The sequence below is a fragment of the Rhinolophus ferrumequinum genome, chromosome 11, assembly GCF_004115265.2.
Source record: "Rhinolophus ferrumequinum isolate MPI-CBG mRhiFer1 chromosome 11, mRhiFer1_v1.p, whole genome shotgun sequence".
Classification (NCBI taxonomy): Eukaryota; Metazoa; Chordata; class Mammalia; order Chiroptera; family Rhinolophidae; genus Rhinolophus; species Rhinolophus ferrumequinum.
In genome coordinates, this window is record NC_046294.1 from 12,258,882 (window position 1) to 12,368,107 (window position 109,226).

General features: G+C 34.3%; 13 protein-coding genes across 13 annotated transcripts; 2 read left to right on the forward strand and 11 right to left on the reverse strand.

The window, feature by feature from the left end:
- The first annotated feature begins 1,880 nt into the window (after positions 1-1,880).
- On the forward strand, positions 1,881-2,840 carry LOC117030599 (olfactory receptor 1038). The gene has a single exon (XM_033120744.1). It carries the CDS (start codon positions 1,881-1,883, stop codon positions 2,838-2,840), a length of 960 nt encoding a protein of 319 aa, XP_032976635.1.
- Positions 2,841-5,945: 3,105 nt separating this feature from the next.
- Positions 5,946-6,879, reverse strand: LOC117031284 (olfactory receptor 5AL1-like). Its single transcript, XM_033121819.1, is given in 4 exon segments — positions 5,946-6,414; positions 6,416-6,502; positions 6,504-6,648; positions 6,651-6,879. Coding segments are annotated over 4 exon segments (930 nt in total).
- A 7,236-nt stretch (positions 6,880-14,115) lies between these two features.
- On the reverse strand, positions 14,116-15,057 carry LOC117030984 (olfactory receptor 5AL1-like). Its single transcript, XM_033121257.1, has one exon. It carries the CDS (start codon positions 15,055-15,057, stop codon positions 14,116-14,118), a length of 942 nt encoding a protein of 313 aa, XP_032977148.1.
- A 5,721-nt stretch (positions 15,058-20,778) lies between these two features.
- On the reverse strand, positions 20,779-21,738 carry LOC117030604 (olfactory receptor 8U9). The gene has a single exon (XM_033120748.1). It carries the CDS (start codon positions 21,736-21,738, stop codon positions 20,779-20,781), a length of 960 nt encoding a protein of 319 aa, XP_032976639.1.
- An 8,286-nt stretch (positions 21,739-30,024) lies between these two features.
- LOC117031117 (olfactory receptor 8U9-like) lies at positions 30,025-30,987 on the reverse strand. The gene has a single exon (XM_033121461.1). It carries the CDS (start codon positions 30,985-30,987, stop codon positions 30,025-30,027), a length of 963 nt encoding a protein of 320 aa, XP_032977352.1.
- A 12,449-nt stretch (positions 30,988-43,436) lies between these two features.
- Positions 43,437-44,384, reverse strand: LOC117030800 (olfactory receptor 8J1-like). Its single transcript, XM_033121033.1, has one exon. It carries the CDS (start codon positions 44,382-44,384, stop codon positions 43,437-43,439), a length of 948 nt encoding a protein of 315 aa, XP_032976924.1.
- A 5,861-nt stretch (positions 44,385-50,245) lies between these two features.
- LOC117030687 (olfactory receptor 8K1) lies at positions 50,246-51,305 on the reverse strand. Its single transcript, XM_033120885.1, has one exon. The coding sequence runs from the start codon at positions 51,217-51,219 to the stop codon at positions 50,269-50,271; it is 951 nt and encodes a 316-aa protein (XP_032976776.1). The 5' UTR covers positions 51,220-51,305; the 3' UTR covers positions 50,246-50,268.
- Positions 51,306-56,517: 5,212 nt separating this feature from the next.
- LOC117030812 (olfactory receptor 8K5-like) lies at positions 56,518-57,457 on the reverse strand. The gene is given in 2 exon segments (XM_033121043.1): positions 56,518-56,908; positions 56,910-57,457. Coding segments are annotated over 2 exon segments (939 nt in total).
- Positions 57,458-65,135: 7,678 nt separating this feature from the next.
- On the forward strand, positions 65,136-66,061 carry LOC117030997 (olfactory receptor 5J2). Its single transcript, XM_033121272.1, has one exon. It carries the CDS (start codon positions 65,262-65,264, stop codon positions 66,042-66,044), a length of 783 nt encoding a protein of 260 aa, XP_032977163.1. The 5' UTR covers positions 65,136-65,261; the 3' UTR covers positions 66,045-66,061.
- A 6,160-nt stretch (positions 66,062-72,221) lies between these two features.
- Positions 72,222-73,163, reverse strand: LOC117030636 (olfactory receptor 8K3-like). Its single transcript, XM_033120793.1, has one exon. It carries the CDS (start codon positions 73,161-73,163, stop codon positions 72,222-72,224), a length of 942 nt encoding a protein of 313 aa, XP_032976684.1.
- A 5,424-nt stretch (positions 73,164-78,587) lies between these two features.
- LOC117031120 (olfactory receptor 8K3-like) lies at positions 78,588-79,559 on the reverse strand. Its single transcript, XM_033121466.1, has one exon. It carries the CDS (start codon positions 79,557-79,559, stop codon positions 78,588-78,590), a length of 972 nt encoding a protein of 323 aa, XP_032977357.1.
- Positions 79,560-87,670: 8,111 nt separating this feature from the next.
- Positions 87,671-88,612, reverse strand: LOC117031122 (olfactory receptor 8K3-like). The gene has a single exon (XM_033121468.1). The coding sequence runs from the start codon at positions 88,610-88,612 to the stop codon at positions 87,671-87,673; it is 942 nt and encodes a 313-aa protein (XP_032977359.1).
- An 11,148-nt stretch (positions 88,613-99,760) lies between these two features.
- Positions 99,761-100,765, reverse strand: LOC117030888 (olfactory receptor 5T1-like). Its single transcript, XM_033121131.1, has one exon. It carries the CDS (start codon positions 100,763-100,765, stop codon positions 99,761-99,763), a length of 1,005 nt encoding a protein of 334 aa, XP_032977022.1.
- Positions 100,766-109,226: the final 8,461 nt, after the last annotated feature.

The following is a 109,226-nucleotide window of genomic DNA, read 5'->3' on the forward strand; positions in this document are numbered from 1 at the left end:
TAAATAATATAGAGAGTTGTGAAGTAGATGCAAAATCATAAATGTTATATTTTATGAGTTCTTTAACAGATTTTTATAAGTAATTTTGTTTCCAGGTGATTTTTAATTTTATTGAATTTGGAATCAAATTCTACCTTGATATGCAACTCCACTGTAAACTTTGCTTTTCTACTATTAATTTGGTGCTTAAATATGCCGCTTAATAGTAAATATCCACTATAATTAATGTTCTCACTCATACATTTATTCTCTCGTATGGCTCCCTCTGATTTGGTTTGATATGTATTTTGGAACTACTAGAAATCCTGAAGTTATATAAAATAAATAACTAAAGAAACTCTAATGCACAGATAGTAAACAGTTATTTGCAAGGAAGCACAGAACTACATAATAACTGTTTAAAAGCTCTGGCTCCTGCATTTTACCTTGGCAAAGTGCATGCAAAGCTTAGCAATCTTTAATAAACTGCAGCTTCCATATTTGTCTTCTCTATGCCTTAAACATTTAGCTTGATACTACAGAAAAATGGATGCATCTGCTAGCATTGTTGTTCTAGCCAAGCGATTAAAGCTGAAGGAGCAAGTGGCTACATTTTGGGTAACAGAGCTTGATGGTTAGGAATATGGGCTCTGTAGTTAAACAAACCCAGTGACCTCCATACTATACCATCTACTCTCTGCCACCATAACCATAAGTCTGGCTATTTTCAATTGTTAATTATGGACGGTGGGATAGAACGTCCCTCACAGTGTTAACAAGAGATTACCATAAGTTAATTCATGTTTTTCACTAAGTAGAATATCTGATAAGCACAGCACACAATTGCAACAGGTAAGTAATAGTTGTAGTAATAAATAAAATTTGAAATATGAAGGAGTTAGACGTAAAGATCTCTCAAGCCCCTTTCTTTGTTAATATTTTGTGGTTCCACTTTGAGGAAAATGAAGGCAGGAGCAAAAATGAAATTCAAATAGGCTAATATTGAGCTTAATGAGACTAATCTTTTTTGGTCCTGCAGAAATACAAGTAATTACAATTATTTTGAAGTATGCATCAGGAACTTCACCTACCTATTTATGTTTCCATAAAATTTTGCTTACAACTGTATATTTCCCTAGGATATGTTGCTAAAAGTGAAACCTATCAGAATAAGTGCTCTGGATATTTTAAGCCCTTGAAATAGATAGACAGATATTTATGGGGAAAGATGTTTATCTCCATGTAATTTAGAATAACTAGCTATCTGATAAACTACATGATTAACTCTTTGGGCAACAAACTTCAACAAAATGTGGTGAATTTTGAATTGAACAAAAATCATCTTTTTAATTCCTATGCAAACAAAATTGTATGTTTTCATATATTTCTGATTAATTTTTTTAAGCTTACATAGCTTAAAGTACTTAATGTATAGTGGGGAGGATTATAGGAAAATGGATAAGTCATAATAGATTATTTTGATATATTTTAAAGCTGTGGAAACAGGCACAGATTTGAAACATAGGGAAATATTAATACAGGTTCATTTATGAATTACATACTTTTGTGCTGCCATATTTATATATGAATAAAAAGGATAGTAGTGCAAAAATACTGAAATATTAGTGTTAGTAGTCTCAAGAGATTTTTTCAGATCATATTTAACTTTTAACCAACATATTCCCTTATATTCTAAAATTACAAAGCAAAATATTTGTTAAGAAGACTATTTTGAGAGTAAGAGACTCCTCTCCCTGGGGCAAGACTGGCATGTCATTAGAGAGCTAAGATGACATGATTCAAGGTGAGAAGACACCCACAATCACCTTTCCTCTGCCCTGGCAGGAGCCTTGAAAATTGTCATTTTATTCTTCAACTTGCAACAAAATCCACCAGAATAAATGGCTGAAGTTAATATCACTTATGTCACTGAATTTATTCTCAAGGGAATTACAGACCGTCCAGAGCTTCAAGCCCCATGTTTTGTGGTGTTTTTAGTCATCTACCTGGTCACAGTGCTAGGTAACTTTGGATTGATAACTTTAATCAGGATTGATGTTCAGCTCCACACACCTATGTATTATTTCCTGAGTCACTTGGCCTTTGTTGACCTTTGTTACTCCTCTGCTATCACGCCAAAGATGATGGTGAATTTTGTTGTGGAATACAATACTATTCCTTTCCATGCTTGCGCAATACAACTGGGCTGTTTCCTCACCTTCATGATCACCGAGTGTTTCCTTTTAGCTTCCATGGCCTATGATCGCTATGTAGCCATCTGTAGACCCCTGCACTATTCCACACTGATGTCAAAAAGAGTCTGCACTCAACTGGTGGCAGTTCCATATATATACAGCTTTCTGGTTGCCTTATTCCACACCATTATCACCTTCCGTCTAACTTACTGTGGCCCCAATGTCATTAATCATTTCTACTGTGATGACCTTCCCCTCTTGGCTCTGTCCTGCTCAGATACACACATGAAGGAAATTCTGATCTTTGCCTTTGCTGGTTTTGATATGATCTGTTCCTCTTCTATTGTCCTCACCTCTTACTTCTTTATCATTGCCGCCATCCTAAGGATCCGCTCTACCCAGGGACGACGCAAGGCCATTTCCACCTGTGGCTCTCACATGGTGGCTGTGACTGTTTTCTATGGCACACTCATCTTTATGTACCTGCAGCCCAAATCCAACCACTCCCTGGACACAGACAAAATGGCGTCTGTATTTTACACAGTGGTGATCCCCATGTTGAACCCCCTCATCTATAGTCTAAGGAACAAAGAGGTGAAAGATGCCTCCAAAAAAGCCTTGGATAAAGGTTTTGAAACCTTAAAGACATTAAAATTAAGGAAGTAATAATAATAAATGCTTTAGTAAATACAAACAGGGAAAGAAATCAAGCTTTCTCCTGCTGATATTTCTTGCAATTCTTTCCCAATCAACTGAAAATGTGACTGTTACTTTGACAGACCTTGACATTTTCTACAAGGATCTGGGCCAATCCTGGAAAATCAGTATGATTCCAAGAGTCCTGGTCAAGCCATTACATCCTTTAGAGACCACTGACATTATGTTTAAATACAAACACAAATACACACATGTGTATCCCAAGCAAAGGCAGCGTTTTTGTTAGAACTTGGGACACTGGAACCAAGACTCCCTGCGTCTGAATACTATTGCTTTCCTTTACTAGCTGTGCAACCTTGGACAATTGACCTGAACTCTGTGTGACTCTGTTTCCAATTCTGGAAAATAATAGGACCCAACTGATTGGTTCATTTTGAAGACTAAACAAGTTAATTTTTTTTTGAAATGCTTAAAACAATATCCAGTGATAATAAGTGTTAAGTAAATGTTTGTTATATATAATTAAATATTAATTCATTGAGTTCTCAAGAGCTTATTAGTCTTTAAGTAAGAAGGATAAAGCCTAATTAGGTTTCTACCTACCTGCCAGGCACTTAATCAGGTAGTCCTGCTTAATATAATGAAACAGACCTAGAGATGTGTGAGGTTTCACCTCTGGGCCTCAATTATTTATAAATTGTCTAAGGTCACCTAGCTAGGAATGTGAAAATTCCAATTGCAAGTTCAAGTCTATCTGAATTTTGTTTTCCTAATGCTATGGGTGTTAAGAATAAAGGGTATTGTAATATAGATTGCCTAGACTTAAATAATCATTATCAGATTTTAAAATATAATTTGAAGAACATCGTTTATAAGAAATTGTGTTCTTACATGAATAAATTCAATGTGTTCGCATATTTGTTCAAATAGAAATAACTTTATGTTATAATGTCATTTATCTGTGCCTGCTATTTATTCAATCACCCTTATAGTTTCATGACATGAAATTTAAAAATCAGTGATTTGATATGCTTTTATTTTGACATTTCATAAAAAGTAATTGACTTAGCAATGTAACATTATTTTATCACTTTACCATTTTAGAAGGAAATTGTGATAGTTGCAGTCATTGTAGAATACAGTTTGAGATTTGTAATACAAGGTGATTATTTTCTTGTCTGCACTTAATTTAGTGCAGACATGCTGTCATAAGTTACTTTTAGAACCTTGTGAGTTGAATGAATTCTCAGGTTTTTAAAGCAGGTTTGACACGTGGTGTTTCCATTCACCACACTTTGTCTTGTGAGTGTATATTTATATGGACAGACACACACACATATTATCACATATCACATGCAAGACACATAGAAGCTTTATAGACAGTCTCTCTTTTTCCAGGTAAAGACATTCAGGCTCTAGAATCTTGATGCTTCACCTGAGGAAAACTGCTCTCCTGTGGTTTCACAGTACCTTTCTGCTTCATAAAAATGATGTACAGTTACTCACTTCATAAAATTATTTAAACTAATTGAATTGAAGTTTCATGTCTGTACACAATTTTAATTCCTTACTATTAGTGATCACTCCTTCAGGTAAATCTAACTTTCCTCAGAGAATGAACCAGGAAACGCCAGTGTCCTCGATAGACATGTTTTTCAACTTCTTCCTGGGCAGGTGCCCACAGCTCTGTGCAGCCTCTAAAACTGTGCCCCAGCCATTGCCCAGGTGGCTGGAATATTCTCTGTAAACACCAGTCCCCCAGTCAAAATATCAAAATCAGCATTCTTCCTTTTGTCTCCAGGTATATTTAAACAAAATGTTTGTTTTTCATCCCAACTTCTGTGGTCTCCTAGATGTTTTTGTATCTGGATATAGAATCAAGAAGCTGATTTTTTTAAAAGTAAGAAATAATCCACCTTTGGTGGTGTCCAAGATTAATGGTGAACATGACTGATTTCAGAAACTTGGCCCAAATTTGAGGTTTGTCACTCCTACTTTTGTGACCTATAAAGCTCTACTTACTTGTAAAATAAGGAAAATGCTCATCTCTCACACTGGTGTCTGAGCATTTAGGTAGAAATATGTGTAAGGACCAAAGCACCATTCTTATAAGGTTTGTAAATACCCGTTTTATTACCATTATTGTCAATGACCTGGACCATCTTGAAGACATTTTCCTATAAGTAAAGTTATTTTGTTTTGTACCTACAACTGATTAGTGGTCTACTTTGAATAAAAAGCAATTGTTTTTCCATATTGATATTAAGAGCTCTCAACTTTGTATTAGATTTTCTTTAATTTAGCTGCTCTTCAACTCTTTTCAGCTTGTTGAGTGAAGACTGAATTGGAAGACACAATGCAATATATATAGATGATGTATTATAGAAATGTACACTTGAAACCTATATAATTTTACTAACCAATGTCACCCCAATAAATTTAATAAATAAAAAATGAACAACACCCTTTCTGTATAACTTGTTTTTTAAATGTTTTATTTAAATAAAAGGCCATCATCCAATTCTAAAATTTCTGCACTAATACTAACAATAATAATAAGAATAAAAATAGCTGATACATATTGAGTGTTTTCCATTGCTTGGCTTAATTCTGTGTTGAGCATTTATTTATGCTTTTAATCCTCTTATTAATAGTAAGAAATAAGTCATGTACATTCTAGTTTAATATGTGAAAACCAGGATTTATAAAGTAGATGAATTAAATTTTGCAGATTATCTATGTAGATTATCTATCCAAATGCTGATCTATTTCAGTACTACCCAAATTTCTCAACATGACACGGAATTCAGATAAAGCCCCTATTTCTCCATCCTCTGTTTCTTTAATTGTGAAGGAGAAGTCATGGTCAAACAAGATTCGGGTCTCTCTCTCCCTCCCTCTCTCTCTCTCCCCCCCTCCAATTCAACTACTCAAAATTTACAAAATGCTTTTCCTGTGGAAATCACTGAACATGAAACAGTGGGTGAGACATATTCCGAGTGACTCCGAGCACTTGAAATGAGGAATTTGGCTCTATCATTTCTCAGCATTGTGACGCAGACAAGATACAGCTCAAAGTTCTCTGATCTCTCCCTACGCAATGTTTTTTTTCAGTTATTTGACAGCCAAACACAACTTTTCTTTAATCCCTTTCAGTGCGTGTTTTACCTCCTGGTTTCTGAAGCCGTAGATGAATGGGTTTAACGCGGGAATCACTACCACATAAAACATCAAAGCCAATTTATCTCTGTTCAGAGAATGGCTTGACTTGGGCAGCAGGTACACAAAAATGAGTGTTCCATAAAGTATTGTGATGGAGGTCAGATGCGGAGCACAGGTAGAAAAAGCTTTCTGTCTTCCTGCAGCGGAATGCATCCTCAGGATGGCAACAAGGATGAAGACATAAGAAATTATGACAATCAGCAGAGAGCAAAGGGTATTGAACCCAGCGATGACTAACAACATCAGCTCTTTGATGTGAGTGTCAGAACAGGCCAGAGCCACCAACGGCACATCATCACAGTAGAAGTGGTCGACCACATTGGAGTCCCAAAAAGACCAGTGGAATGTCGCCACTATCTGTGAGACCCACAGTGAATCCATCGACGTATGTGCTAGCCATGATTTGATTACAGAGTTTCCTAGGCATGAGAATGGCATAAAGAGCTGCCGATGGCCACGTGCTGATCGTAGGCCATGATGGCAAGCAAATATTGTTCACAAACTACAAACGTGATGAAGCCGCACACCTGAATGGAACATGCGTAAAATGTTATACTTTTAACTTCACGCAGAAAATTCACCAAGGTGGTTGGGTGACAGACGAAGTAAAAGAAAAATCAACAAAAGCCAGATGGCTGAGAAAAAAATACATGGGTGTGTGGAGCTGAGGACTGATCTGGATTAGCACAATCAAACCAAGGTTACCTAGGACACTAGCGAAATAGATTACTAGGAATATACCAAAGAGAATGGCTTGAAGTTCTGGATTATCTGTGAGTCCTGAGAGGATAAATCCAGGCACTGCTGAATGATTGCTTTTGGCCATGGATTAGAATTAAAAGGTTTTTTTTTTACATTTTCGGACCCTCCAGAGTACACATTCTGAGTATTCTTGTCTCCATTGGGAATAACCAAACAGATGTTAGGAGCTGATTCTGACACAGAACGATTTTAGGTTGAATGATCATGAAGGAGAACCATCATGTATTCATAGTTCAGGTTTCAGAATGAAGTGATTTGTTACAGGCAGAAATTCCAAAAAAAGAAACTCTGTGGATATTTGTAAAGATAGAAAGATGGTATATTCCATTTAAAATTTTACATAATTGAATAATCTATCCTATAACTAGTTTTAAAACGAAAATAAAGATTGAGAGTTATGTGAACACAGATAACAACAAAAAAATTCTTTTAATTATTGGAATATTTTAACGAAATTATACTAATTCCTTTGAAAATTTTTAATTAACAGGAAGCAATAAATTCAAAAAATCAGTTCCAGAAGAGGTAATATGATAGGTCATAAACAAAATTTTGAATACTGATGATCTCCCTACCAGATATTTAGGATAATTTTTATTACATTTTGTTCTCTTATTGTGATTCCTAGATTGAGATTTCCTCTGCAGGAACCTGTGTGTAATTAATTCCATCATACTGATGACTGTAGGAGGTTAGTCTTTTTGCCATATTTTGAAGTGTTCTTCCATTGCCTCACTAACTTGTGATCTCAAATCGTTGCCTGTCTTAGCCCTTAGTCTTTCTAGTACTTATATGTCTCTGACGCATGAAAACCTGTGTAGCTCTTGCTCTGATATTACCAAGCTCTCTAACATCTCCAATCATTTTATTCTCCTTATTTACTGAAATTTGGCTCCCTCTTAAAATCCTGCTTCTCTGCAGATCACTTCGCCGCCGTCAGCTGCTCCATTTGAAACTCTCCACGTATTTATTTCAAAGCTGGCAGACAAGATAAGGCACTATTCATGTATAGAGCTTTGTCCTTATTTATAGTTACGTCTTGCCTTTGTGTAAGCTCCCCTGATGCTTTGAGGCTTGTACCCATATTAATTGTTACACATAAATCCAGGTCACCCCCTCTTATTCACTAAAGACTCTGGTACTGAGATCATTCTGTTCCTCTTCCACAAAGTTGTCACCAGTGCCCATGCAAACCATATATTTAATAATATGGCTCGTTAGAGTCTTGGTCTTGATGTCAGTGACCCCACGACCATCTCACTCCCCTGGCTCCATTTTGAAAATTATTGTATCTAGAAATTGATCAAATGTTAAATATCCAAAATGAAAACACTATCTTATGACCGCAGCTTTCTGCCCTTTCTTTTTACTTCAGTTATGACATTACAGCTTTTTGTTTATCTACTCACATCATTGTTCCTTTAATTCCATTAATTATCCCTTATCTACTGTCACCTATTTCATTCAATTCTTATCCTATTTGAATTCTTATTCTTATTTATATATCCTTATTTTTATATCTTATGTATCCTATTTGCAATTCTTATTCTTAGACTCTGTAATTTACCCTATACAGCTTAGACTCTGTGATTTATTACAACGACTCTTTCCAACATTCAAAACTTTCTTGCCCTATTTCCTTCCAGATAGACCCCAAACTGGGTATTTTGAGAAGTTCTTCTCTTCACCAGTGTTCCTGAACTATCACAAACACCATCTAGGCAAAGTGAGTTATTACAAGCTTATCACATTCAAAATCAAGCAGTCTCTTACTTGGCTTGCATTTTCCCCAATCAATATTTTCGTGTTTCTGTATGTAGCTATTTCAAATCTTTTGGATACGTACATACTCCCAGAGAGCCTGTTACTCTCAGTAGTTGCAAACAATTCTAACATCAGAGGGAGACTTAAAGTAATAAAATGAAACATTTCTCAACTTTTTGAGACCAGTTGCTCAAAACTACCTGCTTCCACACCCTCTTTCAACTTTTTTAGGGGTATGATGGGGGTGAGGGGATGGTGCTTTCCTTCTAACATCCAAAAACTCATTTGTATCCATATCTCCTTCCTTCGCTAATTTAGTCACTCTTTCCCATCAATTTAAAAACAAGATACATGCAGAAAAGCCTCACCAGTGACCTCTGACATCTATTCCTTTACCTTTACCCATTAACTTTTGTTCTTCTTTTCATCCCTTCAGTATCAAACATTCTAGAAAAGTCTTTCACTGCATTTTTTACGTTTATATCTCAACTTACTGTATTCTGTTATTTGTTCTCAGTGTAATTGCAATGCAATTACTCATTCCAAGTTCACAGAACACTCTCTTTATTCCCAAAGACAATAACTAGTTCTTTTATGAGATCTCTGTAGCACTAGACACCATTAACATCTTCTTGCATCATGAAAACCAATGTTTTGTTTGTTTCTAAGTCACCAGAATCTCTGGGTTTTTCCCTTCTTTCTGTCTACTTTTATTTACCTTAGTGGCTCTGCTTCCCTTGTTTATGCTTTAAATAAACTATTACTTCACAGTTCTTTCCTAAGCCAACTGTTGTCATTTTTTGCACATTCTTATAGGAGGTCTCATCTAATGCTTTGGGAATAATTGTCATTCATATGCTGGTGATGCAGAAGTCTAAATTTCTAGACCAGATTTCTCCTCTAAACTCTAGGTACATATATTTGAAAAATTCCCAGACAAGTTCATTTAGATATTCCCAAGATACTAAATTTAACATGTTTAAAAGAGAATTCAGCAATTGAAAAACCAAGCTATCCTACTTATATGCCTTGGAGCATATATTTTCTAACTCAGTGAATGGTGCCATCTTCCAACCAGTTATCCAGGTAGGAAACCAATAAAACATTTTTCATATGTCCTTCTAACTTCTACCAATAAACAACTAATTATTGAACACTGCTAATTATTCAACCTATTTTTTTTGTGTGTGTGAGTCTGCCTTCTTTCTAACACATTTTTTACTCTTTTATTTATTTAGACCTCTGTCACAATTTTATGGATTATTGCCCTCTAATATTTATCTAAGCCACCAGTCTCACAACTATTTCTTTGCATATAGGACTTTGAGTGTATTTTTAACATATAAACTTGGCTTGCTTCCCATTGATTTTAGAATAGAGTCCAAACTTCTTAACATGGATAACTCAACTTTTGATAAACAAACCCTTCTTTGCACACTAGTCTCACCTCTTCTGACATTCTTCATGTAATCCATGCTCCAGCCATGTTGCATATTATCAGTTTCTCAGATGTTGCCACAGATTTTGTACATAGTTGGGCTAGAATATTCCTACTTTCATCTTCACTCCTCTAGTTGGCTACTATATTTCTATTTATACTTCAGATCTCAGGTGAAATTTCACTTCCTTCTGGAGATGTTTCATTACCTCTCAAGTCTTACATTCCACAATTCACTCACCGCTTAATTTGTTTGTAACCTACTCAATTTCAAAATCTTGATGAGCAAAAATCGTTCCAATTTTTTTCCTACAAGATCTAGTAGGATTCAGTAATTAGTAGATTCTCCAAATAGACTAATAGAATAATGGAACAAATGGTTACAAAGTTTGTGTTCCTCCAAACCCTTTCTACTACCTCAATTACTGTGATTTACTCCCACCCCCTGGTTCCCCCACACTGCCTTTGAGTAATCCACAAGAAAACCAAAAAGAGTCCAATAGATCTCAAGGCAAACTCTGAGGCTGTCAATAATACTTAGCATTACTTAAGTACTGTGAGTATATTTCGTACTATTTGTTGGTTCCTCTAGAACGTTTTCCTTTTATTACATAATTTAAAACATTTTATGAACAAAAAATGTAATGACGTCTCACAAGCATGAGCAATTATGTGTTTCTCACTTGCATGTGTTTTCTTGGGGGACCCAATTTGCTTAAACAGGTAAGGAGCAATCGCTTGGAATTTCAGATCACTCTACTGAATATAATTATAATAAAGAATGAATAACTAACAGCAAAGATTATTTTAACATATGGGAAAACTCACAAAATATTTAACTATTTTTTATTTACATTTTATGCTTAGGTATGGAGATTATTAAATTTTGAATTTTAGTAAGAGGTGACAGTATGCATCAGATCAATGTGAATTAACTTGCTATTATACTTTGCAAGGCTTCAAGTAATGATGTAGATTGAACTAAAGATCCAATCCTACATCTGAAACTCAATAATCTTCTGAGTTGTAAGTAAATAATAATGAAGTCATGAAGTTCTTATCAGCCTGGAGGTGGACTTAGTTCAAAGTCAGTAAATTGTTGTTGGAAAGTTCTGTTCAAAGAGGAGAATGATTTAAAATGAACTTCATTTTGTTTCCTGAAGTCTGCTGGGAAAGCATTTAAAGGCAGTCAAATTACAGGGAAATTATGTTTCTTCTCTTTATACCATCTAACAAATTTTATTTATCCCCATTCCTCACACACATATGTATAGAATGATAAATAGATATACAGATAGAAAAATCATATACAATTCCTTATTTCTGAAAAAAAAAATAAATTAAGTCTTACTGAATGTGGATATTTTACCCCAGAAACACCATTCTTCTGATTTTTTTATAATGCTATTCTGCATAACAGAATTAAAAACAGCAACAAAAAATCTTAGACGTAAATTGTACGGAAGTCACCGTATTTATTTTGCATTTTTATTTCTAACAAATCTATAATGATTATACTAAGTCGTTTTCTTCTGAGACTTGAAAGAAATTCAAGCTTGAGAGACATCTATTATCACATACATAGCTATGGGCTTCTGAGAATACATTCATCAATTGTTTTAGAAAGATATTTTAGTTTTTTTTTCTTCTGTCAAAAATCACAAAATTTATTTTCAGGACTGCTTCTCAGAGTTCATTTTATTGTTTAAAAAATTTGCAATTCGTTCTATGATTACTATTGTTTCAACTATCCGTTGTTATGTAAAGACCACCCCAGACCTTAGTGGCCTAAAGGAACAGTGATTTATTATCTCTCATGATTTTGTGGGCTAACTAGACAATCCTTCTCCTCCTGGTGGCAGCTAGGCTGGTAAGATGGCCATATAGTTTAAGATGACCTCAACCACATGGCTGACACTTAGTGAAGCTGTCAGCTGGAGAGCTTTGTTTCTTATCCATGTGACATTTCCATGTATCTAGCTTGGGCTTCCAGGAAGTATCAACTTTCCACAACTTAAAATACCTTATTCATTAGAATAGTAAACCATATAATATTGTTTCAAAAGAAGAAATACATTTTACAGCAATGAAAGAATGACATGACCGTGGCATATAATGAATGGTCATGACATACAGCTTATCACCAACAATCAGCTGACTTGATAGGAAATTTGAATGGCATATTGACAGCTCAGCTAAGTCACCAGCTCAGAAAATGAACTTGTGGCATTAGAGCACTAGCATCCATGATATACTGAAGGTTACAAGCCAATGGCAGTATAGGTTAATGCCTCCAATAACATGAAATCGTGGATCTGGAAACAAAGAAGTTGTAGTAGGATTGGCCCTTATTATTATTGATACCCTATTAGCCAATTTATGAAATTGTGCCTCCTATCCTATAATATCAGGCTCTTCTGGATTATCAGGATCTTCAGGCTTGGGGTTCCGATGGGAAAATATTTCCACCAAAGTCTCAATTAGTGTTTTAATAAACTGGAATCTGCGAATATTTTATGCCAGTGGGCCAGTAGGCAAGGAAGGAGTCAGTATGCTGGCTCAGGTAATCAATTCTGGTTGACATAAGAAATTAGGGGTGCCAAAGCACAATGAAGCCAGGAAAAGTGTGTCTGGAACACAAGAATTCACAGGGCATCTTGACAACTTTCATGTCCAGTGATGATGTCACTGTCAATAGGCCACTGCAAAAACTAAATTATCAAGGACAGATGATTCTCAGTAACCATGTAGAATAAAATTTATATCACTCCACCCAGAAATAGTCAGTACAGCTAAAGTGCTGGCTGAATCTGCAGAAAATCTAGAAGAGGTAGTGCTTGAGTGAGCACGTTAAATTGTTCAGCCAAGACAGTTTGAAAGTTTCTTACAAAACTAAACATACTCTTACCATATGATTCAGCAATTGCGTTCCAAAGAGTTGAATACATATCCACACAAAAATCTGCACATGGATGTTTATAGAAGTTTTATTGTTAATTGTCAACAGTTGGAAGCAACTAAGATGTCTTTCAGTAGGTAAATGAATAAATAACTGTGGTATATCCAGCCGATGGAATATTATTCAGCACAAAAAGGAAATGAGGCATCAAGCCATAAAAAGACATGGAGGAAACTTAAATGCATGTTACAAAGTGAAAGAAAGGCTACATACCGTATGAATCCAACCCTATGACATTCGAGAAAAAGAGAAACCCTGAAGACAATAAAAAAAATCAGTGGTTGCCAGGAGTGGGGGACAGCAAGGGAGAGAGAAATAGATCTCAGAAGATTCTTAGGGCATTAAAAGTACTCTGTATAATATTAAAATGATGGATATAAATCATTATACATTTGTTCAATCCCATAACATGTACACCAAGAGTTTACTCGAAGGTAAATGATGTATGGCCTTTGGTGATTTTGATGTGTCAAGGTAGGTTCATTCATTGTAACAAATATACCCTGTTCTGGTAAATTATGTTGATCATGGGGAGGCTACGCAGTGGGGGTACATGGGAAACCGCTGTACCTCCCTCTCAATTTTGTTGTAAATCAAAACAGCTCTAAAAAACAGTCTTTAAAAAATGTTAAACCATATTAATAGGGACATTGCAAAGTAAAGAGTAAGGTCAATTACATGGTACTTTCAAATCAAAACCCTTCAATCAAGCACCTTGTTATTTTTTTCCCCCAGTTCAAGTATGGAAGAAAATCTTACCTAATATTTGTAATATTATTTGCATAGTTCATGTCTCTCAAGACAACCGAAAATTCTCAATATCATAGTGAAATATGATAGTGTTATGATTTTTAAGGTGATTTATCCTTCCTCTCCATTGCTGAAACATCTCATGCTCAAAGAGAATGGATGATATTTATTGTTTTTAGAATTCAACAATTAACCGCCTTGGTAAACAAACGTTTATGAAATATCTACTATGTGTAATCAAAACCAGTAAAGTATCTATTTTCAAGGAAATAGAGATCAGGAAACTGAGCCCCAGAGGACAAAGGCTCTCAGTTACTGGCGCTGTACAAGCCTTAATTTAAAATTTCCTAACTCCATTTTCAGCATTTCTTTAGTAACAACATACTTCATCATCGATTGCTAGAATATACCTTTTCAATTATTTTCTTCAAAGCATTTTTAACCTCCTGATTTCTCAAGCTGTAGATCAATGGGTTTAGCATGGGAATCACCACGGCATAGAATACTGAGGCAAATTTGTCTTTATCTAGTGAGTGACTTGACTTGGGCTGTAGGTACATAAAAGTGAGTGTCCCATAATACAGACTAATAGAAAACAGGTGAGAAGCACAGGTAGAAAAGGCTTTCTGTCTTCCTACAGCAGAATGGATCCTTAAGATGGCAAAGACAATGAACCCATAGGATATGAGAACAATGATGAGAGAACAGAAAACATTGAACCCAGCAATGACTAACAACATCAGCTCTTTGACATGGGTATCAGAACAGGCCAGAGCAATCAAGGGAACATCATCACAGTAGAACTGGTTGACCACATTCGAGTCACAGAAAGACATGTGGAATGTAGCCATGGCCTGGATGAGTCCCACACTGAATCCATAAACGTAAGAGCTAGTGACCATTTGAAGGCAGAGCCTCCGAGGCATGAGAACTACATAGAGTAAAGGGTTGCAGATGGCCACATACCGGTCATAGGCCATGACAGAGAGCATTAATAATTCCCAAACTGAAGACATGATAAAGCAACATACTTGAGTGGCACATGCATAAAATGACATGCTTTTAATTTTACGTAAAGAGTTCACAAGGGTATTTGGTGTGACGGTAGAGGTGCCATAAAAATCAACAAAAGCCAGATGACAGAGGAAAAAATACATGGGTGTGTGAAGCTGAGGACTGATTTGGATTAGCACAATCAAACCAAGATTACCCAAGGCGGTAACTAAATAAATCAGGAGGAATACACAGAAGAGAATGGTTTGAAGCTCTGGATTATCTGTGAGGCCCAAGAGGATGAACTCTGTGAATGCTGAGTGGTTGCCTTTTGCCATGAAATAAACGATTCCACAATAAACTCTTCCACGGCACTTGCTCTGAATAATCTTGAGTCTATAAAATATAATCAATTAAATGTGAGACGATAGCCTGGATTACCAGGTGGTATGTTAAATCAAGTCAAAGCAAACTCCTGATAAGCACTCTGAATTTTGTGTGGATTTTTCTTATGCTTTCAGTGTTAAAGGATTTGGTCCAGGCAGAAATTCCAAGAGAGAATATACACTAGGGAACTATAAAAGAAAAAAGAGAGCACTTCAATTAAAATGTTATAATTAATATAGTAGCAAAGTCTGTGTTGTAATTTTCTTTAAATATAAAGGGGGAAAGGAACATTAAGAATGTAAGTGATTTTGACAGCATACATAAAAATGATTTCTTAAGTTGCAAGTTTATCTCATAAAAAATTATCACGTCATCCTTTCATAAGAACATTAAAAATTGCCAAAATCAGGTGTGGAAGATGTAAAGTAAAAGTCAGAATCAAAATATTAACGCTACTTATCTTTAGACATATTATTTGGTATAATTTTAAATTTTTCTTATTTTTGCTTATCTCCCTTTTTTCCCCCCAACACACATATAATATTGATATTAAGGAAAAATAGGATTGTGAATTTTCTGGTTTTTGTCATTTGGCAAAATACACACCAGTGAATAATTTTCTAGATTGTAAAAGAGCTGTAAATGATGATGAGACATCATTTTAGTCTCTGTCATCAGGTATCTAAATGGTCCAAAGTGCATAACAGTTGGATGGTGTTTAGTAGAACTAAATTCCATAAACATTTCCATAAAGCGAATCTGGATTCTGATGCTTGCAAGCTAGTGGAATTGAAATCATCCCTCCTTTCCTAAACAGAGCAGAGTGTAACTTGATTTTTCTTTATCACTACATTGTCTTGGATAGCTTCATGTGCACCTTGTAGATGGTCAAGACAGGTTAAACATAATAATATATAAAAAAGCATCTCCCTACCTTCAATTTTGATTGACATCTCCTTGGAAACTTGATTATGGTTAATCCTTTATTTTTTCTCTTCCCTTTACCACTTTTCAAACAAACATAGAACAGGCATCTACCTCCAATTTCTTAAACCTATTTATGACTTAACCAAAAATAATCCACCTTCCTTTCCTATTAAACCAAGAAATCCCTCACCATGTTTACTGTCAACTTTCCTATTCCTCAAACCAACAAAGCCTGTTTTCCTTTGGCAGCTCTGTAGTATTGACCTCTATTGAATACAACTTTGGTTTCCAGCAACAAAGCAGTCTGAGTTGATTTGTCCATTTTGATTCTCTACCTTGGAGGCTCTGCTTTTATTATCTATGCTTTACACATGTCCTCAGGCTCTCTGCAAAGCCCCCACAGTTTTCTTTGTACCCCTTCTTGTTCAGAGATCTTATCCAATCCTTTGTCCTCAGTAGGTATCTATATGCTGATTAATACACAAATATACCTTTTTATTCTAGATTTATTTTCTCTCATCCAGCTACATCAAAATGCCTCCCAGAAATGACCACTTAGATATTCAAGGTGTTCATCAAAAGTATCACATACAGAAAAAAAAACCTTGGTCCTGCACATAGGACCTAAGACTCAAGACCCGGAGTATATATTTTCCATTTCAATGAAGAGTGTCATTATTCATTCAGTTTCCAAGTTGGGGACCAATTATGTTTTGCTATGCTTTCCTGTTCCTCATGCCAATATTCAATTTGTCCCCAATTTCTAACAATTTTTTACCTTACATGCTTTTCAAATCTGTTCACTTTTATTATTTCCTTGATCCAGTCACAATGACTTTTTGTTTTGTTTTGTTTTGTTGCAACCGACACACACCTAACTTTTATTCTTAGCTCCAGTCTTTCTACTTCTCTCTGTTCCTTGCATTTACAAACTTCTTTTTTATTTAAATGTATTGTGGCGACAATGGTTAGTAAAATTACATAGGTTTACGGATGCAAGCTTCATTCTTCTATTCTCCTGACGAATCCTTCAGTGTCTTCCCATTGTCCTTAAGATAAATTCCAATTTCTTTGACATGGCTGACCTAACTCTTGAAAATCTAGTTTCTCCATCTCAGACAGAGCAGGCTGATCTCTGGTAGTATTCTTCACATACTCTTCATGTTGGAGATATTCCAAACTTAAATAATTATTCAGCTGTGAGATAAAAATTGACACATTCTCTATTGACACATGCCCACAACTCTTCTGCCATCATTTCCTTTGCCTGACTTTCCTTCTACGTAGCTTTCTGTACTCTGTTAAATCACTTCCACTTGTAGGCTTTCATGACTTTTCAGGCCAGATTAAGTGCCCCTCCTATATTCTTTTTTGCGTCCCCCTGATTCCTTTATCATAACACTAGCCAAACTACGTAGCAAGAAACTGTTAACATAACTGTAACACATCTTAAACTTGAAACTTTATTTTTAAGCAATACATTTCTATTCTATACCTAATTTAATCACCTATCTCTAATAGTATCTAGTACAAAGAAGATGGTCAATAACTATATGTTAAATTATTAAGTGAATGAAAATTATATATATACATATATACACACATACACATATTAGACATTTCAACTCTACTGAGGATTAAAACAATCATAAATATTATTCTTAGTGTGTTAGCCAATACAATAAATAAAGGAGAAAAATATCATTGTTTAAAAAGTATATGATATTGTATCTGAACTGGTAAGTTTAGTGGAAAGATATTATTAGATTTGTTATGATTATGGTAAAGTCTTCTGTTACAAAGCTGTAATGAAAATGATACCATAATAAAAATGTAACTTCAAAGAAATGTAAAAATATAGTTTTAAAAATTTCATTTCAAGTGATGACTTATTTTAAATTAAAAAATTATAACCTAGGGTTTAATTTAATATGAAACTTAGCAAAATATTGGCCTTATGTGTTCATGCTGTTTGTGTTTAAGTCGACTAAATTCATAGTTTTACATTATTTCTTAGTGAAATAACATTTAAGAAAGAAGAATAGTCTTACAAATTAATTCAAATATGTAATGCATGATAGGTAACCTAAATAAATCTAGTAAATAAATTGGCAAGAACCGTTAGGACATTTCTTAAAATAAAATGTGATGGTCATTGATTTATCCTTACAAGTAGTAAGCCATACTATCAGCCTATAGAATGTAAAACAAAGTGGAAATCAGTGGCATAACAGTGAGTATTTTATCAACTGACTTTCAAAGCAGGGGGTGCAGATTTATATCCTCTGCTGGTTTTCTGATTTCCATGATGTAAATATTCCCACCATATCTGAGTTCAAGCTACCAACCAGAAGTTACTAAACATGATGTTGAGAAGAGATATGCAGGTATAGCTTCTGGAAGCTGGTATGAACTGCACTGGTGGTAGTTATACAAAAGCAGGTGGGTATTATCAGCAAAATAGGGTAAAATAATATTTAACAAAGGTCACACATTTATATGATTATACCATATGCTAGAGAAGCACTTAAAATCAATAAGGAGTCTCTCTACAAAATATATTTATATACTTATTAATTACAAAGAGAAAAATTTCATCTTGTTAAATATGAATGAAATGGCTAACAATAAGATGTCATTCAGAATGATCAAATTAAAAGAATGATAATACCCACTGTTGGTAAAAGTGTGAGAATATAGATACAGCCTTAAATACCTAATAGAGGTGTAATTAGTCTTCATCTTTCTGGAAAGCAGTGGAATAGTAAGCTCAAAATTGTTTAAAATAGTCCTGCCACTTGATACAATGATTTTGATGCTAGGCACTTAGCGTTATGCTCTATGATAGAACATCTGTGGCACAGTGAAATGAACCAGCCCAACAAGACAGGAGGTTGTGAATTCCCTTGATTTAATGATACACTTTCAGAATATAGAATACAGACTCAAAATCTGCTACAAGAGCTTTGTGAGAAAATAGGGAGCCACTGAAATCTTCAAGTGGTAGGTAAATGTATTTAAAGAAAAGATGAGGAAAGAAACTTTTGAGAACTGTGGATCAGACTAGCCTTGTGTCTCTATGATCCCTCAAAATATATAGTAAAACAAAGTGGACCCTGGCCTAAGAATTGTTTTAAGAAATATTTTTCTTTGAATATAATCTTCTCTCTCTGAGCATAACAGCATCTTTCTAGTCTTTTGTCATTAAGCATTCAAATAGCCCTTAAACTTAAAAGAAGTATTAAGTGATATGAATGAGTCACAAACTCAAAGGCCTTTTCTGTGTAAGCAAAAAGTATAAAATTGTCATTATATTTATTTGAAATATATGCATGCATATCTATATCTATCAATCTATCTATATCACAGTTATCAGTTGTATATGGTAATCCTCATTTATAAATTGCTCCCTCAAGTTCATTAGTAGAGTTGGGACAAGAACTCAGGTCTTTAGGCTCATAGAAGGAAAGGAGACGATATGCAAGTGCCTACTATTTACTATTATCCTTCATGTTATTTTATCTTGTAAAAGACTCCAAACTAAGTAACACTATCATTTAATTTATAAACTTGTGAGAGCCCATACAGAGTACAAAGTCATTTTTAACTACACACATATGTTCTCTTCGCTAGGCTACATTGCTTGCTGGATTCATTGTGTTATAAGCTACAATGTAATCAATAGTGACCAACTTACCCAAGGTTTGCCCAGTATAACTGCATATGGTCCTTCTGATTGGCAAAATGGTCTATATGTTTCAATTATTTTGAGTATATTTGTGCCCCCTGGGATTCTATCCCTCAATTACATTATTGTTGTTTTTTAAGGTAACTGGAAAAAATCTAATGATGTCTCACAGGCATTAAAAAAAAAAAAAAGCAATTCTCTTAAAGAGTTAGTCTTTTGAGACTGAACCAGACTTCCACGTCAGTAGAATGTCATGTTAAATCAGTGATATAATAAAGCTGGGATGTAGTACTATTCTCTTTAATAAAGACAAGTTGTTAAATATATAAATATAAAACAGTTTATATTGTCTTAATTTTTTCAAGAAATTAGTAAATCTGGAAAAAACATTGAGACTGTGCCTCTTTGCTTTTCACATAGGATATTGTTAAGGCAGTCAGATAGAATGCTTATTGTCATTAAGCATTCAAATAGCTCTTAAACTTAAAAGAAATATTAAATGGTATGAATGAGTCACAAACTCAAAAGCCTTTTTTGTGTAATCGAAAAGTATAAAATTATCATTGTATTTATTTGAAATATATGCATGCATATCTATATCAATCTATCTATATCACAGTTATCAGTTGTATATGGAATCCTCATTTATAAATTGCTCCCTCAAGTTCATTAGTAGAGTTGGGACAAGAACCTTGAACAGAGGATTTTTGGCGGGTGGAGAGTCTGAACTTTAGTCCATGTTCTGCCTGTAACTAGTAATATATCTGTATAATGGCTTTTTATGCAATTCTTCATTTGAGAAATGGGAAAATTGGTATACATTCTTATGGACCAAAGATTAATTATTTTTAATACATTTTCCATTTTAAAAAATGAAAAAAATGGGTGTAAATTCTTATGGTTACATTTATAGCTGAAATCTCATTCTAAATAAACGTCTTTAGAAAATTTTATTATACAGTGAACAAATATGTATATAATAGGATGACAGAGTCTGATCGTTTTTTAGAGGAAAAAATCAGACCATGAAGGAAAGTCCACTTTATTAGTAGGCACATCACTTTCTTAATTGCATGAACACCAAAGCCTCATTCCTGTTGATGATGACTTTCTTCAGGGCTTCTTTCACTTCCTTGTTCCTAAGGCTGTAGATTAAGGGATTTAACATGGGAATGAACACTGTATAGAATACGGAAGCCATCTTGTCTGTGTCAAGGGAATGGTTTGAGCTTGGCTGTAAGTACATAAAGATCAGGGTCCCATAGAATATGGTGACCGCCAGCATGTGGGAGCCACACGTGGAGAAAGCTTTGCGTCTTCCTTCAGCTGAGCGCATCCTCAGGATGGCAGAAATAATAAACATGTAGGAGACAAAGACGATCAGAACAGAGGAAATGAACATGATACCAGCACAAGCGAAGATCCACAACTGTTTGGAGTGAGTGTCTGAGCAAGTTAGCCTGAGGAGAGGCATGTCATCACAATAGAAATGATTAATGACATTAGAGTGGCAATAGGAGAGGCGAAAGGTGAGGATGGTATGAAACAGTGCCACAAGGAAGCTATAGCTATAGGGGACAGCCACAAGCTGAATGCAGATTGCTGGGGACATCGAGACCATGTAGAGGAGAGGGTTACAAATGGCCACGTATCGGTCGTAGGCCATGGAAGCCAGAAGTAAACATTCGGCTGTCATGAAGGCCAGGAAACAGCCCAACTGAGCAGCACATGCATTGAAGGAGATAACATTTTGCTTGAACAAGAAATTCCCTAGCATTTTGGGTGTGATGACAGAAGCATAACAGAAATCGACAAAAGCCAGGTTGCTAAGGAAGAAGTACATTGGAGTGTTGAGTCTTGCATCTGTCCTAATGACTAGGATCAAACCCAGGTTGCCCACTACTGTGAAGAGGTAAATAGATACGAAAATCACAAAGAGGGGCATCTTCAACTCCTGACGATCTGTGAGGCCCAGGAGAATAAATTCTGTCACCTGGGTGCAATTGATCTGGGCCATGCACCTTCAGTATGTCTGCATAAAGAAAGGAAAATTAAATCCAGCTTAATTTAATTAATCTTAAACCTTCATAATATTTATTTATACCTTGACATCCCAAAAAGCAATTTTATTGTTAACATGAAAGTGCTAATATTAAAATGATAAGTAGTATACTTGGAGTCTGGGATGGGAGAAAGAGAAAAAGTAGATATTTTGGAAGAAAGACTTATTTCTTTCACCCAAATCAATTGCATTGATAAAGCTAAGAGCCATATGATAGGATTCAGTCCAGATTGGTTCTCTGTCCAAATCTCTTGTGCGTTATATTATTTAACATGTAATATTATTTTTTCAAAACTTGACAGCTATTATTTTTATTTAAAAACCTTAGCATCAGTAACACAGAGAAAAATGAATCTTTGCAGTGACATCACTGACAAACCTGTCATCATGCCTGTGTGATACAATTGCTGCAGTGCTGACAGATATTGAATGTTCTCTTTGTCTATTCTACACTCATTCTTTCTCACAGAGAGGTCACCACAGGTTGCTACACAATCCTCATAACTGCGTTCATAATGAAAATGCTGAAAGTGGGTAACTTGATGAAAGACGTAGTAACATGTTTTATAGGTGTTTATTTACTTCATGTCTTATCATGTCCATTCACAGGTGAGGGAGAGACATCTCAAGAAAGTTAAGCCCCTGAAGTAAACCCACACAGCTAAAACAGCTGGTATTTAAATCAGTGTTCTGATGCAGGAGCCCACCAACTATTATAGTCTGAAGATAGCCAATGTATTCTGTCCTTGCAGGCCTACATTTCTCCAAGTATTTCTTGTTGTAGAATTTCACACTTATCTTTATATGTGAAGCATCAACCTACCTGATCAAATGCAGTGGATACCTGCAATTTTTAAAAACATTTTGCCCTCCAATGGTGACCACAGGATGGCCACGGGTTTGAAAATTAATCTGGGGAACGTAATTTGGTGGTTACCAGAAGGTAAAGGGGTTGGGGGGTGGGGGATGAGGGTGAGGGGGATCAAATGTATGGTGATGGAAGGGGAGCTGACTCTGGGTGGTGAACACACAAACACAGTGTGATTTATGGATGATGTGATACAGAATTGCACACCTGAAATCTATGTAATTTTACTAACAATTGTCACCCCAATAAATTAAAAAAAAACACCATTTTGCTTAATAAAATAAACGTGATGTCTGCTTTCTAATAGATTTATATCAATGTTATGCTCCTACCATGTCACCATTTATTTTAAAACATATAGGTTTGGATTATTTTAGGCTAATTTATATGTCTTGACTGTTATTTTAAATGAAATATCTTCATATGTTTTACTTATCCTTTTGGACTGTTGTTCATAATTGGAATATGAACATCAATATAAGGTTTAGTTTAGGACAGGGTAACATACATAGAAATAAAGATTCTGTTACTGAATTTATAATGTCATGTTTCTCTCTCTTTCCACATGAAAAATTGACAGCAATTTTGAGAAAACTAATAAATTGCTTTGCACACAGTGAATATGACTTGATGCAAATATTATACTGAGAATATATTAACTCATATTTCCTGTCTTTTCAATGACTAATGGCTTTTATATGCTACAACTCTTACTCAGGTAATCTCAAAAAGTTTTCGTGTAACATAGTGAATGGGAGAAAATACTTGCAAATCATATATATGATAAGGGATTAACATCCAAAATATATTAAGAAGTCATACAACTCAATAGGAAAAAAATCCAACTAATAAACAAGCAGAAGATCTAAATACTAAACATTTTTCTAAAGTAGATGCACAGATGGCCAATAGGCACATGAAAAGATACTCAACATCACTAATCAACAGGGAAATGTAAATCAACACCATAATGAGCTATCACCTCATACCTGTTAGAATGGCTATTATCAAAAAAATAAGAAATAGCAGGGGTTGGCGAAGATGTGGAGAAAAGGGAACCCTTGTGCGCTAGTGATGGAAAAGTAAATTGGTGCAAACACTATGGAAAACAATATGGAGGTTCCTCAGAAAAGTAAAACTAGAACTACCATCTGAGCTAGCAATTCCACTTCTGGGTATTTATTTGAAGAAAATGAAAACACTGCTATTGATCATTGCTTCCAATTACCATTACATGAGATGGTTACAACATTAAAACTTTTTAAAGTCTAATTAGTGGTCCCATAAGTATATAAAATCCATTTTGAAACAAATTAGCAACTGTTTGATGGGAAATTTGGTTTCCAAGTCCCAAAATACTAGGTAAGGCTTCACTGTGTGGCAGCTGTAAAAACTTCAGTATGCCATTTCATCTTAACGTGGTGCACACATATGCAAATACATTTGAAAGCATATTATATATTGCTTTCAAATATATTATATATTTGACCTTTCACCATCAAACCCATGATATTTTATATTCAAATTATACTCACATCTCTTCCCTTCTGCCGCAACCAGCACATAGTAATCTAATGAGAATAATTGTTTTTACGGTTCTCAGTTTCTACATGACCTTACGTGCTTCCCTACTTTTATATATGCTTTTTCCTATGCTCATCTCTACCAGTATATGTTGAATGGAGAGTTAGAGGGATTACTCCTAATTATCCTTCAAGGTCTACCCCAAATCCCACCTTTCCTGTAAAGATCTCCCTGATTTTTAATTCCATGCTCCGATACTTAACAGTTTTCATCTTTGTGTTTGAGAAACATTTTATACATAACTCATTTACAGAATATATCATATTTATGGCAGCCATCTGTTTCCATATTTCTTAATAGAGTGTAGATTCCATGGGTAAAATTCATATCTTTTTCATTCATGTCCTACTATAGCCCCTTCTAGATGCTAAGTAATGGGGAATTAAAGATTAATTTTTGTCATAATATCTCAATATTCATTCCCCTTGCTCATAATTAATGCCCTTTACTTATGTTCAGTGTATTAAGGAACATATTGATGACTTGATTTTAATGTGTTCACTTCTCATCATGGGTAAAATGGTTAGCTTTTGCAAAAATGGGAAGAGTTTTGACATAGATTACAGTTTAGTGAATTAAGTGCCTAACTTATCCAAACAGTAAAATAGATTCTATCTTGGTGATCTCAATTTTTTTTTTCACTTCCAACTAATAAGAAATCTTATATAATATCACATACATACATACAGAAATAAAATTAGAAAATACCCTTTTCCCTATTTTTGGAATATACTACCTAAACTGTTTTATATTAAAACCATTCTATTCTCTTCTACTTTATTTTTAAAATGCCTGTTGATACCAATTTTAAAATATTGGAATCTACCTGGGTAGAGGGCACTCCTATTTCTTCTCCAAGTGGGTTTGGGCAGCAACCAACTGCAGGGTTTTGTCAGTGACTATCCCAGGGGATTTTACTTTGCAGTGTGATGCAAGTAAGATCATCAGAAAAATTACAGTCCACACCCCATAGGGCTTCCATGGCAGGCTGGGGATCAATTAACATTATCTCTGGTTTCTGAGAACCACACATCTATCTGCCTTTACTGTGACATTATTGCCCTAAATTCCCTCATTCCTGAACATTATTTATTTGTTGTTTTAATTGTCCCTTTATTGTTGTCGCTTAGTGACAGGATTTAAATTTACCTCTTAAAGCAAAATAAGAATTACCTTGTGAACTTTCTTACAACGTATCTCTCAAACAAGTGAATATCTAACTCCCGCTAGAACCTATTTCTGAACATTTTAAGACATAACCCTCTCTTTGGCTTAATCTTTGAAATGTTCTTGAAGTAGTTTTCCCCTTCTAGGTAGTCCTTTTCTGGTATTACTTAGTTTCCTTGGTCACTTGGTTTAAAGAGCACTCTTCAGATGTTTTCTTAGCCATAGCAAGAAAGTGCAAGAAAAACCTGGTTTTAGTACTTACTAGAAAACAATGATTTGCTACAGACTGCATTATATCCCCCCAAATTCTTATGTTAAACTTGTAACCAGTAATATGATGGTATTTGGAGATGGGGCCTTTGGGACGTAATTAGTATTTTGAGGAGGTCATCAGGATGAAGCCCTTGTGATGGAATTATTGTCCATATAGGAAGTCACACTAAGGATCTCTCTCTCTCTCTTTCTCTGTCTAACCCTGCCCCATACACACACACTAACCAAGGAGAGGTCATTGTAGCACACAGTGAGATAGTAGTAATATACAAGCCAGGAAGAGAGTTCCCAGGAGAAACCAAACTGGCTGGAACCTTGATCTTGGATTTTCCAGCCTCAAGAACTGTGAGAAAATAAATTTCTGTTGTTTAAGCCATCCAGTTTATGGAATTTTGTTATGGCAGCTCAAGCTGAAATGGACAGTATATCTGAGGAAACAGAATAATCCTCCATACTGCAAAAAGGGGGAAAGGAAAGAAATTATGAAATTATTTTTTTTCCAATATAGTGTATTTTCTGTTGTCTTCTCAGTAATTAAGGGAGGCCAGCAATTACTCATCTAGAAGTTTCAAATACACAAAGGATGAAAAACACAACTGAGCTATACACAGTGAGCTTAAAAGTTATGTGAGAGGGCTAGTAAGGCATTTGATGCAAACCCTGGGATCCAAAGCAAATATAAAATTACATCCCAAGGGACTCTGGATTTGATGAGGTGTAAGCAAATTATTGTGAATATAGTTTATGGAAAAATAGGGATGGGCTTGTCTGTTTGGTATACTGGCTTTGAATATAAATTTGCCACATAGTTTTCTATAAAATAAATTTCTAACTATAACGGCTCTAATATGTTGGGGCGGGTACTGTTAGTATCTAACATTGTGTGTGACGCATTAACACATCTGGCACAAATCCATAGAGATCACAGCTTGACATGATTACATTGTGTCAATCAGTGCTAATCAGAAAATACGTATAAGCATGAACTGTGTTCGAAATATCAAATTATTACTTTATGAATATGCAGTACTTGATTTTTTTTTGTAAACTGGCAAACATAACACAGATGACAAAATGCCTTATTATTGTTTATGTCTTGTTATAAAATGTTATGGCTTGGTAACTGGCATTGAGCTGTTGGAAGAATAACTAAGAAAAATCTATATAAGTGCATGAATATAAATAAATCAGATTGAAAACAAATGATATTGAAGTCTAACAAACCACAGTTTGTTAGACTCGTGTTTTTATAATGTTGTTTCAACATAAGTTTTATACATGTTATCAAAGGCTGTTCCCAGTGAACATTTCGTCTTCCCATGTCTTAATCTTTACATAAAACACTTCAGCACAGTTGATCAAAGTTTGGGGGTGGGGGAGTATTTGACTAGGAGACACCCAGGAAAAATTTAGGCTGCAGGAATGGTTCTGCATCTTACTGAGGTGGTGTTTCCTTAACCTCATGCATTTGTCAGAAATTCATAGGACTGTGTATCATCAAGAGTCAGTTTTATATGTAAGCTATGAAAAAATGAACCAGATTGTCAGCAAATGCCAGGAAGTACTATGACAAATGTGTTTACCTGTATTATAAATCCCATCGTCTCACTAAAGGGGAAACTAACTTTGAAAAATAATGTATTTCCAAAAGTAATTCAGATCGTGGTTCCATCAGGAGTCAGGTCCATACCTCCTGACATCCATATTTGTTCATTTATCTTCCTTCTCCCAGAAGAAAAGGGACCCAGAATTTTGTGGCTACAGGTGAACTAGTCCTGACTATATATATTAAAGAATTTTTCAGTCTTTTATTTTTTCAAAGTATTGTTTTAAAACTTCTAAGCCATTTTGTGATAGGAAGTAGTGCTGGAAGACTCCAGTAAGACTCAGCAGGCTGAGAAAGGTTGGTGAATGTCCAAAAAATTTAATTTTTCAAAATACATTTATTACTAAAAAGGCATTATTTTCTGGAAAATTATACACATAATATGATCTATAGAAATTATAATACGATCTTGAGTTGGGTTTCCCAAAAAGGAGACACCGAGTCATGATTTGTATAAATATCATTTATTAGGAATTATCCCAAGAACAGTTCTTGGGTTGAGTGGGAAGTGGGACTTGGAAAGCAAATCGGCCAAGCAAGGATGTAGTATCAAAGTGCCATGCTAGGACTCTGGTTAGAGTCCCTGGGAAGTTTTGGAGACAGGCAGGTCAAACCTTGGAATTGCTCCAATGAGCAGACAAAGGAGTCGAGTATTCATACCCCTGTGCACACATCAGTCATTGGCTAAGAGCTATCCCCTGGGGAATATAAATTCCCAGCAACTTCCGGCTCACATGGCATGCAGAAACAGCTGCAGAAGCCCGAGGCAGTTCTCCAACACAGAGATAGGCACTGCTTCTGGAGAACAAAAACACACCAGGGGCTGTATACAAATGTGGTAAACAGTTTGATCTTATCAAAGTTTGGTGGTGGACAAGCAGAATCAAGGTAACTTGGGAACTTGTTGGAAATACAAATTCTTTGGCTCCACACTAAACCTACTGAATCAGAAACTCTGGGGGGTTGACCCAGTAATCTTTATTTTAACAAGCCTTCCAGTTGATACTAATGCATACTCGAGTTTGAGAAAAAACCATAGATGGTTCGAGGAAGTTTTTGTAGTATCTACTTCAAATATTATCTTACTTAAGAACTGATTTTAAAGCAAAATTATATTGATGTTGAAATCCTAAGTAACAACTGCCTTAAATTAGTTACGTCTTTTAAATGGAAGATCCCTTTATGTGCCAATCATCTAGATGGAGTAAGTGTACAAGTTTGGAAACAGAAGGTTGAGGGAGCTTAGCTGCCCTGCATAAATTTGAAAGTATTTTGAGCTGCCTGGTTCAATCTAGAATAGTTGTATTAAAGTTAGGGGGGAAAAATAGTCATTAGGACAAGAAATCCTGCCAGAAACAAAGAGGGACATGGAATAATGATAACGGGGCAGGGGGAGGGGAGGAATCAGTAAATTTATCACTTATAAATTTGTGCACAACTGGTCAGGCAACCCACAATCCATGAAATAAAAATGACAGATAAGAAAGTAGAAACATAATTCAACTGAGGATTTAATAGCACTTTTAATAATTGGAAGAACAAAGAAAGAGAAAACCAGCAAGTGCATAGATGACTTGAACAGCCCTGTCCATTAGCTTGACCTGAAATCTATACAATAGTTTAGGAAACAATTGTTTAGGGCAAGCTTTGTCAACCTTGGCATTGTTGCCATTTTGGACTAGATAATTTTTTGTGTGCGGGACTTTCCTGTGCATTGTAGGTTATGTAGCAGCCTCCCCGGCCTCAACCCTCTAGATAGCAATAGTATTCCTTTATACTACCTTGTCATGGTGAAAATACATATTTCCAGACATTGCCAGATGTCCCCTGGGCAAAAATCACCCCCAGTTGACACCTCCTATTTACATTGGTCTCTTGGCATTTAATTTGCAATATATTATTAAAGCATTCAGAATCCTAAACTGGGTGGTCAGGGTGCTTTCACTTTTGTCTATTCTTAGCCAGTTATGTAACTATAACTGATGAGATGAGATAATGGGTTTTTAAAATATATTTTCTTCATTAGAGAAATCATACAATGTAAATTCTTACGGTACTTTCTACACATTAATTGTAATTCTAAGTCAAACTTGCTAACAAAGAATTCAGACGATTTCATTTTACAGTGAACAAATCTTTTGTTTGTTTGTTTGTTTGCAAGAAATGTAATTTTATGTATTTTTTATGATTCAGTATAATTTTCATTTCAAGGCCCCATTCAGAGGGAAAAACTTAATCTCAGCCCACTTAAATTTCTTGCCCTACTCCCTTGAGTTGTGCATAACTTTTACTATCTTGCATAGTGACAAGGATTTCATAGGTAACACCTAGTCCTCATTCCTTCAATCCTTTTTGTAATCCACTGAAACATTGGTGATTTTACCTGATTGTCTATCACTGGCATTCCAGTGCCGCTACTTTACCCTATGTTAAAGTTCAAATAGTTCCTTTTCTTTTAGCAGCATTCCTTGCTGCATTCACTTGACTGCTTTCGCACTATATCAGATCATGAAAGTGTCTAAGTGGATGCCACTGACATCTAGTTCAACGCCACTCCTAAGTGCATATAATCATTCAACTGTATCCGTGCCATACCAGGGCAAGGGAGAACCAAATACGTTCATTTCTAGACACATCTGCAGTGAATAAAACTTCATTGACAACCAACTAAGGTCAAGACACTCTACTAATTTTATTAAAGGGGAAAAAAACAGATCATGAAAGAAAGGTCATTTTTGTTTTTTCAAATCGTTTTAAATGTCGGGAACCCAAAAGCCTGGGTTCTATTGATGATGACTTTCTTCAGGGCTTCTTTTACTTCTTTATTCCGGAGACTGTAGATTAAGGGATTTAACATGGGAATGAACACTGTATAGAATACGGAAGCCATCTTGTCTCTGTCAAGGGAATGGTTTGAGCTTGGCTGTAAGTACATAAAGATCAGGGTCCCATAGAATATGGCAACCGCCAGCATGTGGGAGCTACATGTGGAGAAAGCCTTGTGCCTCCCCTCAGCGGAGTGCATCCTCAGGATGGCAGAAATAATAAACATGTAGGAGACAAAGACGATCAGAACAGAGGAAATGAATGTGATACTAGCACAGGCAAAGATCCACAGCTGTTTGGAGTGAGTGTCTGAGCAAGTTAGCCTGAGGAGAGGCATGTCATCACAATAGAAATGATTGATGACATTAGAGTGGCAATAGGAGAGGCGAAAGGTGAGGATGGTATGAAACAGTGCCACAAGGAAGCTATAGCTATAGGGGACAGCCACAAGCTGAATGCAGATTGCTGGGGACATCGAGACCATGTAGAGGAGAGGGTCACAAATGGCCACGTATCGGTCATATGCCATGGAAGCCAGTAGCAAACACTCTGATAGCATGAAAGTGAGGAAACAACCCAACTGAGCAGCACATGCATTGAAGGAGATAACATTTTGCTTGAACAAGAAATTCCCTAGCATTTTGGGTGTGATGACAGAAGCATAACAGAAATCGACAAAAGCCAGGTTGCTAAGGAAGAAATACATTGGAGTGTTGAGTCTTGCATCTGTCCTAATGACTAGGATCAAACCCAGGTTGCCCACTACTGTGAAGAGGTAAATAGATACGAAAATCACAAAGAGGGGCATCTTCAACTCCTGACGATCTGTGAGGCCCAGGAGAATAAATTCTGTCACCTGAGTGCAGTTGATCTGAGCCATATCTTTTCAGGGCATCTGCAGTAGAAAGTAGAGATAAGAGTGAAATTCAAGTTGCCATTGTTATACATGGTGTTTTTAAATTTTAATATCTTGTAAAGAGGTTTTGTTGCTAGTAGAGGCTGTTAGCATACTGGGATTCTAGCAGTAGGATGGAGAACAGAAGGAGGTACATTTGGCCGATGCATATTCCTCCTCTCCCTAATCCATTGGATGTATGAGGATGGGAGCTGTGGAACAGTCCACATTGCCTGGTTTCTATTCAAAGGTCTTATTCATTAAGCATTTAAAACTATAACCTGCATTGTTAAAATGTTTAAACTACTGTTTTTATTGAAAAAAATGTTAACATTAGTAACATAAAAGAAAACATCTTCTTCAGTGACATCACTTTAATAGATCTGTCATTGTACCTGTGCAGACATACCTCCACATTGTACCCATACTGACAGAACTGTAGTTTAGTATTTTCTATTTCACTTCAATAAATTATAACATAAAGGCCACTACAGTTTGCAAAGTAATCTTCATAGTTATATTAATAATGTGAGTCCTGAAAATGCATAAGTATAGAGGGTTCAATGAAACATTTATATACATCATTTTATCTCACTAAAACTGTAAGTAAAAACCACATTATTATGTCCACTTTACAAATGAAGAGGAGATTGAAACAGAAAAACCCAAAACAAAATCAGACAGCTGGTGTGAGTGTAGTGAGTTGGGTTTCAAATGCATGTGTTTCTGACTCAGGAGTCCACACTTCATCATTACACTGTCAATATAGTATATCATATTTTTCGTGTTGCTTTCGTGTTGTTTCGTGTTGTTTCTAGATTTTGCTGCCTATAATATCACACAAACATCTTTATCTATGAAGCATGAACTTATATGATCAAAGAGAATAAATTCTCACTACTTTATAATATATTATAATTTACAATAAAATTGACATTTTCTTTTCAAGAGATTTGGAAATTTGTGTCTCTTAAAAGTCAATTCATAAGAGTCTTTCAAGTTTTTTACTTTTTATTAAAGAAACATAGATTTTAGTATTTTGATTGTTAATTTTGTTTTCCTACTTTAAGTTTAAAATATTTTTATTTAATTTTTGTATTGATTTTGACTGATTTTCATAATTCAATTATTGAATATCAAAATCAAATTTATTTTAAAATAAATTTGAAAGTAAAAATTACAGAACTAGTTCTTACTATAATGTCAAATGTCATATCTCTTACTCCTTTTCCTTCTCTCTCTCTTTATACCTGGAAAATGAAAACAAAGATTTCTTGGCTAAGCTCACACAAAGTGCTTAAGTCACTCTGGAAATTGCAGTAGGAATAAATATACAGATAAAATAAAAACCTGTGTTTCTTCAAATTTACTAATTGCTCTTTTGTACTTAAAATTATTATTCAAATTATCAAAAATTCATTGTAGTTATTTTTGGTTTGTTTAAATCAAGTTGTTTATTGAGAAACACTACATGATAAGTAATAACTTTCCAGTAATACTCATACACCTTAATCTTATCTAAAATAAATTGTATGTTCCCTACTGATACTTTATTAATGTCTAACTTGTTACATGGAAACTTAGGGAAATAAGGACCTAGTAATCCATCAATTCCACATATCTAATTTGCACATTAAAAATAAAAGTCAACTTTGAGCAAAAAAAAAAAAAAAAGGGGAGATAAAATAGATTTTTTTGTTTATTGGGCTACTTAGACCAAGACCCTTCTCTAGGTTACTAGCTTGCAAGCTCAAACTTTTGACCACAAACCACAGAACCAAATACTTGTTACATGACAGCGTGGAGCTAATAAATAGATCCAGAATAATACTTCCATTACTTGGCATGCTCTTATCTTGAATGTTCTTTTGCATTCTATTATAATCTGTGCTATTTAATTTAATCCGAATAATACTGGTTAAGATTCTGAAAACTGGATTCATGACCTACTAATAGTTGCAAGTACAATTTCAAAAACTATACTTTAATCCACCACACACTATCACCATTTTCATCAACACAAGTAGAAAAGCAACTTACCTATGAACAGCTCCAAGGGACACTTCCCACTTTTTTCAATAACCAAGACCACGTAGATTCTATCCTTAACATTTGTCTTGATTATGTCTAACTGTTAATGTCTTTAAGAGTCTATTTCATTCCCTCATTCCCTCATTCAATAACATATCTTGAGAACTATTAATTTCCAGATACTACTTAGAGTCTGAAGATAGAACTGAGAAAGAGCAGGGCAATAGACTAGACTGAAAAGACAAAAAACAAAACAAAAACAAAAACAAAAAAACCCGCCAAATTTCCTTTATTTTCCTTTTCTCTTTCCTTTCCATTGCTTTTCAATCTACTTCCAAAACACAAAACTCTGATGTTTGTGTATATATATACCATTTTACTTTGCATTAAAAAGAAAGTGTAAATTGTATTTGAAAGCACATGTGACTTTTCATAATCTTGTCCCTGACTATTTTTATAATTACAATACCATTCAACTCTCTCAACCACAATGGACATCTAATGGTCCAGTTAATATTATTGGTCTCCATTTGTCAATAACGACATGCCTTTCCATGCTTTTCTACTTTTGTCATTGCCATTCCTAGTGTCATTCTCTACAAGAAAAATGCATAGTTGGAGGGAAAACACTGTTAGTTCCTTTAAAGCCTGTTGAACTATTGCTTCTTCTTTGAAGAGCTACTTCCCATGTTAACATATTTCATGTTTGTGTTCTAGAATCACTTTAAATATACCACATTGACATTTCCTTTTACATTTATAACAACCATCTGTTTCCATACCCCTTCCCCTGATAAAACATTAGAAAATTTATGGATGAGAGCCATGCATTTTTTTTTTTTTAAATTTCTCAATGCAGTCTCTTCCAAATGTTAGGTAATGAGGAATGAAAGATTAACTTGAGGTAGAGGAAGCTGAACCGGGTATGGTGATGGAAGGAGAACTGACTCTGGGTGGTGAACACGCAATGTGATATATAGATGATGTATTACTGAATTGTACACTTGAAACATATGTAACTTTACTAACCATTATCACCCCTATAAATTTTAATTTAAAAAAGATTAATTTTAGATCAATTAATTTAACATTAATATTATAATTATTACATTTGAATATTTATTCCCCTTATTCTTAAATTATATTCTTTGCTTTAGAAAATATCTCTAGGGACATAATGGTAAGCTTTATCTAATGCAGTCCTAACTAAATCCTAACTAAAATCTCTAGGAATGTAAATGTAGAAAGCACAGTTTCGACATAGGTTATAATCTCGTCAATCATGTGCCTGCTTTTTCCAAACCTCCTCAGAGATTTTAAACTGGAATTTTATTTTCTTTAATCTACTGTGTGTGTGTGTGTGTGTGTGTGTGAATAATGTTGCAATTTTGTGTGCATTTAAAAATGTTGATTGACTGCCTATTATGTATTAAATATCTTTCTGGGTTTTGACGTGACAACAAATAAAGGTCAGAGTTCAGTCATCAAGAAGCTTAGAGTGTAAAAAGAGGAAGAGAGCAATCAAGCAGATTCGCAGTAGTAAAGCATAATAATTGAGAGGATACTATGTAACTTGAAGACTTTAGGGAGGGGAAGTTTATGGGAAGATTTTCCTGGGTAAGCGTTTTCAAAATTAGCATGGAAAAATTGAAGGAAAAGAAGATTTCAAGCTGAGAGCATGCAATTATGTACGTGTATAATTTCTACAAATTATTACATGAATACATGGTGCTCATTCAACCTTACCTTCCAGACCTGGTTCTGATTCAGTTAACTGCATGAGCTTGGGAAAATTACTTGAGCATCTTGAAACTCAATTTATTCATCTGTACATAAAAAAAGTGACTAGACTGGGTTATGTCTCCACTCCTTCTCGCCCTTCAGTTCTTGTCCACTTCAATCCTGGATGATCTGGATACTTTCATCAAAACTAACATAAAATCAGAGAAAACACTGCATATCTTTATCTTATAAAAATATGCTTCAAATTCTTTTATTCTCATCTACTGTATTATACTCTAATTTTTTAAATTTTTGTCTTGAGCTACTATAGCAATGATATTACACATCATTCAGTCAAACCCATCGTTTTAAAATATAGTCTCTAACCTACCTGGTTCTTATTTCTCCTCATAATGGGTCTGGATGACAGATGACTGCATAGTTTTGTCACTGTCTCTGTCCCAAAGGATCTTATCTCAAAGCATGATGCAAGTAAGATTATCAGAAAAATGACAATGCATGCTCAGTTGGTCTGCCAAGGCAGGCTGGGGATTCATGGATGTGAGTCCCAGTTTTTGAAGAGCTGCATATCTACAGCTCCATCATTTGTTTAATATTATTGCTCTGTGGTCCTCCTAACCCTTAAAATATTATGATTATTTTTAAAAATTATTTTTGTTGTTGTAGATTATTAGTGTTACTCTTCAAATTTGGCTTTTAAAGGCAGATAGGAATTACCTTTAAAAAATTCTTACAAATAGCTCTCTGTGAAATGTGTATCCAAAGGACCTCCCACTCAATACTTGTATGCCAAGACGTTTGTTAAAATTTCTGGGCCTTTGCTGGTATCCTAGTCACTCAGAACTAGGTGATGAATAAGAAATAGGTTGTCAGATTAGCGTGCAGGGAAAGAAGGGTGGATTTGTGTTTCTATATACTGACTATGACTTTAAATTTGTCCTTAATTTTCAACTAAATAAATCTTTAATTATAACACTGGGTTACAAACTAAGGAAGAGAGGGATAGAATCTTAAATTCTTTTTTATGTGTTTGAAGAGGACATTTTAATTAAAAGAGAAAATATAGCAAATGCTTAGAAATCACAACCTAGTTCCATTGTATAAATAATGATCAAGATAGGAATGATATATGTTTGAACTCTATGTTCTAGACATTAAATAACTCTTCCATGAATATATCCTCTCTCTCTCTCTCTCTCTCTCTCTCTCTCTCTCTCTCTCTCTCTCTCTCTCTTTTTCCAACTGGGAAACACATCTGGTCCAATTGGCTAAATGTCCCATCTCTGTTTGTGCCTTGTAATAAAATGCTATCATTTGTGCTTCGGTATTGAGATTCTTGATCATTATGTACAGCACAATACTTAGAACAAAAAAACAGAAACATACAAATAAAAAAAGCATTAGGAGCATTAGTCATGTCTCTGGACAAGCCATTTAACTCTACATGTAATTAAAAGGAAACTCTTACTGATGAATTAGAAATAGTTAGAGTTCAGAAATTACATGTGATTCCCCAATTCTTTTTTGCTTTTTATAAATGATGTAAAATATTACATCAGGTTAAACGATAAAATAAAGCATATCTTATACTGGACATTTTGTAGAGACCTGTGAAAAACCCAAGCTACATTTTATAAGGGAGTTCAGAAATTTGATACAGTGAACCCTATATATTCCACCTGATGGTCTTGTTTAATGTCAGTTTACAGATTTCTAGTCAGAGTTGGAAGACCACTGTAAGCATCCATACGTAACCCATGGCTTAGTTCATCCTTCAACATCCATGTCCTCACTCTCATATTTCATCACAAAAAAAATTTATAAGACATGTTGTCTACGAAAAGACATGCAATAATGACCATGACTAGAGAACAGAGCTTTGCTACTCAGAGAAACAAATGTAATATAGTAACTTAAGGATTTGCATCTTGTTACATTAGATTAGATCAATATATCAGTGTTTTAATATTAACACACTTTCATTGATTACTAAAAGATACTACCTAATTTCATCCTTACCTATTTTTTATGAGTTCTCATATCTAATTTCAAGAAAATAAAAAGATGCCAAAGGACACTGTGGCCTCCTCGCTTCCTAAAGCTTCTGCTGTAGCTGTGCATTCTAAAACTAGGGATATCCATTAATAATTTTTTAATAAATCAAAGGAAACAAGAGACAATACAAAGTATCAACTATAGGGTTTGTCACAATGTAAATTTACCTGATAAAACCTTTCTCTGGGATGCCTCATATTTCTTCTCCCTCGTTTGGGGAGTTGGAAAAAAACCCTTTGGGCAACTTCATTAGCAAGGGAATTAGTAGTAACAGTTTATCAGTCAAGAGTTTCTTTTACTAGTTCCATCTCTTCTCCCTGATATCTGCCCAATGGATGAAGACATCCCAGTGAATGAAGGAATTAAGAGACGGTTTTATTGAATCGATGCTCATCTTATATGATGGAAGAATCAACATTGTTGTCCAGTGTGTTAAGTTTCCAGCAGAACTATTTCTACATAGTGATAATATCAGTGGAACTGCCATGGGGGAACTGCCAAAGACTTTTAATGACTTGCCCCACCTCATTCAGCTGGTTTAGTGGTGGGACAAGACTCTAGAATTATGGTTCTTTGTTTCATCATTTCAAAGGTCCGTTTTCCACTGTTGACTCATCTTCAGATCTCTGTCTGAATCATTACACTTCAGCCACACTGGCATTCTGGCAGTTTTTGAAACATGGCCATTATGTTCTAGTCTCAAGGTTTGTGTACCTATCTTAGGTAATTCCTTGATATGTACACATACTCTCTACTCATCATCTGAGATGTACTTTTTTTCTATTCTGTGTTCTACTCTATTGTGTTCTATGCTGTTTCATTCAGGAATCCTGGTCAGGATTCACTAAATTGTGAATTGTGCTAACAGTGCATGAGCACATTTTAAGAAACCCCTCTTTAGACTTGTGTCATCTTCATAAACACAAACACAAATGTTACCTCCTATAACCATCTTATAGCAACTTCTCCCATCCTCCAACTCATTTCCTTCACTGTTTTTCTGATGCAAAGTATAGAAATCTCCTTACTCTTAGGACAAGTATCAAATTTTTTATTCTATGTTTCTATTAAGAGAAAACATAAAACTCTCTTTATTTCCCTTCTCCTTATAATAGCTAGATAAGATATTTTCTGTGAAAATTTTGTTAAATTGATTTATATCCACAAGGAATAGATCATGTTTTGGGTAAATCTACCAGTTAGTTTTCTATTAAATAAACTTCCAACGATCATAACACTGGGCTACAATATAATGGGAAGAGGGACAGAATATTACATTTATTTTTACATAATGCATAGCACACTAAAAACTTCATTGAAATATATAATGTACCAAATACTTAAAAATGACAACCTAATCATATTCTGAGTTGTGATCATGATAGTAATTTTATAGACAGACGCTGTATTTTTGAGATATTAAATAATTATTCTATTAATATACAATGCCTTTTTAAATTTCATTAATTAAATTTACAAATGAATGTACCACAATTGGCCAAATGTCTCATCTCTGCTTGTGCCTTGTTGTAAAGAGCCAGGACTTGTGCTCTGATATTGAAATGGTGAATTAGTAACCATAGCTCTTAACACAGGAGCATGGATAGTAGTGTCCCTTTAATTTTAAGTGATATATAAATATATATGTTAAATATATGTGATGTATTTATATATGTTAAATATATATTAAATGTTAAGTGATCTATAAATATTAAATATATTTAAGCATTATATAAATATATATTAATGTATCACATATTAAGTAAGTATAGTTGTAATCTATGAAATACATATATTCCAGAAATTCAATTTGATTGCTCAATAATTTTTGATCTAAAATAAAATATCAATGCAGTTACATAAAACATCACTCTTAGAGGCCATTCTATAGATAGTCATGAAAAGAATAGCATTACAGTTTTTTATACAGGAGTTCAGAAGCTTTATACCATGAAACCTCCATAAATTTCACCTGACAGATTTGTTTAATATTAAATTCATGGGCATATGCAGAATTGTAACAACCACATGCAACTCACAGCTTAGATTACAATGCTACACCAGTTTCTTCCCTTGTCACAAGCAAGATTTATAGTACCTAGTGCCATGAATAAACAGAAGACTTCTCAGGAGATCTTTAAGTAAATTGCAAACTTTTTATCCTTTCTGCTAAGAGAGTGCTATTGGGACTTTGCAATTTATCTTAAATTCTCTCCTGAGGAGTCATGAAGTAATTTTTGAGAAAAAAGTAATATAATATTTAGAAATTTCTTTTCATGCTCAGGAAATGATTATGACAACAATAGAAAAATGAAATCTTGGGAACCCCAAATCTGTCAGTGAATCAATTTCAATATAGATGACATGAAATTTTATGTATCACTTTCAGAATTCATTTTTTTTCCATAGAAGCATTATTAAAGATATGTTTACCATCTTTTTAGTTTTGCCTTTTACATGTCATAAAAATAATGTTTTGCCTTTTTAGTTTTGCCTTTTACATGTCATAGAAATAATGTATTCTTCTCAGACTGGTTTCTTTTGCTTAGCAATATGCATTTAAGATTCCTGAATGTCTTTGTATGGCTTGATAGCTCACTGCCTTTTATTGCTGAATAGTATTCCATTGTGTGGATGTATTACAAGTTGTTTACCCATTCACATGTTCAGTGTTTGTTAACTATAAATGCAGCTGCAATAAACCGAGTTTTATTTTAGATAAATCAAATCAGTTCGGTAAATATATAGGAGTGTGATTGCTGGGGCAGTCGTGAGGACCTACAGCTTTGCTGCTAGACCTGGGCTGATTTGATTCAAAGTGGAGCTTGAAAAATCCCATCCTCAGGGATGTTTTCAAAACATGTGATCTCAGTGGCTTTTTTTGGAAAGGTCAAAGTTACAGATACTATGACACTACAATACTGCTTAGTATAATTAACAGATTAAGAGATCAGCCATAGATTTAATAGAGAGATCAAGTACAAAAATCATCAGCCATTAAAGAAATGCAAATGAAAACCACTAAGCCTCCACTAGAAGGATATAGTCAAAATGACTGTCAATACCAAGTATTAGTGATGGTGTGAAGAAGCTGGAACTCTGTTTTTATATTGGAAATAAAAACTTTGGAAAATTTTTTTGTAGTTTTATGAAAAGTTTAATATAAACTTGCCCATCACCCCAGTAATTCTGCTCCTGGGTATCAACCAAAGAGAAATAAAAACATACCTATAAACATGAGACTGTTACACAAATGCTCATAGCAGCATTATTCGTATTAGGCGAAAAATAGAACTATCCAGATGACTATCAACTGGTAAATGGATAAGTATATCCGTACAGTCAAATACTATTCAGTAATGACAAGGAAAACACTTCTAATACATGCTACAACATGGATTAAACACGAAATCTTTTTCAAATAAAAGGAGACAGACCTAAAAGACTACATAATATATGATTCCATTTATATGAAAATTCCTAAAATGACAAGTACGCTGGGCAGATCGTAGATCCCTGGTTGCCCGTAGCTATGGATGGGAGTGAAAATTAAACAGAAATGGACATAAAGGAACTTTTCTGAGATAACACAAATATTTACAAATAGATCATGGTTACATTTGCAAAACTCAATTTATTTACAAACATGGACTGTAAACATACAACTTTAGAACTGGATCTGGGTAATGGTATGGTTGCATAACTCTATAAGTTTACTAAAATAAAAAAAATTACTAAAATCAATTTACAATCCATTTACTTATAATAGGTGAATTTTATGGTGTATACCTTATACTACAATAAAGCTGCTAAAAACATTATGAAGGAACATTGTAGGGACTTTTTTATATTATGGATATGTCCCAAATTTATCCAGCCTTTATAAAATCTGTAGCATCGTTAGTTACCACGCATATACTTAAACATTTAAATTTATTTGAATGTTGTGTAATGAAGGCATGAACTAAACATGATTTGATGATATGCAGTTTTGTGTAGTAGGGAGTGTGGGCTTTTCAATCAAATTTCTGGTTTGAATCCCAGCTCTGTCATTTATTAGCTGGAAGACTTTGGCAATTTATTTACTCTTCTGAAAGGTTCGATTGCCTTATCTGAAAATTGGCTTATAATAAAGATGGTATTTTGAATTGTGTTAAAAAAAATGTATTGCTGTGATTATCCAACCTATAAATTGCTTAGTACACTACCAGAAATAGTGTACTTCATAAAAATTAGAACAGCCACTAATTAAATCTTTTCTATTTTTATTACTTATTTTAATTAAGTATTTTTACAAACATTAATTCACAAATCAGATGTGAATTCTTTGTCTCAAAACTGTGGTCATAATAGATGATATAAAACTTTTAATTTTTAGCTTTTCTTATTATCTTCCTGATTTAGGAATTGTGATGACATTTGACCCTAGTCTAGAAATTGTTTCAACTTTGCTTTTTCAAGGATCATAATCATATTCTGGTTGTTTGCTCAAGGTCTTTGTGGTTGGTCTCTATCAATATAAAAAGGTCACAATAAATAGTGTCAGTTCCTATTGAACATCAGAAGTTACTAGGCTTTAGGGTAGTTTTTTAAGTCTGATATGTTGGTTTCTGATTTTTTTTTTATTTCTCTCTATACTTAATATGCTCAAACCACAGTTCAGAAATACCACACAGTCTTGTATTGTATTGCTTGTCGCTGTAATATGATGCTTTTGTGTTATCTTTTTAATTATATGTGGTCCTAAAGAGATATTTAGGCTATGCATACATAGAATGTAGTCTATGAAAGCTATGGATGCATGCAGCAGAGGGCACACTGTATCATAATATCTTCATTCTTTCCACCTCTTGTTTCCACTTCATTCTCTTCTGTTCTTCCGTCTCACCCCATTCATATTGGCACCTGGCCTTTTTATCCTTGATGCCACTTTTTGCCTCTCACATCATACTGTCTGGCATGAAACAATATCACTTTTGATTACCATTGAAAGGAGATACTCTCATTTCCTTTAATAAATAGCAATTTTTGCAAGCTTACCCTTTTCTATGTATAATCGTAATAGTGGTGTCTGCACATTTATGGATATAGAAAATTCACAGCCCATCATCTAATTACTTTAGGTATTTTTATTTGTTTGTTTATTTTTAATGTGACATCTTTTTAAAAGTGAGCAATAAATGGAAGTGATTGCTGAAACTCAAGTATCCTGATCTAGAGGAGAGAAGAGGTATAATACATACAAGATTGGGGAGTATTTACTCAATGGTTTTATGCTGAAAGTTTTGAAGATTAAGAATGATATTCCGAAATTTACTTCTAAATAAAGCTGTACTCACAATATTGTTAGTTTGTACAACATAAAATTTAAAAATAGGCTTGACACACTTTATTATTAAACACTGAGTTTTTTTTTAACATTCTGCCTCTACTTAAGGGTCCGAATGAAATAAAATATTTTCTGGGGTATTCTTCATGTATCAGGTACATGGCTAGTCTAGAGGTCCAAACATTTTTAGTAAATTAATTTAAAGGAAGGATTATTGTTCTTTTACGTTAAATGCCCAGCATGGTTACATGTTTAACTTATATAACATGAAGTATATAAATAGTACTCTGTTAATTTATTATCACATTAGTTAACCCAATTCTCACTTGATAAATCTGAGATATAGTCTGGTGACCTATTTATATTCAAAGTTGTACAATAGATTTTGGGTCCACTGGCTGTTCAAAAGCTATAAAACACAGAACAAAAAAATAATTAAAACAATTAAATTTTTCCTCTAATGATGTAAGAAACTTTTACAAATATAGTCCATTGAATGTGTACTAATATCACAATGCAGTACACTTAATACACACGCTAAAAACTGATACTTAGAGTAGAGAGAAAGGAACATTTTTATGAAATTTGCTAAGTTTATCAAATAGTACCCAGAATGAGAGCATATTAAATGACATGCTTATTGAATTAAAAGCATATTAAGACACTTTGTGTCTTTCATAAAAAAGGTGTATAAATTATATTAATTGGAATAAAAACAATTTCAATCACATATTGGTTAGCATTCAGAATATAAATTCATCAGTAGTATATTTTTTTAGTCATACGATAGTAAGAAGAGTGAGGGAGTTTTATTTTAAATATACTTGTCAGTTTAATCTAGCAAACCAGACTGTAGACAGGTCTTGTGCCATCTGCATTTACAATTCTTCAAAATGCAGTGATCCATTATAGCCAAATAAACTCAGGAAGCAGAAAGGAGCCAAAGAGTAAGAACGATGAACTTACTTCTCTTGTCCCTATTTTGTTGCTTGGTTTTAACTTATTTAACAGTTGTTAACGTATTTCTTTTCTTGTTCCTGGAAATATTTCTTTCAAAGTGGCTACTGGCATATTCCTTAGCAAAGTTAACCAATAACACTCTGTTTTTGCTTTAATCTCAAAACTCCAAGAGCTTCAGTTTATTGTTTTAATGCAATGCTTCCCAACCCATAGCCCCTTTTATTTCCCATGATCACTTGGGAAACAATAAGTCAGCCACCTCACCTTTGCTTTCTCTGACATAACCATCTCTTCATTTGCCAACAGAGTGCTAAACTTACATTGATTTAAGAGAATGGCATAAACTTGTCAGAACTCTCATTAACGCAGCCTTCACATCCTTATTCCGCAGACTGTAGATCATGGGATTCAGCATGGGGATCACAAGTGTATAAAACACAGAAGCCATTTTATCTGTATCCAATGAATGGTTAGTTTGAGGCTGCACATACATGAATATCATTGTCCCGTAGAAAACTGTGACTGCTGTCATATGTGAAGCGCATGTGGAAAAGGCTTTTTTCCTTCCTTCTGATGACCGTATCCTTAGAATGGACAGAACAATGTTGAAATACGATACTAGAACTATAATCATGGAACAAACCAAATTTGTAGCTGCAGATATAAAAACGAATGTTTCTGGAAAGGAAGTATCAGAGCAGGACAATGCTAACAGAGGGACAATGTCACAGAAAAAATGATTGATTACATTATAAGAGCAATAACATAGAGAGAATACAGAAGATGAAGCCACAATAGCTGTGGAAAAGCTATAGAGGTAAGTGAGGGAGACCAGTAGAAGGCAGACCCGCAGAGATATCACTGCTGTGTAGAGAAGGGGCTTACAAATGGCTACGTAGCGGTCATAGGCCATCACAGCTAACATGAAAACCTCAGCTACAATGAAAACCAAGAACACTCCCAGTTGGGTAGCACATTCATAATAAGAGGTGGTTTTCTTCTGTACTAAAAAATTGATCAGCATTTTAGGAGCAATGACGGTAGAATCGCCAAGATTAATGATAGCCAAATGTCGGAGGAAAAAATACATGGGGGTCTGAAGTCGAGAGTCAACACTGGTGAGAGTGATGATGCTCAAGTTTCCAGCCACGGTCAGCCCATAGATGACCAGGAAAACAAAGAAGAGTGGAATCTGGAGGTCTGGACGGTCTGAGACACCTGTGAGAATAAACTCAGTGACCTGGGTGAAATTTCCAGGATTCATGGAAGAGTTAGAAAATTCATCTGTTTGGAGTAGAGAGGAGAGGTGGTTAGAAACTTTAAGGAATTATTTTCTATCAGTGTCAAACAATGGCACTACAATCACACTTCAACTTATATAGTGCATTGACATGTCTCCAGATCTTTGTGGGGTCCCGCTAAGGAGAGATTGAGTGAATAATATAGTACTTTATTTGATGTTTAGTGGGTAGTTTTATTTGGCTCAAATTTATCATTGAATAATTCTATCTATTCTGATGTTGGAATGGTTTCTGAAAACACGCCTATCACCCAATATGCTGAGATGTGTATGGAATTTTATTAATAAAAATATTATATTTATAGATTGTGTGAAGTTTGTGACTGTGTACTATTGAAAATTTTAAAATTCTTTTTCATCCTAAATATAAATTCACAGTTATGTATATATACATGTATAACTTTTTATTTTTAAACAGAAAAGTCTTTAAATTAGTATGTTTCAAGGGGGAAAAGATCTAGATCCATTCCTGCTGAAATATATGGTTTATATCAATATTTAGGCATTTTGAATGTTTAATTTAGTATGCTATCTTTCCTCTCATTTGCTTATCTATATGCATTAATTCATTCCACCATTTTGGTATGATAGAGTATAGAAAGCATTGAAAACATTTACTTGAACATTTATTATATCTTATATACTGTCAACTTATTTCTTGAATTTTTTAATGGAATATTTTAATATAACACTGCGATATTCAAATATTTCAGTGATAAGTGCCGACCTCTTCGTTTCATAAAACTTGCACGAGAAGTCAATAAAACAAAGTGGAACTGCTCTGATTGAAGATAGTGAAGCTGCTTTAGCGCAATCCACTTGTATTCTTTTCCTCTCCCCCTGGGTTTCTCTGCAATGAACATATCGAAATCTGCAAGCAGATTTTCAAATGAAGGAGTAATTGAAGTTCAAAATATTTAACCAGTTAAAATACAAGATAGAATCATATAATGTGATGCTCAGGGTTATGTTGCACAGCTACCAGGTAGAAACTGCTGGGAACCCACCACAAGGTCCAAACCTACAGTTTGGAGCAACTGAGTCAGGAGCCACCCTGTGGCAGTTGGCAGAATTCTAGGAATCAGCTAATTTGGGGTGTCCATTTAGCCAGTCTGATCCAGGGAATGGGGATGGGAGGGACTGGAGGAGGCAGTAGTGGGCACTGGGGGAGCCACTTCTACCCGTCTTTCCTAGAAATTGTCTGCTGTTTCTCCATTGATACCCCTCTGCTTTCGGGTCCCTTCCTCTTTCACAAGTAAGAGCCAAGTGTTGCGAGAGCTGCTCTCCTGGGCTTTCCAGGTGAATAGATAATGCTCTGGTTAAGCAAAGGAATTCCTGATGCCAATACCAATCCTACCACAACACTGACTGTTGTAACCTTCTTGGTCTCCACGTCACGATTCTCTCAGATTAGCTGGTAGGCAGAAGACAGTCATGAAAGCTTTTTGGGTATTTAAGATAGGTAATCTGCGCTATTTTTTAGTGCAATTGAAATGTGCTTTAGCCTCATGTTCAACGCATTCCACACTCAGGTCCATATCACCTTTATAGTCACACAACCTCCCAGGCATGCATTGAACATACATTTTAATCCCTAGCCCTCTGTGTCCTTGATCATATTGATTCTTCTGAGATTATTCCATTTTATGTGAGCGAGAGGTGGCATGTTATCTGAAAGATGTCTGCCCACCATATGTAGCAGTGGTTCCACGTGATTAGAAACTGAAAATAACGTAGTATCAATTTAGGCTCACAAACTTGAATTTTGGAATATTTAAGAATGTCATTCCTGATCTTATTCTAGGCATTTTCAAACTTCTTATGAATATTAATGAGTAACTGGGAGGGTAAAAAGGTAGGTGAGATGTCTTTATTAGCATCAATGTATTATGACTGAGTAACAATAATAGTCAAAAACGTGTGTGTAGAAATAGTTTCTATGTACATAGAATCCTTTTTGTTATAAAATTATAAGACTAAATATAAAGAAAGTAAATTTATTTTTGAATATCTTATTTTAGGTCAATGGAATTAAGGACAATCTTGTAAATGAACATTTTTCCTGGGATTTATTTTCTCCTTAAGAAAGGTAGAGAGATTCTGTCCTATCAAAGCAGGAATCTAGGGGTCTGCAGTTTCTAAAAGTCTTGTTCCTGCTTGCAGATGCTCTCCTGAAGTAGAAGTCCTCTTTCTGAGCTCTTCTCAACTGAAATGTTGGCACATTTATTTTACTATCAGATAGATGGTTTATCTAAATAGGTATAATTGTGTTGATTACATCTTTTGCTTCTGTATATATATTTGCCTGTATGTTATCAGATTTAATGGAAAATTTTCTTGAGAAAATTTGTGATGTACCATTATATCCTCTAAAAGGAGCATCATTTGGAGTTAGGGTAGTTGTGTACCCAGTTTTCTTTCACAGGTTATTCTGTGAAACACACAATTTTCATTTTAGCTAATATTGCAGAAATCAAACGGATATAAATAATCTCCGGGAGCAAATATCCATTGTTGCAGTAGTGATATAACTTATTTAAGTACATAAGATGTAATAATGCCAGTTCTAATTTGGAAACTTACATAGCTGGATCATATTTAACACCCTGTATCCCCAAAACAAGTTATAAATCTTGGAAACAAACCTTACTTTGAGTATTGTATTATTTGATTAGACATAACGTCCAGTGCCTTCCAAAATCAAAGTGAAGCAGTTTGAGGAATAAGGATCTTTTAAAAGCCACTATAAAAAATAAGGTAAATATTTTTCACCCACCTCTAATGGAGAATCTGCTTCAAGTTCTTGGTGAGAATCTCTATGTGGCTGTGGCAGTGAGAGTTTATGGGGCTCTATAAACCTTTGAGACCCTAACTCCGACACACAGGTGATTCTAAGATCCCCAAATTGCCTTTTACATCCTTGGGGAAGATGCCACCCGAGATTGTCCCCTTAACCAGATCTTCCTCTAGGAGTTCAACCAGATACCCCTTGAGTCTTCTCTGTGGCAGTCTGACCTATATTATTGAAGTTACTTATGTATTATTCCCATTTTGCAATTTTACCATCACACAATGAAAATGATATGTCAGTAAATGTTAGTATTCTTTCCTGGAAAATTTTAAATGAAGAAAATAGTACTACTTAAAAAGGTCACAACACATTGCCATTTTCCTCAATGTTTTTTTTTTTTTTTTTCCCAAATGATGATGCATATATGTAAAGCATTTATCCAGCAACACATCATTAGAATGTGGGAAACATCCCACATCATTCATTTTAGAAATAAAAAGTTATATTATACCACGTTATTAGCACAAGGCTACTTAGTACAGCATTTTGTTATAGTGGCAAAAGAAAGAAAAACCTACAAACAACAAAATGTCCATCAATTAAACGATGGCCAAATGCAAAGTGATTGATCTACACTCCCCAATTGTATGCTGTCATTAGAAATTAAAAAATAAAATAATGTCTCTTCACCAAGTAAGATGCTGATGGTGAATTCAAATAAGAAAGTTACAGGGAAAATGATTTATTAAAACCCTTTCTATATGGATGATACTCAAGAATGCTATCAATATTTTTTAACTTTACTTGTGGATTGTGAAAACTAATGAAAATAATAGAATTTGGGAAAGAAAAATACACATGACCAAAAAAGTTTTTGCAGTATAATATAAAATGTTGCTTTAGAAAATAAAATTTATTCAGAGCAATAAGGATACATAGGGACAGGATCTGAAGTTACCATGGTAAACAAAATTGATATAATTAAAGAATCTAATTTTGAATTTCTCCTGTTTTGTTCAATTTGTTTTATTTCTTTTTTATTTTAAAAATTAAAAATATTCAAGCTTTATTAAGGTTACAATTGATAAATAAAAATTAAATATATTTCAGGCATACAACAATGTTTTGATACATATGTATATATTATGAAATGATTATAATAATCAGGCTAATTAACACATCCATTACCTCACATTGTTTTCTTTTCTTTCTTTCTTTCTTTCTTTCTTTCTTTCTTTCTTTCTTTCTTTCTTTCTTTCTTTCTTTCTTTCTTTCTTTTGTGATGAGAAAACTTAAGATCCACTCTTAATAAAATAAACTCCAGTACCTTAAAAAAGGGAAGAAATGAAAAAAAAATACATAGGGCTGGGATAAAGAGATGCTGGTTCATGTACTGGTTTAATTCCCCACAATTTTTACTTGGAAAACGAGAGTAGATTGAAACAAGCATGATTGGGGTAGTGTATATATCATAAAAATCTAAAAAATGCCTACTCAAACAACAAAGAGAATACTAAGGTGTAAGGAATCTATATATTTTCTAAGTAGGTACGCAAAGTAGGTGCAACACTGTGTTAGCACAAAGTCCATGCAAAATAGTCTGTGTACACAAGCTCATGAAGACAAAATAGACATCAATGGAAATGCAAGTAACTCTGGGTTGTGTCAATTATCTTTACTCTTTGTTATCACTGCTATAGATTTTTCAAAACATTGTATCAGTTCAGTAGATGACCAGTTAACTCATTTATCTTGAGTTTGCCAATCCAAAGTCAGCTTGTTTATCAGGAGGCTATCATAAACCAAAGTTGACTATAATGTGGAGATCTGTGAAGAGGGACCCAGAATTAGCCAACATTTTTTTCACAGTTCCTACTAAAAAAAGTCATCCCGAATGCCCACTCTGTCCTTGAGATAGAAAATATTAACTCAATCCGATTTGAATATTTTATTCTGTGGTGGCATGCTTTATTTCTTATTTAGCCTAGATTCTTGAAACAGTTTGCTCATGCTGTGTTATAATTGATCACAAATTTACTTACTTTCTTGCCTCCTACCTTGCCTGTGCATTCTTCGTAGTTCAATCTTATTTATCTTTAAACAGTGACTGCTATAAGATATATATTGCTAATTTTCTGATAAGTTTTACATACTTAAGACTTTCTTTTTATCTCTGCAAGTCTAAGTTCAACCAAAAATTTGCTAGATTTGCCTTATTTCTAAACTATATAATTTCCAATATGACCTAGAAAATAACTTGCAACTTAAACTATTTGGCTACAATATTTGTTTATCTAATTGAAGCAAAGAAGAGTACAGGTGTTACCATAACCCAGGTTGACTGCTTTGTCACTTGTGAGTCAGTAATGGAGAGACAAGGCTGGTGGAAAGAAAACGAGTTTTATTCAAAATGCCAACATTCTGGGAGGATGGTGGACTCCTATCCCAAAGACCATCTTCTCATTCCCAGCACAGCCAAAAGGTTTTATAAACATGTAAGAAGAGGCAGAACAAAGGAAACAGGGAGTTGGTCTGGCAATTCCTGGGCAATGAGGTTTGAAGAAGGGGAAACAAACAAACAAACAAACAAAACACTTTCCAGAGCCTGGTTTGTTTCAAAGTCAAAGTCATCTCAGTGTCTGTTGTAGGAGTGGATCTCAGTGCAGGACTGTAATCAGTGTCCTGAAGGTTAGGCAGATTTATGAGGTATGCCTATAGCCTTGAGAAAACAGAGCCGTTAAAACCAGTAGTTCTGCAAATTAGCGAGGTTTGCATTCAGCCTTGGAAAAACAGGGTCATTAAAGCCAGTAGGAGGTGAGGGAAGCAAAGAAAAAAAGTTTTAAAAGTTCTACGCTAAATTACATTGTTAAATTGAACTAAACTAGAGAGTTAAAACTTGACACTCTCCCTCCTTGACACCAGGGAGATAGAAGAGGTATGTTTTATCCATAAGTAGAGGAAAACTTAATCTGGTAAAACATTTCTATGTTTTGATGCTATAATTGGACTGACAGAATATTAAACAAAGACCCACCTTTGCAACTGAATATTCAGATATTAAGCGGAGATTTTGCACCGATTAGTTAAAGTTCTCCTCAGAGCATCTTTTACCTCTTTGTTCCTTAGGCTGTAAATCAATGGATTCAGCATAGGGATCACCAGGGTGTAAAATACAGAGGCCATTTTATCAATAGCAAAAGTATGGCTGGATTTGGGTTGTAGGTAAATAAACAATAATGTCCCATAGAACACTACCACCACTGTCAGATGGGAGCTGCAGGTGGAGAAAGCTTTGTATCTGCCTTCCGTTGAGTTCATTCTGAGAATGGCCACAAAAATAAATATGTAGGATACAAGAACAATCAAGAGGGAAGAGAGTAAATTACAGCCTGAAAAGATCAAAATGATCAATTCTAGTTCGTGTGTATCAGAACAGAGCATGGATATCAAAGGGAGGCAGTCACAGTAAAAATAACTGATGATGTTAGAGCCACAGAAGGTCAGCTTAAATAACTTAATTGTGAGAAATAATGACACAAATGTGCTGTAGATATAGGGAGTAAGTATCAGCACCCAGCACACTTTCTCTGCCATGACGACCACATAGAGCAATGGTTTGCAGATGGCTACATAACGATCATAGGCCATTGCTGATAGAATAAAGAGTTCCGTGATGATGAAAATCTCAAACAATGCTAGCTGGGTGGCACACCAATTGTAGGAAATTGTATTTTTGTGCACTACAAAGTTTACCATCATTTTTGGGCCAATGACAGTAGAGTAACCAAGATCAGAAATCGACAAATGTCTGAGGAAAAAGTACATGGGAGTATGTAGCTTGGAGTCCAAATGGGTCAAGATAACCATGCCCAGATTGCCCATCACTGTGACCAAGTATATGACCAGGAAGATTCCAAAGAGAGGTGCCTGCAGCCCAGGGTTGTCAGTGATTCCCATGAGAATAAATTCAGTCACCTGGGTCACTGCAGTATGATTGTGTTTCTCCATATAGTTCTTGGTAACCTGTATAAGGTATAAAATCAATACTTACTAGATTTGAAATGTTATCTTCTAAAATAATTTAATGCATGATGTATGAGATGTTTTCTTCATATCAAATTATAAATAGAGACTCCTCTTTCCATTAGGCTAAAACCATATATTTTAGTGTAAATGCCTGACAACTAGCTTATTTGATTATAATGTAAGTTTCTGACATCAAGCTTTTGATTGTCGGGACATCTATTTCAATGACATCCATCTGGAATAAATGTATTGCCAGCTGCATAATTAGATAAAGAGTTAGGTGCACCACCTGCAAAGCTCCCTTTCACAAAGCCCTAGGTGACCTAAACAACTGATGCTTGAATAATACTGCTTTTCCTTTCCCACACTTTAATTTTGGTCTCAGGTTTTAAATTCACCAATAAAGAGTAAACCTAGGCACTCCAACCTTAGCCCCAATAAAGGCAGAACCCCAGATCCATATGCTTTCTGGTGGGAAGTGTCTGGGGGCTTGTCACAAGTATTAAGGCCAGAGGTGTGTGCCCTCAAGCATTCCGAGTTGATAGCATCACTATTCATAGGCTGAGACTGACATAAAACACACATTCATTGAAATTTTGGTAAAGTGTGCTTTAAAGGTGCAAGATATTTTGACGTGGTTGTTTTGATACAGATATTTATGACCTACTTTTGGATCCAAAGTCATTTTAAGTATGTGAAAAGACCTATCTATTATTTTACAGCTTTTTAAAAATTTCAAGTAATTAACTTGTAAACAATCATTGACACCTGAACCATATACCTTACATTATTGACAATCATCATTGTCTGTTTAAAGTAGCAAGACATAAAAAGACCTAAAACTGCTGGTGGAGTGAGGAGTCAGGTGGTGACTGGGAAAAATCTGACCACATTTTTCAGCACTTCTTTCTATAAGTTCAGCTTGTATACTCAATACAAAATCTAATGCTATGATATGATAATTTTAGGATTTTGTTATTAATATCTTAGTCCTCATTTAGCACATATCATTTCTGTGTATTGAATCACTTCTAATTATCTTCTGATCATATATCTCTCTTTTGCATAAAATGGACTTGGCCATTCTCATTATTCATGAATTCTTAATGGAGATGTATGTAAAAAGGCCCAGTGGACAGAGGAATACAAATGATTATCAAGCACTGATAGAGAACTCATTATGTGCCAGGCACTTTTCTGAGCACTTTATAGATATTAACTCAAGTGACCTACACAATAGCTCTAGGAAGTAGGTAGTATTACCATATCCATTTGAGAGTCACAGAAACTGAAGCACAGGGTGTGGAAATAATTTAACCAAGGTCACTCAGATAATAAATGGTGGAGTCAGGATTCAAATAAACTCATTATGTCTTCAGAATATATTCTTATAAACACAATGCTTCCTTTATATTAAGTTCATCCTGAGTAGATAGGAAATGGAAAGGGGGACAGAAGGGACGCCTGGTAAATAGACAGAAACCCTTATTAAAATAGACAACTGAAGCAGTAAGTTCATTTCAAAATTAAGATGGTCCAAATCTACTGCACGGTACACATTAATCCTATTGATGACAGAAATGTATATTGCAAACAAACAAACGAACAAACAAACAAACACTTTTGCTGAGCATAATACCTTTCAAGATCCTTGGTGTGATCCAGTTTAAGCTCTATGCCCCAAGAAACTTTCAAACCAGCATTTTCTACTCACCTTAGTGGAGAATCTGCTTTCACTTCCTACCATTTTAATCCTGATTGGTTGTTGGACAACGTATTTAAGTGTTTTTCTACTCTCTGGAGACTCATTTAATCTCATTCAAGGATTAAAAAACTGTATGTAATTACCTAAGGGAGAGTGTTCTGGATTTCTGTTAATTATTCTTGGAATGTCTCATTAGGAAAAGTCAAAAATATTTTGTGCCTGGGTCTAACTGAATAAATAAATTAGGTAGTATCACTAAACTCTGAAAATCATAAATATGCCTTTGTCAGCATCTCAGTTACACTATTTCATGCACATATTAGGTATATGACACACATATACACACACACACAAAATGTAGTAGTAAATGAAATTGACTTTTTAATAAAAGAGTATGCAACATTTGATAATATAACATCATTTAACCAAGGATATTTTTGCTGAATATAAAATTATAAATGACATAAGACAATGTCTCATGACTTGTATTGTACCTGCCACTAAATCAGTTGTAAATCTTTTCTTTATCTGTTAATAAAGTATTTTTCATCTCTATCTGTTTTTAGGGATTTCTCTTTACCACTGGTCTTTAGAAATTTAATTGTGATATGTTTTGGTATAATTTCCTTTGTGTTTATTTTGCTTAGAATTACCTTAGCTTCTTTTATCTTTGGGACTATAGGTTTTTTTTAAAAAAACTAAATTTGGTTGTCTATTTTGTTTGTTGCTTTCAATTTTATATCTCACACATATGAGCAAATAAACAAACAGAAACTCAGACACAACAGTAATAGTGGTTACCAGACAGAAAGGGAAAAAGGGGAGATAGAAAGAGTAAAGGGGACCAAATATATGGTGACAGAGGAATTTGACTTTGGGTCAAAACACAAATGGGTCAAAGCACACAATGAAACAAACATGATGTATTATAGAATTGTGCACTTGAAACCTATATAATTTTATTAACCAATGTCACCACAATAAATTTAATAAAAAAAATAAATTTGAAAAAAAAAATTGGCCAGCATTTCTTCCAATAGTTTTCCTGCCTCACATAGTCTCTGCTTTCAACTTGGACCTACCTTTCAATGTACAGTATGTATCTTGTTATCATTCTACAGATCACTGAGAGTATTTTTATGGCATTTATTTAGTATTTTAGTTTCTCTCTGGCTTCACTTTGGGTAGCCTCTATTGTGATATGTTTAAGTACAATTGCTGCTGCCATCACAAGGTTCATGTGCCTGGTGCTTCAAAAGGGCCAATATTCAATAAGTCAGAGTTTGGAGTAATGAAAGGTTTATTGATCAAGAAAGCACCGACCTGAAACCTATGTAACTTTACTAACAATTGTCACCCCAATAAACTTTAATTAAAAAAAAAAAGAAAAGGAAAGGAAAGAAAAGAAAGCACCAACCCGAGACGATGTGAGCTTTCAATCGTTTCTCAAATCCATCTTTAGAGCGCCCCAAGTTCCGGTGCCCTATATATTCAGGGAAAGGATAATGGGAAGGACAAGAGGTGGGAACCAAGAAAGAGCTCAAAATCTTCAAATTTCGTTATTCCTGATCGGTCTGAGTCGGGTCCTGAGGTTCCTGTAAATCTTTGATAGACAGCCATTGTTTTTCACACATTTCCCCACTTCCTTCTGACAAGGGGCTGTTTTGCAAAACACTCAAGCTTCAAGCAGAATTCCTGTAGTCAATTAGTATATCTATAGTAGGAGCTATTAACCTAAGTCAGAGGCAGAGAGAGCAAGCATTTCATTGTTACATTATCATTTCTTTTTCAGTGTATAATCCGCTACAACTCTCATTCAAAACATTTTTGTTTGTATATAATATTGTATTTTAATTTCTAGAAGTCCCATTTGGTTATTTTTTAATCTTTCATTTGTCTCCTCAAAATGTTAGTGTTTTTATTAAATCAGTCAGTATATTGAAATTGTTTTGTACTCATCTCAGCCTATCAGTATCAAATGTTGTGGCTGGACTGGCCCTTGTGGTTCTTATTATGATTGCAATATGCCCTTAAACAATAACCAACAGGAAACTTTAACAATATACAGGTTTATTACAAGACCTGGAAATTAAATAGCACATCTGGGGCCACACAGTGAGGTTGCAAGTATAGACAGCATGCAGAGTTTTGGGTTCTGCTTTTGTTGGGCTCTAGGGTGGAGCCTAGGGTCCCCTGTGTTCATTCTTTATTGGTGAATTTAAAACATAAGAGCGAGAATTTAAAGCTCGAGAAGAGCAAACAAACAAAGTAGCCCAAATGGTCAGTTATTGAAATCATCCAAGATGTCCAAAACAAAGAAGCCTCAGTGGGAGGAGGGGGCCAGGCTCTTTATCTAGTCGTGTGGCTGGCAATGTGTTTATTCAAGATAGCAGTCTTTGAAGTGGATGCCTCTTTGGAATGGATGCTTTGGCAATCAGAATTAATTCAAGGACTTGCATTACAAAAAGAAATAAAAAACAAACACAAATGTCAGGGATTACACTATGAACATATTTATAATATGTTTTCAAGTCTTTTGCCTGATAATTCTATTATCACTGTTATTTCAAGATCTGTGTTAATTATCTCCTGGGTGGGGTCACATGTTCCTGCTTTTACATATGTCTAGTATTTGTGATTGGATGTGGAATATTGTGAATTTTATGTTAATGAATGCTGTAACATTTTTTTGTTTTCCTAAAACAATCTAAAATGTTTTAAACAAGGATCAGATGGCTCATATTGAGGCTTATTTTCAACTATATGAGTAGGAGTATAAAGTAGCTTTTATCTCTGTGATCTCTCCTGGATGCCCAGGTGTCAAAGGAGGACTCTCTATTCTCTAGATTTTGGAACTCTAATGTCTCCCTGCCCCGTGTAATATCTGGAGTTGCTCAGCTTACAATTATCCAATCATTCTTTTAACAGTTTTGTGAAATTTCACTGTATGCATGACCAAGTTAGCATTCATCCACAAACTCAAGAACACCTTATAATGGAGGAAAAAATGAGCAACAAGAAAAAGAGATGATGTATGGGAAACAAATAGCAACATGCCAGAAGTACATCTTTGATACTTGTAATTACTTTAAATGTAAATGAATTAAATAATCCAAAGGCAGAGATTTGCAGAATAGCTTTAAAAAAATCATGATCCAACTATATGCTGTCTGCAAGAGACTCACTTTGTTTTAACTATTGTTTTAGATTTAGAAAATAGAAAACAAGATTGAAAAGACACCCTCCCTAAAAATTAATAATAATAAAAAGACAGAAACAAACACAGTTTACTAAGTGTTTTACTAAGAATTTAATAAGTGTTTCAACTGGGGTAAATGTCAGATTCTATGGGATTACTAAAAGAAACATTGAATCAAAACCAAGAAATCCTAAAGAGGGAGTATCATTCAATTGAGATCTAAAATATGTGGATTAATTTGGCTGAATATAAGGGAAAAAAACCTATTTGTGCATTATAATTATTCTTTGCTCTGGAGTTAAAAAAGAATGTAATTATACCTATTAGAAATATTAAGTGACATTTAGGTTATTAGAACAATATTCCGCATTGAATATTAAATACAAAGTTTGCAGTGATTCTTAAAGACCCTGTGGAAAGTATTTTTTACTTCTTTGTTCCTAAAATTGTAGATCAAGGGATTAAGCATGGGGATCACTAAAGTGTAAAAAACAGAGGCCATTTTATCAGTATCAAAGGAGTGAGTGGATATGGGCTGTGTGTACATAAATAGTAGAGACCCATAGAATACAACCACCACTATCAAATGAGAGCCACATGTAGAAAAAGCTTTTTTCCTGCCCTCTGCAGAATGCATTCAAAATATGGCTATCAGAAAGGGAATGTAGGATACTAAAATTACCAGCAGGGAAGAGAGCAAATTAAATGCTGAAAATAGTATGATCAACAATTGTATTTCTTGTGCATTTGAGCAGAGCAAAAGTAACAGGAAGATCATCACAGTAGAAATGCTTTATGACATTAGAGCTGCAAAAGGTCAATGTGAACATCTTAATAGTGAACATTAGGGCCTGAAATGTGCTGTAGAGGTATGGAATGCCCACCAGCACATGACAACGTCTCTGGGATATGATGACATTGTAGAGCAAAGGGTTAGAGATGGCCGAATAGCGGTCATAGGCCATGGCTGACAAGATGAAAAATTCACTGATAATAAACATAAGAAAGAAGGCCAACTGTGTGGCACATGCATAATATGAAATGGTATTTTGATTCACAACAAAATTTACCAGCATTTTGGGACAAATGACAATAGAATTACCAAGATCAATGAAAGCCAGGTGTTTGATAAAAAAATACAAAGGTGTGTGTAGGCGGGAGTCCACCTGGGTCAAGATGATCATGCCCAGATTACCCACCACTGTGATTGTGTAGATGACGAGGAAGACCCCCAAAAGTGGAATCTCTAGCTCAGGCTGCCTTGTGATTCCCATCAGAATGAATTCAGTCAATGATGTTAGATTCTGTTGGCTCATTTAGTCCAGTAAGCTCTTCTGGGAAGAAAAAGAAGGGTTCTTAGCTTTCATGCAGTGTCGTCTAAACAAATTATAATCTTTGTAGACAGATTGAAAGATATTTTTGTTTGTTTGTTTGTTTTTGGTCATAATAGGGGATAGAAAATAATTCCCATGTCTTTTAAAATTAAAATAAGTGAGAGAATCTTTTACTTCCCAAGAGAGATCCACGAAACACATTCCCTGTTATGACTGATTAAACTAACTAGAGTCAGCAATGTTTGAAACATGTCCGTTGATTTAAAAAAAAAGGCTATATTATTATTAATTTAGAAATATTAAACTTTACTTAACCTACAAAATATCACAATTTTTCTTTAGTACACTTACATTTTTGTGTGAGAATTCTTGTAGAATTTTAATTTTCTAAAAGAGAGAGACAAAAATAATAAGATGTGGGGACAGAGTCCCAGAGAGCAGTTTCCAGGTTCTCGACCTCACGTGGAAAGGTGCTGGCTTGGGTAATAGATGATCTTCAGCTGTAACTAGTTGGCTATCAGCTGTAACCAGTTCAATTAACCACTGATTTAACTGCCGTGGCTGAGCAAGGGTGGATTGCAGTTAGCAAGTGGGGTTGGTTGGCAGAGAAGTGGATGGCAGGTGCAAAAATCACATTGAATATATTTATATGAGATAATAATTATCAAATATTACATAACATATATTGAAATTATTTGTTGTTTATTTGCAATGCAAATATAACTGGGCATCCTATATTATACCTGGAAAGCCTAACCTTAAGGGATTCTAATGGATGAAATCAGTGATGATTTTTTCAGAAACTCTAATTTCCTTTTTACTTGCAGTATCCAAATGCCACTATCAACTCTCACAAATCTAATGGATGTATGACAGCGAGTGAATTCATAGGATTTAATGTCCTAAAAATAGCATTCTACTCCAGGGAACCCCAGCTAACAAAGGAGATAATGATTTTTTCTGTGGTGCCGTATAAAGAATCAACTATCAGCGACCATAAGAGTGTTCATGGTTAAAAGCCAGGAATCGTGGAAAATTACCAACACCCAGGTGATAATCAAAGTCAACACAAATCCTTTGCCCTCACTTTTGATGAAGAATTGGATTTTCTTCTCCTAAATCACTTTAATTTTTCTTTAAGTAGGGAGAATTTATGGTTCTCCTCCCTCTCTGAGATGCTCCGAGAGAAAGTGGTATGTAATTCATTCAGGTGATGATGAATCATCAGAGAGATTTTAATCATCAGAGAGATTTTAAAAAATTGCCTCATGGTGCCTGCTAATAACCCAGGACACCCTACATACTCCCTAGTGAGATAATGTAAGGGACGATAGAAAGAAGGGAACAAAACAACATAAATGATCTCTGCAGAGATCATGGAGATCTACATGATGTAAAGGTACTCACTTAGAGTCAATGATTAAAGTAACTATGGAATATACTGTAACATCAACCTTATCCCAGTAAAACAGAACAGTTCCAAAATCATGATAAAGTCATAAATGACATTATCATCATCACATAGGATTTTGAAAAATTTATTATTGAAATAAAAATATGTAGTAAGCACTGGGTTAAAAATACATCACTAGTTTATGTGAGATAGATATACTATTCTCATATTCAGAGGACATCAAGCTTAGATAAACCATGTAGTTTGCCCAAAGTCACATGATTGATTACTAGAAGATTTGAAATTAATATCTCATCTTTAAATGACTAATATATATGCCTTATCCTTTCATATGACAAACCTGTAACAATTATTGCAATGCACTGTGTTACTATAATGATTGCCTTGATTGCAGTGTTTTCTGAGCTGAGATCCCATTACTCTTGGACAATGCTCAGTACAACCTTATTGAGAGTAAAATCTAATATAAGATAGTACACTCCATTCAGAAATGTTACTCATGCTCTCCTCCTCTATGACTTCCACATGTATAAGAATTTAGGAAAATTTACATGTAGTTACACATGGATCTAAATTGTAGAAATGTCCAGCTCCTTAACAATGTATTCTCAGGATTCTATGGTTGCTTAGCTGTGGGTTACTTACCCATTGCCTTTATATACCTCCTGGTGATCAATGTTCAGTTGCATCTCCTATGAATATAGTAGCATCTACTCAGCTTACCATGGAAATATGGGAAAGCTTTTCTAATCTTTTTTTCCATCACATGTTTTTCTCTTTTTCCTCCTTTATAGTTTTCATTAAAAAAAAAAAAATCCTAATAACAGCAACTTGCCCTGTACTTGACAGAACAGGGTCGATCATGCTTGATGTCCCAATCAGTGGTTATAAGTGGATAATAATGCTGCCAAGACAATTGGGAGGGTGGGTGGGAAATAAGCAACTTAACATTGTTACTGAACCCAAGTTCATATGCAAGACGCGATGAGAAGTCAATCAGCAAATAATAGAGTATGTGTGTGGCAGGGAAAGAGTTTACTTCATGAGACAACCAAGCAGGGAAAGTATTTACTTCATGAGACAACCAAACAGGAAATGGAGAAAACCCAAAACCCTGCAAACAAAGGCTTGAAGCCAATTTGAAGAATTAGGTGAGGAGGAACTATGCATATTCATTAATTCTAATTCAGGGTCTGATTAGATAGTCTTGGAACTAAGCCATCTAAGGTAAAGAATGTGAAAGGGAGCAGATGGGAACAAAGTAATTTCATTCTGACAAGAGTTTGATTGGTCAGTCCTATATGCGTCCATATTTGGTCTGGGCACTGGGTCTTCAGTATTGACTGACCTCTCAATATTTAATAGGCTCTGGATAGCAAACAGCGGCAGTTCTGTTACTTGAATTCCATGAATCTTGGTTCCACTGTGCTCTGGAGTCCAGTTTAGGTTCACTTGGCTGCTAACTGTGCAGACTCAGGTTAGCTAGACTAGCTTCTGTCAGTGTTAGCTGGTTTGGGTGGGCACTTGCAGAGGGATGGAGAATGGCTTCCTGTTGCTTTCTCTAGGATACTGAAAAAAACTTTGTTCATGGCTGACTTCAACATCTCTTCCCCCAAAATGTTACTTATTATGACCTACTCGCTCTCACAACAGTGGGCTACATTTGTTTTCTATACCAAGACACAACTTCTTTTGGACTAGCTAGATTTTCTCACAGATATTCATTCATTCATTCATTCATCTATTCATTCTTCCTGATCTCTTGCTTAGATTATTGTCAGTAAGTCAGCCGGTAACCCTGGTCTTTCTGGTAAAGGGCTTATCCATTTTGCTTTTTTCCCTTTTATCTATTTTACTTTTATTTTTTAAAAAACATTTTAAATATATTTATTGCTTTCTAGACTCTTGAATTTGGAGACATGTTTTTCTCATTGTATTTTGCAACTGGATGGTAAGTTCACTTTTTTTTTTAAACTTTAGTTATGTGTCTCTGTTTTATTATTTTCTGTCTTTTCTTACCATGGTTCAGAGCTTGAGCTCTGGAGTCAGAATCCATAGATTCAAATGATAGCTCTACCACTTGTTTTTTCCCCTTAAGCTTTTTTTTTTTAATTAGTTTCGGATGTTCAAGTTCATGTTTAACAGAACATTCTCTGTGACAATCCTGGAAGGGCTAGTCTATTAGCAATTCCACAGTGCTACCAACTCAGACCACTCTATGTTAGTTTATCAGCTTGAAGCCTCCTCATTTATGGAAACAGCAAAATCCAAATTTCAACCCCCGTGAGGAAAGGTTGTTGCTACTAATTCTCAGATGAGGCTTTTTCTTTTTTCTAACAAGGTGCTAGATCATGGTGGGCAAGTTTATCTATAATGTTTGCTGATAAGCAGACTTATTTAGTTAGGATTCTAATGAGAATGTCAGTTTTTCAGATACGAGATGTGTATTTGGGTTTTAGTGGATTCTGCATTGTTCATAAACCCAAAGGCTTAGTTTGCATCTTTTGAACAAATTGAATCTCACTTGTAAAGTTATAAATTTAGCAAATGCCTCCAGGAGAGTCATGATATCAGTGTCCATATTTATTTTTGATTTCCTTCTTTTTCTTCCTTTTCAGCCCAATAACAATTTCTTTTTATTTTTTTCCTTCCTTCCTTCCTTCCTTCCTTCCTTCCTTCCTTCCTTCCTTCCTTCCTTCCTTCCTTCCTTCCTTCCTTCTCTCTCTCTCTTCTTTTTGCTTTCCTTTTTTTCTTTTCTTTTCTTTTCTTCCTTCCTTCCTTCCTTCCTTCCTTCCTTCCTTCCTTCCTTCCTTCCTTCCTTCCTTCCTTCCTTCCTTCCTTTTCTTTATCTATAATTGTTATAGCATTTTACTTTTACATTCAGTATCAATGTATTCTTATTAAAAATATTTTTTGAGGAAGGTGGAGTTATATCTAGTCTTCCATTTGCTAAAAGTGAATTCCAACCGTGTTTACTTGTTTGTTTTGAAATCCCTCTCTTTCTAGTGCCTAATACAATGTCTAGCTTGTCCTTGTTCTTCAAGAAATACCTGTTAAATGCATGAGAATATTACAGTAAATATAATATCTGATAGGAGTAATACATGGCCTTCTACCTATTAAAATGCAGAATTTGACTCTGAACAGAAGTGTGTGGATAGGGGTGGTGGGATGTTGCTTCCCAACTTTTTAGAAAGAATAGCCATCATCAAGCTGGATTCCACTTATGCATTTTCACCTTACAAAGCATGGGCCCAACCCATATTATGTCTAATTTGTGAAAATTTTACAAGCAATGTTTCTACTATTTTCTCACACTTGATCCTATGCTGCCTTCCATTCTATGTAACATTTTTTATATTATACATCTTAGAGAAACCAGTTTCACTGGGATACCTTGAGACAATCCCTTGAGAAACCAGAATGCAGCCCAAAGTGTAATTTTGTTGTTGTTGCTTTAATGTAATCAGTGTCTGAACCACAGGGATTCTGCTCTCATTAGAAAAACAAATGAAAAAAATTCATATATATGTATATGTCTCTTTCAGATTTGTCCTCTTAGGGAAAGAGCTAAAGATGTAAAACCATGTTTTTCTCTATGTTTGCTTTGTATTGTTTTAGTTGAATATATATATATATATATATGTATATATATATATATATATATACACACACACACACATATATATATGTATATATATATATTATATATGTAATACGTATAATATATATATATATATAATATTTATTTATATAGTTAAACCTAGAATGATCTTCAGTTATCTACCATTAAAATATTGTTTTTTCTAAATCTCAGAAAAATGTTAACTGATTTAATTTCTAAAGAGAGAGTAAGAAACTATGGAAATGGATATGAGCATTTTAAATAAACTGCTATCCTAAACTTTTTAACATCTTTGGTAAGTTAAGTCTATTTCTTTTAATATCTTTCTATTTCTTGTAATATTTCATATTTAGCATTCATTCTAAGATAATGAAAAATTTCAAATATGATAGAATCTTATCAGTGTTTTGATTCTTAAAGTTAACATAAGTTAAGTCTTTATCTTGTTATATAATTCAGTTTATGATGTTTATGATGAAGCAATAAATATTGCTTCTAAAGTTATTTGTTTTATATTTGGATAGTTAATTTAATTTTTATTTCCTTTTAAACATGCAATTTCCCAAATTATAGTTTATAATAAAAATTTACATCTATAAGTGATCTTTAATTAAAAGAAAATTTTCAGTTAATACTCTAAGAGTAGCAGAAGAAAGAGCAGGAATAAGATCTATGTGTGAAAAACACAGTTTTGAAATATTCAGACTTATTTGTTGGAAGTGTTCTTTCATATTTTCGAATCTGTTGGTAATCTCTAAAGTGCATGTGAGATATCATGAAACAATATAGATGTTTATTTTATTTATCTCACATTTAACAATGCAGTTTATAAGCGATAACTTGAGGTATCCATTTGATCACTAAAATAAACAAATAAATAAAAATAAATAGTGCTTAAGCATTTCAGAAATGTTCCAAAATAGAAATTGTTCAATTACAATGATTTTAAAGTTTAATACTGATCACCATGAACCAAAATATATCACACACTCAATGTATATCACTGTTCTATCTAGCTAGCAATATCTCATATAGCTACGAAGCTCTCTACTTTGTTAAATGTTTAATTTATACTCAAAGAACACTAAATACTTTATTGGAATTGTCTCCTTCAATCCTCTCAGCAGTCTTGGAGAAGTCAATATAATTATATGCTGGATCTAGAAAATTAAATCCATCAATCCTGGGTCAAATCCTGTTGTTTTCAATATTAGCTTTATTTCATTGGACAACTTGTACTTGCTCATTGTTCTGGCAATTGAAATGTGTTAATTAAAATAAATAAGAAATGTAAATTACAGATAACCAAAATCATCACCATTTGTTTCTCATCATTTCTAAAATGACACTCCAACTCAATAAAGAAGAGAGAGACATTTAATTCTGAAACAAATATAAGTAGCTTTGAATATAAAGTATAGGTATCTAACCTTCCAATGCAAATTGTATTTTTAGAAAGCCTTAAGTTTGTCTATCTATTATAGGATGAAAAATATGAAGCATCACAGAGCATTTAGTGAGTATATATATATTCATATTCTGAATTAGTGTTTTTAAAATTTTCTGAAATTATTTAAGATCTCAGAAAAAAAGCATGGAGCCTCCATATTGTCCAGATATGCAAGGTATGGGATTCTGTGTCTCCAAGTTAATGATTTTCCAGGGCTGTTCTTCTACCAAGAACATGGAAAACATTGTCCCAAAGCAAGAATCCTGGCTACTTTTCACATCCAGGCTTTTGTTTCATGAGTTTCAGAGTTAGGTGTTGGTACCCAATGCCTCCCATAGTCACAGAAGCTAGCATCCTTGGTATTTTAGATGCCTTCACTCTAGGTACTTGAGCCATCTTACTTCATGATGTGGCCACTTTGCTATCTATAATAATGAACCTGTAGATCAGTTCCACATATAATTTCAAAATAAATATAATTTTAGAGACTGTTCTCAGGAAATAATTCCCTACTTAAAAACAACAAACAAGATCAGAGGAGAATTTCATTGAATAACTATGTTTCCAATGATATATTATGCATGCTATGGATTTCAATTGTCATTAATGTCTTCTTAGTTCTAGTATAACTTTGGTACTGAGGTGGACATTTTAGAGACAGACTGCAGCTGTAAGTGACAAACTGTTTTTCACACATTGGTTTCTATAAATATAATCATACAAAACAAAAATACCAGAATGAAATTAGAGGCCATTTAATCCACTTGCTAATTTTTTTAATTAAATTTTTTACTAAAGTATAGTTGGTATACAATCTTACAGTGGTTATATTAGTTTCAGATGTATAATATAGTGATGTGACATTTTTATACCTTACAATTGATCACCCACTAATTCTAGTAATCCTCTGTCACCATGTAAACTTATCACAATATTATTGACTATATTCTCCTTCCCCTTTTTACCCATCCCCCACTCACTCCTTTCTGGTAACCATCCCTTTTGTCTCTGTTGATTTTATTGATGAAAAAACTCAGTTTCAAAGAAGGGATACTTTTTATCCAAAGATTAACATGAGTAAATATATATGTATATATATATCCCCTAATAAATTGTAATCTCTGTATCTTTTTTCACAACAGATTTTGGGAAAATAAGCAAACAAATTGCTGAAAAGAATTTTACAGTTGTGACTGAGTTTATTCTTTTGGGACTGACTGACCGTGCTGAACTGAAACTGGTGCTTTTTGTGTTGTTCCTGGTTATTTATGCCATTACCTTGGTGGGGAACCTGGGCATGATCTTCTTAATCCAAATCACTCCCAAACTTCACACACCTATGTACATTTTCCTTTGCTGCCTTTCTTTTGTAGATGCCTGCTATTCATCTGCAATTGCACCCAAAATGCTGTTAAACCTCCTGGTTGTGAAGGGAACCATTTCCTTCTCCGCTTGCATGGTACAGCATTTGTGTTTTGGGGTGTTTGTTACCACAGAAGGATTCTTACTGTCGGTAATGGCATATGACCGTTACGTGGCCATTGCAAATCCTTTGCTTTACAGTGTAGCCATGTCCAAGAGGAAGTGTGTAGGGCTGATCACTGGGTCATGGATATGTGGAACTATTAACTCATTAATACACACAATAAGCTTGGGTAGACTGTCCTTCTGTAAGCTGAATGCTGTCAGCCACTTCTTCTGTGATATTCCCTCACTCCTAAAGCTGTCGTGTTCTGATACCTCCATGAATGAGTTGCTGCTCTTAACCTTCTCTGGAGTCATTGCCATGGCCACCTTCTTGATTGTGATCATTTCCTATGTGTTCATTGTTTTTGCTATCCTGAGGATCCGCTCAGCAGCAGGCAGACGGAAAGCCTTCTCCACCTGTGCCTCTCACCTGACTGCTGTAACCATATTCTATGGTACGTTAAGCTTTAGTTATATTCAGCCGAGCTCCCGGTATTCCGTAGAACAGGAGAAGGTTGTTTCTGTGTTCTACACACTAGTGATTCCCATGTTAAACCCACTGATTTACAGTCTGAGAAACAAAGAGGTAAAGGATGCTGTGAAAGGGCCATAGAAATGAAATATTTCCCCTGCTAATTTCAAGTCACTATTAACCCTACCATACTCTACCAGCTGTTTCTCACTTTCAATAATTCCATGAATATAAAGCTTATAAGTGCAGAGTTCTTCATTCCATACATTTATTTGTCAGCTGAGGAGGTGGTCAAAAAGGAAAAACTGTTTAATTCATATAGCTACATCACAAAAACAATAGGCTGTCTCATAGGTCCTCTGATAGTCTAGGTTGTTAATCTCTAAATCAATACAAAATACAGGATTACATTTATATTTTTCTGTTATTTGGAGAAAATAGTTGTATAATAATACCTGCATTTCAGGACATAAAAATAGGGCACTTGCTAAGAAAAAAATAATTGGTTCTCAAATTTCCAGGAATATAGATATAATTCTATAGCTTAGATTTGCTTTCATTGACTTATATTTTAACTAAAGAGTGGTTGTGATATTGCAATTTACAATAAGTAATGTATATTTGGTCTTAGTCCTGGCTTCTGGCACAGCTCCTAAAATCCTTAGACTTTTCCAGGTGATGAGTGCCTCCAAGGTGTCTTTGGTTATGTTTATGAGTGACTTTTGGAAACTACACAATATTGAGGGTTTGTTGCCTGGGGAAAGTGGTTGGAACTTTCTGTCCCACCTCTTATATTTCCCTGAAGGGGAGAAGGGCTGGAGGTTGAATCAGTCACCGACGGCCAATGATCTAATCAATCTTGCCTATGTAATGAAGCTTCTATACAAATCCACAAAGAGGGGGTTCAGAGAGCCTCCAGGTTGGTGAACCAGAACTCTTCCAGTACCACCCTGTGTGGCCTCAAACTCTAGCAGGAAAGGAGCTCCTGCATTCAGGAGTTTGCCCTATGTATCTCTTCGTCTAGTTGTTAATTCCCATCCTTTGATATCCTTTGTAATAAACAGGGAATCTAGTGAGTAAATGGGTTTCCTGAGTTCTGTGAGCCATTCTAGCAAATTTATTTAACCGAAGGAGAGGTCACGGGAAACTCTAATTTATAGCCAGTGTGTCAGAAGCACAGGTCACAACCTGGACCTGTGACTGTTGTCTGAAGTGAAGGGCAGTTTTGTGCAATTGAGGCCTCAACCTGTGCAATCTGATGCTATTTCCAGGTAGATAGGGTCAGAATTGAGCTGAATTGTAGGACACCCAGCTGGTGCTGGAGAATTTCTCACCACTAACCTCAGCAGAATTGAGCTGGCCATCCACTGCTATCTGGGTTGCAGTATAAAGTAAACAGGAGTGGAGGCTGAAAAGAAAAGTGAGAGATGTCTCAGGCTTCTAAGACTTGTCTGAGCAATCCCAGAGACACTCATTTCTGACTACCAGTATGCAATGTTCTGGCTGCAAATTGCATAAAGCTTGTAACCGAAAAAAAAATGTGGGGAAACATACCCACATATTGGAATTTGGCTGTAGAATCATTAGTGGTAGACTCCATATATAAGAAAATATAACACAAATATAACAAAAATCACAAATATAACCTTTCCACTTCAGCTTTTCTAAAAACATGTTATTTGGTCAAATTGTCTTCCATTTTTTAGGGCTTAATCTGAGTTATACACCAATATATTGAACTATCAATTATATAAGCAGATGCATTGGATCATATATTTTGCTATTATTTCATGTTTTATGTCATGCAAGTTTGTTGGAATTTAAAGAATATCATGTAAAATATTTTAATCCTTATCATCAAAGAGCTAATAAAGCTAAGATGGATTGTAAATGCAATGTGATGAAGATGAACTAGAACTTTAAGCAAACGTAATCATTCTGGAGGGCCTATGGGAGGGGCTAGGGCTTGTGGAAGTTTTCCCACTCCGTGTAATCGTGCACACGAGAACCCTAGAAGAACTCTATGTTTATAATAAAGCTCTATGGTTCTAACTTCCCCTTCCATTAACTTCCTTTGCCTTCTATAAATACCCCTCGATCTTGGCACACAGGCCAGAGTATGCACGTGCTTGCCATGTCTGCATGTACTGGGTTGCAACCCTTTCTTTTTTCCTGAATAAATCCTTTTTGTTGATGAAACACCTAGTCGATATTATTTTCCCATTGACCAATGTAAACTTCTGCTCAACTATGACACAGCAAGGAATGGGAGAAACCCCATTTGTGAAGAACATGGCCTTCCTAGGTCCAGGGTGTGCCACTCACATGCCGGGTATTAGAACAGAGCTCTTCCCGTTGCATGACTTCTGAGACCTCTCTGCCTCATAGCACTTCCATTCAGCTCTCCAGCGGTTACTCTTTCTTCAGGGAATCCAAACATATATTGTACCTGTTGTACCAATTTGTCATTTCCCATACCCTCCTTCTTTACCAATGATTCCTTTCTCCAATTAAGAAACCATATGCAGATGCAACTTGACACTTGGGGATATTATGATTATTGTGAATCATTAATAGTTTAAGGAATCACAGATCATTTCTTATTCTGAAGATAATACCATTTAACTTTCATACTCATACTTCTCAGTATGCTCTTGTATTTCAGGAGCTCTTTCAATGATAAACTATATATGTTGATTAGTGAAGTTTTTCTCAGGGGATTGATAAATATTCCTGAGGTGTATGTCCCATTTATCTGTCTAATCACTGTGATGGGCAGCCCTTAGGTGTTTACAGGAATCGGGGAAATACTCAACACACTGTATATCTTTGGAGAGGGTTTTTTCACATCTTAGTCTATATGAATGGCACACCCTAAAATAACGTAGCCAAGCCTTCACAATTGTGTGTGGTGCTCTATTTTTCCTCATTGTATCATTTAGGACTGCTTTTTCCATACATGTTGTAAGTCACCAAACAAACACTAGCTCAAGTAAGAGGGCTTAATTTAAAATTAAAAACGATCACATATTGGGCCTCATGGCATTTACTGGTTCAGTAGTTCAATAATAGTAGAATCAATATTATTGATTCCAAATGGATGAATTGCACATAAAAATGTTCTTCAAAGTCTGAGATGCAGAAGGTAATGGAGAATAAATATTACCCTCACGGACCAGTCTTGTTTTAGGAAAGAATATTTATCTCTTATATTGTCCCTGGCAGAATTCCTCCTACAAATTATTAGCAATAGACATTTGGCTATTTTGGAATTCTACTTTGCCTCAATCTTTATTTCTCAGAGGTAGCTGAATTTCTTACAACAGAAATTATTTCTTAAAATGGGAGTCTCCTTGTTTATTTCTTTTTCAGCATGTTTCTAACAACTTAATGTTAATTTTTGTTCCTCTTCTGATTTATTACAGATCTACTCAGACTATATCCTGTCTTCACTTTGTTTTGGCTTTCTGGTTGAGCAAAATCGCTCATTGAAAAAGGCCTGATTAATTTATATTTCTTTGAGTCAATTTATTTGTTTTTAATAGACTCATTATATCTTTCTTGAATTCATTTTGTGCATGTGTGTGCATGCACACGTGCGTGTGCGGGCACACCAGGCATGGCTTTCACTGCTTTTTTTTTTTTTTTTTAATTTTTCTACTCTTTCTCCTCCTCTAATTTGACATCTGCCAAAGTAAAGTGTTACCTTTTGTCATCTCTGGAATGATATCAGTGAAACATAAAAATGACATTAAAATACAATTTAGGGTACTTGTGAAGAACATCAAGTCTTGAGCATGAGCTTAACCTCCTGGCTTTGAAATACTTAATACCTTTGTGGCCTGTGACAATTTACTTAAACTCTCGGAATCATCATTTTGTAACTTGTAAAACATGTTTTAATAGAATGTATCTCATAGAGCTGTTGCAATAACTAATTCATCACGACATGAAGAATGCTCAAAGTGTGAGATATTATTACCTGGTAGGTTTTATGATGATCTTAAAAGCTCTTTTTTTTTAAAATAAAGATTTTATTGGGGAAGGGGAACAGGACTTTATTGGGGAACAGTGTGTACTTCCAGGACTTTTTTCCAAGTCAAGTTGTTGTCCTTTCAGTCTTAGTTGTGGAGGGCACAGCTCAGCTCCAGGTCCAGTTGCCGTTGCTAGTTGCAGGGGGCACAGCCCACCATCCCCTTTGGGAGTCAAACCAGCAAACTTGTGGTTGGGAGGACGCGCTCCAACCAACTGAGCCATCTGGGAGGCAGCTCAACTCAAGGTGCCATGTTCAATCTTAGTTGTCGGCAGCCTTCGGCGTTAGGAGCATGGAGCTCCAACTGCCTGAGCCACCGGGCCGGCCCCCTTAAAAGCTCTTTTTAATTGCATCAACATTTTGATAATATCTATCTTCACATGACACTGTATCATGCACTTTTTTTTTTTGTATTTAAGACTTTATTTTTTAGAAAAAATTTGTTCACAGAAGAATTGCGATGAAAGGACAGAGATTTTCCATATATTCCTTGCCCCAACACATGCAAAGTCTCCCTCATCCCATTATTGACAGCCTCCACCATCGTGGTGCATTTGTTACAATCAATGAACCTACATTGGCACATCATTTTCACCCAAACTCCATACTTTACATTAGGGGTCACCCTTGGTATTGTATGTTCGATGGGTGTAAGCCAAATATATAATGGCTTGTATCCACAATTATAGTTTCATACAAAGTACTTTTACTACCCTGAATATCCTTCGTGCACCTCTTATCCATCTTTCCCTATGTCTTAATCCCCGTTAATCTTTTTATTGTTTCCATAGTTTTAGCTTTTCCAGAATGTCGTATAGTTGGAATCATACAGTAGACAGCCTTTTCAGATAGGCTTCTTTCACTTAGCAACATGGGTTTAAGTTTCCACCCTATCTTTTCATGGCCTGACAGCTCCTTTCTTTTCAGTGCTGAATAATTTTCCATTGTCTGGATGTACCATAGTGTATATCCATACTCCTACTGAATGCATCTTGGTTGCTTTGTATCATACACTTTTAACATTTAATTCCAATGAAATATTTTTATTAAATATGCATTGGCTAAACAGAATTGTATTGCAGGATGATGAACAAAGAGAATATTATAGACTAATAGCTTCAATAAAATCCCAGAAATATTAAGGAGAATAAAAGAAAGCAAAAGGAAAATAAAAATAAAAGTAAGCATGTGGGAAATTGCAGAGAGTAACATGGAACAACTATGTAAAAAGGAAGATAACTATGTCCTTGTCATGTATCAGGCCTCACTTACATTAGAAATACGGCATCATGCAAACAAGATTATTTCCTTTGTTTCCCACAAGTAGGATAATCAATCAATGCAGTTAAACAATGAATGTCAGTTAAAACACAGTGAGTAATCAATATTGATCAAAATTGGGAAATATTAACCTAAGAAAAGAGAGGCACAATTAATTTATAATAGAATAGTCTGCTTAGGCAAGGATACAAAACCACCTGGAACAAAACTTTTAAACATGGATAATTACTTTTTTTCAAAGAGATAGGAAATATTGGAATCTCCAAACCAAACAGCCAGTTAGTAAGCAAGAACCACTTGGGGGATAAAACAGTACAAATCTGGGAGCTTCTGAGGGATCTCAAAGATATATCTTAATTTGAGTATCCTCCAATATCAATAAAATTGACTGATCAAGACACAATCAGGTGCCAGCCAATAAGAACCTATGAATTGCTGAACTATAAAGTATGGTTAGTTAATAGATTCATAGATGGGAGAGAGACACTGAGAGGAAAAACTAGGATACCAGTGTTTAGAAGAGGGATATTTGAGCAAAGTAATAAGACTGAGTACTTCAAATCATCAGATATCAGAGACATAACTATTATTAAATATAATTCTAAAACATAGCAGGGAAGTATATGAAGGCTAAAACCAAAGGAAAGAAAAGGGCTTATACACACACACACACACACACAAAAAAAATAATTTAATCCTGAGAGATGAGAAAAGTACCAGAATCTTTGACAGATTTGTTTTCTGTCTATATCCACCTAACACATTCTACTCTACTATAACATTTATTTAATTTATGCATATAAACCATCTTTCTTCCTCAAGGAGGGCAAACAATTTTACTATTTTGTTCATTAACCTATGTATAGCAATTAGAAGTGCATAGCATATACAAAACAATCAATAAATATATGTCGAACCCATTTGTGCTTGTTATTTCTTTGGAGGTACATAGAGAAAAATTTAAAGTCCATAAGCTATTTTATGAGTCGTATTGTATGTAAACTTTAAGAAAAAAGATTATGTAGTTTTTTCCACACCCTTTGTAGTGCACATTTTACATCTTTGTTCCTCAAGCTATAGATCAAGGGATTCAACATGGGGATAACAAGAGTGTAAAATATGGAAGCCACTTTATCACTGTCAAAGGAATGACTGGACCCAGGTCGCACATACATAAATATCAAAGTCCCATAGAATACTATGACCACAGTCAGGTGGGATCCACAGGTAGAAAAAGCCTTGTGTCTACCCTCAGCAGAGTTCATCCTGAGAATGGATTCAAGAATGAGCAGGTAAGACACGAGAACTATCAGAAGGGAGGAAATCAAATCAAAACCAGCTAAAATCAGAATAATCATTTCAATTTCATGCGTATTTGAGCAGAGCAAAGATAACAAGGGGACACTGTCACAGTAGAAATGACTGACTACATTGTAGCCACAGAAGGATAAGTTAAAAATCTTTACAGTGACTAGAAGAGAAACAAATGTGCTGTAGAGATAGGGGATTGCCACCAGCAGCTGACATATCCTTTGTGACATGATGACTGGGTAAAGCAGAGGGTTACAGATGGCCACATAGCGGTCATAAGACATTGCCGATAGAATAAAAAGTTCACTAACAATAAACACAAGAAAGAAAGCTAGCTGTATAGCACAAAAATAATAGGAGATTGTATTTTGATCCACAACAAAATTTACTAACATTTTGGGTCCTACAGCTGTTGAATAACCAAGATCAGTGAAAGCCAGGTGTCTGAGAAAGAAGTACATGGGTGTTTGCAGCCTGGAGTCCATTGTGGTGAGGACGATCATGCCCAAGTTGCCCACAACTGAGCTCACATAGATGAGGAGGAAAAGCCCGAATAATGGAGCCTGCAGCTCAGGGCGGTCTGTGATCCTCATGAGAATGAATTCATTTAACACTGTTAGATTTTGTGTTTCCATGCAGGTTAATCAGGAAACCTATTGTGGAAAGAGACATCAGCACAATCAATAGATTTTGTGTATTACTATCTGCGAGAATTTTAGTATGCAAAACTAGTATAAATAAGATACATCCAAGCTTTCCAATTTTGGATATATGAAATAAAACCCATCCTCCACAAATAATAGTATACATAAATAAAGATAGAGACAGAGATAGTCAGTGGTTCTCACCTGGAGGTATTTTACTAACCAATGAGATTGGTCAATGTCTAGAAGACATTTTGGTTGTAACAACTGGGAGGTAGGGTGCAACTGGCATGCAGGGTTGAAGGTCAGTTAAGCTTTTAAACATTCTACAATACCTAGTATCCAATCCAAAATATCATTGGTGCCAAGGTTAAGAAACCAGGATGGTATAGATAGATTAGATAAATAGATGATAGATAGATAGGTAGATACATAGATAAAGATGATTGATAGGTTGATAAATAGATATATAAATAGGAATACAGTATATAACAGATACATATAAATATATAGATCTAGATATAGATATATAGACATAGATATATAAAGGAAATAAGAAAAAAGTTAAAACTGTTAAAAATTTGGGTGTTACAAATATAAATTATTTTGATGTATTCTGTAAAGTTTTCTTTAGTCATTTATATAATTGCAATCACATAGTGACACTTATAAATTAAATTTAATAACATGACAATGCATTTGCCAATTATGTAATAAATTGTATTGTACAAATATAATAAAAATTTAAAACTACAAATTCCAAAAATGTTTAGAACCCGCTACTTCAACATATAGTCCTACACAATCTTTTATGCCTACAGGTGATACAGGCTAAAACAGTTAGCACACTTGACAGAAATTGGACACATGGAAAAATAAGAAAACTGTAATAGATTGCAGTGCGAATTATTTGTCTTTATACACAGAAACATATGAGACATAAGAGTATATAGATATAATCTGTTATATCTCCATTTATGGTATATACAAAGGGTTACTTCGGGCAAAAATTTAACTTATCCAAAACTCTTTATTCTCATACACAAAATCAATACTTTGGATCATTTAATCTTCATTCATCCCTCCAACAACCCTATGAGGAAGTATTGGCATTGTTTTCATACAATGAAGATTCATAAAAACTGCCTTTGGATAAAGAGATATTGTACTTTTTAATGTGACTTTGAACTTGTGTTCATTGGATATAGTAGTTTAAAGTCACTATGTTACACAATGCTATAGAGGTGAAATAAAATACACTAAAGATGAGATAGATATACATGGATTCTTGAATGTTACTTTAAATTCTTCTACACCTTAAGGCAATAGTAATGGCTTCAAATTATGATATAATACAAAACACAAATAAACATATTATGTAATCAAAAAATGTATCTGAATATCCCTAATAATACTTGGATTAAAAATATACCAGAGTAAGTGGTGGATGACAGATTAGGGTAAGCAAATTATTAGGTTCAAAATATGGTGAGCATGAATGCTTCCTTTAAAAAAATAGAAATAATACTGGTTACGATGAAAATTACTGGGACAGCAGTCTCTGAGTGATCTAAAAGAAACATAAATAAAAACATAGATTTTCATAGCATTAAATATAACAGTTATTACATGAAATTGGCATTTCAGTCACATAAAATATTGCTTATAATTTTGTGACCTCCTGATAGCCTATCCTGCCTTGATGCACACGCCTTTCTTATATAGGAAGTGCGAAAATGGCATCAACAGTAGTAATTTTAGAGAAATATCTTCAGTAAATGTAGTAAGAAACAATATACATTTTGGTTTTGCTTTGTTTTGCAAATATGAAAGGTTGAGAAAAATCACACTTGGTAAGTTCAAATTTTCCTGTAAGGTGAGGAGAGATAAAACTTTTTTTCTCACAAGCCTTAGTGTTCTATGGAAAGAACCAAATTGCATTTTTTTTAAATTAAAGTTTATTGGGGTGACAATGATTAGTAAAGTTACATAGTTTCCAAGTGTACAATTTTGTAATACATCACTACCCAGAGTCAGTTCTCCTTCCATCACCATATATTTGATCCCGTTTACCTTCATCTACCACCCCTTCCCCCCAAATTGCTTTTTCATAGTTTAACATCTTTGTTGAATACCGACTGTTATTTTTTTTTTAAAGCTATACTCTTTGAGATAACTATATCTGCCTTCTGTCAGATTCCAGTTGAAATTGAAAAACATGCTGAACATTATACCATTACCATAAAACAGGTATGTAAAAGTGTTCTACTATCCAAATAATGCTTTTTACATCTCGGTGTGAGGTGGAAATCCCTTTTTGCTTCATTAACAGATCTGGAAAGAATCATATTTGTACATTTATTTAAATAATCATTAAATATTAAATTATATTGAGGCCACGAAAAAAAAGAGCCTGGAGCCACTAAATAACTAAGAATTTGGAAGACATCAAAATAATAGATTGGATACCTAAAGCTTCTTATTATAATTTTGCCAGTTTTTAAAAAGTCATGTCTCTTTAGTTATGCTTTCAGTTTTGGTGTGCACTACAGATATAATTATATAAAGCAAATACTTTATAAACAATAGTATGCTGATGTTTCTAGGATGCTTTTTAACATTTAGTCTGTCAAGGCATGTGAAAATACTCAAAAACATTAATATGATGAAAAAGGAGAGGAGTCCTAGTCCTTCTCAGACATTATGGAGTAGAAAGCAAAGAGAACTGAATCGGAAATGGCAACGTTTTGTTAGGGTTTTGTCATTGAATTAAAGGTGAGCTTTGGGTGTGTCACTGAAACATTGTCAGTGTTAATAACATAAGACACCACAGCAAATATTCTACCTTTTTACCTGTAATGAAGCCTCTCTCTTGACTCCCTCCTGTATTTCTTACATGGCTTAGTGAGAACAATTTATGGATTTTCTTTTAGCCTTTTGAGATTCTCCCTGAGGAGACGCCAAGCAATTTGTTGTTTGTCCCTAAAGTATTTGAGAGCACTACTAAATATCTGGAGGTTGTCCTTTAATTGTCAGTGACAATTTGTATTCACTATGTTTTGTCTCTCATTTCAACCAAATTTCCCTCCCTACCTCCCTTCCTTCTTCCCTCCCTTCCTCCCTACCTCCTTCCATTTTTTGCTCTTGGTTAACTTTTCCTTTTGTACCACACAGACTCTACACTACAATATTGTATCTATAGATGGGTGTGCCCGTCAAAAGGGTGCATTTATACAGTGGTTTCCTTGCATGAGTGACATAGTGTAGAAATGTTTAAATACTGTCATATTACTTTAATACGGAATTAAATAATACATATAAATAGGGAATTAAAATAATACATTATGCAGATAGGTGTTGCTTCCTTGATTTGTTGCTCACGTTGTTTTTCCTTTGCCCTCAGGGACAGAAATTCGTTACTGTTAATTTTCATTTCATCGCGAGTTTCCATCATCTGTCTGGTTCCCACTTCTCTTTTGCTTTTGTTTTTGTTTCTTCCTTTACTGCATATTGCACCATTTCAGTTATTCTGTCCTGTGCAAACACACTCCAGTACAGATTATTCCATCACCACAAAGTTCCCTTTGGCTAACCCTTTGTAGCCATATGTTTTGTACTGGCCTTAGCCTATTAATAATGAATGTTGTGGCTGGACCAGTCCTAGTGGTTTTTATGATTGCAAGACATCCTTCAGCAATAACTTCAAGGAAACTTTGAAAAGATACAGGTTTATTATTTACAAGACTTTGAAATTACACAGCATACCTGGGCGACACAGAGAGGTCCTGGGGAAAGAAAGAGAGAGTGAGAGTAGGGACCAAGGGTTCAGCTTTTACCAGGGTTCAGGGTGGGAGTCGGAGGGTTACTCTTTATTGGTGAATTTGAAACATAATAACTAGAATTTAGAGCCACAGAAGGGACCTAGAGTTCAGCTTTTACTGGGGTTCAGGATGGGGGTCGGGGACTTACTCTTTATTGATGAATTTAAAACATAAGAACTGGAATTTAAAGTCCCGGAAGAGAAAACAAACAAGTAGCCTAAATGGTCAGTTATTGAAATCAACTAAGATCTCTAAAACAAAGGAGCCTGAGTGGGGTAAGGCAGCCTGGCTCTTTAACGAGTGGTGTGGCTGGTGATATGTTCATTGGCGACAGCCATATTTTGAAGTGGATGCCTCTTTAAAATGGATGCCTGGGCAATCAGAGCTTAAATCAGGCACTTGCATTACAAACAAGAAAAAAAAATGTCAGAGTTTACACCACACCCACTTCTTCTTTCTCTGCTATTGTTTCTAACCCCTGGTAATCACTAATCTGTATTCCATCACTATATTTTTGCCATTCGAAGAATGTTTAATACATAATATCATACCACTTGCAATCTTTTGGGGTTGGCTTTTTTTCACTCAACATAATTCTCGAGATTAATTTGTGTCTTTGTGTATGTAAATTATTTCTTCCTTTGTTGTTGCTGAGTGGTATCCAAAGTATCGATGATACAATTTGCTTAACCATTCACTCATTGACAGGCATGTGGGTTCTTTCCGGTTTTCAACTTTGATGAGTAAAACTTCCCTGAACATTCACTTAAAGATGATTGTATGAACATAGGTTTTCATTCCCTTGGGATGAGTGTCCAAGAGTGTGATTGGTAGATTGTTGTAATTTTAAGGAAATCCATTGTATTGATTGGTATTTTTATAGATTAAGCTTTTGATGTCCTGTCTATACACTCTTTGTTCCTCTATATACAAAGTGCCTTTTTTTCTTTGATTGCTTATGTTTTTTATTTATCATAACTTTGAGAAATTTGATTATGATGTGCCTTCAAATAGTTGTCTATATATTACTTGTATCTGGGATTTGTTAAATTTCAATTTGAGGATTTAAAATTTTGATCATATTTGAAAATTTTCACATTTTCTTTAAATAATTTAAATGCATTCATTTTTCAAATAGCTAGCTTCTCATTCTGCCTATTTTCTGTATTTTCTCTAAGCCCCATCAAAAGAGGGATTTTGATTGTTAAACTTAACAATAGGTATACGTTTATTTCTCTGGATGCATCCATTTATATAAAATCTATCAGGCATCCTTTTTTATGCCTTTACCATGTTAAGCACCACAGATAAAACTATGAATGTAATACACAGAATCCCTGGCTTTATAAAAATAAATGTTTAGTGGAAGAGAAGTGTAAATAGGACTGTAGGAATGGCACTGATCAGACTTGAAATTAAATATAGGTTAATATATAAAGTATAAGCAGAAAACAGCCAGTTGTTAGTGATATATTTTGTTTGAAAGTAGTAAACAGTTTTCTTTATTTCTATGCTTATCACACATTGAATCTTGCCCATCCCATACAGCACAAGGCTAAAGCAAAACATACACTGGACAATCCCTACTCTGTTGCTAGCATATCTTACAGCATATTTTAAACAGAGTATTTGCACACATGCTCCAGGTTCTAGTTAGGGCATCTTTCACCTCTTTGTTTCTCAAGCTATAGATCATGGGATTCAGCATGGGGATTATCAGCGTGTAAAACACAGAGGCCATTTGATCAGTATCAAGTGTGTGACCGGATTTAGGCTGCACATACATAAAGAATAAGGTTCCATAGAATATCACTATGACTGCCAGGTGGGATCCACAGGTGGAGAAGGCCTTGTGCCTGCCCTCTGCAGAGTTCACTCTGAGGATGGCGCCGAGGATCAGAAAGTAGGACACAAGGACGACTGGAAGAGAAGAAACCAAATTAAAAACTGAAAAGATGAGAATTATCAATTTAATTTCATGTGTGTCTGAGCAGAGCAAAGATATCAACGGTTGACAATCACAGTAGAAATGCCGGATGACATTATAGCCACAAAACGATGATGTGAAAATTTTAATGTTGACCAGCAAAGACAAAAAGACACTGTAGAGATAGGGGATTGCCACCAGCAACTGACATGACCTTTGTGACATGACGACTGTGTAGAGCAGAGGGTTACAGATGGCCACGTAGCGGTCATAGGCCATGGCTGACAGAATGAAAAGTTCACTGGTGATAAACACACCAAAGAAAGTGAGTTGGGTGGCACACCCATTATAGGAGATTGTATGTTGATCTACAGCAAAATTTACTAGCATTTTTGGTCCTACAGCCGTTGAGTAACCGAGATCAGAGAAAGCCAGGTGTCTGAGGAAAAAGTACATGGGTGTCTGTAGCTTGGAGTCTGTCTTGGTGACGATGATCAAGCCCAGATTACCCACCACTGAGACCGCGTAAATAGTGAAGAAGAGTGCAAATAACGGTGCCTGCAGCTCAGGGAGGGCCGTGATCCCCATGAGAATGAATTCATTCAATATTGTTAGATTGTGTTTGTCCGTCCAGGCCATTCTGGAAACCTATAATGGGCATGAGTATAAAAATAATCAATGACTTTCATGAGCTATGACTGAGATTACCATTGTAATAAGTGCCTAAAGGGTTAAATCTTTCATTTGTGGATTGTTGCCTTTAATTAGCCACTGTAACACCTGGCAGCTCAGTTTTTCTCTCTCCCAATCTAGGGAAGCTCTTCAGTTTTCTTAGATCCGATTCCAAAAGCACAAACAACAAAAGTAAAAATTCATAAAACAAGTATTTGTGAACCAAAGGACATTATCAAAGAATTAAAAGGTGACCTATACAAAGTAAAAAACTGCAAATCACATATCTGGCAATGGTCTAGGATACACAATATACAAAGGACTCTTAAAACTCAACAACAATAAGACAAACAACCTAAATTTTTAAAAAGGCAAAAGACAAACAGACATTTTTTTTTTTTTGGTAGTAAAGCATATGGTTTATTGACAAATTAGTTAATGTAAGCAAATACATATAAGATAAACCTCATGATATGCACTGGTTCTGGGCTTAATGATCTTTCCTCCACATAAAGACCTGGTGAAACACTTGGCCAAACACGGCTGAAATATATCCATCTTATTCCTGATTGTGCCCTCCTCCTCTTCTGTTTTACTAGCTAACTCTCTTCTCAAACAGATGTTTTTTGCAGAAGACTTACAAATGGCGAAAAGCACTTGAAAAGATGTTCAACAACATTAGCCATTCCGGAAATACACATTAAAACCACAATGAGATGCCACTTTACATCTAGTAGGACGGCTACTTAAAAAAAAAAAAAAAAGAAAATTACAAATGCTGGCAAGGGTGAGGAGAGATTAGAACTTTTGTACATTGTTGTTGAGAATGTCAAATGGTATAACCACTATGAGAACAGTTTGAGGGTTACTCAGTAAGTTAACCACAGAATTACCATTATGATCCAGCAATTCCATGCTTAGAGATATACCCAAAAGTATGGGAAAACCACAGATGTTTACACAAAAACTTGTTGGTAAATGTTCATAGCAGCATTATTCATAATAGTTAGAAATAGAAACAACCGAAAACATCCCCATTTGATGTTATCCATGGATAACAAATGTGGTCTATCTATACAGTGGAATATTAATTAATACACAGTAAAAGGAAAGAAGTATCGATAATGCTACAACATGGACGAGACTTAAGAACATGCTAAGTGAAAGAAGCCAAGTATAAAAGGCCATATGTTGTAGAATTCCATTATATGAAATATCCAGAATGAGAAAATCTGTAGAGACAGAATCAGAATATTGTGGCTTGTTTAGGAACACTGAATTAGTTCTCAGGAGACTACACTTATTTTATTGGATATATAAAGATTATATAAATTTCATGGAATACATCAGAGTTTAAAAATGTGTACTCTTTTCTAAATCCATGCTAGTAAATACTAGTCACCCTATATATGAGAAAAGATACGAGATGTTTTTCTCATCAGAGTTCTATGCAAAGCACTCAAATCTGTTTTTACATGAATCTATTTATATTTACATTATTTTACATGAGTATTGAAGATGACATGGTTCTGGAACCTTAAATTTTTTTTTTTTTTACTCAATAGGCTCAAAACATGTAAGATATACAATGGGCAGAGCTGAGCATTGGACCTTCAGTCTAAAACTGCCCTAAGTATAGTGGTCAGAGAAGCTAAACCACTCCCCATCCCCACCTCCCTCTGCCTGCCAAATACGGCACTAAACTAAAATAAGTATCAATAAATTAATTCTACAATGAGAGATCAATAAAACATGAATTTAAGTACGTATATTTAAACACTCAAGTAATTTTTGAGTGGGAATAAAGAGAGTTTTTTAAAAAAACTAATACATGAGTGGAAATATCACTTTAATTTTAGGCAAAATACACATTTCTGCTTTATAATTTTGCAAGGACTGTTCTTTGTTTCAATCTGTATTTGTGCATATTTTTCTCTTAGTTCTAATCTCCATTAGATGTGCATTTAGTCATTCAAAGGACAATTTAATGGCATTTCAAAGACTCTTCCAAGGCTTATAGGTGAGGGCAGGGGAAGCCCTTTTACTAATCAGACATGGTGGGGCTGAGGTGTTACCGTGTTTCCCCGAAAATAAGACCTAGCCGGACAATCATCTCTAATGCATCTTTCGGAGCAAAAATTAATATAAGAACCGTTCTTATTTTACTATAATATAAGACCGGGTATAATATAATATAATATAATATAATATAATATAATATAATATAATATAATATAATATAATATATATAATAAATACAATATAATACAGTAAATATAACAAAGTTATTTTCGGAGAAACACGGTATGTAGTGCCATCGAGGCTTTAATAATTTGCTTTGGGCTCATGTCCCACTATTTATGGTGACTTTCAAATGACATTGATCCTGTCAATGATATTGGTAAACTTGGGATACATGGCATATTTTAAACAGATAAATTACAAGGTTTGTAAAAATATTAATATAATCCTTTTAACTTAGATGTAACTGGAAAACACTATGAAAATCTGGTATTATTTGAGGTTAAAAATTCTAAAACATCCAATTAACTACAAAGAACAATATCACATTTAACATCTTGAGTAAGGTTCCAAGTGAAAAAAAAATCTTAAGGTCTTGTGGGTGGAGAACCTGGAGCATGTGTGCAAATACTTTATTAATAATGTTAACTTCCTTTTCAGAAGTTACATTTTTTTTATTACACAAACTTACTGCATCAACGTAAATGTCTAGCTTTCATGAAAAATCATAATAAAGATGTTTACAACTTTGTACCAGTGACTGCTGGTACAAAGTTATCAAAGCAGATTGTTAAAGCTGTGGCTAAATCACCAAGATGGGGTATTAGACACCGAAGTTTAAATAGGAGATGGTGCCATGAAGGAACTCTGGGAGTTAGTCACAGAAACAGGTACCGTCTACTCACCTGTAATGAGGAATCTCTCTGTACTTACTCCCCATGTGTTCCTAACATAACCCAATAAGGAGAATTTATGGGTTTCTTTCCTCCATTGAGAACCTCCCTAAGGACAAAGGATACAATTTGTTAATTATGCCTAACACATTTGAAAGCTCCTAACAAAGCCAATGGCATATCTCATAATTATACAAGACATCTTTATATTCCCATACAAATTAAGTTATGTTTGATACTTTTCCATGGTTTCTTTTGGTTAAGTCTTTTCTAGTGCAACCCAGAGATCTGGAATCAAAACATTGTATCTGTAGGACAAGTCGTTTAGTTTTTTTTGAAACCCTTAATCCTCTCTTGTTAAATAGACGCTTTTTATGACTTCACTGAGGATGTAATGGAGAAATGTTTCAACCATGCATTTGCATTGTTTTAAAAATTCACAAGGGAAAAATATGTATATCTATTTCCTCCTTATGTGTGGTGTTTTAAACTTACTATTGAATATAATATATATACATATTAACAAATGCATACATCATAAATACATTTTTACAAAATTAACACTTCTGTGTAGTCAGAATCCAGATTAAACAGCAATAACAACCATTAAAATAAATAAAATATTATCAAGACTCCAGAACAGTTCTTCATTTTCCTTTCTACCATGAACTATCTATCCCCTTACACACACACACACACACACACACACACACACACACACATGCGCAAACACACACACAATCATGATTTTAACTTCAAGTGGCATAATTTATTTTCACCTATTTTTGTTACTTTATATAAAAGAAATCCTATACAAGTTATTTTTTTGTGTCTGGGCTCTTTCACTCAATATATTGTTATAGAGATTTCTAGATCGCTCATTTTCATTTTTGTGTACAATTCCATTTTATAAATATATCATAAATTAGTTATCCATCATTCTATTACTGAATATTAGAATTGTTTCCAATTTGGAGTTGTTTATGATTAGTGATATTAACTTTCTATTCCATAGTAGTTTTGAACATATAACTTTTTTTTTGTATTCTGGGTTTTTATAAAATAATAAAGATTGGATTTTTTCATGTATTTATTAAAGATATTCATTTATAGTTTATTTAAAAATTGCCCATATATATAAATTTTTCTGATAATGGTAAAAACAGCTACGCCTTCTTGTGTCCACATTAATACTCAGTCATACTGGCTTAATCTTGAATGTATTTCTATTTGGGCATATTCTTTACACAGAAATTGGTAAGTCATATTATACGCATAGTCAGCATTAGTAAATACTGCCAAATGGATTTCCAGAGTAGTTATTAGTTCTGATTGCTCAATATCCTTGTCAAGATGTAATGTTTTCCATTATTTGTAGCCATTCTGGATGAAGTGCATGGGTATCACTGTCGTTTCAGTTTGCATTATCCTAATGTTAAAGGAAATTGAGAACCTTTTTATACGTTCAATAGCTGTTTTGATATTTTCTTTTGAAAAGTGCTCATGCATATCTTTTGTCATATTTGTATTGAATTTCATGTCAATTGTTTATTGATTTGTAAAAAGTTATTTTTATAGTTTGCATGAGTCCTCTGTTAGCGATATATGTCTGATTATATAGGTCTGATAAAAACATTCTTGCCCACTATGAGAGTTTCTGTTTTCACAGCATTAATTTTGATGAACAGAATTTCTTAAAATAGTTCAATTAATTTTCTAAATCTTATATAGTTATTGCTTTGTATGCTATTTAAAAATTTGTACATATTCCATTATCATAAAGATGTCTCACTATGTTTTCCTCTAAAACCTTCCTTGTTTGTACTTCACATTTAGATTTTTAATCCACATAGAATTGACTTTGTATATGGTATGGGTTAAATGTCCATATTCTTTTCTTTTTAATCAAAATAAATATACAAATTACCCAACAGCATCTATTGAAAAGATTATTCGTTCTCTTTTGGAAAATAGTCATGCCTCTATCACAAGTTAATTGACAGTATAAGTGTGAGTTTGTTTCTGGAGTCACTGTTCTTTTACATTGATCAGTCTGTCTTCCCTCAGGAAAATGGTTTCTTAATTACTATAGCTTTATAATAGCTATGATATCTGGTCATGTAACTCCTGCAACTTCTCTTTCTTCAATATTATCTTCACTATTTTTTGGCACTTTGCCTATCTGAATAAATTTTACAATCAGCTTCCAAACTTCTAAAAAGAAAAAGAAAGGTTTAAAGAGGGAAGGAAAGAAGGAAGGAGGAAGGAAGGAAGGAAGAAAAGAAGGAGGGAAGGAAGGGAGGAAGGAAAGAGTGAGGGATGGAGGGAGAAAAAGAGGGAGAAAAAAGGAAGAAAAGACTTATGTTGGGATTATATTGAAACTATATAGATCAACGTAAAGATTTTGGGCATTGTCACAATATTAAGTCTCCTGTTCCATGGATGTTTTTGGTATAAATTTTCATTGATGCATTGCTTTTAAATGCCTTGTCAAATTTTTATACACATCATTACTGTGATCTTAGATTTTTAAAATTATATTTATTTCTAAATTAGGTTTTTTCAAATGGTTTCATAAATATTATCTTTTCTTTGATTTTATTCTCTAATTGTTGTGGGTAAGATGTAGAAATAAAGTTGATTTTTTTCAAAATTTATTTTGTATCCAGCAAATTTGCTAAATTCCCTTATTATTTCTAATAAATTATTCATAGGTTTTTCTCAATGTAACATTTACCAAAAAATAAAAAATAGCTGCTTGTGATTTCCTATTTATCTTTATATTTTTTATTTTTTATATTGTCATAGTGAACCAGCTACAATGTCTAATATATACTGAATAGAAATGGTGAGACTGGGGCCAATTTCAGAGGAATGGTTTTCAATGTTTCAGTTACAGTACAAGTTTATGGAGAACTTTTTATGTAATGATGTGAATACATCATTATAATAAGATACAGAGTATTTTCACTGCCCTAAAAATCCTCTGTGCTCAACCAATTCAGCCTCTCCCCATGTATACAATTTTTATAGGTATCATTTATAACATTGTTTTCTTCTATTCTGCTCTGCTAGACAAGTTATTACATTGTTGGCGTTGAATGTTATGGCAAACCTATTTTATTTTTCTTTTAACTACTAATAATATTAATGATTTAAGTTATGTAGTTGGTTTTCGACTGTGAAATGAACCTTGTGTTCTTGCTTATGTGCAGTACTTTTCTTTTACTGTTTCACACATTCTAGACAAATGTATAACTAATAAAAAGTGCCCATATGCTTACAGCTGAGTATCATCTATATCTATCCTATATATGAGTGTAAAGTTTGGAAAGACTGGTGTTTTTCACTAAATATTTTATTTACTCATTTTCCTCCTCCTCCCTCTTCTTTTTCTTCTTGAATTATTGTGTAGAATACATTTTATAAACATACCACAATATATTCACTATTCTACCCTTGATAAGCCTCTAACATCTATGATCACCACATCAGCCAAAAACATTGTACTATTCATCCTCCAGTAAACATAATTACTCAGGAATAGAATTACAGCATTATAGAGAATACACATACTAAAATTTAGTAATTGCTACCTTTAGTTTTCCAAAGTTTTTATAACAATGTACACTCCCTCAAGCAAGTGAAAGAATTTTTACTTTCTACACATTCTCATCAACATTTTGAATTGTACAAACAAACTTTTGAATTTTAGCCATCCTAGTGGGTGTGTGGAGATATCACAGTACAGTCTTGCATTTATCTAACGATTAATGATATTTTGAACACGTTAATGTATTTTGGGCCGTTGTGAGATCCTCTTTTGTGAAGTGTTTCTTCAGGTGTCTTGTCTCCCTCTTCCCCCGGCCCCCCTTTTCCACCAGGTGGTTGACTATCTCGATCATACTAATTTTAGGAGTCAGGCAATTTGTTGTTACTTTCTTTTGTTTTCACAAATAACTGATATCAGCACGTGGTAGAGTATATGTGTTTAAAATGCGTTCCCTCAGAATTTACTTTCATCTCTTGTGGTCAATTTCTCTACATACAAGTTTTTATTTTGGATAGAGTACTATTTTTCAATCTTTTAGTGTTATTATTTTTTGTACCCTGTTTAAAAATTTTTTGTTTATTCCAAGTCATGAAGATATTATTTTACCTTTTTTCAGGAAAGTTTGTGGTTTTAGCTTCCACATTTATATTCATAATATATCTCAATTAATTTTTACATATTATGCAAGTAAATGACTAAGGTTCATGTTTTACATTGGAAGCCTTATCGAATGAGGTCAGTTTACCAAGAAGCCCTCCTTTGGTCATTACATTACACTGGAGATTTTGTTTAAATCAACTGAAATTACACATTTTGCACCATATGTTAATTTAATTTATCGGTCTCTCTGTCCATACATGCACTAATGACACAATTTTTAAAAGTAATTTGGCTTTAATTAAAATATTTATATCTGTTATTGGAAGTCCTCTGTATTCTTTCTTCTTCTAAAACATTGCCCTGACTATTCTGGATCTTATGCATTTCCACATACATTTTGATATCAACTTGAGTATTAAAAAATATTATTGGAATTTGTCTGTTACTGCATTAAGTCTATAGGAAAATTTAAAGAGAATGACCTCATCATAACATTTGTTTCTCCAACCAATGGACATGATATATTGCTCCATTTATGTCTTCTTTACTAACTCAGTAATGGTTTTGTCATTTTTAACAATGAAGTCATACAAAGTGCTCATTAGATTTTTCCTTAATTATTTTACAAATTTTTCTAGTGAAATTGATAGTTTAAAATTCTATTTTTACTATAAGACACAAAATATTTTATTAAAAGATGGGAGCATACCTTTAAAAATAGATTCTCTAACAGAAGATATGTTAAAAAAAAAGAAGGCTTCCCTTCATATAACGTACGTATTTGACAATGTGAGAACAGTGATCTGTCTTCCATCTCTTGCAGTGAAATGTGAGAACAAATCAAAGTTGATACCAGTGGGATGATCACTGTTTGAACATCTGTAAGTTGAAGACGAGAAAAACACTTCTAGCTTCCCAAGCCTTTTACATATCACTGCTTTCTAAAGGCTTATCATATATCATAACAGTTTCTAAAGCCTAATTTATTGTATGTACATTCTATATTGACTTTATCTGGGGAGTTTGCTCAGATTTTTCCGTATCCTACGCAGGGCACCTTTCACCTCTTTGTTCCTCAAGCTGTAGATCATGGGATTCAGCATGGGGATTATCAGTGTGTAAAACACAGAAGCCATTTGATCAGTATCAAAGGAATGACTGGACTTGGGCTGCACATACATGAAGGTTAGAGTTGAATACAATACAACCACCACAGTCAGGTGGGATCCACAGGTGGAGAAGGCCTTGCGCCTGCCTTCTGCAGAGTTCATCCTGAAGATGGCCAGAAGGATCAGTATGTAAGACACAAGGACCACCAGAAGAGATGAAACCAAATTAAATGCTGAAAAGATTAGGATTATCAACTCAATTTCACGTGTGCTTGAGCACAGCAAAGTTAACAAAGGAAGACTGTCGCAGTAGAAATGACTGATGACATTATAGCCACAGAAGGATGAAACAAAAATCTTTATGGTGGTTATCAGAGAAAGAAAGGCACTGTAGAGATAGGGGACCGCTACCAGCACCCAGCATAGTCTTGGTGCCATGATGACTGTGTAGAGCAGAGGGTTACAGATGGCCACGTAGCGGTCATAGGCCATGGCTGACAAAATGAAAAGTTCACTAATGATGAACAAGATGAAGAAAGCCAGCTGTGCAGCACACCAATTATAGGGGATACTGTTTTGATTAGTTACAAAATTTACCAACATTTTCGGTCCCACAGCTGTTGAATAACCAAGGTCAATGAAAGCCAGGTGTCTGAGAAAGAAGTACATGGGTGTTTGCAGCCTGGAGTCCATCGTGGTGAGGACGATCATGCCCAAGTTGCCCACCACTGAGCTCACATAGATGAGGAGGAAGAGCCCGAATAATGGAGCCTGCAGCTCAGGGCGGTCTGTGATCCCCATGAGAATGAATTCTTTTAGCACTGTTAAGTTTTGTTGGTCCATCGAGGCCACTAAGAAAAATCACTGTGGGAAGAACCATCAGATGAGTCATTAAGTTTCCGGAGATGTCATCTGGTAATCTTTAGGTACTCAAAGCCATTATGTGTAACCCAAACCCAAGGTTTATAGATGCAATCATCTAAAATAAGACCCACTTCCATTACTAAACGTAGAACATTACAGCCTAACGTATACAGTAGCCATTTTATTTTTTTGTGTTACATACTGGTTATCTTTGTAAGATACATACAATCCTTTTATGGTTCTGTCAACAAAATACCTTTAGAAAAGTTTGGCCTACAATGGGAATCCTGATTTTTTTTAATGTTTTTCATTTGAAATACATCTAATTGGACACACATATCAAATTTTAGAAGGAATAATAATGAAATTATATAGCTCTCTGCCTCTTGACCCTGCAACTTCAGTCTTATCTCTAAAGAAAACCATTATTAACTCATTTAATACACTTTGATTTACCTCTCTTCTTTATAATTCACACATCAAAATGATATTCTCATTCCACTCTTCATTTGATTTTCTAAATTGTAATGTCATTCCACTATGCTTTTATGAATTTTAAATATTGTTCAATGATTTTTTTATAATGATAGAAAATAATTTCACTGCTTTGCAGAAGTCCCCAACAAGCCCTCCAATGCAATAAATAACTTTTATATTCTCTAGAAGAGTATCTCTGAAACTTCAACTCATATGTGTTGATTTTTGAAGTTTCTGATTTTCCTATGTTCCGTACTGTATAAGCCTTGCATCTATAGTGTATTCAATCTGAAAAAAAAAAAAAATAGCAAGCATTTCCATTCTAGCTTTGATCTTAGCACTAATATCTCTGAAGTGATGGATTTAATATTGTAGTTATATTTTTCTAGCACATTTTGAGACAGGTATAAAAATGATTAAAACACATTTGTTAATATGCCACCTAAAATAATCTAGTAAATACTATAAATAGGATTATCCAACAGAGAGAAACAGTCTAGAGAATCCTATCTCAAATGCCTTAAGGGCTGGCAAACAATATCAATGCATGAGATATAAGCATGAAAGATAAAGAAAAGTAACAGGCAACTAGGGGAACTAAGTATTCCACGATTTATTTGAAGTATTCAAATTTCACTTGTTTAAACATACATGGACAAAACAAATAATTATTTGATCCAAATAACTGGACATGGCATTGATAGAAATGGAGTATATTTACTATATTATAATATGAATACTATTCTTATTTCTTTATTTTATCCTCCATCATGTATACATCAAATGTTTTGAATTAACACATTTAATTTGCATATTCCCTACCTCTCTTTCCCTAATTTCTTACCCTTTTAGATTGTTTTGAAGACAGGTATATCCAATCTTTTATGGGAAAAAAATCATCCAAATATTGTACAAATCTTCCAGAATGTAAAAATTAGGACCACACTGCGACTCACCCTAATATGCCAGCAAAATCCTAATTAAAAGATAAAAAGGATATAGTAAAAAGCAATATATCCATGCCTACTGTTTCACTTACATAGATGTAAATATCCTAAACAGTATTAACATATTATTGATATCAATTTTTAAAATGTATAAAAATACTACGATATACTATGTTCAAGCTGGGTTGATCCCACGTTTGGCTGAATGGTTGAATTTTGGAAAATCTATTATATCATTTGCCACATTATCAGATTGAATTAGAAAAAAAGTATGAGTATTTGAGTAGATGAATAACACTGTTTAGACTGTACTGAACAACAAAAAAATTATGAACAAAAGGGAAATTTCATAACTTGATAGACTATTTTATAAAAACTAGACTGAACCTACTCTTAAAAGGAGAAAAATTAAAATTTTATTGAGAAACATTTTAGAAGTCCTAAATGAATTGGTAGAAATTCTATGCTCCTGGATTGTACTATTCACTATTATGAATTCTGTTCTAATTAATCTATTTGCTCAACGCCTTTTCAATCAAAATCTCACTGGAAGATTTTGTATAATTTGACACTGATTTAAAATGTATTTTAAAAATGTAACTTATAAAGAGTAAGAAAGATAGTTTTGAAAAGACCTGTGCTAACAGATATTGAAACTTATAAAAAACTAGAGTTGTTGAGACAATGTGACACTGGCACACTAATGCATCGAAATACAGACCTCAGAAAAAAACCCATGATTATATGGAGCTACGTTGTGTGATAGAGGTGGCATGTTGTGTGACAGAGGTGGCATGTTAGGACAGTGAGACAAAAATCGTTTATTCAATAAATGGAGCTGGAGAAAATAATTATCTCTGTAAAAGATGATGAAATTGGATGTTTAGTTCATCTGTATGAAAATGAATCCTACTCTAGTCAAGAAATTAATGTCAAAAGAATGTTTAAACTCTTATAGCCTTAAAAACTAGAATTTCTGAATGTTACTAAGTATGTTTCAAGAAAATCAGAATAAAAATTCAAGGTTAATTTGATAGGTTAAATCTGCCTCACAAAATTTACTCCCTCCAAAAATCTATTTACAATACTAACAAAATATTTACAAAATAGTAAAAATAAACATTCGTTATCAATAGCTACACAAGGAAAATGGCAAAATCTAATGCCTTAAGCCATAGAAAGTTACACTCAAAGAAAGGAAGAGTCCACAGAAGTTTGTATAGTGTGGCAAACCTCTTCATCTTTACTGCCACCAATAATTAATAATTATTTTACAAATCCCTGGTGTTCTTTTGAAACTCTACTGAGTTGAATTTTTATCTGACCCTTTACCCCCACCCATTCCTATTCCTGCCCAAACACTGATTGGAAAGAAACCGAGACTGAGCAGGAAGCCTGAATTTCCTGATGGAAACACAAACCTCATAATTGCACCAGGACTTGGAGAATGGACCTGAAGCCCAAGGATGCCTTCCTTTGCAAATGCAGACACCGGATCTCAACTACGCATTCTATAAAATTTTGCAAATAACCTCAACTGAGATCAATGGGTTGGTCAAATTGCGAACATTGTATTCCCATTCAAAGGAGAGAAAGAAAGAAGGAAAATTAAAAAGAAGAAGAAGAAGAATCATGAATGGCTCTGACAATTTGTCAGGCTCTGCAGCCTTTGGGTAACTTAGCATCAGGAGAAATATGTACACATACTATTTTAAAATTATATAAAAAAAGGACAAGCAACATACTTCTCTCGTCCAACACAACTTAATAAGGCCATGAGCCCTTACGTATGTTTCTGTTCCTTATTGTGTAAGATACACTGCATTATCTCAATAAGAAAACACTAACTCTGTAATTATGTGGCATTAGTGAAGGATGTAAAATCAATACAAATTTTTTCTAATTACAACTTTTGAATCTGACAAAATGTGCTGCTTGGCAAATCCTACTTAGCAAATGCCAACATTTTGTAACTTAAGGTATGAAACTTAACTGACCAACTGTGGAATTCAACAACACTTCCCAAGCCACTATTATATGGCTTGTCATAATTCTTGAAGACTTCTCAAAACTGTACTTTTTTCATTATAATTATATCCCATTTTGAAAGATGCTCATTATGTGGACAAAACTCTATGAGCTGAGTAGCAAGGTTTGTGTTATACCTTTGTCATATAATTGGGACCTATGGAGAGGTGTAGGAAGGTCTCCTACCTGCCTCTTTCCAACTTTCAAACAATAATTTCCCCTATTCACTTGTAATATCCGTAAGGTATAACATGAATAACAACAGATCAATTTGAAAACTTCTGTTAATGCATTTAGGTATATTACAAAAGAAAAGGAATAACCAAGCCGTAGTCCCATATGAAATGTTTAAGGTGTGGCAAGTTCACCAGTACTGACAATGGAATACATGTACCTGATTAATAATTCTTCCAAGACTTGGTCTTCCTTGACCCTTTAGTTGTACTGATTTAAAACTTGGGTTTGCTCCCCACTTTAAATGTGTTGAGATACTTCCCAGTGTTTGTTCCCATTATCCATACAAAAAGAAATTAATACAAGATACTGGGGGCAAAGGCATCCTATCATTGTGGTTCCGTGGACATATTTGCCTAAGCCAAAAAGTCTATTAGATATTCTTTTGGCTTTGCCCTCAACTTACTATTGCAAACATCACTGTAGCAGACACATCTGTCTCCCCATCCCTTGTCACTTTGGGCCACCTCTGACTTGGCCTACCGCCATATTAGACTTTTTCTGGAATGCTGGCAGCCTCCCAGCTCAAGTGTTTTACTTCTTTTTCTGAGGGCAAACTGTCCTGAGAGCTTGCCCAGATCATATGCAAAGCAGTTCAGAATTGCCTGAGATTTAATGAGTCAAGGAGCGTACTCAACTGATAAGGAACAAGAATCAATGGATAAACACCCAAGCTTTCCTAGCCTTCTAGAAAGAGCTCTGAAGGACACTTCGAAGCACCTTGAATGATAGAACCTTAGTTGCTGACAGCAATAAACTATACTTTATTTATGCTTTATTAGCTTTCTCTCCTCCCAGTCTCACATTCCCTATTCCTTCATTTTTGCTTCCTAAAATAACCTCCCAAATAAAGATCATATACTGAAGTCCTTGCCTCATGGTCTGCTCCTGGGGAAACTATGTAAATTTGCAGGGGATTAGTAAAGCGAGGCCACAAATATCTACAATACAAATGAAACTCTATGGATGCATGTTAATAAGAGATAATGAATATAACATATTACTGACTAATCAGAGGCCCTATCAGAAAGCCGTTAGTATTTGAGGCATAGACACTGACTCACCATCCATAACTCTGACCTGACCATCAGCATCTTTGCTTAGACAGCATTCTAGGTGGAGCTCTCAAAAAAGTGCTGACTCTCACTTCAGAATGTTTATAGTTAAGAATCCCAGTATAAACATAAAAATCGTAACAGACATGAGGACCCTTACTGTCTTCAAAGAACATAATAATTGTGGTGAAAACACATTACTACTCCAGAAAGCATAGTCATAAAAAAAAGATTGTTAATATGTAGGTTATAATGTGCTGAGTCTGGGATGGGTGATTATACTCATATCGAAACTTTAAATTGAAGACAGCCGTCAAAAATCATCACTGGAGCTAATCTAGAAATCAGGTGATCAGCGCCATCTACTCACCGAAAATGAGGAATGAGTTCTTGTTCATTCCCTCATGTAATTACTAACCTAACTGCAGTCAGAAGGACTTAATGATTGTCTCTCCCCTTTGAGACACTCCCCTGGGAACTTGATTGCAATTTCTTGGTTATTCCCAAAGCGTCAGAGAACAGGAAATTATGCCACGATCTTTGTTAATTATCCAGGGTACCCTTGATTTTCCCACTGGTGAAATGTTCTTTTACATACAATTCACCTAGTTTGTTATTATTGTTATTATTTTTCACTGCATCCACTGAACTCTCTGGACGGAAGTATATTATGTGTTGGATATGTACTTTAGTCACCCATAAATTACTTCAACATTCAGCATTTTTCACAATGACTTCTTCCCAAGTTTTATGTCTGAGGGTGAAGATGAAACTCTTAAAGCATGTCCTATAGTGTTTTAAAAAATTCAGAGGGGATGAAAATTAAGACTATGTGTGTTACTCTTATGTTTTTAACATAAGGGACAAAAATGAGTTAATGATACCCTAATTCCATATCCATAATTATCATCAGTTTTCATTTCCTATCTTCACTTCAATTTACCTTCCCCATATTGGAATACAGCCTTATAAAGTAAATATAAAGTGTGTTTTAATGTGCACACCTATGGTGTTTTGTAAATCATTTTAATACTACTTGAAGTTTCTCAACTATATGTTTTTGTACTTTAACACATTCACACCAGTATTTTGCTGACTTCCACTTAATAAAATTAATATAATGTGGGTTTACCCCCCATTTCATATGTTGGTTTGTCAAAACCCATCCTGTACAGAAAGAAGTTTGGAAGAGAAGTTGACAACTGGGGGCATAATTTATGGAAGGATTTCAAGCTTCATGAAGTAATAGCTTTGTTAATTAAAAGGAAAAAAAATTTTATAGCCTTTAACTGAAATACAGAGAGAAAAGAAAGGAGGGGAAAAAAGACGGAGTAAGAGGAGCCAGCATAATGGTCTAAGGCTGGGGGAATATATAAGGCACAACTGGGAAATTCATTTGCAGTGCAGTAGTTAAGTGACTCTAAGAATAAAGAGGCCTGATGCTGTAATAACCTCTGTTGGGCCTCCTTCCATCCACCTCTGCAGTGTTTCCTTTGTTTTCGAATGACATCTTTGCACGGGTTTTTTCATTTCCATGGAGGTGGCTTGTGGAAATAGCCCTTTGAAAAGCAGAGAAGTGTTTATTTGTATAATTCCATAACGAAGACAATGAACTCTACACAATAGTTTTTAGTATGAAAATAGGACAGGGAAAAGTTTATTATACATAATGTTTTGGATGGATATCAACATTTTGCTTTGTGTTCATGCACTAAGTGAGATGGAGAAAACAGTAGAATCCTCTTCTGACATATTTTTCAGTCTGTTTTGCCACATGTCCTAGTTTTATGTATACCAAGCATTTTTAATTAAGCTTTTATTTTTTTCTGCTATATAAACTTATTTTAAGCGCAACATTTAAAAAATGGGTCCAAAAGGTTCAGAAATTGATGGATAAAAGGCTGCACAAAAGCTATCTGTGGCAAGGAAGATAATCTGACTGTTGCCCAATTTCTAAGAAACGATTCTCACATCCCTCCAGCTATCAGGCATCCTCTGTTTAGAAATTGTAAAAACCCCTCAGTAACTTACGCTTTATTTTAAACTGTGTTTATCTTCAAATTATTGTTTATTACTCATGTAAGTGTGTTTTCTTGGGTCAAGGAACGCATTTTTCAGAAAGGAAGATTGGGTTTTTGAGGTTGGATTAAAAATGATTAAGATTTTTCCCGTTGAAATTAATGGAATTTTTCATGCTCATTGCAGTTTATTTTTATGTTTATTCATAATTCACGGTGGCTGAGACATGGAAACAACTGAAGTGTCCTTCAATAGATTATTGGATAAAGATGATGTGGTACATTTATACAATGGAGTATTACTCTGCCATAAAAAAGAATGAAATCTTGCCATTTGCAACAACATGGATGGACCTAGAAGATACTATGCTAAGTGAAATAAATTGGACTGAGAAACACAAATGCCATATGATCTCACTTATATGTTGTATCTAAAGAACAGAATAAATGAGCAAACAAAATAGAAATAGATTCAGAGATACAGAGAATAAACTGATGGCTGCTAGATGGGAGGGGGTTGGGGGTTGGGGGAAATGATGAAGCGGATTAGAAAATACAAACTGGTCATCACAAAATAGTCATGGGGATGTGACATACAGTATGGGGAATGTAATCAATAATGTTGTAAAGACATATGGTGCCAGATGGGTACTGGACTTATTGGGGGGATCACTTCATAGATGGTGGATTGTGTAGATGCCTGTCCACTGCACTGTACATCTGATACAGTCAATGGTATAGTAACAGCTATATGAGATGTCTGAGGGATAGTAGACTGGGAGGGGGTATAGATTTTGTGAGGGGTATAAATTTCTAATCATTATGTCGTTTTATAAACCTGAAACTAATAATAAAAAGAAGGTGAAAAAAAGGGGGAAATTACAAAATTTTTTACCAACTTTGTTATCATTACAATGAATTCAAATCTTGGAGATTCTTTCCAGAGTCCAAATATCCACGTGATTATTATATTGCTGCTTCCTCTGTAACGTCCATTGCATATTGTCTTTCATGTGACCAGAGACACAGTGGGGTGACAGAATCCCAGAGAGCAGTTTCCAGGCTCTCGGCCTCCTGTGAAAAGGTGCTGGCTGAGTAGTAGATGGCCATCAGCTGTAACTAGTTGGCCATTAGCTGTAACCAATTAACCATTGGCCACTGATATAACTGCCGTGGCTGAGAGAGCAAGTGTGGATTGCAGTTAGCAAAGGGTTGGTTGGTTGGTTGGTTGGTTGGTTGGTTGGTTGGTTGGTTGGTTGGCAGAGAAGTGGACGGCAGATTGTGGATCGTGTGGCTCCTGCTTCCTGTGTCTCCAACCCAGCTGCCAGCAAGAATATAGTGGTATGACTTCCCTGTGTATGGTTCTGTGGGTGTTTCTTTTTGGCCTCACCATATCCTGCGTTCTGGTGTGGGGAGTGGGAGCTGAGACCCCGCCTGACACCCTGCATGACACACAGCCTAGTACTATGCCCAGTTACTAAAACTTCCCTTCCCTCATCAGCTCTGCCAACTTCCCCATCTATAGCATTCCTATAACATTGTAAAGATTAAAAAAACTATTTCTTCTACATTTTGTGTTGTTATTGATGCTTTATTTTACAGCTTGATCTCTCATCTGAGTCCTATTATTTATTGTAGAAGAGGCATTTTTCATGTCCTAAGTCTGGATTATGCTATTTAATAAATTTACCTTGGTCAAGAAGACAGACCTCAGTACCATCACTGGGTCACAAAATTTAACCTTTCAAAATATCTGTAAGAAACACACACACACACACACACACACACACACACACATTGTTGTGCACACACATATACAAAAATATGCAGAAAAGTGACATTCCAGATACCGTAATTTCTCACTCGCATTAAACAATAGTTTTATAAGATTCATTATTTTAAAGTAATACATAATTACATATGAGCTAAATTTTCATGGATCCAACCGCCCAGATTCCCATTCTCTCCACCCCATCTAGAGGTAACAATTATTAACTATTATAACTGTTTCCTGTTTTTCCAAATGTTTTAGTTTATTTTTATTTTGGTGAGAACACTTAACATGAGATCTACACTCTTAACAAATTTTTAAGTTAATATACAGTAATGCTAATTACAGGCACAATACTGTGTAACAGATCTCTTCTTGCACAACTGAAACTTTATCATTATTGAACAGCAACACCCATTTTTCCCTTTCCCCAGCCCCTGACAACTATCATTCTACTATCTGCTTCTTTGTGTATAAATGGCATCATGCAGTATTTATTCTTCTGTGACTATCTTATTTCACTTAGCATAATGTCCTCAAGTTTCATCCATATTCTTTCTTTAAAATGAAATGCATCTACTCATGTACTTGGATATATATATACATATATATATATATAATATACCTGATAATATATGTATATAATTGCTAGTTATGGGATTTTTAAATTATATAAGTGGATTGAAGATGTTTATATCATTCTGTATTTGGTATATATATTGCTCAACCATCTTATTTTGAGATTTAATTGTCTTGATTGTTATGGATTTGATTCATGCATTTAAAGTAGATAGGCATTTTGGTTGCTTCTGAAACTTCTCCATAACTGACAATAATTATATATTGTTATTGCACTTGATAGTCCCACACTTTTAAACTTTTTCCCAATGTAATGAGTGTGGAGGATTGTTTTATATCATTTTACGTTCACATTTTCCAGCTTGCTATTGAAGTTAAGTGTATTCATTGGCCTAAAGAGGTTTTGTTTGTGAATTGTTTGTATGTATTCTTTGTCCATAGTTCTATGAAATTTCAGCCTGTTATTTATTAATTTAACAGATGTGCAATTGTATCTATTTTCTCTGTCTATGGCTAGTTCTTTTACTATACTTGTGATTTTTTTCATTCATACCTTTAAAATTTTAAAGCATAAAATTTATCCATCTTTGTGATTTTGAGTTGTGTTTAAGGATCCCTTCAATATTAAATCATACACACTGACATAGGGTCAGTCGTCAATTGCATGGTTTACATATGCAAAGATAATGAATATCAGTGACCATGGTTTAATTCTGACATTTTAAGGAAGGAACCATGTGAATATCAATGGGGAGAGCCTTCTAAATAGGAGGAAATAAATGCAGAGATACTGTGGTGGGAATACATGATGGTAAGAGGTATTCTGCATAGGAACTGTGGAGGTGTTATTTAAATTTAGTAATCCTGAGTTAGGAAAATATTCTTAGATTGGATACTAATTTGAAGGAGATTATCTTTTGAATTAAAAAATAAGGGTACCCCTAGAGGATGATAATATATTTTCATAATATAATTAAAAATTAATAAATAAAAATGAAAGAAAAAAAGAAGGGAGAACACTGCAACTTTAAATTATTTTTGATGGTGACGTACCTTTGCAATGAAAATGAGATCTGTTGGAAGCAGGGCTAACGGTGAGCCAAGGAGAGACCCGTGTCTATCCCCTGGTTCTTGGGCCTGGGCACTAAGCGGTGGTGGCATGTACAAGGGCATCACAGGGAGGCAGGGGTCAAAGAAAAAGAGAACTAAAAGTGGATTAAGGGTCAGGCCTGTAAGAATTCTGTAAAGATGCCTGGGGCTTAGTTCTGGGAAGAGCCCAGTCAGCCAACCAGTTGTACCTTATTCTCAACTGTGCTTTTCTTTTGTTGTTCGTGAATCTAAGTATGATTTTGACAAATCATAATGCCTAGACTTTGTTTTCTATGAGATATTAAAGATGGGTTTAATGTCTATGCTCTGGATGAAATAACAAAATGGGGAGAAATGCATCCTCACAAACATCATGGCAATGACACTAGAATTTGAACACGTTTTCTGTGGTCCCTGAACCACAGGCTGTGATTGGATGGCTGCCAATGCACGGATCTGAGGATGGAACAGAGTGCTTTAAAGTGGAGTCAGATACCAATGACTTTGTGGAATGTGGTCTGGTATTTTATCAAGCTTGTCAGGCAAAATTATACTGTTATTCATAATTGCAACTATTGGAGCCTATATATTCCATTGCATGGCAATGAAAGGAAACAATGTAAACATTCTAAAGTAATGATTATGTACATATATGTCTCTGTGTGTGCATTGGTTTTACCTCAATCAGTATCAGCATCCAGATTCATATATGTGTGTATACATATATCAGTGGGAACGTATTAAGAAGCAAATAGATGATAGCACTATTTTTTTTTACATCTAAAGACAGCATAGGTAGAGAGTTGACTATAAGCTCTATTTTAAAATATCCAGAAAAACAAAAATACGTTAATAAACTACAACAAAATATTTTCATCATATCTTATCAATAATGAGGCACAGAACATCACTCTGAATTTTTTTAAAATTTATTTTTTACTGTAGAAAGATACTTTATTGATCCACCCATTTTTACCAAACACTCTTTTCATTGCCTCTTTTACGTCTTTGTTCCTCAAACTATAGATGATGGGATTCAGCATGGGAATCACAATGGTGTAAAATGTCGACACTATCATGTCGTGGTCCAAAGCGTAGCTGGAACTTGGTCTCACGTACATGAAGAGGATGGTTCCATGATCAATGGACACTCCAGTTAGGTGAGAGCCACATGTAGAAAAGACTTTTCTCCTCCCTTCAGCAGAATGCATCCTCAGAATGGCCAACAGAATGAAACCATAGGAGATCAGGACAATCAGGATAGTGACTATCTCAATAGAGCCCACAAAGTAGAAGAGGAGAAGCTGGTTTGTGTGCGTGTCAGAACAAGAAATAGCAAGGAGAGGAGGGATGTCACAAAAGACATGTCTAATTTCATTGGATGCACAGAAAGAGAGGCTAAATGTAGCCACTGTGTGTATAGAAGCATGCAAAATGCCACCAACATAGGAGGCAATGATGAGTGGTACATAGACTCTGGGTGACATGCTAACTGAATACAGGAGAGGGTTGTAGATTGCTACATAGCGATCATATGCCATTGCAGCCAAGAGAAAGCACTCCGTGGTCCCAAAAGTAACAAAGAGAAACATTTGTGCTACACATCCAAGATAGGAAATGACTGCATTCTCTTTCAGGAAATTGACTAACATTTTTGGAGTGACAACTGAAGAATAACAGGCATCCAAGAATGATAACACACTAAGAAAATAGTACATAGGATTGTGGAGCCGAGAATCCCCAATGACCAATAAAACCATTCCCAAATTTCCTATCAGAGTAAAAAGATAGATTGCTAGAAAAAGTAAAAATAGGAAGACTTGTACCTCAAAACCATCTGTGAAGCCCATCAATATAAACACAGTGACTTCAGTTACATTTTTCATCTGAATCCTGTTTAAATCTAAATCTGATGTCAACTGTGACATTTTCATTTTTATTTGTAGGTTTTGAAGTAATATTTTTGAAAATAGCATCCACTCTATTATGTCCTCTTGGTTGTTTCTTAGACGGGCATATTGAAATCCATTGTAGTGAGGCAATAGGCAGTGATGAAGAAGCTGGGTCCAAGTGAGAGCATTACCCTGTTAAAATAATGAAATTTTGTATTAAGTGGTTGGCTAAATTTGTCATGTTAAAAAAAAGTCAATTTATGTTGTTTAATTTTCAGTTTCTTTTCTGTTAAATTTACTACCATCTGATTTCATATTCCATCATCTTCAAGTTTACAATGATGAATGAATATAGGAATTTTAAATCCAAAAGTATTGTAGTAGAAAGTACACATCTGAGTCCTAATCTTAGATTTTCTACTGTGCATAAAATGCCTTTCCTTAGTGTTTACCAGTGTTAAAATGAAAGCAACCACACTTATATCAACAAGATTGTTTATAAATGATAATTGGGTTGTATTTGACAAAAACAATGTAGAGATTATTTAATTTTAAAATGTTCTTAGATGACCAGAAAATGGGATAGACTTACATTTCAACTTGTCATATGGGGCAGCCTTTTCTGACCAAACCACGGTATATTCTCTGTTTTGGCGATTATCCCATTCCACTAGTACCTCTATAACCATGGTCAACAAACAACAGATCTTATTCTTTGTACCCTGTTCCCCGAAAATAAGACCTAGACAGACAATCAGCTCTAACGAGTCTTTTGGAGCAAAAATTAATATAAGACCCGGTCTTATATAATATGTATAATATATTATATAAGACCGGGTCTTATAGTAAAATAAGACTAGCTCTTACATTAATTTTTGCTCCAAAAGACGCATTAGAGCTGATTGTCCGGCTATGACTTATTTTCGGTGAAACACAGTAGATGCAACTTGTATGAAAATGATAACTGAACACTGGTTTGGTTTGGTTTTTCAGTTTTATTTCTTGATACACATACCACCAACTTGTCCATTTAGGCCTGCATAATCTAATGTACTGTTAATGTTTTTCTAAATTTAACAACACCATTGTAAAATTTTTCTCTATTCATATACTCATTATCCGTGCAAAGTCCTTGGTCGTATTTTTAAGACATATTTTTGTCAAAAATAAATCGTGACTATTTCTTTAATATATTATAGTTTCTTAAGGAGTCTCTAAAATTATTGTAAAATAAAAATTATTTGATAATAGATTATAGAAGCTATTGCTAAAAGAGTAAAATCACTACTTAAGCCACAAAGTAATATTTATTTCTTATACTTTCTTATGCCATCAGACTCATTCAGTGGAATATGAAAAAAGGAAAGTCTATTTAAAAAAGTTGAAGATGATGAAGAATTATCTGTATCTGGACTGAGTTTCATGGCTGAAACAAAATTAAACATTGAGTCTACCATATTTAGGAGCAAGACTTCAGCACTGCCATTCTTGTTTTTCCTTCAGTGTGTCATAGACCAAAATGTATTTAAAGGAGTGATAATCTGGAATGTATAGGGTCAGGGATGTACACGTGATTTATATTTGTGACATGAAATACAGTACATTTTTTGTCATATTGAGATGTCCATACATCAAGAAGGAATGAGAAACTCAGCTTAATACTATTCTTAAAAGAAGAAAGCTACACGTCTTTATTTTTCCATAAAATTATTCCCAAATTTATGTGGAAGATTTTTTTAAACACAGTAAATAAATAGCTTTTTAAATGTGAGAATACCAACCCCCCAAAAATGCTTTTTTAATCCTTGAGAATTCCAGAGTAGAAAAATATAATTAAGCTTAATTTTAACTTCTGTGTAAATACAGACAACTCACACTACTCTTGAGAACACACACAAACAAATGTCATAATAATTTTAATATAGTTTGAATAGTTACATTAATAAAATAACTTGTACAACCAGTAATTAATAATATAAATATGTATTAATGTATTATTTAGACCTTACAAAAATTCTTTTCTCTCTCTCATCCATTGGAAAATACATATTGACTGGTATCCAGAGGAGCAATTTCAGCCACATTACAATTCTAACCGGTACTTAATTGATGTGTCTGAGATAATACAATTGTGGAAGATTAAAAACTTTATATTTGGATTCTAAAACCCTGTATTAAAATCTCAGATTTAGCACCTAGTGACAGTGTAACTTTTGAAAAGTTATACCTCCAAACGAAAGAATAACTAAGATTGACCAAATTTCAGGCATATCTTGTAAAACTACATAAACATGGTGTCATTACAGAGTGTTTCTTTATGAGATGCATTAAAATATGCTTACTAAATTAAAGTGTTTTAATTATATGTGAATGAGGCATACATATGAAATATGACTTCCAAATTTTATTTAACTACAAAATAGTACTATGGAGTTCTAAAATCAGTTTTTCTTCAAAGTGCTGAGTAATGAACGGACACCAAATCAGAAGCTAAGTATTTCTTCTTTTAGTTATACATATGTTTATTACATGTCACTTAAGATATATTTAAATACCTTTCTTATGAGATGAAACTAATTGAATCCCGATATTCTATGGCATCAAGAACCTTAAAAATACGTCCTGTCATTGCATTCTGACTCTGGGCGTGACAATAAGATAATAATATGCTTGCTTAAATTCCTCTGATAATTTTGTCCATAATGATTTTCTCATAACTTTTTATTTCTCTGACTTTATCTGTAATGCAAGAAGATGTTTTATGAATGAAGCTATATTCAAGTTCAAATTATGTCCCATTAGGGCAATTATCTACTTCACTGTAGGAAACTGGAGGAATGATAGAAATATGAGGTTTATCTACTTCAATGAAGATGCTCTTCAAACAGGCACTCCTGTCAACTAATATTTAAGGACATTAGAGTTGATTGTGTTTACATCTAACTGATAGAGGTTAGAAAGACAAATGCATAGATCTCAAATTATAACAAAACATGATCATTCTTGAAAACTAAAATCAAATGAGTTTCTCAACCCCCATACAATCAGAAATATAAAGTATCATATATCCATGAGAACGGTACCATAAACACTAAGCTAGGGAAGAAGGAAAGCTATGATAGCAGCTACAACATGTTGTTAAGTGGCTACTAAGAGTTAGAAATTTTGTGCACATTATTTTGTGTAATCCATATAGCAACCTACAAACTAATTCAGAGTCCTTTTATAAATGAGAAAACTGACAACCAGCCTGACCTATAACTTAGTCAAGTTCACACAGTTAGTTACTAGCAGAAATGGGATTCAAGTCCAGGTTTCTCTGTCTCCAAACTTTAAGCTGTTTCTACTTGATCGTATCGCAGACTCATTGTGATATACCATAAATTTGGAAATGTTAACTCCTAGAAACAGCATAAAATAACATGCTCATTGTATTTGAATTCTTTTATAAAGCCACAAGCTTAAGCAGACCTTTATATATTTTTTAAAAATCTGAAGTGCTTTCTAGATCAATTAACTAGTAAAATAAATTTAAAATTTATTTATATCCCTACGTGAAAAAAGAGTATGATCCCAAAATGGCATATACTCAATGGTTGGGTGACCATTTTCTCTCCATTTAATCATTTTCCTAAATTTGAAATATAGCCCCTTATTTCTACTACTTTTATTCTGTTATCTTCCATTAAGGAAATTAAATCAAATTTCTAAATTACAAATCTGTTGAAATAAATATGTTAAGAGTCTTTCTTATTATTCCTGCGATTTCTCTGGAATTCTGTCATTCAATTTTTAATTCAACTCTGTGCAAACTAGAAATTTCTATCTCAGATTTAAAGATGAAAGCATATAATCTAGTTTGAGATTCAAGGCTATAACTTCTGATATAATTTTTAAGTGATGAAAAACCTTTCTTCTTACCTGTGGAAGTGAACTCACTCAATTAAGGAATGCTAGGAATACTAAGCATTTTAACTGTTACACCATGTTTTCAAGCTCTTCTTGAAGTCCACAGGGATACTCCAAGAAGAAAACCTACTAAATCTCTTCAGGGACAGAAAAGTTACAAGCTAGTGGTTTTTTCCATCATAAACAACTGAATGGTTCTGGAGCAATAAACTATATGATCACAATGATTACATGAATGCACTTTGGCCTCTGGTATAAAATGATCTTTCAGTGGAAAAAGAATTTCATTAGGACTGGAAAAGAAATTGAATGATACAGAACCTAAACCTAGCTCTGATACTAACTAGCTATGCACCACTGGGTTGATGACTGAAATTCTCTGAAATCCGGGTTCCTCTTCCTGGGGATATCACCTGTTTACTTCTCTCAAAATTAAAACATGTATATAATGGAATAATCTGAAAGCATAAACTATGACAGAATTCACAATCCTTTAATAAAGATTACTATATTTATTTAACTTTTAATGTGATACACTTCTAAGTATGAGAGATATATTGAAGCTCTTTAAGTATTTAATAGAGGAGACAAGATGAATACAGGGGTACCTCAGTGTTCGAAGGTAATCCGTTCCGGAAGACCATTTGAGTTCTGAAATGTTCGGAAACCGAGGCACGTTTCCCCATAGAAAGTAATGCAAAATGGTTTAATCCATTCCAGACCTTTAAAATCAACCCCTAAAACTGCAAATTTAGCATGAATTTTACTATCTAATGATACCATAGATCCATAAAATTTACGGCATTCCTAAACCGAAATGTTCGTCAACTGAGACGTTCGAAAACCGAGGTACTACTGTATACCAATCTATAGACTAGTACTAGACTAGGTGATTAAATCATTTTTTAAATTGTGAAAAATACATAGATGCTTAATCTCTATACTTATTGATTCTAAATTAGTAGATAGGGGATGTTGGTCATGGAATCTGAATTTTAAAAGAAGGAAAGAAGGAAAGGGGGTGGGGAGAGAGAGAGAAAGAAACTGATAGGAAGCCCAATTGTGAACCAAGGGTCTGTTAACAAAATGCAATCCCAAACGATCTATATATTCAATACAACTCTACTTAAAATTAAATAAGCTTTTCTTTTTTTGCAGAAATTGACAAGGTAATTCTACAGTTTATTAAAAAAAAAATCAAAGGAACTAAGGTAGCCAAAGCAATTTTGAAAAATAAGAATAAAGGACTCATAATCTGATTTCAAGATATACCACAAAGCTAAAATCAAGAGAATGTGGCATTGGTGAAAAGATAGACATAGGGAGAGTCTGGAAAACTGAAGAAAAATAAAAATTTTACTGGGCTTTCCTGTCTATCAATGTATATTTTTCTATTTCGGTCCTAAGCATGCCCGTGCATGTCTTTATTGTTTGTGTGTGTATTATTTATTGATTGATTGATCAGTAGGTTTTAAAAAATTTAATCTGAATAAACAATAGATTAGTATTCAGGAATCACAAAATTACATGACTTATAATGTTCTACAGAGCTTTAAACTTTTGATGTTTCCTCCACATTTTTATGACATTTGGGGGGCTTTTCTTATTTTGAACAATAATCTTCCAATAAGCTCAAACATATACTTCATTCCTTTAAACCACAACATTTTAATAATTTAAACAGAGTAAAAGTGTAATGAATTTGGTTGACTATAAATGCATCTGCTAGCTTCTACAAGAGGTATATTGTGGTCTTACATTATTATACGTTACCACATTTACTGATTGTTGCAATATAACATGGCTTATTCTGTCAGGATAAGGACATTGGTTCTCGGAGAAGTTAGTGCTAACCCGTGTCAGAGGTATGATATGAGTATATCTCACATCTTAATTTCTTATCTACTGTCAAAATACATGTAGTTTTTTTCCTTAAGACATCATTTTAAACCAGAGACAATTAACTTCATTCATTTTATAAATATCAACATGTAGTACATTATTCCAGACCATTTACTTTTTTGTTAGTGAGGAAATCATCATGTTGCTATTTTAAACCAGAAGATAATTGGGGCATATTTCCCTTGGGGCATTTCCTGTGGGTTTTATCAAAGTTGAGTAAGTAGATATAGGCAATCTAAATGAACCATATTCATAATGTACTTAAACATGCATTTGCTGTTCTACAGGTAGGAGAAATTTTCAGATCATTTGCAAAATATTTTAGGAGGTAAGATTTAAAATATCATGGTGAAATATGTTATGAAATCCTCAGTACTAAACCCTTTGATTGTTGCCTATTGCATGGGTGGATTCATCACAATCTGATTTATGCAGAGTCTGCCTAAGAATTGAAAAACAATCCTTCCTGGAATAAAACAAAGAAAACAGAAAATATTGAATTTACATTTGTAGGAGTAATGAGAATGCTCCAAATAGAGTGTACGTTTTCATTTTTCTGATGGAAGAAGACAGACCTGTTCAAAGTAAAACGATCAGGAAATTTATCAGTAGAAGGCAAGAAAACATTTCACCTAAGTCAACTATCTGGGGACTTATATTTTCATATAATGAGGAAAATAATAAATAATTCTGTTGTTTTTCTTTTTTCTAGCTATGTAATGTAGAGCCACTTCATATTACTGTTTAGTTCATAATGTTTCTCTAGTCTCAATGGCTTAAAAGATATCCAAGTACATCAAAGATCATATTTTGTTTATTTCAGTGGGGTGGTAAGGAAAGAAGTCAGTTGCAGAATGAAGCCATTATATAATAAAAGGTAGTAAAAAGGGGTGAAAATACATGCACCATGAGGGAGATCCAGGACTGAATCTTGGCTCTGGCACTTAGCTGTGAGAGTAGCTATAAGGGTGAAATAAAGTAATGTGTGCAAAAGTCCATTCCTACAGCTCAGTAAGTGGCTACTGTTAGTTCTCTCCTCCTTTGCAAACTTAATGTTTCAATATTGAGTTCAAGATTTTTGGAGTATTTTGTCCTTATTAAAGTTATGTTTTTGGAAGTGGGTTTACATTAATTATAAAAGTTGATTCTATATGATTAAATTCTTCAAGAATCACAGTCATTTTCTCTTACTAACTCTGAATCCTCTCAATATATACCAATATTGATTTAGTTATGACCCTCTAGCAGAAATAACATTTTTTTTTTATTTCTACCATTTCTGTTTTGACCTCATCTACATAAATTTTCTCTGGACCTCCTTTTGATTAGTAGTCATGTCATCCTTTCCCATGACATGTTTAAAATAAACCAAAAAAAAAAAAAATGTATTTGGGGGTTTTCCAATCAACTTATTAAGAATTTTTAGATAAAATGATATATTTACAAGTATTTCATTGTGTTAGAGATGTTCAAAATACTCAGTTAATTAGAGTAAGTGGTTTGCAAAACTTAATTCATTTTATTTTAATTTTTATTTCCAAAACATAGGATTCAACCTAAATTCTGCTTTCTCTGATGTCTCATATAAGTAGTTCTTGTTTTCTCTGACTTTAATTTTCCTAATAAGTCTATGAAAGTGTTTACTCCTGATATTGACAATTTTTCTAGGTAATCCTGAGTTTGTCTTTTCCAGAAGATTGTTGGTATCCGCTTTCTCTTCCTTCTATCACTATTTCTAATCCAAATGGCTCTCTCTCTACCTGATGGGATCACGTTAATGTGCTGAAACTGGACCTTGACTTGCATGAGAATTTTAAAAAAAGTACAGAATATTATTTGCAGCAGATTGTGTGCCCTTGACACTGACTCAATTTTCTATGGATGAACATATAAAAATGAAATAAATAACATGAATAAAATCTATCCTGTTATATTATGGACTAATAATGGAAATTTGAATTCAGGTTCAGGTTAATGTTTTGACTCCTAATTTGTTTACCCATTGGGCTATTCAGGAAAGATTTTTTTCTATAACTTCTGATTTCTTGCTGGGTTTTTACTCTTAAACATCAAGTTTTATGGCTAAGTGAAATGATTTTTTTTTTTTTTTTGCTGTTATACTTTTAATTACTGATCTTTATAAAGTTATTTAATTGTTAATTTTAGGTAGTAGTTACCTAGTTGTTATTCCATTGGATCCAAAATCGACAATATGTAACCAAGTGTAATACTCTGAAAAAAAAATTATATTTCTTATTATTCTCCCATTTTCACCACTGAATTTTGAGTAGAAAAATACATAGATTATCAAGAATTTAGATTTCCAAAAACAATACAAATGACCAAATATTTACCCCAAAAGTACAATATAATGCTAAGTATTTGAAAACAAATTGAATGAAACATAAACTGTCATACAATTTTATATTCACTCATGATCCCTGTTCTTCAAAATAAATATCACTTATTCCTTTTCGGAATGTCTTAATGGAGTTGGAAAATTTTAGAGAGAATGAGTCATAAAATATTACAATTCATTAGGTTGTTAGTCTGTCAAACAAACTTAATTCAACACATTCTACATTTAAAGTTATTTTAAAGGTTTAACTTTAATATATTTTGCCCTTCAATATTTATTTTACTGTTTTGAGATAAATATGAATGTCATAATTACATAAGGAATTTTTTTAGC

What these genes read in the sequence shown, in the direction of transcription:
- LOC117030687 (XM_033120885.1), bottom strand. Translation starts at nt 51,219, where the DNA reads ATGGAGAAACACAATCATACTGCAGTGACCCAGGTGACTGAATTTATT.
- LOC117031122 (XM_033121468.1), bottom strand. Translation starts at nt 88,612, where the DNA reads ATGGACCAACAAAACTTAACAGTGCTAAAAGAATTCATTCTCATGGGG.
- LOC117031117 (XM_033121461.1), bottom strand. Translation starts at nt 30,987, where the DNA reads ATGGCTCAGATCAACTGCACTCAGGTGACAGAATTTATTCTCCTGGGC.
- LOC117030599 (XM_033120744.1), top strand. Translation starts at nt 1,881, where the DNA reads ATGGCTGAAGTTAATATCACTTATGTCACTGAATTTATTCTCAAGGGA.
- LOC117030800 (XM_033121033.1), bottom strand. Translation starts at nt 44,384, where the DNA reads ATGAATCCTGGAAATTTCACCCAGGTCACTGAGTTTATTCTCACAGGT.
- LOC117030888 (XM_033121131.1), bottom strand. Translation starts at nt 100,765, where the DNA reads ATGAAAATGTCACAGTTGACATCAGATTTAGATTTAAACAGGATTCAG.
- LOC117030984 (XM_033121257.1), bottom strand. Translation starts at nt 15,057, where the DNA reads ATGGCAAAAGGCAACCACTCAGCATTCACAGAGTTCATCCTCTTGGGC.
- LOC117030604 (XM_033120748.1), bottom strand. Translation starts at nt 21,738, where the DNA reads ATGGCCCAGATCAATTGCACCCAGGTGACAGAATTTATTCTCCTGGGC.
- LOC117031120 (XM_033121466.1), bottom strand. Translation starts at nt 79,559, where the DNA reads ATGGCCTGGACGGACAAACACAATCTAACAATATTGAATGAATTCATT.
- LOC117030636 (XM_033120793.1), bottom strand. Translation starts at nt 73,163, where the DNA reads ATGGAAACACAAAATCTAACAGTGTTAAATGAATTCATTCTCATGAGG.
- LOC117030997 (XM_033121272.1), top strand. Translation starts at nt 65,262, where the DNA reads ATGATCTTCTTAATCCAAATCACTCCCAAACTTCACACACCTATGTAC.